General features: G+C 38.7%; 1 protein-coding gene across 1 annotated transcript; it reads right to left on the reverse strand.

Moving 5' to 3' along the window:
• Positions 1 to 10,481: 10,481 nt before the first annotated feature.
• Positions 10,482 to 71,974, reverse strand: LOC117237783 (neurexin-3-like). Its single transcript, XM_033502113.1, has 5 exons — positions 69,375 to 71,974; positions 31,455 to 31,502; positions 26,246 to 26,256; positions 11,281 to 11,470; positions 10,482 to 10,799 (listed from the first exon to the last, which is right to left on the reverse strand). Exons 1-5 carry the CDS (start codon positions 69,987 to 69,989, stop codon positions 10,482 to 10,484), a joined length of 1,182 nt encoding a protein of 393 aa, XP_033358004.1. The 5' UTR covers positions 69,990 to 71,974.
• Positions 71,975 to 144,179: the final 72,205 nt, after the last annotated feature.

A 144,179-nucleotide genomic window follows, 5' to 3' on the forward strand; every position in this document is an offset into this window, starting at 1 on the left:
CGCGCGTTGAATAAATTTAGCCAACGATCGTCACAAACGAGTTTTATCGTTGCACGAGATGATTCGAAAGTAATAGTTCGAAGTAGACGAGGACAAAATTCGTGTTTTGTTAAACGAAACAGGATACTTATTGGTACGAGAAGTATGTGAAGTGTCGAATATTCGAAAATCCTAATGAAATCACGCGTGCATTTATCATGGACCACTATCAAATTGCAATTAAAGATATTATATTAAATAAATTGGTAGAATAAAGAGAAATACATTTACCTATCACACTTTCCTCTCTCAGTTTTACCAAAAACAGATGCAAGATATTGTACGTTTGGAATAGGCGCGGTGCGATGAAAATATTGCCTTGGCAACTAAGTGATTGCGGCTTTTGTCATTAGGTGGCAATGGCAAAATCCGCAATTACTTAGTTGCCAACCCAATAATTATGAATATTAAATATAGAAAATAATTGTGAAACATTATACGGATGTCGTGGAGAAGGCTGAAGGTGGGTCGTGAAGATGAAATAAATTATTCGCTCGGATAGTACAATCAATTATAGGGTTTCATGTTTCATGGGTGGGAAAAATGGCCACTCGGCAGCATTAACCGCGAATATCCCATTGTGATACGTAGCTATATTACGCACTGCTTTCGCGTCCCCCACTACACAATGTAAATATGAATGAGCACGGAGTCGGTCGTTGTGGACGGTTCTTCGCTCTTTATGCAGATGCACGTTATGAAGTTTTAATTAAAGGAATTATGGGCCGCGGCACGACGTTTAACGGTATCACGGTTCCCTCTCGCTCTGTTTTCTGCTGGCTTTTCTTCGCTACGAGGCCAAATACGCGTTGAAAGTGCATGCGATCCTAAAGAGGTCAGCCACTCTTTTCCTACGGGACAATTTGATCGTCAATCGAGCTTCCTCGCTACACAACGTCGTCTTAGCTTCGGTGCTTTCCATTCTTTCGCTTTGTCCCACATGACGCAGAGAAATGACACTTCTTTCTTCTTTTTCCTATTTTTTATTTATTTTTTTTTTTTTTTTTGAAATTTTTGAGGTATGTTTAATTAAAGTTTCTGTGTATATTTGTTGAAATATTCCCTCCTTCGTCCTTTTTTTGTTCTTCGTTCGTTGTTGCTTGAAACAGCTCATAGCGAAAATTGCTGAAGCAGCGTACACACCGTGGAAACGCGACGCGGTTGAAAACAGTTTTCCGTAGCAAACAGACGAAATCTGAAAAGCCACTTCGCTATTTGTGCACCCTGAGACCTTTGACGAAGTTGGTTACACCGGCGACATAATAAGAAAACTTTTTCAAAGGATTATTCAAGAGACGAGAATTGCCCACGAATTTCCGCCTCTGTTTTAATTTACTAAATGTTGAACGTGCGCATGATATTTGTTCGAAATGTGACGAATTATTTTTTTCATTTGCCGAATTCTTTCTTTAAAAGAACGTCCGCAATCGTTGCACAGTTTTATGTAAAACAGGTACAGAGCAGATCACGTAATTTACCCTATCGTTCCAAGCTTTCGTCCTTTTATCCCCTACATTCTTTAAATTGTTTAACAATTATTTGCAAAAAAGGGTTCTTCAAATATCGAAATAACAAACATATTGCAACATTAATAATAAATGTCCCAATGATTTCAAATGGATATCAATGTTTCTGTACTGTCGCGAAAACATGTGTCTGTCTATAACAACAAACAATTATTTTGCTGAACGCTTCGTTATCCATCGCGATTCACATAAGCAACGTGTTGGTAATGTTCCTCAAAATGTGTGTAACATCGAAGGACAAACGAACGTTTCGCGCGAGCTAACAGAATCGGAGACGTTAAAAAGAACTGAAATCGCTCGAAGAACTCGACTCAAATTTCATCACAGGCGTTGTCCTCGAAATGGTAAACAACTGCACACAAAGTTCCACGAAAGTGTTGGTACATATGCACGACTTACAGTGTTTCTTTTTGCCGGTTTCTCCGTCTCTTTCACACTTTTTCCCCATCGCGTGGCCACAGAGGTAGCGATTATTCACGCTCCATCGACCTCAACCACAAAATCCTTCCTTTCTACATCAAAGTCTGTTTCACGGCCGGTTTCCTTCGCGTTTGCATCTGTTCCCCTTGCTTGTTGCGGCTCACAGACGACCGTACACCACGGCAAAATACCATGTAGACGCGTGTTTCATTTATCGGTTACAAGGGGTCGAAGATGCCGAAATAAATTCGATTTATCGGATATCGCGACGAGCCGGTTGGACGGTTTCAACGAACGTCAAAATAACGTAACCTCGTCTCGAGTACTTCAAAGACTTTGCTACCTGCGCTTGAAATAAGCCAGACAAATTGACAACTGTCGAGACTCAACATGAAACAACCGCGTGAAAAATCTGTTGTATTGTTGGATCCTAAGAAGTAGCTCCGCTTGTGAAAATACTCGCGGGAGAGAAATTTAATTCTGAATGAAAAGAGGAATATGTGGACAGGCAAAGCAAATCTTCTAAATGAACCACTTTACCATATAAATAGGTTCGTACTTTTCGTGGAGAATATCGAGACGGATCGATCACTGTATTTTAAACTGCAGTTAAAAATATGTGTGTCATCTTAGTTAGCATCACATCTGGTAGATTATGTCTTCTTGATCTTTTTGTATTTTCGACACTTGTAGCAATAATCGCATACGCTTGAAACGAACACACTGTACAGTAACGCGATAAAATCAAATATCATTACAATTGCTAATTATTTTTAATCTTCTAATTATCGAGTGTTTCTTCGATGCATTTAGTCGACGTTTAAATACCAACGAAAGCCTAATTATCAACGCTATTTATTAACATCCAGGCATTATGATCGAATTATTTTTTAAAAATTTATATACACAATACAAATTATTTTTTTAACACATAAATTAATTAATTTAACAAAGACGACAACTACAAATTCGCGAGTAGTTTCATAAATATGGACGAGAAGATGACAGAAAGTGGTCCCTTCAGTTCGCAGTTCATCTGAGGTCCGACATTCGGCAACAGCAACGCGGTGACACACAATTACGTGTGCCAAACCGATGTTACGAAGGAGCGCACCCACGTCGTTGCCCGACAATTTTCATGGCTGTCCGATAAAAAAGCAAGCAAAAGCAACGTCGAGGTGCAGACAAAAATTTATCGTCCGATGGGGGAAAAAGGAACGTCAGGAAATTTCAAGCATCGTGTTCCAACTGACATGGTACAAGCAGTAAAGTTGAGATGAAGAGAAAATAAGCCCGGAAATATCCGCTATTATGCTATTCAAATTATATAAGACGCTCGAGCGTTTACAAAGAGCGGAGAAATCAGATCGCCGGCGACGAGAAAATGTTTTATAGCATTTCGAAATAACGATGTGGATAATTGATCGCATCTAAGCCAATAAAAATATCAGGATCATATTTAAGCTGAAGATGGAGTAGAAATTCTTCTATTTTGCGAGTCTACGCAGTAATACGCGAAAATTGCAGCGCGGTTTAAACGAAATGAATTATCATCGTCAAGATTTTAAACAAAATTCGACAAGAATTTTGAGAACTTAACCAGTTAGCTGTTGAGGCCTCTGTGAAAAACCTGTACCTAGGATGTGTGGCAAAAAGTAAACGACGACGAGTATACTCGTCGTAAGGCGACATACTGCCATTTCCTCGTGACGAGTATACTCGTCGTAAGGCGACATACTGCCATTTCCTCGTGACGAGTATACTCGTCGTAAGGCGACATACTGCCATTTCCTCGTGACGAGTATAGTCGTCGTAAGGCAACATACTGCCATTTCTTCGTGACGAGTATACTCGTCGAAAGAGCTAACTGGTCAATACATTAATCCTTTGCATTCCTACGTCGAATGTGACTGAGGAGCTCCTTTTTCGAGTACCGTTCGACATTCTTTCAGTGTCACCTTTTTTTCTGAAACGTGCGAAACAAAACCAGGATCGTATCCTGGAAATTGTGTCAAGATACATCATACACTTAAAAATTACGAAATACAACAATAGCGTGAATAAAACTGGCATTTAAGTGAATTTCTTTCTTCCTTTATTTATTTAAATCGTCTTATTTTTTAGTTAAAGTAAATTTCAAACAAAACACTTAAAAGCGTCGGGAGTTGCTGGCAACAAAATTGAAATAAAATTCGCAGTGCAAAGGGTTAACGTAGTTGGTACATGATGAGACTCGAAGTATTCTCAGCAGATATGAAGACTTAGAGAAAAGCTTCGAGAGTATCGATACGAGTGAAGAAAGCTGTTTGCCTGAGAAAGTAACATTTGCAAGCAGCCGGCGGACAAAGAAATTTACCAGAGAATGTTTCATCTTCGATAAATCAACGTTGTATAAAATTCTCAAAGTCGCTAGACGGGGCAGGTCCTTTCTGTGTTCGCGAAACTTTCGATTCTTCTTCTCTTCCCTTCGAGAGTTTCTTTATGAAAAAAAAAAAAAGAAAAAAAGAGGAGATTACGAGAGCAATCTAAGTTTGCTGGCTTTCAAATTTAGTCTGGATTAGTATTGAGAATGAGCGAGTATTCATAAAGAGGAAGCTGGATCGAGAGGAAGGACAGAGAGGCGCGCGAGATAGGGCAGCGAGTACAAAAGGACACGGGAAAGGTTGAGCACGAGTACCGACCAACTTTCATGATTCCTGCGCGAAACTTATTCCATAAAGATTCTTGTCAAAACTTTCTTATTGCCGAATAAAAAGTCAAAACTGCATAGAGAGCTAGAAGAGAAGAAGAATATAGCGCAGGATACGCGACGGCTAATATAAGCGGAACAGCTTTGATTCCACGGATACCAATATCCCTGCTGGTCTATAGCTGTCCGACAGTATCGATATTACATTCTGTCGACGATATATTTCAGCCATGAACGGATAATCCGTATGCCCCTAACTATAGGCCATCGAAAATGTATTAACGTTATTAAGTTACGTCGACTTCCATTACAACCGTGAGAGCTTAATGCTCAAAATGTATCACGAGTTAAGAATATTTCACATTTTACTGATAGCTTATTACGAATTATCCGAGTCTTCGTTATTGAAAATTTATCTATTCCTTGGTTGGCAACTAAGTGATTGCGGATTTTTCAATACCACCTATTGACAAAATCCGCAATCACTTAGTTGCCAAGCCAATAATAAGGAGGCAATTGGACGATATAGCGTAGCTATTAATTTTTCTTTCTTTGTTTTTTGGATCTTTACAGTTTGCGCAGATGTGCACGTTCGATGAATCGATTTAACGATGTTGCGACTGTAGAGCGTGCACGTTTATCTCACTGGAGAAATAAATTGATCGAGAAGAAACGTAATAATCGCGTAGATGCGATCGCGAGGAATGGAAGATCAGTCGAGCGTTTCCTTCGTAGTCTTCTGGGTTGATCAGCCAAGTGAAGTTCCTTGGTTGTATCATTGCGATGATGGTCTAATTTCTTATAATATTTTCTCGCACATTCGGATAGGATAATGTGTTAATTATCCTAGTTTCCTTTATGTTATCAAACAACGATTGTATGACAAGATTGCATTGCAAGGTCAACACACAAATTCATGATAAACTATCTTCAATCGCCGACCATTTTGAAATTCAGATCTCCATACTTCTCAAAATGTTCAAAAAATTAATCTAATGGGCAACATTGGCGACTAATGATACTTGGTCCTCAACCTGTCCAAAGATTCAAACTTGCTTACTCATTACACATCCAGGTGAAAAATGAAAATCAGATTCAACAGTTCTTTGCATATCAACAAAAGGAAGAATTTTATATCCAAAAATTATCCAAAAAAAAAGAGGCAACGAAAATAAAAAAAGAAAAAGGAAGGGAATAATTTTTACGTGCCACAAATAATTGTCAAGAAAGAAACTCGTATCTTGCTAACTGAAAGGGACAGGAAGTGCATATTCCCCCCAACGCAACACTACGTGTATAATGTGATATTTTCAAGTTCAGCGCCCCATTGTCCAGGCAAATCCACTTGCATCCTTATCGCCAGCCATCCTATACGTCGATCATTATCAATATAAGCCGTGAATATAGGTAGTTGAATTAAACTGCCTGGTCCAATAACGCCATTGGTCACAGCAGTTCCGCAACTCGCACCACCACCTCCGGATTAAATCATCCTATTATTCAAGCATCGTCGTTCGAATCTTCCACTGGCATCGTTACATTGTACACAGAATCATAGCTGGGAATTTCCATTCGCCCCATCTGTCACAAACCTGTCCGTGGACAGCTCAAGAATATCGATGTTATGTCGCTGCAATGCTTTAAGATTGCACACAAATTCATTTCAGCTTTTTTATTCAACAGAAAGAAACGTCCAACGTTTTACGATCTTATCGCGAAATTTATATTTGACGGTACAGTCGGACCTCGTCGGGTAACTCGATACCCAACGCAAGAGCCGAGATCTTCGAGTTACAGAGCTTTCACGGTGAGGCAGATTTGACGAACGAAAGCTTCGTACGAGGGAAAGAGCGTTGGTATCTCGAGCTTTCTTCTGGAACTCGTTTCATTCTACGTAGATTAACGCGAAAGTTACAGACGCGACGAACGATGGCAATTAGAACGGTTGGCCTGCACTGATATGCGCGTGGTGAAAAAGTAGATGCAGCTTGGGTCGTTTTAAGTTATTCGTGACAATTAGAAGAAGGGAGACGATATCGAACGACCGATTTCTCATGACGAGAGGTCTGGACTATTCTAAAATCGAGCCACACCGGTAAAATAACACACGTGGACGCGTGGGGGATAATTCGAGTTAAAGGAAACTTCATTTCTACTTGTAGAATGAAAAAAATCGCATCGTTGTGGAGCTTGTCGAGTCATCCGACACTGTGTTTCTATTTGGAATTCTTCTAGCGTCATCTGCAACTTGGTTCCGATTACAGTTTCCTATTTAGTATATCGGGTAATTCGCGAGTGTAACCATTTCGATCGACAATGCGTTTCCGAGCAACAAAGCATTTCCGCCTTCCATTTCAATTTCCTTTCTCCGGTTATGGATAAACGAAACTTCAAGATCGGCTATTTTGCGGCAGCTTCATTCAAGTTGAAGTCGATCAGCATACATTTTGGAAATTTCAATTTCCTCCGCGGCGAATAACTTTCCGATGGAACGTGGAGATGGAGCGACGGTTATTCGTTTCGAACGGTCATCGACCTTCTTTGTTAATTCGCATCGAGCACGAAAGGCGTTTTTTTTCTTGTCCCGCGAGCCCTCGTCCAACGCTGAGAAACAATTCGTACGACGAGGAGGTCAGCTACATTTCCTGTTGAATTTCAATTATTTGTTTTACGCTAATCTCCGACTCAATCATTTTCCTTTATCCGCAATTACTTTGGAATTCCGATGATCTCAAAAATGGCAATTTCAATTTCCAATGTCCTGTCAGACGATTCACGAACAAAACCGCTAAGCGAGAACGCTTTTTATCGCGTCTGGCGCGAAAGTCGAGCTTCGATCTGCTCGTCGTTTGGCCGACGCTTTGGCCGCGAAAGTCCGCAAAAGGATTTGCAACTTTAAAGTGGCGAAGCCGATGGCCAGGCGCAGTCCAGATTGCTCGTACGTTGCAGCAATTGCAATTTCGTTTTCTGACATCGCTGGCAGACAAACAGCAATTCCCTCGTTCCGCGTGTCTGCTTTTACGTGTTGCCGACGTATGTGTGTAGCAAATTGAGCGCAATTTCTTATTTTATTATTTCCCAACTAGCGGAAATGTAAAATAAGTTTTTCACGCAATAGTTCTTTCTCCATTTATAGCAAATATGTCCGAGAAGTCCATTGCATTAGATGCGGCGAATTTAGTGTAATCTTTCATCTTGTTATTTAACAGGCGGGACAAGCGGGTGGAATATAAAGTAATTCTGTGATACAAGAAATTTGTTCTGTTTTTATCCATAAGAAATATATCGCAGAAAGAGAGATCTACATCGACGTGTTTTTCGAACCTCTGTGTGCGTGACAAATAAAGTATCACATTTCGCTTTGTTATTCAACGAACGTAGAAATACGAAATAAAGCTTTCATACGAGAAAAAGTGCTTTTTTCTTTGCCAGGAATGCAACGTAAAAACGGCGAGGATTTTTATACGTTTCAAGATCAAAGTGTGTAGAAAATGATCCCATAATTGTCTCCAACAATGCGATTAACTGATCTCTGGGAAAAAAACTAGCAACTCACAAAAACATGGTCGATTCTCGTCGAAATAAATCGGTGGTGTCTCGCTAAATGCTCGCCTTTTTGTTCCCCTTGTTTAGTTGCCTTTTGTAATTGATCGCTCGTCATTCTCACTATTGGCCCTCGAGTTGCTTTTGACACACCGCAAAGGGTGTAACCTGATCCGAATCCGATTGTCCACGAGCCAACGACGAAACTTGTTCATTTCTAGCTTTTTAAGAATTAGACTTTCGCCACGTATTCGTGAGATCTTTCTCGTTAAAACGAGACGAAACGCGATACAGTTTGAATCGCATTTACCTGCCCAGTTAAACAGACGAGAGAAAATAAGTAGCAACGTAGCTAAATAAGCAAATGTGCGTCAACTTGTACCGTGTTTGGTCTCGTTTCAATCGTAGAAACCTTGCAATTACATTAGTGCAGGTTTCACTCGACAAAGATTGGAAATAAAAAAAAAACTTCCATGCTCGCCCTGTCTTTCTCTGAATTCGGCAAAATGGCAAATCGTATCTGTTACGTACGACCGAGCACACGATAGTCGATCGTCGAGGAGTCTGGATTTTCGACCAATTACAGGCACGACGCTATATCTCTGATTTGGAAGAAAAGGAAGCCCGAAGAAAAGAGTACGACGCGTAAACGGGACAAGCGATAGATTTAGGTGAAATGGCGTAACTGCATATACCAGCCACCTGGCAGAAGCCGGAAAGCAATTATTTTCGTGCTCCAAATCCTATTCCCAATTACCTGAGACCCGTACACCGAGTCTCATATTGGCGATTCGCCGACGTTCGCTAAAAACTTTCAGGTCGCCCGGATGCCGGGTCGAGTGGCCAATAAATAAACAAGTTTTCAATTAATTTCATCGACACCGGACCACGGTTCGCACAGTTATACGATCGTAGGCTCTATTCGTCCACGTCAAAGTTTCTCTCGCGTAAATTAATACGATCAGCTGTTCGTTTGTCCCTCTCGTAGCGGCCGAGTCACAGCCTGGCAGCGTCTGCTGCTGCCCCTCTGCTTTGCAAAGTCGCATCCGTCGTTTTTCTGTCAGACGTAACCCAATTTCGCGGCTATCAAACATTGCCAAGGAACGTAATTACTCATCGATTAGAAGCGCAAGTACGGCGCGAAAATTCGTATAATTTCCTTGCCGCTAAGATCTTGATAGATCAGGTCGAAGAGAGCGGCGAAATTGGCTAAGTTAATTAAAATGGTAGATTGGCGACCGGTGAAATCGATTGGCCACGTTTCGAGTAGAACGATTCGATTAACCCTTTGCTGATAAAATGAATAATTTCATAGACAATAAAACGAGGAGAAATTTGATTTCCAAGTAAATTTCCAGTATTATGCTTGGACATTTTGCCTGGGATTTTCTCACGCTGCGCTGATTTCTTGCCTTTTCTCGCGCGGGAGGATTACATCGATCGTCCTCGTGCAAAAGGATTATTAATTTCGTGTTTAACGTGTTTGAAAACTGACGGACGTGTAACGGGCGGAACACGCACAGCAGAGAGTAAAACGAAAGAATAGAACGCATAGGAAACGGTAGAATGAAAAGTATAGAATCAAAATGTGGGTCACGCCTCGACAAAATTTTGCTCGCGTTTTAGCCAACGATTTATCATTGCAATGCAAACAACGGGAACAATCGAAGGGAATGAAACTTTTTCGAAACGAAATCAAACGAACTCGAACCATGCTTCGAATTAAATTCAAATAAATCGTGCCTCCAACTTCTACTGTATAACGAGCAGATTGAATTTCCTTTCCCATTGAAAACTAACAAAATATTGATGATACGCGTCTAAGCTATTCGTCGTTATACACGGTGACCAGGAGGAATTTTCGCAAAAATCGTGCATCACGCTCATCTGCAGAACAAACTTGGAAAATCGCCCATCATTTCACGCTTACTTTTCATCACATTGTACAGTTTCACCCACCCCGTGAGCCACGCGGGAAAAAGAACAGATCTTTCGTATTTTAGATTTTCATATTTTAATCTCTGAATGCTGTTTCAATTATTTCGCCTTCTTCAGGATGATTTAACAAGTATCATTGTGCTCGTAGACTTGGACTGTGAACAAGTAAGGCCAGTTTCACTTGGACTATAGACAAGTAAGGGCAATTCCACTTGGGCTGTGGACAAGTAAGTTCAGTTCCACTCGGACTGTGGACAAGTAAGTTCAGTTCCACTTGGACTGTGGACAAGTAAGTTCAGTTCCACTTGGACTATGGACAAGTAAGTTCAGTTCCACTTGGACTGTGGACAAGTAAGTTCAGTTCCACTTGGACTATGGACAAATAAGTTCAGTTCCACTTGGGCTTTGGAGAAGTAAGGGCAGTTCCACTTGGACTGTAGACAAGTAAGTTCAGTTCCACTTGGACTGTGGATAAGTAAGTTCAGTTCAACTTGGGCTTTGAAGAAGTAAGGACAGTTCCACTTGTACTGTGGGCAAGTAAGGGCAGTTCCACTTGGACTGTGGAGAAGTAAGCGCATTTGCCATCCTGTTGACCGTGGATTCGTTATTGAACCTAAGACTATTGTCATTAGCACCTTGAGTATCTAATCGCCACAGTTACTTGTCAAATACTGTAATAATCATATTTGTACCATTAACTATCATCTATATCGTATAACAACAATGGCTAATCCAAATGAAGATTCGTTAAATGCCCTTAATCCCAATGATAACTCGACATATATATTACACATGTTACACAGCATAAAATTTGCACAAGTTTATTGAAGAACTAGAAGACTAAGAACTTGAAGAACAAGTATCGACGTTGCACCGCTGAATGTACAGCTTCTCAAGTTCAACAGAAGAAATATGAAGGGAGGAAGACTTTGTCATTAGGCGGTAATTACAAAATCCACAATCACTTAGTTGCCAACCCATATAATTTCATAAAGTGAAAGGTTCCCGATACGGACATCGTAACTTAAGTAAACAAACTGTATCACACGGTTTTCCCATGATTCAAACATTCTATTATGGAAATATCTGAGAGATTTAAGCAGAAAGCGAACAGCCTCGAAACACAACCCCATTACCAGTAATCAGATGGATTTGATCCCCTGGGAATAGGAGCTTAGAAGGTTCAATTCTAGGCAGAAAGGTATTGGGATATACCGACACGCTACGTGAGCGTAATTGAAAGTTTCCTGCTGGGGGGAGGGGCATAAATGGCGTATACGCGCTGGCGTCGCGTTCTTCACTCGCAGTTTCGCTTCTTCGGCGAACTTGGCGAAACACACGGCAAAAGGGAAGACGAGAACAGAGTAACTGGCTGAATGAAGCTTACCATACCGTGTTAAGTGTAAAAGTAGTGGATGTTCTCTTAGTTGAACGAGCGAAACCGGGCTTTTTTATGGTTGGAATAGGTACACCGGTCTCTTTAGAAAGTACGAAAAACACTCAACACGAGCTGGAGAAAACTCGTTGGAAAATTCCTTTCGTGATCGGAACCACTGCTTCTCTCCTGTCCCGTTTTTTTAACAAATGCCTTTGAAACGTATCTAACAGACATCTCACGGTGGATATTCGTTTCGCTAATGCATTTGCAACGCGTTGTTTGCTGGGTCAACCTATTCTCCAAGCTTGAGATTCCGATGGAGATGGATGGTCGTAACGTTAATGTCGTTGATTAGAGAGACAGCAGAGTGTATCCCTGTTTAATTACGAATTTCAATAGGCGAATTTTTATCCGAGCAATTTGGGAACATATTTGGACACATACATTTATACGAGTTTTTAATATTTTATTATTATTTGCAATAATTCAAGTAGTAAAATAATAATAAGAAGACTGAACATATTTATGCAAGCTGGTATTTCGACGAACGCGTAAAAGTAAAACGTAAACGTGGAAGTAGCACTTAGACAGAGATTCGTTTTGCCTGCTAAATATTGTAATTGTACTAACATTGAATATTTTATTCTTCTTCGGAGTCTTCAGAATTCCCATAAATTCATAAAAACGAATTTATTTAATTCTATTAATGAGCGTAGTAATTGAAGAAACTTTTGCGAATTGGAACACGGGAATATCGTAAAATAGAACTAAGATAATTACGTTACAAGTGATACGAAGGGATATCAAATGATCTTTTCGTTTTTACACCACTGCGCCCCATATTTTTACCTGAGTTTCGCGTTGAAAATCGAATTTAACCAATGTTAACGATTGCTGGAATTGCAACTGCTTGAAAGACGATGTCAAAGGTAGCGAAACCAATCATACTGATTAAGCGTTCACAGTATCGAAACGGTGATACATCAAACGTACAACGTTACATCAATGCAAATCAACGTTGTGGTTATCAACCCGAGACACCGTACCACATCAAAGAAAAGATTTTAACGCGGTATAATTAAAAATGTCTTTGTGTTCGGATACTGAAAAAACAACCGGTTTGAGTTATCGATTTCATAATGCAGGCAAAAACTGGTAGATCATAGAGTAGATAAATGAAACGTATTGGACATTTGTCAGACTATACGACTAGAGAACGAAACGTTATTTTCAGTTCAATGTATACATTAAGCGATATTAACGTAATATTTTGTTGCATATTCTTATTTCGTTGCCATGAGAAAAATTCCTAACATTGTATTTACTTTTTGTGTTATGTATTTCGTAAGATAGTTTCATATATGAGATACTTATGTATGGAATAGCGAATGTTCTGCCGTTTGATTATGTAATTATGCAATTTAGGATATTCTTGAATTTTCACGAAATTATGTCCCAACGTTTCGAGAAAAATTAGATTGTTAATCGGCTTGGCAACTAAGTGATTGCGGATTTTGTCATTAGGTGGTAATGACAAAATCCGTAATCACTTAGTTGCCAAGCCAATAGAATTCCTTCGATATCAACCTACTGGGATATACGACGTTCACAAATTATGTTCAACTTATTTCCAAATTTCTGTGAATTATAATAATAATATCGTATTATTGTATTAACGCCAAATTGTGGCCACCGCCAAGGGAATAATCCATTTTAGAAAGGTCCAAATACTCTCCTTAAATAATATTCCAAATATTCCAAGAATTGAAACTACTTAATGAAAAACATTATCTCGATAAAATAATTCTGAACGATTTATACGATGGGATCGGTAAGAAATGTTTGTAAAGGAAACAAGTTCACTTTTGCTTCTTCAATCTCTCGTTCTTACAATCTGTACGAAGCTGCATCCACGCCCGGATGAGAGGTTGCAGGAGGAAAATTCTCAGATAAAAGTGCAGCTTCCGGAAGGAACGTATACACGTGTATTCCTGACGGAAGAGTTGGATTTTCTTGTTTCTTCGAAGTTTCCGTGGTATATAGGGCAAGAAAGTTTCAACTGAGGATCGAAGCTTTCTCGGCTGTAACAGTACAGAGGCGAGATCGTGCCGTTAAGATTCTTGAAAATTATCGAAATGTCGAAACCGCCATTTCGTGGCGACACAAGTTCTCCGTGCAGCCAGCTGCCAAAACGAGCACGAACAGGCTTGCGAGGATCCTTTCGAGGAACCGGGCGTGTGTAATAAACGCGAATCTTGACACGAAACAGGTGTAAATGAGAATAGATGGAAGAAGGAAAGTGGAAAGGGCGGTAATAAAGGAAATGATGTTAACGGCAAATACGAAGAAGTATTAAATTGATAAAGGAAATTTCATAAATAACGAAATTTAATGCGATGTCTGAAGATCGTGTTACGTGAAAAATAAACAACAACATGCTAGCGAGTGGCTGAAAAAGTTCCCACGAGGATCGTTTTACGTACGAAGAGAAATAGCAATATACCGTCTAAGTAACTAAGCCAAAAGGATTGCAAAAAAATATTCTCATGTTTCTTAGATACCAAAGAATGCGCGAGAACGTTTTTACGCGACCAACATCCGACATCGATAACGGTGTTCTAACGACGAGATAGAAATCTGAAAACATCACGGCCTGACCGAAAAGTAGCGATGACCGAGCGTGGTGAAAGCGACGTGTGCTTCTCGTAGAGTCACTGGAACACAGCCTCGTCGACAGTGAAACGAGAGAAACACGAGAATAAGTAACCATGAGAATAGAACAGCCGTGCGCGAAGTAGCTTAAAAGGTAGCCCGACGAGGGGAGAAAAGAGCGGATAGAAAATTGACGAAAGAAAAAGTGGAAGGGGGAGAAAGGTGGAAAGGAAAAAGGACGGAGGGCGTATCGAGAGAACGAATCTTCTCGGCTGGCATGGTTTGCTTTATACCATCTAACTCGTCTTCTGTTTCCGCCAGGCTCGCTTCGCTATTGCTCGCACCATTGTCTTCAGGTTGGCTGCAGAGTGCGCCGCAAAAGGGTTTCCAAACACGCTCCGCCCCATGCAGTCACCATCTTTCCACGGCCTCGTTCGCTTCCTCTTACCCAGCTCCACTCGCCGGAACAGATCCAAGATGAAAATAGGTTGAGCCTCGAGTGGACCAGGTAGCGCGGAACGGGCTTAAGGAGGTCGTAGGTCGCGAAGGGGCAATGAACACGAATGTAGGTGGCAGTGACGGTCTCGGCGATACTTCATTATCGGATGGATCGAATGGAGAAAAAGTGTAGCAGACTGGTTGTGTCTCGGTTGAAACGAGAACCGTCCGTCTATCTGGCGTCGTCGAAGGATATGAGTTACTGACCCGTGTATAAATGAACGTTATGAATTCACCGGCAGAGGGCATATTCATCCGTAAGTCTAGCCGTGGGCTCTTTCCTCTTTCGGGATCGAAGCATCGGCCGTACTGGCATACAGAGGAAATCGAGGATGAGTCCAAAGGCAGAGGGCAAAATAGAAGAAGTAAAGTGGAAACGACGGCGGTGCCCTGAAACGTTTGCCATCGCTCGAGAAAGAGGGAGACGCGGCGTTTCTATCTTGCCGTGAGATCGAGAGGAAATCTTCAGATCGTCGAAGACGAGGAAGATTGCCACCGTCCCGACAGGAAAGGATGACGACGAGGCCACGAGGGCGACGGAGTTGGAAAAGGAGTCACCCAACCCCCAGCCGCAATTCTACATCGCCGATGAAACTGGCGCGATTTACTTCGCCGCTACCGTTGCCACGTATCTGTGAAATAATGGATAACGCTTCGAATCCTTTTCATATTCCTGCCGCCTCCTCCCTTCTTCCGTTCGGCTGAATCCATGATTTCGCGAATAATGGAAGGTACTCGCTGTGTAGAGATTTCGATTATGATACCTCTGATAGACTGCAAGTTTGCTTCTTAGACATTAAAATGCTCCGGTGACCCGTGCTACGAGTTGCGCATCCAGCCACCAAATTCAGTTTCGCGTAATTCTATACCGAATCTCGTTTCAGTGGATTATTTGCAGTTATAACTATAGCGTAAAGATTTTAGAGAAGATCTCTGATAAAACAGAATCATTCGTCTTTTTAACTTTCCTAATTGTATTTCCTATGTTGTAACGCAATGGAAACATTATAATATGAAAATTGTTGCTACTTAGAGACGCTTATATTATACTTTCTCAGAAGAAAAACCTGTATGTCTTTTCGGCTGTCCTACATGTTGCAGCATGTGTAACATTTCAGTTGATTCTCTGACGATTTCACACAGATCCGTCAAGCAGATCCGAAGGATTTCAAGTCCAAACGAAAAATATCAAGCCCTACCTCGTCCTTGCGGCCGTTACAACCATTTTCACATCAATTCTCCAATCAATGTCGTCCAGATCGGATTCTACTTTCAAGCATCTGACGAGGAGTCTGCAAGTATAATCTAACGCGATGAGTTTCCGTGCAATCTGAAAGCGAACGCTCCCTTAACGGAAGCCAGAAGGATTCTCCAAAAGTACAGAATTACAAGGAGGAGACAAGAGGAGAGGGACGAGAGGAGGGACAAGTCGAGTGGCCATTCCACTCGGTAGGTTAAGGACACTGAAACGAAGATCTAAGGCAGCAGACCCGCGACAATAGAACCGTCAACCAATTGTTCAACTATCCGGGCCTCTCGCGATAGTTGGACAAGATCGATAGATGGTGTAGCGCGTTCGTCGAAAGGAAATTTCATTGGGAAAACATTGCTCGTTTAAATAACGCCACTTCGATGTATCGGGATATCGACGATGGTAACAGCTTTCTGTGATGAAATTAATTCGTCGGCGAGATATACGACGACCCTTGAAAACGAATTTAAATGTTACTAACGTACAGATCTCAAGAAGCTTTAAGTGTTTTCATGGTTAAGTCTCCTGTACAGAGTAAAAAAAGAAAAAGAAAAAAAATAATAGAGACCTCGCAAAAGTGAATTACCGTTTCTAGTGGTCTGAAATTGAAACGAGCCAAGGTTTCAATTAGGTAATTATAACTGTCGCTGTAAAAGACCTGCGAACACTACTTGTGGCTTATGAAACCTAATCTCACTCGAAATACATAGGAATTTAAGACAGCGTTTGCATCAGAATTTACTCTATGGCGGTTTCAATCTCGTTACATGTATTTTAAAGTGAAAGAGACGAAGCTATACAAAGTTTGCAAAGTATCTTGTAACTGTTGTACCCGCAGACATCCAGAGCTAATAAATTTAGTATCTCGAAACGCGATCCTGGACTTTGTTTTAGAACTCTCTTACTTACACGGACGAACAGATACGATCAAACGCCTAAACGGTGACTCATACATACGTAGCTCGCGGTTACACTCAAACTTATCGCGCGCATTAGCGCGTTAACGTCTTCGCCAATATCGTGTGACCGTTTAGTTCATTGTGTTGCGATCGTTCGAAAGCGGATAGCAATGTAAGTGTCAATCAATTCCCGGCGAAGTTAAATTGCGTAGCACACAATCGACGAGCAATCAGACGTCCCCCAAGAAGAATACTTTCCACGTTCCGTCATACCTTGTAGCAAACGTTCCTATAAGACTGCATTATACCTCGAAATTATGCATTCGCCTCGATAAGATCCATCGCGTGAAATTTCAGCGATTGTGGAACCGAGTGTCTTCCTTTCTCTTCGACCCTCTAAAGTCCTGTCTCTCTGTTCCACCCACCCTTTTTCCCATCCCCCAGTCTATCTACCAGTCTCCTCTTTCCCCCATTCATCCTATAATCAGCCAACTGTCTCTCTATCTCTCTTTCCAGCGAATCAACAGCATGAACCACGCTTTATGCAAATTACCAAATCTCCGCATAATGTGCCTCGTAAGCCTGTCTACGGTTGTCTTAGCTCTTATGGCAAAATGGCGGCCAGACGTTTTACCTAACATGCCCTGTATAATTTAAACATTCCTTACGCTTCTGATACTTCGTACTCTTCAAACGTACACGTTTATACAACCAGGTATCTTTGTTTCGCACGGTAAATTCGCGAATGTAATTGTTCGCGCGTAAATGTTTCATCGCGTTAACGCGAACGAGAGACGACTGTGTCTGGGAATGTCAGTAATAAACACTCGAACGACGCAACGTTGGTATATTGGAGAAATTTTAATTGAATAGTTGGAAGATTTTATCTTCTGTTATTGCTATGGCGAGATAGGAGATGCTAGCAATAAGAAAATCTTATGAATCGCGCTGATTTACTATACTGCATGAATGTTAATAGAACGTATAAATTAATGAGAACCCGATAGTAAAACTAATGGATTCAACAAATAATACAAATTTTAATTACTTTGTCTTAGAAGTGACTCAGAGTATATTAAAATTTAACGTGCGATTCATTCGATGTATCTATCGATTTTCATTAAAATTTTACTGCTAATTAAACGTTAGTGCGTGAATTAATAACGACGTCTTTTTATGAGTATAGAAGAATCTTCTCTGTGTAATTTGTCTACAGAGTCAGAGGCAAGAAAACATTATTTCAGAACGCTTTATAATAAATTTTGTAGAAATCACGTCATAACGTCATAATACGTCATAATATTATATATATAATATAATCATTATGTATTAACACATACTTACAATTAAATTATATCTACCATTAACAGTAAATCAAAAATAATGTTGCCTTCCTTATTACAATAAGTAATCCAAGCATTTAATTGTAAGATATGCGGAAAGTTCATGTAACAAGCATACAATATGGCGCTTGAAAAGCGCCATTTACGTTCCTCTATGAAATTATTGCAAATGATGCAAGGCTATACAATTAACACGTTATGGAACGCTTTTGTAGGATATGCTAACCTCTAGAAACGATTTTTCGCGGTGAATTTATATTCTAAACAGAGTTAGAAAATACAAAAGAACGATATTTTCTCTGAATATACGAAATTAAAACGATATTGAAAGCAAATTAATTGGTTGGAAAGAGGTGCCTTGAAATGTATTAAAAATGGCGACTTACCCCGTTGAAACACCATGGAACGAAGCCGTGATGGACAACGGGCGTTCTGCTACAGCGTAGGATTCCTTCTGCCCCCGTATTTTCTTGTTTTTTTTTTCTTGGTTTTGTAGTTACACCCGCGACACTTTCATTCAGATGAACACAACGCATACACGCAGAAAAACGTTGAAAGTTATGTTGTGACTCGCGAATCGGTGGCGCTATACGACGGAAACAGGAACGGAAATAGCGCGGGTGCGACCGGTGCCCCGTGAAATACAAACTATACACAGTAACGCACTAAAGTATTTCAATTATCAATGTTCTTTTACTTCGTCATAATATTTTTCATTAGAAAATTAATATCAATTCTTTAAATAATAATAATTGAATTTTACAGAGTCGTATACTGAATTTGAATATACATACATATGTATGGAACATGGTACGAAAAGAAACAAGTGCTAATAATGCCAAAATAAGTGCTTGATACAATACGAGTTTCAAAAATTAACGATTAATAATTCCAATTAAAAGAGAAACATTTTCAATTGCGTCATTTCGAATGTATACGTGAGGTGATTTACTTTATATAAGAAGAATTCTGCTTGTTAATTTAATATCGAGAGTTAATAACGTTTATACACTGATTATGACAACCGGAGAATCTGAATATTCACAACTTCTGACGATATGCGTTAAATAAAATTATGAAACGAAATTTCTCGACGTACGCATTCCCGCGTCTCTCATAGAACTAAATATGGCAGCAGGAAATCGGCCAATTACAGAGCCGGAAAAACGGACGAATCCGGAAGGAGATTGCCTCCTCTAGTCTGTAGTATAACAGTTCTGATCGTCATTTCGCGAAACGGTGTTGCGAAACGAAGTAAATAGTAAAATTCGTATTTCAGAGACGCATAAGAATCGATATCGAGATATTTTCCGCGAGAAATTAATATTTCGTCGCGACATAAACCGCGCATAAACGAATATGTATTTTCGTCGTGAAACGATTTCGAGATACGTGTATTTGTAAAAAATTCGAGAACAAACCGTTACTTCGCCATTATACGCATTGTACGCTGATTGTAACAGACTGGTATTCACGCTTTATGGTAACTCGGTGCTTCAAACAATGGTCATCGTTGGGAAGAAGTCGTAATCATTGGCTTTATGTGAGTTATAACATTGATTTTATCTCTTTAATTCATAATTGATAGGATGAGGTTATTTTGAGATCGATGAAACCATAGATTGTAAGCTAATGGAATCGTATATCAGGCCATCTTACATTAGTGAAATTTTGCAAGTCACCAAAGTTTTCAGTGTTAATATATTCTCTGTTGTACTAGTTCGATGATAAAACAAATGATATTTTACTAATTGCAAGTTATTTGATTATTCTATTTGACGAAAATTATTAGATTTAGAAAAATTATTAGATCATAAAAGGTAAATTATTCCGTAAGGGGTCTTGTATGTAACACTCATGCGCCATTTTGAAAAATATTTAATTATGATCGTAAGAGATGTTACTGAAATATTGAATTTTTATTATTGTTCTTTGCAATTTAAATTTTTTGTACCATATTTAAAATGTACATAAAACTTAAGGTATATTAACAAGTAACAATTATAAAATTGCTTCAGATGAGGATAATCATTTTAATCTCAACTTATCAATTGTGATTTAATACACAATAATTAAAAATTTGGTTAAATTGTATTGTATATAGAAATGTTTTTTTATGACATTGAAATATATATTAATATTGTGTCTTGAATAACGTTAGTAATATAACGTTCCATATTACATATATTTGTTAATATCTTCATTCCTTCCATTTCATGGACATATTTTCTGCTATTCAGTTCAACTAATGTTAAATCCGTTAGAATTGTCGATACACAGATAGTGTACGCAAAAAGTATATATCTGGAAAATAGCAAACAGACAGCAATTCTCCCAATACTTTCACAAAATTTCCGAACTGTTAAACACGAAGTGCGAAAAAATTCGTTTGTACAACGTACAAACATGGCTTAGCGGATTTCCATTGGATTAAAATAGATTTTTAATTTCATTTGTAATTTAACATAGGCGTATCATTGGCGACGTTATATTTTTACAGCGTTAGTTTCGTAAACACGCGTACATAGAGGACAGTGTTGTCAATATAAACACAGAGAAAAAGTTTCCATGATGGCTACAAAAACGTTTGACCGAGCGTTGTCGTTTAGGAAATCGAATTAGAACGTATAAATATGGATCCGGTATCAACATGAGTTTGATGCTTTGTGTGCGTATTTTTAACGCTTTTAATGGATATTTCTCGATATAGATACAAGAGATTCCCGTATTTTCGTTTGCAAATTTCACATGTTATGACAACTCGGTTTTTACTAATTTCGCTTTTTCTAATATTTATCTTATATCGTACATTATACGAGAATCCTTTTTATAAATTATCCTTTTAACCTCATATTTAGCATCCTTCGATTGTGATTTTTATCGACCTTGTTCGACAATTATACCACAACAATTCCAAAGGTTATTCAAACTCTTTGTCGAATGTTATACTCTTTGAGAAAAAATAATCGGAGAAGTTGAGATCGAATTATTTCCTTGTTATTTTTTCATTTTTAACTGAGTAGTGCGACGGTCGTTTCGCTGACTGTTCCACGGTCTATTTATTGTTTATATTTTTATATCATTGATTACGTAGAGATAAGCTGGTTGCTAGCATAAAGAAGATTCTAAGCGTCGGGCGGGACGTCTCTCGCATCGGTTGCGTTCTCAATGCAACTTGTTTGGAAATAAATGCGGAGATACACCGCGATTTATCTCATGCCATAATTTCAATCGGCTCTCATTTCTCGGGATCGTTAATATCTCGTTGATGTAAAAGCGACCGTGCGCTCGACGACAATAAAGATGTTCGACAGCCGTGAAATACAAAAGGTAGTCACGGGCATCTTCATCCACTTTGTAGAAAACGACCGATATTACGCGATAGGTCGATGGATTTTAATCCACTCTTGAAAATGCTGTGTACCGTTAATCGATCCAACGGAAATTACGTGTCCACTTTGGTACGCGGTACAACTTAAAAACTCGTGCGATTCCAGTCTGCAAATTGAATTCCAAAGTCGTCCTGCTCTATTGGTTAACTAACAGTGTCGATACTTGCGACAGGCAATACTGCAGCGACTGTTACGTAGTAACAGAAATGGAACATGTTTGAAGGGGAAAAGATTTGAAGCGAACAGACGCCGATTCTCCATTCCAGCTTGTAATTTCTCTATGGAGGAAATTGCATTCATATAGGATTGTTGGTTTTAATTATTGTTGTAATAGGAATATTTGCAGATTTATCGTTTCACGTGTACTCGAGTGTCTTTCGAGTTTCGTATCGTGCAGAATATTTCTAAAAGAATGAAACTACTTCGACTTGGTAAGCCTGTGGTGTTTCATGATAATGATTCATTAGTGTACGAAATGAAAATTAGAACAATTGGCTCGGTAATAAACGCGAAGAGAGTGTTTATTAAAAATTAAACTACATTTTCCTCCTTACGTTTTCTCTCATTACACTAAAGGAGTACTTAAGGAGGACTTTGTAAAGTTTAATGTTGTTAATTGAAAGTAAGACGTATTGCTTTAGAATTTAGAAGGCTGAGACCTTGTTTACCAGTGTGATTGTTGCTATTGCTGCTGTGGCTAATTGCAACTCTTACATCATGTTTTAAGGCGATTACGTACATACATAACTATCAGAGGACCTTAATCCAACTTTGGCCTGTATTCCTCTGAATTGGGATGAAATAACATTCGATTCTTGCATGTTATAAATTATGTATTTATATCGACATTCACGTGGATATTCCAGTTGTATCAATCATTCCTTTTATTACTAATAGAGTTAGGTAATCCTTTAGAAACGAGAACTAGAAAGTAATAAAAGTATAGATATGCTTTTAGGAATAGGATTTTTTTTCTAAATTAGATAGTAAATTACACGTGAAATTGGCAAAAAGAAGGTGTCTTTAAAAGTTACATAAATGCAACATTACTGTGGAATGTAAGTATCCGTTGTTTCATGAAGGAAGGGGAAAATAAAATTTGTATATTTAGGAAAATAAAATAATAAATGCTATAAATCCTCTGATTTCTTCAAACTTCATAAAATTGTAAGATCTAGATAAAAGGAGAGATAGTAATAGAGAATGTGTTCAATTTTTGAAATTTCCTTTTACAATCACCATGTTAAAAGAACAGAGTTCGATACTGTAAGTTAATTGAAAAAATTGCGAATGAAATGTGTTGGTTCAACGTTGGTTTAATAGAGCAAAAGGTTGTGCATTAAATAAATACGAAACAGTGTTTCTAGCTGTGACCAAAGAGAAGATAAAATAGGATTTAGCTTTCTTCGAAATGTCACAGAGTTTCCAACAATATTTTTCTACAGTTCAGAATTTTAAGCTGTGTATTTCTCGAAAATCGTACTCTTTCGCAACAGTCGTTTCTTTCTCAAGTAGATCAACGTAATCGCAGATTTTTGAAAGCAAAGAGAACGAGAAAGGGTCCGACGAACGCTTGTTCCGTTTTTATGCTATGAAACAAGATCCCCGATACGCGTATCGAAGTCCTCTTGAAATTCTACGGCACGAGTTGAAGAAGCCTCGAATCGTCAAGATTCTTTTTCCAGTTTCGCTAAATGTTCTCGATATCGTCGAGGAGATTATGTCGTCGAGTACGATAAAGCAGTATCAAGTGACTCAGCCTGTACAGTTAACTGACTCCAGATGAGATTGCGTAGCATTACACAACTATTTTTGTTAATCGATTTGCCGAAGTGAACGATCTAAATTCCGATCTAGTTCGTCACGTGCTAACTTCTCCATTTACCATTCAACTCTCCCCGATTTTGTTCAAGCTCTCGCGAGAATTCGATACCTTTTCGAGGAAATTCACTTTCGGAGATGCTTTAACTGTACATTTAACTGTATTTCCAATATTTACAAAGGGAAGGTTAAAAGATGGGATTAGCTTCGTACTAAAAATTATCTACACATGTTTGATACACTAGAAGGAGTAATAAAGATAAACTAAATTAAGAAAGATAAGTTTTTCAGAAAGCCACTCTTGAAATAGGAGATTCTAGGTAGAAAACTATTGATTATATAGCGAAGCATTTAGCAGTGAGCAAAATTTTGTCTTCTACGATTTAGCTGATAATCTTTGCTGTGACGCACAACTTACTAAGAACTAGTCGGATAGCAACTGATCGGTTGTTTATCGCGAGCCTTGAACGTTGTTAGCGTCCAAGGTGGAGGAGTACAATAAAGGTAAAGAGCGTGGTTTAGTTCACCTTATTTATTACACTCAATACTCTGATTACACTGGTTAAGTTACTATATTTCAACGTTCTACTCTGGATCCACTGTCCGTAGGTGTACTGATTATCCTGTTAAATATACTGTTCACTAAGAGCATCTGATATGTGTTGACTCTTAGAATACTGATGCAAGAGTCTGTCCTGTCCGTAGGTTACGGAATATACTGTTAAAAATACTGTTCACTGGTAGGTGTTAATACTTCGAATCCTGCTGCAAGAGTGAGTCTTGGGGCTGTTGTTGTTGTAAAGATAGGTACGTCGTGGGGGTGTCCCAGGTCTGTACCTACCTGGTCCTTGGGTAAAGCCGTATGTCTCTGAATGGGCTGGCTGCCTTAGTGACGGTTCGCGCGGGTGACCTTACACTTGGGGAAACCCGCGTGTCCCGTCTTCCAGAGATGTCGCATAAAAATATAGATATTTTATGGCAGGTCCTAAAGTATCTGGACTGTACAATAGGCCCACTGTTTATGATGGGTCCGCATTACGGTACCCTTGACGGACGTCCTGCCCGAGGCTCGCGTCTGGTGGTCATATCGTAGCGGTAATTACCAGGCGACCCCTCCAAATCTCGAACAATCTTTGGTTTTTAAGTTTCCAGTAAAATATTGTCTATGTGTATTAGTTGTTACTAAGCAAGGTATAGGAACAGCTATATTCTAAATGGTGACAATGTGATTCTAATTTGCATAGGTTCGATGTTTCAAATATGCCACTTCCCTAGCAAATGTTAGTAGAAAATATTCCGCGTACTTATGAAAATACCGCAGACTAGAATTGAACTGCGATCTTTTTTTCTAAATAGTTATTAACAATACTCGAATCCAATGAATGCCACTAAACATTAATTAACTGTTTCTTGGCCATTCTTTGTCTATGCCAGCCAACAAGCCAATGGATCACTGAGTTTTCTTTGCAACGTTAATGCATAAGCTTCCCTTTTGCCCCAAGAAACTTCTTTCTCAGCGGTTACGGTGTTTCCTTAAAGCACCCTTCGCATATTTGTATTTCCATAAGAAGTTGGTATCTCAAACAACACTTTCTCCTAGCCAGCTCCTGCAGCTTCTATGGCAACTAAGTGATTGCGGGTTTTGCCAATACAATCTAATGAAAAAATCCGCAATTGCTTAGTTGCCAAGCCAATATTACTCGATTCGACGCAAACTAATTAAAAATTAATTGAAGGAAGGGAAAATTGACGTCACGTTGCGTGGCGGAATAAAACGTGCGAATAATTTGACGAGACGCGAGATTCTACACGTGGGAACCGTAAAATGGTATTGAATGGAGCGGCGGGGAGTGCTGGCCGCGATATGGCGAGTGCATACGACGCTGGGAAAACACGAAATCTTGGCAGTGAAAGGGTTAAAAGCGTACTTAACCCGGAGGACATAAAGTTGTAAACGACGTTGGCGTATGAAGCTGTAACCCGATTCGCGTGGAAGATATCGCCCGATATCGCTGCGACATGCAAACCCTAAACGTGTTTACAATGCATCAGTTTTATGATCGGAGTTGCATTACCCGACCGCCGACCATTTCCTTTAATGAACGTTGCGCGCTTTTATCATACGTCATTTGTCAAATCACACTTTTGCCCGGCGGCTTCGCCTCTCGGAAGCCGCCTACCCAGGCAATTTGTTTTCATTTCTGCTAACGATTCTGGCCGCCTCCATTCTCGCGGCCCACTTTCCATGCAGCCGAACCTGCGAATCCTTCGAAAGAGTGCAATCCTTTCTCGGCGATCGATATTTTGCCCGCCACTCGCTTCTTCCTTCGCGACTTGTTCGCCAGCAGGAACGTCCCGCCATGAATTTATGATACACATCGGTGTAAATTTCGGTTAACCCGCGATGGATGAAGATAGATAATGCTCCGGCTGTAATATTGTCAATTATCGAGGAGAAGGTAGCGTAGATAAAATATGGACGAAATAATTGATGTTTCCACCTCGTGATTGCGACCGATGGTTCGTCCAAATGTTGCGATTTACAGCGAAATATCCGTATCGTGGGCAAGTTCGTGCATAGACGTCAAGGTAATGCAATTAACTTGGCAATTTTTATTCTCATTGCTAGTTTGCAAAATACCTGCCCTGAAACGTCGGATAGTTAGCAAACGTGTGACTCAACGATCAGCGAGTATTAGGTTGTCCGGAAAGTTTCCTTCGTTTCATGTAACGTTTTTTATTTTATATTATTTTGTGGATTTGTGTACGATGCATTTTGTAGTAACAGAATAAAATTGATCAAAAATAATTCAACAAAATAATGTAAAACAAAAAATATAAATATAAAACAGAACTTTTCGGAACGCTTTTAGGGATCTTTTTATTTTGACATTTCGCTAGCACCGTAATAAATTCGAATGAATAATTACATTGATAAAGTGTGAAAGCTAGGAATGATGGAAGTTGAAAGATATCACGGATTATACGATGGCTAGAAATAAAAATTCCACGATCAGACCAGCTCGACCGATGAAAACAAAGTTGCACAGCTCTGGGGATTGGAATTCGTAAATATTTTTCAGTTCCATATCGTTATCCGGAAAGTATCTTAGTTTGTAACTTTCAGATGTAGGTTACGGTGGTCCGGAACGGTATTCAATCAATTTGCTGCTGTACCAATTACGTAGCACTATTGAGAGTTTCATGACGCACCGATAGTGTACAGTTCTATTCAGTGTATCATCGATACATCATTACATTGCTGTTAAAGCTAGCTGCAGTAGTCTCGGGACGTCAGAACACGGCGTCCATACGTTCAGAATATTACAAATTGCAAGTTCTCTTTACAAAGTAGAGATCTTTCTTGACCAAACTACAATTAACGCAACTGTCTCACAACTATGGTTGGACGAATTTTTATACGGAGACCACATAGCAAAGATACGACAGGTTCGTTTAGGTTCATTTCCTGACGTTTACCTAACTTGCCGATTGAAAAGTAGAATTTTAATACGAAATATTTGCAAAACGAAATGAGTTAGATTTTAAGGTACAAGTTTCTTGAGAATAAGTGCTAAATCCACTGTGTTTGTTAAGAAGCGAGTAATATTAATTTTAACTTAATTCGGATCGATCTTAGCGAGTATAATTAACATTATCAGTATCTTTTAACTGTTCCGAAGGATAACAGAAACACAAAGTTAGTCGCGAAAATCAAATGGGAAGATAGTTGTTGAAAACTATGGAGTTAGATCAACATACTCGATTTTAACTCTTCTAGAAAAATCGTGTTACGTGACTTATTCTCTTTTTATTTGCGGCCTTTAACACTTTGACTGTCACGGGTATCAAATATGACCGGTTATGGTTTCTCCTGTGGCGCCACAGTGGTCATTGGTGACCGGAGCGCTTCAACTTCTTACAATTATAAAAATTCTATGAAAATTGACAGTTAGAGTATTTTGAATATAACCGATAAATAGAAGATACTTTGAAATAAAAAATGCCCCATAGAACGATTAAACATTTTTATTAAAACATCAATAGAAAAAAAACGAGAACAATTGTTGCATCTAACTGTGCACTATGTTAAAACACTGTGACGTCCTGAGCAAAACACGTGATTTCGGCGTGGCAATCAAAGTGTTGAATTGTGTCAAGCAAAATGGCAGTTGGCGAGTACGAATAGGGTGGAATTAGAGATCAGAACAATTGGTGCTCTGTCAATTCGTCAAACAGATAGAAATAACATGGATAGCACTAGAGAAACGTAGAAAGCTCGTCTGGTACATGGAGGATTCAATTTTCTCAGCGATCCCGAAATTTCGATAGAAGGAAGGAGTACTTGGAATAATTCCACGCAGCAAGTGGCAGCAGTTTGGTGTCAGCTAGAAAATAGACGAGAGGACGTGTAATATTATTGTTCCGAGGCAAGTCACAACGGCGTGCTAGGCGACGAAGCGACGTATCGTTATCCCGGACTAGCGTACGATGCATCTGACGCAATGCAGTTGTACCTATGCACTGTATGCACATACACAGGTAGGTGGGGCGCATTGTTTTCAGATTTTCCCCTGCCACACGCCATTTTCGACTTTACTTCGTCTTATACATTGCTGCCTGTACTTTACTACACGATTTTCCTCTCTGCTCCCGATATTTCTACAATTTCGCTCTATAACATACCTTTTACAGCTGCCTAGTTATACATCGATTTCCTGTATTTTTCTATTTTGCCAACGAATTTGTTTCACGCTCGTTTCGGTACCTTTTGGAATAAGCGAAAGTCACTGGTGTCATTGTCTGGTTCCGTGCAATTAAACATGTAGTAACTGGTGGAGTCTTAGAGTAAGGACAACTGATGATGGTAGAGTTTAAAGTTTAAGGTATTTTAATGAGTGATATTCGATAATAAAAGGACAGACTACGATATCGTCGCACGCCGACTCACACTCCGTGTCCGCTCAACTCGCACTCTGCTTCTCGACTGACTCTCTGCCCGTTTTAGCACTCTATTGTCTTTTCCTGGGCCCACCGCACACGTGTTCTACAGACGCTCGTAGCCAGGGTCACGTAGGTCTTTTCGGTAAAGCTATTTACCTGAAGGACCCGGTAATGCATTGATGCAGCCGACAGCGCCTCGGCTCTCCCGACATTGTCTGTAGTTAGCTCGACGTTTCCTAGGCCCTTCTCCCCGATACTACAAACATTTTTATTAGAACAACAGTAAAAGAAATGAGAACAAATGTTGCATCTAACGGTGCACTGTGTTGAAACACTCTAAACATAAATGTGGCTCGTCAACACAATCTGGACAATAGGTGGTCACCTTTTTGGTCCGATGCTTCGCAATTTTTGATCCTAACTGTTTAACATTTTTTTTATAACACTCTCTGCAAAATTTTCGCGCCAGCTACGCTTGCCCTTCTTTCTTCTGCATTTCCATGTGGCAATCTTTATCGAATTTGACGGTTCTGGTGAATGGCACTGTGTAGGGTGCATGGCGAGTGCCATTCTAAAATCTGGTACCTTGATTTTTGTTTTTGTTGCTTGTTTATAGAGTATCACCGCGTTTGAAATTGATATATTTCACGATAACTCTAAAGCTAATTTTGTATACCACTCGAGGGTCCTTCTATGTGCTGTAGAATATGCTATCATTTGATCTGATAAATCTACAGCACATTTTCCTCTGTTATAATCTACCACTACCATTGGTTTACCACGATCATAATCTTTTTTCCGCGCCTCTATCATTTCAGCCGAATATTTCGCCGAAATCATAAAAACAATCCTAATACTATTTACTAATATCCTCTACACGTTTCAACAATATATTCTGCACGTTTTGCTTACGACGAAATGACGAATGCGAATGGTTTGTTGAAATAAAGTAAACCTTGTTACAACATGTTGCTATCAACAGTTACCAAGGCGCCACGGTGGTCACCCGTGACCAACAATAAGATAAACGGTCCATCGGGGAAGAATATTGTCTTACATCATCAATTTATTATTATTTTGCCATTATACCCTTTGAATAAACAAATACTCCCGTGTCGTCCTGAGTAAAACGTGTGATTTCGACGTGGCAGTCAGTGTTAATTTGGTTAATTATTTTTGTCCAGTAAATCTATAACCTGCTTCATTTCAGAGAACATGTTACTAGAACACGACAGAATTGGAATTGTAGTTTAATATCTAGTAGCGTTGTTTCCGGTATTAATTATCTTCTATGAAGCAAATTTTCTGTGCATTTAATTACCATGTATCGTTACCCATTAACTAATTCCATTCTATTTACTATTTGTGTCACTATGATAATTTCCAATTACAATGCTGCTATTCGTATTATTAGGGAAATGTTCCCTCTCGTTGAGCCAGAATTAACCAGTAATTTCGTTAATGAATTAACGAAGGAAGCTGCTAACGTTACGTCGATTGACTAACGTTGTCGTTACGTCGTTAAAAAAAGACTCTAATATCGTTAGATCGCCTCTCGTTAAACTAAAGTCGTTAGTAACAGATAAAGTTACAAATATCAAACTATGATACGACAAGGGACGATAACCCGAATCAGACCAGAACACAGCAAACTATCACGTTCACATCTTCTCCTAAACAATAACCTACGCCATGTAATATACCAATCACTATCAACGAAACGACGCTGGAATGTAAGAAGTATAACGAAGCAAGAAGAAAAAGAAACAGCTACAATCTCGACGCCATAGCAAGGTATTAGGTCGTCCGGAAAGTTTCTTTCGTTTCATAAGGTGATAATAGACGAACAACTTCTGTTGTATATTATTTTATTAAATTAGATATGATCCATTTCGTTCTATTTCCATTATTACGCCCCTGCGTAATTCAATAAACTAATACAAAACCAAAAACATTGTACGTGTACTATTTCCTTATAAAACGAAAGAAACTTCCCGGACAACCTAATACGTTGGTAGCCTGCTGCAATATTATTGGAATTCTCGATGATTTACGACCAAGCCGAATCATCCCTTCTGGCTCTAGCGATCGTAAACGCTTACCCAGAACGTTTAGTTAATTCGGCCAATAGTCGCTGATAACGCTCGATATTGCTTTGACTGTGAACCGATAAATAAGAAATATCAAAAAAGCAGAGTGGCGAACGCACGTTCCGCTTAATCGGAGAATTATCGGAGATTAAGATTTTCATCGGGCTAACGATAATATCACGTAAGATGTCGCATGATATTTCGCGTAACGTTGTGACGTCCAATTGCCGTGTAACATAGGCATAGGGTAATTTGCATGCTGTATAACACGTTGCAGCGTCATGGGTAAGCTATCATTTGCCGGTGTTCCGCAAATCTTGCTCATTTTCGGCCGCATAATCACTCATTGAACAATCCTATGGGCAACCCGGGCCAAGTTCAGTAATAGGCCCGTAAGACGAACACACAGGACGATACTGTTCGTATTGGCCACGTTGTGTGCGCCCCATGTTACATTCAATCCCGTACGCTCGGAATTGCTATTCGCAAACAACGCGTGGTTTCTGCATACATGCATCGAATGTGCGGTTAATTACGATCGCGTGGCCCTGTGTGTCCGTGCATCTACGTGTTCGTTTATGTTGGTTCACGTATGTACGTGTGTCTGTGCCGGCGAACGAACTCACTCGAGTCTGTCTGAGCTTCGTGCACGTCGTCGCGTTATCGACACTCTATTAATTGGATTCCAGTAATTTGATTACATAAGAAAGACGTCTGAATACCCACAAATTCATGTTGCGAAGCTTCTTTCTTCGGCCTGGCGCGAATCGCGAGGCAAACGGAACCTATCACGCTCGTTAGTCTACGTACGACCTCTGAAATCTGATCCCCACACTAACTTCCACGTACACACGCGACCGTATTCGACTTGTTTATCTTGGATTGGCAACTAAGCGATTGCGGGTTTTGTCATTGGGTGGTATTGACAAAACCCGCAATTACCCAGTTGTCAAGCGAATATATTACGAACGACGTGAAATAAGACGGCAGATCGCGTTCTGCGTTTCAGAAGGCTCGTCGTTGCACTTACCCTTGGCGATTTGCGCTTGATATTCTCGACGCACGGAAATCCACCGCACTGAAACACCAAACACAGGCGTACGTTAATACCTAAAGATGAATCGAAAATAGGTTCTTTTTATCGAACCTTAGAATTAGTTTGTTTGTAAAATACGTTAGGCTAATACAACTGTATTAAGAGACGTATGCAAAATATTAAGGAATTCTTGATACTTTCAGTAATTTTTTGGAAAATATACGAGAAAATTGTGACTAAGGAAACCGTGTTCGTTCGTTAGTTCGTAATTTGAAGAATTTTCCGAGAGATATACGTCTCATTATCAGCTTCGTTATCCTGATTACTCGGCATTAATTAACAAGAGAATTCTGTACGTATTCTACATGTATAGGATCATTTACATAGTATTAAAAAATACAATTACAATGCAATATACAGAAATGCAAAAATATATAAACACAGAAGCATTGTTTAAAAAATTGTAGAAACAAAGAAAACATTGTTCCTTTAGGTTTGCTCTTGGCTATATATCTGATATTCTTTGTGTTTTCACATAAGTATTCTTAGACTCGGGTATTTTCCACCCACTAAGAACAATAGCATGAAACATAGATGTAAAGTTCTTATATTCACCAAAGAATGGAATACAATTCTATGAACATTTTATCTTTAATGGATGTTATATAAAACCTTGTTATAACAATACGTTTCCTATCTGTTGACATCGGCCTAACGAGCTGACGATCTAAAGATCTGCATAGAATCACACAGACGAAATATTCCAAGCATGGCAACTTTCCTTGCAATAGAATTCTAAGATGGATTTCCTTGCGCGAGTCCACGGAATTTCTCGTGTCAATGCCACCACCGTATTTTGTATCACGCTATAGCTGTTACCCTACAAAGATATACGATCTCATGAAAAAAGATTATCCCACGATCTTCCACGCTTCGCATCTTGAGTTAGAAAGAGGGATATCTTCAAAGAGCTTACAATGCGATTTTGCCGAATCCTTTTTCACCCCCAACAGTTTTCGTTCCTTCGTCTTATCGTCCTATAGCTGTCTGATATGTCGCGCCTAGTGCGCGCGATAAGATAAGCCGTGCACTTCCAAGCAGGATCGTTTGACCGGCAAAATAAACTGTTACGACGCCCTAACTTGTTTCGCGATTTCGCTAATTAATCGTTCGTTTCTTTCCTTGAGATTTAAAATACTTTTCTTGCTACCCGTTATCGCTTTGATCTTTGATAATCCTGTTAACGTCGTACCTCGTTAATTGTGTGGCATTAGTGTCGATAAAGATGTTCCTGTTGCTAGCTTTGTATCATTTCTGGTATTACAAAGACACGTCAGTTATTAATTGCCCAATCTATGGACAAGATTATGCGCAGGATTAAAAGATTCTCATGAGTTTGTCAGAAAGATCGTCGATATTCAGCTAAGTAATCGCTGCTGCGAGTAGGCAGATCTTCAAACACGCACAAACTCTGTGGAAGCAGGATCCGCAGATGGCAATCGATGGCACGTAAACGGCAGTCGCGCGATCCGCCAGAATTTTCGATTATGCCACTTCTGAATTTGTAGGCAGAGACTCGATGGTTTCAGACAAACCAGTCACGTTCGTTCATTTACTTAGCCATTTAACGCTACGACTAAGGCATAGCTGACAAAATGTCTGGTTTCTAAAAAATACGTAATAGCAAAATATTTGTATATTCATTGATTTATCATTTTCTAACGAAAGCAATTCCACCTTATGTAGTACATTTTTCCTATTGTTAATGATCCTTAAACGATTGGCGGATTTATGAAATTGTGAAACCAGTCATTTGTACTGGTGTGCTAGTTCCAGTGTTAATGCGACGAAGCCGACAGAAGTCTCGGATTTGGACCTTTTGACATTTGCCCGGCGACTGACTGAAACCGATCATCAACGGTTCCATGTCGGCGAATGTCTAAATTATCGGTGCTCGGGCCGCCACGAACCCTGTCGCGGGTGCTCGAGAGAGGTTTTCACGTTTTATCGCCTACACCTTGGACGATCGACTCCCGAGCGTTCGTATAATCGGAAGATTCTTTTTATAACGCGGCCATTACAAAAGTATCTGGCTTATACATATAATACCGCAAGCTATGGTACAGAGATCGAAGTACGCCACAAAGACGAAGGCTACAATAGCTGGCTATAAAGCAGGCCAAGTGTTAAGCTTATCAAAAATTGTATACACCGTATCCTTTTACGGTGTACGTATACGATCGCATTCGCTTTTTCAAAAGCAGATTCAAAGCTGGGCTAGCGGAGCGTTACATCGATGATGTAACGGTGAAAGGACCAAGGTAACAGGCTTCTGAGGATGTAATCCGCGCACAGCCAATTTCATGGTTGCCGTGAAAGGATTATTTAAAATAACAGCGTCCTACCGCGCAGCTTATCAGAAACTTTCATCCTCGTACGACCGATTTCATTCTGTCGTAAAAAATGTCCAATTCCAATTTTCCCCCTTTGAGCGGACGGATTTCGGCCAATCCGCTTACAACATTCGCCAGCCCTTTTTGTTTTCGAAATTCAGCCGTCGCGGCAATCGCGAAACCCCCCGTAGACGAAGGATGTGCTTGGACGAACTCCATAGCCGAGTCAAACGCCGGATTAAGGCCAACCGGATAAATAGTCTGCGTAGAAATTTTGGGGGAATCGATATGAACCGGGCCGTGTTCATCAACGCTATGTCTCGTCTTCCGAGCGATGTTAATCGCATCTCAACTTTTCCAATTTCATCCTGGCCAAATATCGCCGCGTATGTAAGCATTGTCCCAAGTTCCACGTTACACACGTAGGTAAGCTGAATTGCTGTTCGTCCGAGACAATTTTATCCGGATGATTATCGCACGCGGCAATGGCTGTTCTTCTTCACTTCGTTTTTCCTTGATGGGCTCCCCTTTCGATGAAATAGCCGCAATTTGTTTGCCAATTTGTGACGTTGTTCTTGTTACTGGGTTACTGTTACTAGCTTGTTCCAAAAGTGTCTTTCGCCATCTGCACGCAGCTGCTTTATCCAATGCAATGTTTGAGCAAACGTGAGACCTAATCTGTCAAACGTTGTGGTTTTCGTCATCAGTCATTGTCGATTATTTCCTTACGAGACGAAAGAAACTTTTGGCATATTCTGATACATATTCGTGGACCATTCGTTCTGAACGATAGATGGCTGAAATTTTCAGATGAATCGCCGTCTAATTTATAAATAGCTGCGTAGATTGCTTAAAACAGCGGATGGGATATCTCACGAGTCTCAAGTTACATCGCGCGCGAGTTTCGATACAAATCGGTAGATATGTTTTAGATGCTTGTCAACATGTTTTATTTTCGTTCTGCACGAAACAAGGTTTACTTAGAAATGTAGAAAAACTGAGAAAGAATGAAGGACGATAATATTCTTACTTGGTCCAATTCTGAGAATATTAATGGTACATTTAAAAGGCGAGATTTTTACCATAAAGCTGAACGTATGAGTCCTTTGTTTTTGTCTTAAGATCTGATAATCTTTATCCATCATCGCATAAGTTTCAAAGCGGGTAATAATTGAAGGCAAAAGTTTTAACAAGTTGCTAGCAATTTCTGGGGTTAATCTCGTTTTTCGTAAAGATTACAGATTACAGAAGTACAGTAGTGGAAAATCCTTTGTTTAACGATTTTCTTTATGCAAATACTTTCTGTGGGACGATTTTAACAGATTACCTGATCTTAGATTTCGAACAATTAAATTCGATATTTAACAAGCGATACGTAGGTCTCAGTTAGAAAGGTTTAACAATAGATTTAGTAACCTGGACCAATCGCTTTTCCATTTTATTTTCTTCCTTTTCTCTCGTCCCTTCCCTTTTCTTTTACGTTTCCGTGTCTTTCTCATTTCTGCTTCCTTTTCCCCTTTCCTTTCGCCGTTTTATTTCCCCGCGTTTCTTCTTTTGTCCCTCTCTGTCGTTCTTCTCTTTCCGTCTCGTTCTGTCTTCCCCATTGTCTCTATTCCTTCCTCTCATTACAAATTCATCTCTTGCTTTGAGACACTTTAACTTTCCTGCGTTTAAAAAGTTTCGCAATTTTGAGAAGGAAAACGAACCACTGTAAAATCGAAACGGGAAAGTTTCCACGTTAACAGCAACTTCTTTATATTTATCTGAATAATAGAAAATTTTTTTTTATTTATTTGTTGAAATTACAATCAATTCTCGCGTTGAGAATTTTCAGTAATTTTTCTGGCGTGGCGCAGTGACATGGCTGTTTATTTACAATAAGTTAATACTTATTATAGATAGGTCAAAGAGGAAATAGCAAAATATAGCGACAGATACAGCAAAAGAAGCAACAAACACCGAAACCCCCTAATCACTGGATACCAGATTCGCAGGCTGAAGAGGCACTACCCGCTAGACCTAAACGTTAGATTCATTTAATTATCCAAATTAAGCATATGCACTTACTTATAATACTTATAATAGAAAATTAAAGAAAAAAATGGGACATGTTCAAGTGGTAACAGCACCGCTATTCAACCCAATGAAAATATCATTTTATCCCACCTTCTGGCAATTGCTCCGTGTAAAACAAAAACAGAACGCTTTTTGAAATATCTGAAATATGTGTAACATCGTTTGGTTCGTATCCAAATTCGTGTACAATGTAACTTGTTGTATTAGGTTGTCCGGAAAGTTTCTTTCGTTTCATAATAAATAGATGAACAACGATTTTTATTTTATATTATTTTATTAAATTAGATATGATCCTTTTCGTTCTATTTCTATTATTACGTCCCTGAATAATTCGCTAAACTAATATAAAACAAAAAACATCGTGTGCCTATTATTTCCTTATAAAACGAAAGAAACTTCTCGGACAACCCAATGCTTGTGTCGTCGTATCGTATCCACTGTCGTTGAGAAAATTACACAGCCAAATTATAAATTAAACAGCGATTAGTCGGAAATGTTGAGCGGACGATTTACGAATACGCGACACAATATGCTGGTTTTAAGCGAAGCGTAGCTTTTGAGAAGAATCGACGACGTAAAAGAGAATTGCGGGACGAACGTGGTAATCCGACCACACGCAATTCGATATTTACGATTGATTTTTATTATCCTGAAAAAGAGAACGTGCCATGTGCTAAGTGTGCTTTCTAAAAGGACATATCATCGAGCGATTCGATAACTGTGCCAAATTGTAGCTATTTCGGGAGCAAAGTACTCGTGGGGAGATCATCGACTTTTTCTAATAGTCGCAATTCGTAAAATTTTGTTTGCTTCGGTCGGACACAGGTCTAGTGTCTAGCAGGACAGTAAAACGTGTAATGCTAATAGCAATATCGTCCAACTTAGCTGCATGACGACGCTATGTAAAGCACAGGAATTTATTACTAGCATCGTTAGCAGGAAACAGAAAATTTAGTGGAATTCAATTGACCTGTGATTAAAACTTTGGCCGATAAATTTAGCGCGGTTCTGGCTTTTCCAATTTCACCAATGTTTCTATTTTCCGGCTCTCGGAAGCTAAAGTTATTCGAGCAGCCGTAAAAAGCATCGTTTCAGATTGAAACGTTAATTCCACGATACATTAAAAACGCTAAACAATAAAGTCACACAAAGACATCAGCATTTTCATCTTAGTCGACGATCGCGCGAGTAATTCATTTTATTTGCTACTCGTCCGTAGGAAAGTTAGCATAACCGAACAAGTATTCAACGTGCAAAACAGGTGTTTTAATAGGACGGCCAGTTGATTCAGCAGATGAAGAGAGACAAACGTTCTGTCCTCGTATTAAAGCCGCCGAGAAACGCGTTCAATTAAATAACAGATGACGGATCTTGTCGCCTGGTCGCTGCATTTACAAGCAATTTAGAACCGTTGTCTCGAGTATAACTTGACTGATACGGAAACGCTTGAACGTTGTTGACTTGAAATGTGGAGGATTTGCGAAACGTGACCCGTAGTTCGATGAGAAGATCACCGACCCTAGTCACTGGAAGCTAGAAACAGCGCAACTAAATTTTAATTAAGATCAAGCCCAGTCTCTAGGCTTCTTAATACCAACGCTTCTAATTGTTCCAACCTTTCTGTTTCAACGAACAAGACTTACTTTGCAAAGTCGTCATCCTCGTCTTGCAGCTCACGCCACGTAGCAGCATGTCGTAGCTATTTGTTGTTTGGCAACTAAGTGGTTGCGGATTTTGTCATTAGCTGGTATTGACAAAATCCGCAACCACTTAGTTGCCAACGAAGTTGGTCCACGTTGATCGCTTTCCGCGACGAGTTTCCTCAGCTGATGTTGGAAAGACGTTGCATTGCAGGTTGCAACGAGTCGACTACTTATAAATCGGCGCGTATACGTGTTTAAGTGCTTTCCATCGCACGAGAAGCTGCAGATGCACGGCACTTGCAGCGAATCGCGTATTTCGAATGGCAGGAAATTCGTGGCTCGCGAACAGGCTTTGATACTTGTGGTTCATGGGCCGGTGGACGTCGAAGCTGGAAATTGCGACGTTTCGAAATGTTCCACAGTCCTCCGCATTTCGATTATTAAGTTTACGTTTCGACAGAGTGGCGAACGTGCAATTTTGCGCCACCGAAGCTTCCTCAGCAACAGTCTTCGCGAACATCTCGCGAAAATAGCATCAAAAATAGCCTACAGCTTTTTACCGGATTACAGTGGCTCGCTCATCGTGGGATATCTGTGGTGGACGGTGAAACATGTCGTTGGTTAAATTATTAACGAGACCAGTTGATTTCGTTAACTATATGCACAGATATTTTAAACTGTAGAATAGAAAAGTTAATCGCTCGACTGATGATCTCGATGACTCGATACTGATATTGATTCGAGCGATTGACTGACTGACTGACTATGCCTAAAGAACATGGTCACCCATTTATTGAACTTGTTTGAACCTGTCGCCGGTTGTCGGTTGCTGCACGTAGCAACGAAATTGCTTTGTCCAGAATTTGTTTATAACAATATGTGCGTCGTGTAGTGTTAATCCTCTGTGGCAAGACAACTACGCGAGGCATCTTCAAGTTGAAACGTTGTAAGACGCATATGCCGCTAAATATCTTTCTGCAAGTACAGGCATCTTGGTTATTCGTATTACTGACACGGTCTTTGAGAATGGAGAACAAGTGGAAGAAATGCGTACAGAAAGGAACGTAAGGAAGATTTTGTCTGACTTTCTCGTTCGTTTAATTCGTCGGCTATGAACCCTTCGCGATAGAACAGTTTTTCGTTGCAGGAAATTAGCAACTCTTTCGATGGAGCAGGCTTCTCTGGTAAGAAGTTGATGAGATTTTTCAACAATTAGCGTAAATGCTACTAATAAGCACTACTTTGAATGAACTATTGCCGGTTTCAAGAAACATACATGAAACCACAGTTTCCCATTAATTTGTTCGTTTCATATAACACAATTTTGTGTGTTTTATGTGGCGTGTCTTATATAAAACATTGAAAAATTCTATTACGATCACTTGATCAACTTTGAAGTAAATCTACACCGTGTGCGATAAGTGTGAAATACGATCCCACTGAATATCGAGAATAAAGTAAACAACTTTAGTTACCTTGACGAAACGTGTATTTGTATCAAATATCTCGTCCACTCTTCTAATGTCCGTCTTAAGATTCGTTCGAAACTTCGCGATAACCGATGGTTTTTGCAGGTGTCCGGTTACCCACGCGAGCCATTGTGTATGAGTCATTCTCTGATTTACGATTACGCTGCAGTTTATGGAACGTGGTTGTATTAAAAAAAAAGCGCAGGAAATGAGCAACGAGGGTTTGTAAAACCCTAGGAGAGTGAGCTGTTTCCCAAGGATGCACATATTCTTCTGGAAACATGAATATCTTGAAGCTTGCGCGGTGTTCGAGAAAATTTATGGTTCACGTGGCCGCTTAATATTTATGATTTGTTGTCGACGATGAGGTAGTCGATGGTGGAGAAAATTGTTTCGATTGAGAAGCACACGTACTGTGAAAATCTGGAAAATATCTCCTATGGTAATCGTATCTTGGCGCAGAAATTAATTTCCTGTCTAACATAACATATTCCATAAGAATAACGACGAATATATAAACACTGAGAATATGTAAATATATTAACATAAATTATAAATACAGTGACAGCTGCATGTACTCGATGGAGAAATCCCTAAAATTCTGCGTTTTATTTCCCATTCTCGAAAAATCATCATAATTATTATTCGATTCTGAGCTCGCTTGGGCTTTCCTTCAACAACGTGGATTCGTATCCCACTTTTATGATTTATTTTGGAAACATTAAATTAGCGCGTTCACTGTCCAGATATTTTGGATTTAGTTCAATTGAACGTTCAGGGACCTCAAGTGTCATTCGTTGTTCTATGTATCTGCTTGCCAAATCAACGTTACAACTAACAATTGGATTAACAGTATTTGTAGCCAGGCCAAACCCATCAACTTCATCTTTTTGGCTGTTATTTTCCCCCATTTTTAGACCGTACGATATCTTCGTTGCGTGATCTTTCTTAACTCTTTGTTGGCCTCCTGTGTGTGTTATATTCACTCGTTTCTTATCGTGTTAATCTTCTCGAAGAGTTGCTTGTTAATCAGTTAAACAAATAATTTCCTACGAGCAAACATACATGTAACTTGTATGTAAATTAATGTAAAATTCAGTAGCGTGCGGATGTTAACTTATTTCTTCGTTTATTTTATTAATTGCTGTAAAATATCGTTTGCAGCAATACTCGAAATATTTCCCAGTTCTCAGCATCCTAAGTTTCTTAAAATCCTGTTCGTTGAGCCTAAAGCACACGAGATCCTCTCGTTTCTACGTTATCACGTTACAGGCTAACGGTGTCTCGTGACACTGTTGGTTCCGTGGAAAATTGCCGATTGAATTTTAAGATGTGCAAGCTTAGGCTAACCCTTGCCATACTGCGTGACGAAAGCCAATGTTACTGGTCGAAATTCAGGGACCCTGCACAAGCATCAAGTTTTGTCGTAGAAGGCGAGCTTGCAAGCGAGGCGGGCCAAGCACGAAGGAAAATACATTTTCTCGCGACTTGGTTCGGATTATCCGATTGGGAGGATCGGTGGTAACCGGTGAACAAACAAGAGATCGGCAGACAGGTAGGAGGTGACTCGATAAAAGGAATCGCGCGGAAAACGTATAAAGGACAAGTGTGGAAGAAAGAAATAGCATCTCGACTGCTCCAAGTGGCGAGAGTAGACGAAGACGTATCGATTATCTCGCTCGACTTTGCGCAAACGAGACCGCAGCGGCGCGAAAGTACGATCGAAGATAAAGCCACGTTCCACCCTCTGGCTAAGGTTGCCAGAGAAGGAAAAGGACGAAGATAGGGGATGGTTCGAGTCTCCCTGGCGGACCTCCTACCCTTCTGAGGATAAAACTCAAGGGACGACTTAATCATCGATGGGCAAGGCCTTTCTCCTCGATCCAACAAAAGCGAGTAAGGAACTTGTCTAACGATCGCGAATCCTTCGAGAGAAGAAGAAAAGAAGAAGAGCAGCGGATAACCGGTTGTTCGTTAGCCGAAAAATTTCCTGCACGCTGATTTCCAGCTAATCCGTGGCTCGAGTATCCAACAAACGTCCATTCGCTACATCTATTTGTCTATTTACAGGATAAAACTTTTGATGTAACGCGTGAGGTCAACGTGTAGGGGGCGAAGACACGCCAAACAACGCGTAAAAGCGTGATTCCTCGTGAAAAACTGAGAAGAAAATATGACACGAAATTTGTTCACTTGTCAGAATTCGTTAGGATCGATCACAGTCACGTCTGCGATTTTTGATCGCCCGATATGGGAAGCTTTCACGCCCATAAGGCACGCGTAATATACGAAACATTTTGGAATTTCATTAGGGACGTGTCACGAACCTTCCACTTCTCATATGCTTTTCAATTTTCAGTGAAATGAGACGGTATCGATCGTAGCGTTGAAAGATCGAAGATGCCGACCGCGTTCCTTGTACGTTTTCACGACTGAATCACGAAGAGAACGCAACAAGTTAATCAAACGTCAGGAAATAATTCACCGTGTCCGCCAACTATCTATCATTTGCGGGCGAATGAAACGGATGATGCGTAACTGCTTGGCTGCTCAGGCAACGCGCAGTTTACCAAGTTGTAAATTTCGCCAGTCTGACCAGATTCGTAAGAAAGTAACAAGAAATGCCAGACGCGTGTGCTACGTCCCAGGTCTCCGAAATGAAAGGTGTAAAATTTAAAATTGTAGATAGCATCGATACCGAGACACCCTGTACATACACGCGACTATAAGCTAGCGAGTGGATATTTCGAAATTTACAGCTGCGATAGCTGGCGGACGGCCGGTTTTGCACACATCTTCGTAGCGAGCAATGTCGATATCAGCATCGCTCCTCATTTTTCCCCCGTCGCCTTTCTCACGTCGAATTACGCGATCGAGCAGCGGGAGAGAGCTCCGGGCACCGAATTTATCGAATTTCTCCAGGGACCCCAGCCACCGGAGGAGCTGCTTTAACGTTCCAGATTCTCCACGGCTGCTGGCTACACGACGTCGCAGCACGCCGTCATCCTCGTCGCCTAACGATAGCAAGAACGAGAAGAGGAAGAGAAGGCTGAACCAGCCGGGACAAGTTGAGCGTATAAGTGAAACACATAAAAGTGCAACAAGCCAGGTATGTCAGGTCCAGAAGATGGCTAGGTGGGGTGCGCGCGTTATATCGGACAGCGAGAGAAATCAATGGTTTATAAATAATCGCAGCGTAGCTGGTGTCGGGATTTCTCACTCTCTTCCTTCCCTCTCTCTCTCTCTCTCTCTCTCTTTCTCTCGCCTTCCGTTTTATTCCCGAAGCTACGGTATTAAATTCCTATTATGTCGGTGCTGAGTGGAAGCCAGCTTGCCAGAGGCAAGAAGGTGGATAGAGACTCGAGTTAAGGGTGTAAGAAACGAAAGGCCCCGAGCCGAGTATAAGGTATCGTTTGAAAGGAGACTCGATGGCAGTCGAGGCCAGACTTCCACTTGCAGACATTTTCTTCCACCCCCTTCATATATCCCGCCGCTTCGTAGTTCAGCTTCCGCCTCCTCATCCCCAATAGAAAAGAAGGCGGACTGGGGTCTTGGATGACCCATTCTCCGCTCGCGACCATCCAAACGTCATCTTGATATCTGACCAGACACCGTGTGCAGTTCTCGCGCGCCTTCCGTACGATTCTGCTTCTTCTTGTTCTTCTTATCGTTTGCTGGAGGAAAAACACACGCTGATTTATTCAACGTATTCCCTGCTTTTGTCTTGCGACGCAGCCGAATGAAAGGAAGACGAGAGGATACTGGCGGAAAGTCGATTGCTTCTAGGATGCTCAGATGGAATTGTCGATTTATTTCATCATCGGATACCCGATGAAATATTTATATTGGTCGCAATGCTTTGTTATTGGTGACGCGTACTTTAACCAAGTCGTAGCTACGGATTGAAAAGAACAAGGAATGACGGAAGCCGAAGAGGGCTGGGCTTATTAAAGAAAATTGCGAGCTATCGTCCAAGGATAACAGTAGCTGGATTTCCGCAAGCCAAGGCAGAAGTTGACTCTGGCAAACTTCTCCAAGTTAAAGCGAAGATCCTGGAAAATCTCGTTCCCTCTTTGCAGGTTGTGAAGTCTCGGCGATAACAACGATAACAACGATAACGCACGACTGACGACGCTTCGAGAGGCATTCTCGTTCGATGAGAGGAGATGAAAAAAAAAAAGAAGAAGAAGAAGAAAGAGAAAGAAGACTCCGCGGACTCGAAGTAGTTTGATAGTCATAAATATTCTAATACCGGGTCGAACTAGCACGTGAACTTATTCCGGCGTCAGTTCTTTGCGTTTTTCAAGCTTTTCGTCCCTCGGTTCACACTTTGCACTCGCTGCTTGCAACCTGGTGAGACAGCCTTAACGCTTCTTAAACTTCAACGTGAACTTCGGCCAGAGTAAATAGTTCCGCTCTGTAAACAACGTTGAATTATTCATCGATTCGGTAGAGATAATTCATAAAAGAACACACGCCATGCTGTCAACCTTTATTCCCTTGATATTGTACAACCATAGGAGCGAGTAGTTGAACAAAAGAAGTATGCAGTCGTTTTCAAGAGAAACTTTTAGGGAAACGTAATACCGTCGCGGATCTGAAACTTCTTGGGCAACGTATAATTCCTTTTTCAAATTTCCTGTTTCTCGTTTGAACATTCTGAGAATGTCTCTCGCGTGAAATAGCTGTAGCTTCGTGACAGTTGGCGGATTAGCACGTGTTTTCTTTAGATAATGTAAATTACGAATCGTTTGGTTATTTTATTTGCAATAGGAAATTGTAAAATTATCGAATAGGAATCCATAATTTGTCAATTCGCTGCTACTGTTAATTGGTTATTAAATCATCGTCCCAGCATCCTGATCGGATTGATTAAAGAAACTATGTCAGTTTGGGGCGCGAATATAGGTTCGAAGCGACCGGTGAACGTGTACCAATTCTACGCTCAAGACGTGCATTTGCCACGGTTTTGTTGCGCGATTAGGCACAAAATTTCGGATGTCTGACTGAATCGTAGTAAAAGTTTCGCGAACATGATCGCCATTGGTCGAAATTCTCTTTAGTTTCTTGTATCCCCCTTTACATATCCCCCCTTTTATCTTCTTTCTCTGGCTGCCCTTTTTATGTGTTGCTGTACCTCTCTTCCTTTTCTTGTGAGATCATCGTCTATCTATAGACCCTATTCCAATTTGCTTGAAATTCTCTTTAGTTTGGTTGTTATAATTTAGAATTAAATGGTGAACGAAAGGACCATTCTATTCTTCAATTTTTTTACCGACGGGGCTCGTCGTAACGCAAAATATTGCCACCTTTTTGCGACGAGTATACTCGTGAGAAACAGCTATCCGGTCAAGAGATGAAAGACACAGATAAGCGAAAGCGTGGCTGGCGGAACCGAGAAAAAAAGCGTCTCTAGTTTCTGCTGTTGAAGAATCTCGGGTGGGAGAATCGATATCGAAAGCGCATCTGCAACCGCACTCGTAAGGTTTCTACGTGTGTTACAACGCAAACATTTGCCATGTGTTTTGACGATGAGAAAGTATTTCTCCCCCGTGTTACGGTCGTATTTCGCTCATAAAATTGCTATCCCAAGCAGGAGACGAGAGTGTCGTAAAAAACATTTCAGTTTCGCGTTCAAAACACCGATTGCTTGTCTTTACCAGAACTCCTCCACGGGACAATTTTCTCCCTTTTTTTTTTTCCCCTCAGACCATCTTTACGATCGCGACACGTATTCTTGCGAGCCTTTGTTATTTTCGCACGACTCGTTCCGCGAATATTTTGTCGTAGTTTTTCTGCAGCTGTCCGTTAGGTTCTTGAAATTTCGTAATTAATTGCCAGAGTTTGCAGGAGTCGTAGAGGAAGCGTAAAGTAGCCACTCGCGCTGATTTACTCTGTTTGTTCGGTGGACGAAACGCGAGTCAGACGCTGCGTTTCCGATATCCGGGCCTCCGGTAAAGGATGATCGATGCTTCGATCTTCTCACGACGATCTCGACACGTGGCATGTAACCGTTTACTTTAATAAGTTTCAGGGAATTATTGATTTTGACGTTAATCAAGGTATATTTAAATTAAAAGCGTGAAGCACTGAAAATGTTATTCTTGTAAATTTATCAAAAAGTCTATGTGTTTCACGTTAACACTAAAATTACTGGTCTCTAAGAATATTTCTTAACAATATTTCTATGTTTATTCGTTTTTTTTCTTTCTTGCTAAAAACAATCCCATGTTACGTAGTACATTTTTTGTATCATTAATTCATCCGGAACCATAATCCCTGTATGAGGGTTGGCGCATTTATAAAATTGCAAAACCACTTATTTTGATTGGTGTGGTGGTTCCAGTGCTACCATCGTATCAAATGATACGTGGTAAAAATTCCAAAAAACGTGGGAGAAGTTGTACAAAAAGAGGAAACTGGTTAGTTCGGGTTCGGTAGACAAATCGTAGGATGCTTTTACACTTTGACAAGTAACAGTCATGTTCACTGGTATTGGTATAAGTAACCACGATGCAAAATTAGTTTGATTTTGAGTAAATAAAAGAAAAATGAAATTCATTAGATTATTCCTTTAGTTATCGCTGCAAAAGTCGTAACATCAAAAAGAACGTAACGTGAAGTAGGAGTTTTAAAATAAAATTGGAAAAACCAGTCATTTTGATTGCTGTGGCAATCCTATCATAATTTTCTCTTCGTGGAAACGACTACCGCTGACTGCACATTCTCTAACAATTACGAGAACTTTCGAGTATCTAGCAGATATCGAAAACTGTGTCAGCTTTGACGCGTTTCGTTCTAGCAAGCGCCTTTACAAAGGCGCCGGCGTTACAATTAATTAAAATTTGTCTAGATGTTACAAGCCCCGCACTTAATTGCTCGGCAAAGTGGCTAAAGCTTAAGTGCCGTAGAAGCTGGGTGAATTGACTCGAGAATATTCAAAGCCTGATTGCTTCTAAGACTGACTTTCGAAGTCTAATGATTCTGTCTCACGATTGACTGCTAATTGCCTGGATAATTGCTCATTGACCACTAACGTCAGAACGTGCCAACACTTGTATTCCACTTTGCTTCTATTTAGAGAAAGCTCCCATGCGATGATCCAAGAGATTGCAAAGAATTGGAAAAAATGATTTTCCCCTCATTTTTTTCATTGTTACAAATACACAAATATTCCGTCTATCGTACGACTAAATATTTAGCATTAGACAGATTAGATAGTTAGATGATGGTCATAAAAAATCACGTGTCGTCTAAACGTAAGAAACCTTCCAGTCGTCCATTTAGCTATTTTTTTAGGAATATAATAGTCGCCCTGAAGAAATGGCAATATTTTGCGGAAGATTGTTCATTTTACCCAGAACATTACACGCGAAGATAAATGAAACATCTACGAAATTAAAATCTTTGTCTGAAACATTTATCTATAAACGATATAGTCTGTGTATAGTCGTGAGATCTAACCTCAGTTCTGACTATTCGTTTCCTGTGACGATATTCGTGCGACGATGCGTAGCGAATACGAGACTTGGAGTTTATGAGCTACAGCGTGGGAAATACCAGGGTTCTACGTTGGTATTTTATCGAGATCGCGTAATACGTCTGACACAAAGGGCGGCGGATCAGTCATCGTAGAATGGCCGAGTTTGGATGATTCCTCGAAGGGAGCAAGAGGGAGGAGACGATGGTGAATTACACAGATCCGGAAGCACTGTGCTCTGGGAATATGGCGGGAATTTCGCCGGAAGCGGAAAGCATTCCCACTCTTCCGCGTCGCAACCGCGGCCTGGCCTGTTCGGGCAACCGCCGACAAAACCGAGCACCGTTTCTCTCTCCAATGCTCGTAATTCGTCGGCCTGCGAACCTCTGTGTGTGTGCGCCGCGCCTCTTTCAACTTCTCGCTTCTTTTTTCACTCAATGGCAACACGCAATGGAAGATTGACGATCATTTCGAAAATTGTTTTATTTACGATGGTAAAAAAACTCATTGGGAATGTTCCTATATTCGTCGATGCTTGGTGACAAATAATTGTAGCGTGTTAGCTTTATTTTTGATATTGTATCATTTAGATCGCTCCTCGAGAATTCCCACAATCTTTTCGAATCTTTTTGGTTTCTTTTTTTTGACAATGTAAGTGTCGATTTTGTAAAACACGTACACAAGGAGATCAATGCGTACGATGTCCTCGTGTTTGTCTTGCAACTGATACTTGCCTCGTTATTTCGTGAAATCGTTGTTTCTTTGGTGATTTAAATCAGTCGTCATATTTCATATGAAAGCGTAAGCGGGTTTGACGACGACAAAGCGCGTGTCACGTAAAGAATCGAAGATGAAAATTTCAGATGATTACGCAGCTTTTTCTCTCGATACAATTCGAAAATATTGCGTCGCCACTTTCATCGCATCGTCGTGTTTTAAGCACCAACGGTTTAATTATGATTCTTTTAATGGATATACTTGGATGTATTATGTACGTAATGCAGCTTAACAAACTTTTACATTGCGTGTTTTCATCTTTTTATCTTAACACGCTTTTTTTTCTTTACTTATCAAAGATTTTTTTCACTTTCTTTTTTATACGTGGGAGCTTCAAGTCAGCTCGAACGTCCATTGACTGCCGATGGTGAGGCCCAAATATTCCATCTGAAGTTTTATCTCAACCCTCTTTTCCCCATTCTCCACGGGTTTTTTTATTTAATCCGTTCTTTTCCCTACTTCTAACGCCCACCTTTCCCTTTCAATATTTTTCAACTATTTCGGAATTTCCTTTATAGAGCAACCCAATATTCAGTCTCACGAAGAAAATTGAGAAAATAACGCGTGAAAAATTGTCAACCCTTCCCCCTCTGGTATTCGAACCCACGTTCTTCGCGGTGACAGCCAAGTACGCAGTCACCTTCTCCATTAAGATCTTCACTGCGTACAAACTATGTTCCTTGTATTACTAGAAATCTTGTTGACACTGTGTGTCTCTGTCGTTTGAACGTCGAAAGTTTATCTCTACACGCTGCGTTCCACGTGTATACTCGTCGTTGGTCCGTTGTATTTCCGCAGCTGGTAAGGGATTTTTAAAACTAAATTTTGCAGTTATCCGATCACAGAAACTTGATCGTTGTCCGCTTCCGAGAAACACAGGTTTTTCTTTAGAAAATTACACGTTCGTATCGTACGAGACTTTGAAGCGACGACTATCACGTCGAGGACGAGAAACCAGATTATTCCGACGAGTAATCCTTCAATTATCGCGACCTAATGGATCTGAATGTTCTCATGCTACCAAACAGCCACTAACGAATCGCTAATTATATGCTGCGTAATTGTAAATTGAACAAAACCTTCGCCCCCGTTGCACCACCGTAGCACTGTACGTAGAAGCAGAGAGCGACACAGGGTTGACGTGCCATCTATTAAGAAGCGCATTGGTATTCCATGATTCTGCTTGTCCTGAATCGCCACTCAGACAAGCCAATGGAAATCGAGGACGTTCCGCAGCCAGGCCGATGCACGCATTAAAACGCAAATACATGGGCTCCGCGAGCGGAGCAGCACGATGCCCCGTTTGTAATTGCATTGGCATGAAATTGCTTCTCATAATGACAAACCGTTGCAACCTCGTCGCCGTGGCGAAACTTTCGCGGAAGTATTTGGCTCGCAGGGAGCACTTTCATCGACCGCCACACATTTCTTCCCACTGATGAATTTAATTAGTCTTTCGCGATAGAGTGCCTTTCAGACTATCAAAGGATGTTTCTCTTGATATTCGTCCTGTAATTAGGATAAATCGTCGAGATATTACACGATTATCGTATCAGTTCTGGCAGGATCGAACTCCTTAAGTTCAAATTCCTTCTTACTTTTGTTAATTTATTTATTTTTTCTGACAAAGTAGAAATTGCGGAAGGAATTGAGGTGTAATATGCGCTGTCCGTCATAATTATAGCGCTGGTTATAGATGTCGCTGATGCGGTACTGTTGATTTTCTTTCGTTTCTGATGCACAGAGGAAAATTCAGATTCCGGTTGCCGGGATTTGAACCCGGGTCCTTCGTAACCTAAGGCGCTAACCACTGCGCTAGTCGTCGTCCGACGCAAGTTAATGTCGAGTGGCGGTATTTGTTGTCGAGTGCCGCCACAGAATATTTTTCTAAGTTCAACTCCGTTCCGATTTTTAAGGAACTTGGTCGACATGAAAAATCATATTAAAAAGTGTTTGGCCGAAGAACCTGCAAATGGAGAATGGTGTGGAACAACTCAGCGTATACTTAGAGTCATTTAACTCGACTATATTTCTATAGTATCAATTTTCGTCCACTTTCGGATATTGCTCTTCTATTTATACCAAGTGATATTAACTGTTAGTTTCGTCGATAGTCGCTCGAGATAAAATCAGAGGCCAGAATTAGTTCGACGAATCTCATTTACAGTGTATTTTACATACTCGCGATAATTTAGAAGCGTCCAAATTCCTATGGATGGTACTTTGTATGTACGTCGTGAAATTCCGAATAAACTGTAAAAAAATAAGCACTTTTGTGCTTATAGATAGAATCGTTGATATTCAGCATGGTGATATAAGTTCTTACGCGCCTAGTATATGGGTTAGACAACGTCATACCCTGTGACCCGAAAAAAAATTGACGTCACAGTACTCTGTCATGAACATCTTCCATCCACTACTGCGGACGTTGAGAAAAAAATATTCGCTGCGAGGCTTTAGTTACTCGGCAACGTATTCCTATTTCAACTTTGAAAAGTCATCACGCGAATTTTTTATTCATATTCACATCCCGTAATAATAATACGATATATCATTGCGTGTGCCACGTCGCTCTACTATTGCATCGCGCGCGAGCTTTATGTGAAAATAAATTTATGAAACAATTGGTTGTAAATGGTCGAATCTCGCTGCAGCAGTCCTATGTGAGACGTTCCACAAATTGAAAAAAATTGTTCATGAGCTCGACTTCTTTTTATAGCTGTGCCAGTCCCATAAAATGAAATTCGACACCGGAGATTTGCTCGAGCCCGTAGTCACAGGTTGTAGATAACGCTGTTCAGATCAGAATATCTTTTTAAGTTTCACAAAATAATCTTGCGTGGTCAGGGCGAGAGGGAAACTTTTTGTGAGCTGGCAACCATCAGCGCTGAGTAAATTATTTGTGTGAATAATAATAATAATAATATTAGGATGTTATTTCAGCGATGTTGTACCAGCTACACGAATCACTTGCTTTGTAGCAGGTAATTCTGACGCTCGCCGCGCATCATGGGATTATCATTTAGTTTTGTGTTTTGTTGCTAGAAATTTTGTTACAAATAATTGCTTTATATTACGTGTTCTACGTCAAACTATGATTCTCCTTATTTGCAAACACTGTTTATAAAAGAAGACTGATTCATCCATTTGTTATTAGTATTTACTATTAGTATATTATTTTTAGTACGATATTGCAACAAATATTGGAATACAATTGACATTATTTCGTAGTATCTTCCTTCCTGAATTTTCCAACCGTCAACTGAATTTTTCTCAAACCTTGACAAACCACATGAAATTCTGTACTCTTCGCTTAGCTACGATTCTTCCGCTCGACACTAAAGTGTTCGATTTTTAAAATAGAAAAAAGTAAAGGAACGTTTATAGCTGTTAAACGTTGATCATTTCCCACTGTTAGCAGGATATACAGAGATTATCCGATCGGTAAACGTTAATTAATACCTCCTATTCCGTCATCAATTTTATTAAGAGAGGAGTGAAGGCAGAAAGATCGTAATTAATTGTTCTATATGCAATTGCACGGTGAATGAAAAGTCGTTGGATGGTACTCGTTGTATTACGACAAATCGATCATCCTGCCTTTCGATAATGCCGCATTGAAGCGTGCTTCGGGAAATAGGAATCTCGAGCAGACACGCGAAAATACCAAACGGGTCAAGCCGCTGCAGTTCATCGTTGGGAAGCGGTAACAATAACGCGAGCATTAATCATACTGGTTCATTATACATGCTTGCTTTTTGACAAACGATGAATACTCGAAGCTATAAAGTTATAAAGGCTTTGCGAAACAACCGTGCCATTATCTCGTTGCGAACAATAGGAACGCACGTAAAATATGCACCGATGGCGTAATAGCCGCATTTCCAGGAAAGTATCACGAGGGGAGAGATAGATTTTATCGGAAAGCTACGCGCAACGACGGACCTGAGGGACGTGGAAATATTGAAGTGGCTCAAAGGACTATACTTTGGCTACAGTTTCGCCGCGAAATTGTGGCTTCAAATTTTCATCTCGAACGCTCTTTAACCACGTGGATTACCCTCCGACGATATTGACGAGCCGATATTATTCGGCCAGTTTAAATGCCAGTTTATTCTGATTGCCATTCTCATTTCCACATAATTTCATGGCAAACGAAACTCTGTGATGCGATAGTCGCTAATAACTCTCGCAGATCAATGCGATTATCAACGAGTGAGATGAAATAAATAAAGAAATTTCAAATCTGGATATATCGTCGATGAGAAATGTCAAAATGCTTGCAGAGGCGAAGAGTCACAGGATTTGCAAGCGTTGTGTTCTTCAGCATCGTTACGGCTCTCTGTATAATGTACTATCAGGATATAACGAAATTGGTTTTTGCAAATTCATTCGCAATCGTAAAGTTAGCGATTGGAACAGCTTTCTGGCACAAGGACTCGTGAAACAATGTAGTAAATTGTTGGTTGGTAGTTTTGCAATATTATCCACGTTTCAATTAGTAATTACAACGATCATTAAAGAGCCTCGTTTTCAATATATAACAATTCCACTATTTGTCCAGAAAGTACACTCCACATTTATGTATATTTATCGTGGACCTATACTTCTGTCTTCAGCGAGCTTCTCGTTATTTATGTTTTATCATTTGAAACGATAAATCTCTTTATTCTGAGAATGCTTTATTCCTAAACTACGAGAGAAACGAAAAAATATTGTACGAACCAGATTAATTCAAGCAGCGATATCTAAATCCAATATATAGACATGCATACACATATCGATGTTTAATATAGCTAATTACAATATGCATGTGTACAATATGTATCATACGCGAGATAAGCTTATCTTGTCAGCCCTTTAATAGCATTGCTTTTTTGTTGATACAAAATATTTGCGTTCTAAATCTGTGTGCCAATTGATCAATATGCATATGTACATAGCAGAGTTGAACAATTTGAAATTAAAATAAGATACACTGAATCGGAACAACAATTGCAGGCGTTTACATTAATAACGTATCCATTAAAAACTGAATATGGATCTCGTTGAAGTAATTCCAACTTCATTCGACAAATCGTTACGCCTGCGCGATAACGAAAATGTTCGTTCTGCTGTTAATTACATTTCTCGTTACTTCATCGTCTCGAATAAACGAAAACATTCTACTTGTTCTCAAATACAACGTACACAGCAACTCTTATTAATAGCAGTCTGTCATCACACAGTGTTCACGAAGTTATTGTTACACGTATTTTTTTGGTAATATATAATTACTAACATACAACATAAAATGATGTTACTGAATTGATAGGTTTTTTCATATATCAAAATATTTACTGTAGCTAATGAAAACATGAATTTTATCTACTTAATACTCATCGTCTCTTTTTTGCATATTACTCGATAAAGTAAATAGTATGCGTATTCTATATAAAATATACATACATATGTATATTGTTTAAATATTCAATTATATAAGAAATATTGTTTAATTATATATATATATAATAATATATACATAAATATTCAACTATCGTACTATATTTTGGGGGGAGTTATCTTTTGAGGGGGAGAAAATTGATATAAAGTTAACCCTTTGGATTCCTATGTCGACTCCTACTCGACATCACTTTTTATCTCGGGAGTTCCTTTGTCGAGTCCCACTCGACATTCCTTCGGTGCCACCTTTTTTTTGTGAAACGTACGAAAGAAGAGCAGGATTGCATCCTGGAAATTGTTGCAAGATATATGATGCACTTAAAAACTAGAAAATACAATAATAGTGTGAATAAAACTGGTATTTAAGTGAATCTCTCTCTCTCTTCCTTTGTTTATTTAAATTATCTTATTTTTTAGTTAAAGTAAATTTCGAATAAACCACTGAAAAGCGTTGGCAACTGCTGGTAACGAAATTGAAATAAAATTGCAAAGGGTTAATGTAACTCGCTCATTGTCCAAATACCTGGCTGTGTTAAATTCCGCTGCTATTTAATTCTATTTATTTAAATAACATGATAAACGAGCGTGGAGGTCGTGGAGATACGCCGCAGCGTGATGAAGCGCAATAAAGTTGAACTTATCGTGCAATTTCACGCATGAGTGAAGCACGCAGTGCGTGTGTCGCGCACCTCCCAGCGCTCAGCTATGTCGATGCTTTCTTAATGTACGTGGTATTTTCGTCGACTCGAGCCAAAGCGTCCAGAGGTGGTTGAAAAAAGAGGGCGATTAACACGTCAGAGAAACCTACTATTCCCCTTCTCTCTCTCTCTCTTCAAGTAATCGATACTCGTAACATTCCATCTACCTCGGAATGCTGGAAATATATAGGTTCGTTTGATTTGCCGAGGCAGGTGGAAAATTATTATGGTCCTCCTTAAATCTCTCGACTACTTTTAAAATAATGTCGACCTTCAAAGAGATTCCCTGTGTTCGATTATTAGTAGAGTCCTCGTTAAAAATTCAGCGAATGGGAAATATTCATAATCCGCCCACGTCGTGCAAAGGGCACTCGAGAAGCTAGCACATCTTAAGAGCAACAAGGATCCAGGAGAAACGAGTATTAACGAATGGCCGACACCCACACTCCTCTGTGCACTTGTCAATACAAAAACCACACACATACACACACATATCTGTTCGAATCGCAAACGCAATATTCGCGCGAAGCGTAGTCACTTGCTTTAATTCTGTGCAAACTCGTCTTAGTGTGCTTGATACTAACATTTTCTGCTCTCGAAATATCGCTCGCGTTTAAACGTATTCCCTTCAACGTTTTAAAGAAATTTCCGCGCCATCGATTTATGTAAATATCGCGCGTAATATATTTGGGAAGGATTTTTAAGCGTCAGATACGAGAACGATACAACGACGAGACAGATTAGAAGAGAATTTATCGTGTATCTGGAAAAGTATGGATTTATTTCCCTGACTAGTGTTTTTGTTACTGTCAATTTTTGTTACGACCGTTCGCCAAGAGACGCGTCAGTGAGAGGTAAATTCTCGCTATGATTCTGATAGTCGTTCCTCTGTTTCGATTAGGATACCAGAGGTAGCTCAAATGATTATAACACTGAATTAACAGGGTTAATATGAGTTTCTATTTTTAACAATATTTAAAATTATCATTTAACACGTTACAAATGATTTAACGATGATACAACTAATTTATTATTATAATTCGATTCGACTTTATAATATTTCTCGATGTGTTCGTTTGACTAAGCGATCTTGATCTTATTTCTCTGAACTTCTCGATGCATTAGGTTTGAATCCCCGTATCATACTGACTGCCCTTCGTTTTTTTCCTTTGCTTCTCTTGCTGACGATCCCCACCACGCTCGGCTCTCGTAATCGTTCGCGCCTATGCTCAAGTTGCCACGTTTTTTGTGCAGGTAAAATAACGGACGGAAGGCGATTCAATGTTTTTTAGAACACGCTGCTTGACGACACTATGCGCTTATCGCTACTTTGTGTATATCTCGCTGGTCATGTAATACGATCTGTCTTCGACACTGTAGTACCAAGGGAGACGGTTAGGAACGCGACCTATAGTAAGCCTCGGGGCATAAGAATTTTAATGCGCGACGACAATTCACTTTCTTCTTGCTTTACAGTGTTCGAATAAGAATCCGTGCAGATAAGAAGTAGCGACGTATTTGTGAAGTTGAGATATTAGCGCGTAAAGACGCGTTAAGAAGTTGCTGTTCAAATGATTTCTCACCCAACTTCTTTTCTTTCTATCTTCTCTGAAAACAGGGAATCAAAGCTTATGCCACTTGGGTGTTTTACGTTCACTTTGCTGAAAGTTTACAGTACGAAAAATGTTCACATTGCCATGAACAAACATCACCATAAATATTTCTAGATGGAATTGGAAATTGTCGTTTTTTATATAGAACACACACTTGCTTAGAAACTCGATACCGGGTTTAGTTCGTTTTTGCAGTAGTATGAGATTCCTGCACCCAGCCATAGAACGCACACTACGATATCCCTTGTTCGTGAACTTAGTTTCTCGTTGCTGAGTCGACAAAAAATGCTGGAATGTTTACCGGCTTCGAAGAACCTTCGCCAAACCCCATTCTTTACAATTGCCATGTATTTTTGCGTGCCTTGTCCTATCCTGTTGCATACTATGGTGCACGCAACGCGGTTCTAATTGCAACGTTGTCACTGTCCAATCCGGAAGACCATCTGCGCGAAATGTCAAGGTGAAAGGGACTATAAATCGTGGAGCCTAAGAATGACGGACACGTGAGACTCGTAACAGAGATCCCATCGATATTATGATCCTCTATACGTTTCAATTACTGGCTCGTGTGGGTGGAACATAGTATAACGCGAATTAACAGCTCGCGTCCTACATAGCCGTGGCAAATGCGTGTAAGAAATTCAAACACATTTATCAATCGCTTCACTGGTAAATTTCGCGCATCTCACGATACGCGAGCCCGCATGGCCGCTATTGATCGACACATAATCTACAAATCCATCCATCATAGTCCACTCGTTGATAGATCATGGACGCGTTATCATCCGCTACAGTGACAGTGATAGTACAGGCCTACTACACCAGCCACTTTTAATGTAGATATTTTCATTAACCGAGCAACATTATTTTCCATGACAATCTTTTTTTTCTCCCTGTTACCCTTTTGTGTGTGTGTTCTTTTTTTTTTTTTTTTTGTTTAGCTTTTTAAGAGTCATAAGTTGAACGAATGGGCGAACAGGCGTAAAGCTTATCTCTCCACTGATAACGCTTGTTAATGTAATTATGGAAGGTTGCACGAGCGGCGTGCTACGAGTTAATTAAGTTCACTCTGACGAAGCAGCCACTCTACGATAATTCTGCTATCTTGTTTTACTTTCAATCGAAGGGCCCGTAACAAAAATGCCCGTCGTCCGCGTTCCCCTTTTTCCTTCAATTTTTCATACGTTTCCAACAAAATATATTTATCAAATTACGCAGTCGCTGCGATTTCATTTTTTTCAGTTTTCCACCATACGTTTCGATGGTTTTAACCAAATATATATATATATATATATATATATATATATATCGTATTATACGATCGCGGAACAACGTCTAATTAAATTTGGAAACGGTGACAAAGGTGGTTGCTGGCGGTAAATCAGGATACAAATCATTTTTCGCAATATCGATGTTAAATTGAAACATCGGACTTGTTGCTCGATAGTAATTGGCCGTGATTGATTATAACGTGTTCCTTGGGATCGTCGAATGCCAATAACGCGGCGGAGGAAGCGCGCTCGTAACGTAGCGCTAATTGCATCATATCAGATTAAGGAAATTAATGAAAGCTCGCGTGTAAGACCGGCTGAATAATTACATCGCATACCGCTAATTGCTACATCGAAAAATGAAATAAGTTTCGCGGGTATTAGTGGCGATTAATCCACGGCGATCAGTCAACGTCGAAGCGAAAAGACGCCGGAGGCAAACTTATCTTTCCAGCAACCATATCCTTTCGCCGTCTATTAATCACGTTTATCGTCTTTTTCGTTGCTTTCGATTCCGTAGCCCCGCGGACGCGTATGAAACACCGGCCGTTCAATAACACGGGATTCAAACTCTCGGAAAAAACACCGTTGAAACGCGCATAATTGATAGCCTGTCGCACGTGCCGCTTTGCATACATTAACTTATCTGCCTCGCGGCTTATCGCGTCCTATTACGCCACGTAATAAACGATTAGCGTGCGTAATAAGCGCGTGTGTGCAATGTGCATGAACCACTGAGCGAAGGCTAATTGTTATTTAAAGGAGTATGCTAACTGGGAACATGAGGAATATCTTTGTCTCTGGATTTTTGCGAGCGTTCTCGCTTCTCTGGAAGAACAGATTCTCGGAATTGTATTTGCAGCGACACTTTCTCGCATTCGTACGATTAACGAAGGTATAGAGATTTGGAGAAAACGATACGCATGGAAGGCGCAGCACGCGAGCTTTAAGCACAGTTGCAGTGGAAACTGGATTTTTCAAAATAGCCGCACGCCGTATCTCAGAGTTGTCGAGAAATCGTTCTTTTTTCTTGTTCTTTAGGCTCGTGTTGCTGGCCATGAAATAGTTGGAAATATTAGACACTGGAAGGTGGAGAAGCTCTGTCGTTTAAAAAGTCGTGAAATTCTCCATATTTTCCCTCGCAGATCTCATTCACGTTATAACCACGATTATGTTAATTAACACTTTGACTACCACGTTGGTCAAATATGACCCGGCCACGGTTTCTCCTGTGACGCCACGGTGGATCATTGGCGACCGGAGAATTTCAACTTCTTATAATTGTAAAAATTGTATGAAAATTGACAGTTAGGGTATTTTGACTATAACCGATTAATAGAAGATACTTTGAAATAAAAAGTGCCCCATTGAACAGTTAAACATTTTTATTAGAACAACAATAGAAAAAATGAGAACAAATGTTGCATCTAACGGTGCACTGTGTTAAAACACTCTAAACATAAATGTGGATCATCGATACAATCTAGACAATAGGTGGTCACCTTTTTGGTCCGATTCTGAGCGATTTTTTATCCTAACTGTTTAACATTTTTTTATAACATTCTGCAAAATTTTCGTGCCAGGTACGCTTGCCCTTCTCTCTTCTGTATTTCGTGTGGCAATCTTTATCGAATAAGTACATTTGACGGTTCTGGTGAATGGCACCGTGTAAGGTGCATCGCGAGTGCCATTCTAAAATCTGGTACCTTGATTTTTGTTTTTGTTGCTTGTTTATAGAGTATCATCGCGTTTGAAATTGATGTATTTGATGATAACCCTAAAGTTAATTTTGTATACCACTCGAGGGTCCTTCTATGTGCTGTAGAATATGCTATCATTTGATCTGATAAATCTACAGCACATTTTCCTCTGTTATAATCTACCACTACCATTGGTTTACCACGATCATAATCTTTTTTCCGCGCCTCTATCATTTCAGCCGAATATTTCGCCGAAATCATAAAAACAATCCTAATACTGTTTACTAATATCCTCTACACGTTTCAACAATATATTCTGCACGTTTTGCACGAATGGTTTGTTGAAATAAAGTAAACCTTGTTACAACATGTTGCTATCAACTGTTACCAAGGCGCCACGGTGGTCACCCGTGACCAACGATAAGATAAACGGTCCATCGGGGAAGAATATTGTCTTACATCATCAATTTATTATTATTCTGTCATTATACGCTTTGAATAAACAAATACTCCCGTGTCGTCCTGAGTGAAACGTGTGATTTCGACGTGGCAGTCAAAGTGTTAATACGTTTGGTGAGTAAATTGTGATATTAGTTTCGAATTTTTTAAGCAAAAGATATCCAACGATTGTGGAATTACAGATTAAGTTCCAGTAAATGTTAAAAACATATATTGTTTCGACTTTTATCAATTATTTAAAATAAATATTAAAACATATTCATTAGAATATTACTACTTTCGTATGAATATTTCCTGGATCAAATGGTCCATTGGGGAAGAATGTTGTCTTACATCATCAATTTATTATTATTTTGCCATTATACCCTTTGAATAAACAAATACTCCCGTGTCGTCCTGAGTGAAACATGTGATTTCGACGTGGCAGTCAAAGCGTTAAGAATAGTTTTGCTTCTCGATTCGAATAAGTGGAACGACCGTGATCGTGTCAGTCAGTAAAACGCGTTTGCTCCGAGTCCAATGTGTAACTCGGTTAATCTCACTATCATTTCTACCTGTATCTCGCGAATACTCTTAAAACACAGATAAATAGATAAAAATCAATTTTATGGAAGAACGTCTCACGGTTGTTTTCGAAAGAAATATCAAAATTGTAAAGAGCGATGCTGTCGAATAGAACTGTGAAGCTCTCGGTTAAGAACTTAGGATTCTCCGGAAGAAACATGACGAGAAGAACGAGTTAATCTTGCTTTTCCTCCCAGCCGTAAGGTATGAATATTCGTGGAGGATATTAAATATTCCGATGGAAAATCGAACACGGTCAACTTTCAGAATCGACCTACTGCTATTAGGGTATTGTAAAAGCCGGATATTAAGGCGGATAAGCGATAGCTGAAGATTGTAAAAACCAGCTGCTGCGATTTATTACTTGGGAAAAGCCAGTAAAATCTGTGTATTAGAGGGTTACATGCTGTATCCTTGTATTATGCTCTTTTCTTACCCATAGTACTTATCTCCTTTATAATTCTACGTTTGTTAGAGAAATTTATTCGCGACCTGGATATATGCACGTTGCTTCTAAGCCAAAACTGATTGCTGCACGTACACAAATGGTTACGCGACATGTTACCATAATAAATCACGATCTCGGTTAACGAGTCACTTATTGCAGATTTATTCGACCTTTGCTTTTCAAATTATATTCCGCGTATGCGTGTTCACAGATGAAAGCTACGGTATTTTCTCTGTAATTGATCGCCGCTATATTCCTCGTAATTGATCGGTCGCCGGTTCCACTGCTGGTTAACGAAGAGATCAGCCAGTCGTACTTTTGCTTTTGACGTACCGCAGGCAGCGTAACCTGACGCCAATTCCATCGATTTGCATGAAAAATACTAATTACCCGTTAGACAACGACCAAACTTTTTTACCTCTCGCCCATCCAAAAGTAAACTTTCACTAGCCTATTTGTGGAATTTTTCTGATTAAAACGAGACCAACGCGATATAATTCGAACCATATTTACGTGTATACGTAGCGGACGAAAGCGTTTGATCTCGTTTTAATGAGAAAAACCACGTCGATCAATAACCTGTTATAGATGTTTAGATACTTTTACAACGCATATCCCACGGAATTAACCTGTTTCGTGGAATTAAATGGCAAACAGCGTGCTCCAGAAATTCCCAATTACAAGTCAATAAATACACCAGTGTCTTTCTAATCGCTCGTCTTTCTGTTCCCCGTAATTAGCCAGTCGTCGTTCTCGCTGCTGGTGAAATTTCCCTCGAGCGGTGCCTGTGTTCCCTTTGACACGTCGCGAACTTCGATAGCTGAATAGACAGTAACCAGATCCGAATTCAATTACCCATGGGACAATGACGAAAATCTTTTTAATTCTAGCTGCTTGTAGACTGAACTATCGCTAACGTGTTTATGAGATTTTTCTGATTGGAACGAGACCAGATATAGTTTGATTCACATTCAGATATATTGGGCTGGCAACTAAGTGATTGCGGATTTTGTCATTACCACCTAATGACGAAATCCGCATTCACTTAGTTGCCAAAGGGTCCTCCAACAGGATCAACCGTTTAGCTGTACTTGTTAGGACTTTGCAGCTTACGAATTGCCAAACACTCGACGTACACGCGCACTTGCAATTCTCTGGCATCCTCAACGACTATACTGTGTGTCTTACGCACTTACAGCACACTGAGGAGCGTAGGAATTGCGCAAGATGTACACACGTGCATACATATGTACATAGTCGCCGTTATATTTTCCCAATGCACGTGTATAGTCTGTACCGTTCAAAATTTACACCCGTTATATTGTTGTGTCTTTGCGAAATCATCGTATCGAGGAGCAGCATGGAATTCAAAGAGTTGGCAAACCGCTCGAACAAGGAGAAGACGAGAGTTCATTTATTTGTACGCGTAGAAACAGTGAAAGCGCAGCTACGTGGCTGGCAGAGACACACCGGCCGTTTCATCTTCTTCCCAAGCTCCCAGCCGTTTCTTTGTGCGTTCGAATTTCCAGCTACCGTTTCTTAGATGCAATTTACCAGCAGTTACGTAATTCACACGAACGAACTCGCGTTCCTTTTTCTTCGCCTCTCTGATTCGTAAGAAGATCGTCAAGACACGCTAAACAAATCGATTCGAAAAAAACGTAAGAGCATGAAACTTGTCAAAAAAAAAAGTCGCAACGAGAAAGCACAGTATTTGTTGGATGTAACACAATGGACGATAAACGTGGGAACAACAAATGCTACGAGCGGACAAGCTGCGTTTTTTCTTGTAATCTGATCCGAGTCTCGTCGGTGGAAAAAAGCGCGGGAACTGGCGAACGACGATTAGTTGCTATTGACGAATTCCGCATTTCCTTAGTTGCCAATCGAAAAAATTCATATTTTCATGAACTTTGCCAAATGGATAATAGATTAAAAAAAAATGATAAGGAAGAAGCTCTTCTATGTTATACAGGGTGTCTTCATTTTAAATGATCAAACGTTATATGCAAACATAGGTCTACAAACGCTTTGTAAAAATAATTATGACAAAAATATACCTACAGACGAACGTTATCGTGGCAGATGTAAATCAATACGTAAAATTCTCAAGTACCATTCAAGTAATTTATAGAAATTCATCTACGTTATACGGGGTGTCTCAATTTTAAACGATCGAGCTTCGTTCCATGAAGTTTATTCTACGGAAAGAAATTAAAAAAAAAATGTTACACGCAAACGCCGGTTTATAAAAATGCAAACGCTTTATAAAAAAGTTAGAACAAAAATATACGTACAGACGAACGTCATGGAAGATGGACACATTGTCTGACCCGCAAGATCGCGTGGAGCGATAAACGCGATAGCGCGTCGTACGAACGAGAAATTCGAGACAAGAACCGGCACGAAAGATTCACGTTGCGTTCGGTGATTCTGCGAAAGAAACGAGCATGAAATTCGGAGAAACTCGATCTTTCAACCATACGTTCGAAAGCGGCAGACATTTCAAAATATAAAGTCTCAACTCGAAGCCACCAGTTTTTATGCTTCTCGCCTAACTTTAATACAAAGCTTTCGCACAACCTACGTTCATTTCTTTCCTCCTTTCACATTCTTTTTAACATTTTTTCTAACGCTTTTTTCTCTCGTCTCCGGTGAAGTCTCGTCGTTCGAAACTGAGACACCCAACAGTTACGTACATCGCTTAGGCACATCGATCATTATCGTATATCGTTAGAAACGATACTTATACGAAATACATCCTGCATCGCTATCCTTTCATAGTCGTCATTGTTAAGGAAATTCGAGGATTTGGGAATACAAATTATTGACTATATTTCCCACACAACAGTTATACATCTATATTACTCTCTGAAGAACGTCTTGCACGCACGCTGGTCGCCAACCGACTATCCTAGATTCTTCTAACATCTGGCAACAGTCTTTTGTCTCCACTAAGACCTTGACGCCCTCTAACCCTTACACACACACTCTCATGTACAGTGTAAACGTATCACTACCCTAACAGTCATCAACATCAAATAGTCTTAACTAGAACGTGAATCGGTCGTACAAACTTTACACATGTTTGCTTGTCGAAGAAGCAAGACAATGTGTGGCGTTCTCAGCAAGTTCAGAAAGTATCCAGAAAAAGGAGTTTGGTGGAAGGAGACGACGGGGCATTGTTCCCGCCAGCGCCGGTTCATATTTCTGCAGGTGGCCGGCTGCCAAGAGTGCATCCGCGCTTTGCCTGTTATTACGCTCAACTATTCGAATTTTAACGACGCTGCTCGTTTGCCAGCGGCCAAGCATAACGGACGTATCTGCGAACGATTAGATAAGGAGACAAATCGAGAATATCCGTGAGGGGAGGGGGGCCGGGGACGTTGCTTGGTCAACGTAACTCGCACGCCATAGTATAATTCGGCCGACGTTATCGTCCTTGCTACATCAGAACGCGCTCAATGCAACAAACGTTGCCTACAATGCACGTGGCCGACTTGGATTTATCGACGTGCCAGAAATTGTGTTTCTCTCGGTTTCGTCCTTTGGATACCTTCGCGGCCACGCCCCTGCCAACGTCCGAGATTACATTCATCCTTCGTGTTTCATTCGTACACGGACGAGCAGTTTGTGGCTCGATGGAACTCGCCGCGAATTCCCTCCAACGAGACGAACACTGCCACTGCTAAATTGATATTGTCGTAAGGAATATGAAGTAAGGTGGAAGCGCCAGGCAGCGAGATTTTCATCTACAACAATGACTCCTATTAACCCTCGACTGTCGACAGCTTGTTTTGTAATGCTCCTAACACGACTGAGTACTGGCTCAACTGTGGCTATGATACTGACCTACAGTTGGCCACAAGACGTTTTCGACACTGTACACTTTTAGCAATTCTTAGCTTTAGATTTTCGAATTTCATTTGGAACGTGCGAGGACAGCAGTAAATGCGTGTTACATTGCGTCACATTGTGCTGTGTAGATAACTGTGTAGATAAATGGAGGGAAAATTATTATTTATGTTTATATTGTTATCGTTATTGTATAGTGTTATTTATTGTAAATGGACAAAGACAGAGGTGTATTAGGTTATGTAACGCTACTATGCAAATAAGCTTTCCGGTTATTATTTATCTAAGTCTGAAAGAGAGTCGTAAACGTTTCACACTCTAATTATATGACACTAATTATGGGCATGAAATTAAGCAACAATTAAATTGTGCGCATAAAGTACTGAAACTAATAACGATGATTCATAGATTAATATTTGATATTTAGTTGGGTTTCCTGTATGTTCAACATGAAACAAACGTTCTGGGGAAATAATTTTTTTTTAAATAATCAACACTGATTTGTTTTCATTCTTTTACCAAATGTTCCTTGTCATTTCTCACGAGCTGACTTTTTCTTTTCCTAATGAAATATTGGTAATTTATTTGTACTTCAAAATTTGTGTATATCAACCTCGTTCGCTCATTCTGAGCACATTGGTAACGCAATTAGTGCGCACTTGTGATTCAACGTGCGTACAAACATGTACAAACATCGAGATTATTTAATGGAAGGATGAATTAAAAAATTGCTGAATGTGTATCTTTCGTTCGAAAGATATTCCGACATAAAATACGCAGTTTCTCGGTGTTCCTTTTAATATTTAGACGACGATAGATAACAATACAAAAGATTTTTTCTACCATCGTTTAGATACTGCGGCGCATCACGATGTAACAGATTTTTCTTGATTCTTGTACATTTGTCAAAAATATAAAACTTGACAATTAAAATTGTGTAGTGTGCTTCGTGACCGACTGTAGGTATTGGCAACTAAGTGATTGCGGCTTTTGTCATTAGGTGGTATGGAAAAATCCGCAATCACTTAGTTGCCAACCTAACGCGTTTCGAAAAGTTCCATAAATAAGAATAGTATTACATTTTAACAATCACATTAATAAAATGATTTTGCACGCCTGTTGCGTTAATAAAATAAGACGTGTTCAGAGCGAAAACTACCCTTTTCGACTATGTAGCATATTTCTACAAAGAAAGCAGCATGCAAAAGATTTATCATAGAAACTTGAGGTCAATGTTGGACAGGTAAATTTCCAGCCAAATGTTAGCGAACGTATGTTCGTTCGAAACACCGCGAATCATCGCGTAACGATGTGATTCCCAAAATGTTACGAGTCTCGCAGCATCGCGTGCTTAATCCGCCGCGCAACCAACAACGGGATATTCTGTAATTGACATCTTGTCGGCCATAAACAGGAAGGTTTCGCTTTAATTGTTATCCAATTTTCGAACAGAACGCAATTATTCACAGAGAAATTTCAAGCAGTCTGGCCATCGTTTAAAATACCGAACGTTTTAAAATCCGAATAAATCCTTCGAAATATACGGCGTTCTCTCACGGACGCGTCTAAGTAGTTGCAGCATGTGCGGTTTCAGACAGGCGCTGCCGTAAAATCCAGCTAAACGTTAAATTACTTTTAGCAGTTTATCGTTGATTTACGCGGCCGGTTCCCTGCGAGACAGTCGCAAGAAAAATAAGCGTCGTCTTTTTGATTAACGTAACAACCACAGAGCCTAACAAGTAGTTCTCCGCGTCGCTCTCCTCTCTGTTGTTAAACAAGAGTCCATTTCAGAAAACGAGGAAGGGCGGAAAGGAATTTTCAGCTGTAGCTGTGTGCAAAGAACAGGAAAAAAAACCATTTCATTTTTTCGTCTGCTTTTCTTCTTTCCCCCTTTCTTTTTTTTTTTTTTTTCTTTTAAACGAGCCTGGCGTCACGAAGCACCGAAACGGTGTCAGCAGCGTGCGTAACAATACGTCTGTGCGATGGCTGGCCCAGATTAACGCGGACGTAGCCAATTCTTGATATCTTGGAGATAACAGTTATGAAATGTTTCTGGCGATTACACGCGACCGATGGATTTATATTTAGTACGTATTGCCGCATTTAGTCGATTTTAGACACGAAAACGGTTGCTGCGAAAAAGCAACCTTTCAGACTTGTTTCCCCAGTCGTGAATTTTTCTAATTATAAACATTCTATTTTACACTGAAAGTATCTATTGACTTGGCAACTAATTGGTTGCGGATTTTGACATTAGTTTCTATTGACAAAGCCCGCAACCACTTAGTTGTCAGTCGATTTTAGACACGAAAACCACGAAAACGGTTGCTGCGAAAAAGCAACCTTTCAGACTTTTTTCCCCAGTCGCGAATTTTTCAAATTAAAACATTTTATTTTACACTGAAAATATCTATTTTGTTGGCAACTAAGTGACTGCGGATTTCGACATTATTTTCTATTGACAAACCCCGCAATCACTTAGTTTCCAATACTTCCATATAGAGCGCCACGGCGTGTAGTTAGGATTTAGTTTATGATGATACAGATGGAATAAATCGCGGAGATTCTTATGTTAAATAGCGCTTAAGCGATGCCACGAGTATTCCGAATATCAAAGTAAAGTGCTGCTGTTATATCCGGACGCAATGTGGTTAACGTGTTTCACAGTGACAGATACATAGAGAAAGAGAATGTTGGTGTATGGAGGTTGGTAAATCGTGGCACAACTGACTGCCGGATGATTGCATGGAAAAGAAATCGGTAAAATATATACAGAGTGGTCTAAGGACAAAGAAAACGCGCAAATTGCTCGCTAAAATGCTATTCACTGTATGAGAAAGCAGTTCGCATAAGAACCGAATGCTTTCAAAGGGGACATAGTCTGACCTACTTAATTTTTTTTGTAGATCACCAGGTATAGGTCATAGCAAGGCGACATACGTTTCTTTGTACAAATATATCATCGTCGACGTACATCTTGAACAAATATATTGTTTGCTTCTCGTACAAGTTATCTTGGGAATAGTAGCTTTCTCTAAAACTGACACGTGACACGTACAAATACGATCATTTTTCCGATGAATTTCCACCATGCTGGTGCAAAATGGAAAAGTCTGCGATGCATTTGGACTATCGTACACTTAAGATCTTCTAATAATCAGATTAAATTCTGAAAATGATTTCAAATGAGAGCAGCTATTTCCCGCTCCTAAATAACTTGATGCTCGGTCCCTTGCAGTGTTGTCTATGAGAAGCCTTCGTTTGTGTGAAAAAGTTGTTGGTTTAGCAGATGTTGGAACTCTAATCTGACAAATTCGATGTGTGAGTACTGGGATATGTATAATTTCGTGTGCTGGACTAGATTGGCCGCGTAGTAGTGACACGCGTATGTGAATACGACTGTGTGGAAGTACGTGTATGCGCGGTGTCTCGAAAAACAATCGAATGTAACTGATCCGTTGGCAGTGCTATATGGAAGATGGCGAAACAAAGAGAGCGCTGAGACGCGTGCAAATGTATCGACGAATATCCTGGGAATCGTTTATTAAATAAACCTGAAACTATTTTAATATGAATCCTAAGTGTAGCCTTAGTGTTCCTTAGCTTTTATTTCGGCGATTAAGATTCACAATTCTCGACAGTGAGACACAGAAAGACTCTTTGTCTCCCATATGTCAAATTTGACCAGTCAAAGTTGTAATATCTGCTGAACTAATACATTTTTCACATAAATAGCTTAATATCTTTTTCCAGGGGTCGATCGTTGCATTTAAAGCTACATACCGTGTATCACCTTCACATGACGTCTACCTAACCACATACAAAAAAAAAAGAGACTAATTACGCCAAATTAGCGTAGCCCCTAATTCATACAGTAGATAGTTTCCCAGTAATTTACATGTTTTGTCTATAACCGAACGCTCTGTACATAGCATAAAAATTTGTTTGTTCCTGATCTGCTTCCCAAGGGAAATCATTGTGAATGTCATGAACATGTTCGCTGTACGAATATCGCGTACATGTTACTTGTTTGAAAAATCAGCTTAGACATTTGTGTCACAAAATCACAGTAATATATCGTTGGTTTCTGTCCCCTAAGAAAATCATAGAATTGCATTATAAATTATTTACGTGCTACTGTGTTAACTATGCATGTACGCACGTAAATATTTTACAAACTACGATACATCGACGCACCGTTAAGCTACCGGAAAATACCAAGAAAAGGGAGGAACGCGTGTGCACAATTTTGAAATTTTTCACTCGTCAAATTTTGTTTCGTTTCTAAGGGTTTCGTCTAAAATCTATTGGGTTGGCAACTAAGCGAGTTGCCAAGAAGAACGCCATAGAAGACCCACTTTAAATCGTAGAATATAAAATACGCTGTACTATAATGACAAAATATAACACTGTGTGTATGTGTGTGTGTGTGAAAGAGAGGAGGGTGAGAATCTTAGATTATCCGTGTAGTTATTGTAAATTTGTAGTTGCCAGGTAAATATATTCTCAAGAATATATTTCAGCTTGTGCAGCTTGTGCATGCTGCTATCTGGAAATTGAGCTTTGAACATCTTGTTCCTTCCACTGCTCGTTTATCGGTGTATTAATCTTTTGCTGGGCAGAAAGTTTTTGAAAATGCGAAAGCAAGTAAATAGAGCCGAAATTTACATATTGTGGAATAAGATTGGCGAGAAGGCAGAAATCAAAAACTGATGTGTGGTTTTTAAGTAAACCGAGAACAAAGTAGCGAAAAAGGTGAAATGAGTTTATTATTTAACGAGTAAGATGGCTCCTTTGTAGATAATCTGATTAATATCATATAATATACGTAACAATTATTAGTTTCCAGATGAAATTCTAAGACAGTAGTAGCAGTATGCAATTATCGTCGTATTCATTTTGTCAAATGCTTCGACAACTTTGTTCGTCGAACTGGTAATTCGTACATACGCGAAAAATGTTAGCCGAATTTACGAACGAGATATCTCGTAACAGATAACAGTAAATAGAAGCTGTTTCTTCACACAAGCTAAATATTTCGCTTTAGCCAAGTCAGGATAATCCAGTCCGAAGACATTTTTCTGGATCGAGGGCCTCGAAACGAAAACTTTTCCCTAACAGGAGTCATAAATACTTGGAGAAGTCCAAAAATAAACTGGCCATTAGAGGAGTCCCTGCATCGTTTTATCCTCTCTGCCTATTGATCGGCCGTTTCCTACTATTTTTGACGTAATATTTGAGGGATGGGTCTGTCGAACCATTGCCAAGCAAACACGCGCGAAACACGACCTGCTATTTCCACTATTACACGCGTGGTATAAAATTTGTCGTTGAAACTGCAGGATCTTACTGATCGAAACGTGAACTGTTTCTTAGCGATCACGATATTTCTTAAATCAGATGCTACTCGCCTGGCGTCATTGGCAAAATTGTAAATTTCACTTTTTTAATCTCACCACACCTGACGAGATTATTAATATTTACTTCGCACAACAATCTTTTAGATTCGATACCAGAGATCTAGACAATAAGGAAATAACCAGTTATTTCGCAAATCGTCAAAATCGTTGCCAAAGGGTGAAAATTTGCTACGGCAACTAAATGATTGCGGATTTTGCCATTGTCACCTAATGACAAGATCCGCAATTACATATTGATGATGTTACACGACGCAAGTAACTATACAAGAACCGGTATAAACAGAGCTGGGGTAGCAGGTAAAATGGTGCATAAAATAGAAGAACACTGTGGATTTTTTATAACGCCACGTTACCTTAGCTCGTTACGTAACGAATATTTATACATCGTTGGTAGTTGAACGTTGGATACTGCGTGGTGCAACGATCACCCTTTGTGAATCTCACTGCTCGTTCTATTTCTACGCTACGAGAGTCGCAACTCATTCATCCCTATCGAGTCTTTCATATATCCCACGCACAAGTAAATATACGATGCGCGCTCTATTCATCGCGAACAATCGCCAAGTTCATTGTTACCTGACCTGAGAGGAAGAAAGATTTATTTACCTTAGCGTCCCGGCTCTTCATCTCCTGCCTCCTGGGCACCATGTTCTCCCCGTCGGCGTACACGAGATTCCTGATGAATCCATTGAACCTCGGCTCGAAAATCACACTGGGCAGCGCCAGCAACGTCAGTTTGCTGTTGTACCAGCTGGGCATGCCGCCCACGTAAACGTCAGAGTTGCCAGCCAGTTTGCCGAACTCGAACTCCTTGCCGCGGGACGTGGAGACCGCGCTAACTCCGTCCACGGTCAACGTGGTGTTTTCGTTGCACCTGGTGATCTGCACCTTGTGCCAGTGACCGTCGCCCAGGTCGTGGCCGACGGTGACGATCTGTGCACCGCCCCCGAGATTGTATCTCAGCCTGAGCGCGCTCTCCACAAGTTTCACCTCGAAGAAGTCGTAAGTGCCGCCGTCGTCGGTGTACAGCAACAGACCGTTGCCTTGCTCGGTCTTGAACTCGAACTCTAGCGTGCCGTTCAGACCGGCGTTCCATTTTCTGAACTGAGCGTAACTGGTGGCCGAGCCCTCCAGCACGAAGGACGTGGCTACCTGGCCGAGCAACACCACCAGGAACGGCATCAGCGCGCCTGTGTTGCTGGTCACGAGCGAGGAATGCATAGTTGCAGGTCGTAGCTGTGGCGGATCGCACTGCTAAATCCTGTTCATCAGATTGTTCAACAGCACGTGTTGTTTCACTCGTACGTCAAGGACACTTGGCTGGAACTTTGACAGTCGATTAGTCTGCTCTTCTTCCCTTCGTCACATTACACCGGATAAATGCCCGCAGAGGATGATCAACAGCGGCGGCTTGACACTCGGCTACGAGCTGATCCAGCGAGCCTGATAGCTTGGATCGGTGGACGTGCAGCGTTTGATCAGCGTAGCTACTTTGTGTACTCGTTCGCTAGCCACGTTGTACCGGCTGCAGTCGCACGTGAGCACGCACGCGCGGACGGCCTCGGCTGCGTGCGTGGGTGGCGGATATGGAAAGAGAGAGTGACTGTGCACACGTCCGTGCGGAATCGCTTGGCGAGTCTTTCTCCTAGACGCTCGTTTGTTTAGCACCCTTCGCTAGGACGTGTCCCCGCGTCCGCTTTGTCCGTCTTTTATGGGATCGCGCGGTCGACGACGAGCGATTATCGACGAGCCGGAACAAACAGCAGAGATGGCGAAAGGAAATTGCCGATCAAACGAAAATCCTACGTTCCGACAAGTTCGTGAGAGCACAAGTGGAACTCTTTGAAAATTGTCGCGGTAGTTGGCCAGGCAAGTTGCTAGAGAAACGAAATGCAGCACGTTCGATTCGCTGTGCTTGGCAAACGGCAGTGCAACTGGATATGTATTCGATGTTAACGGTCTTTTACTTTGCCGATCGCAGAGTGAAATCGGACGAATGAAGAGTAGCCGACCACACGAAACACGCTTCGAACACGCTTACTACCCGATTCTTCTCTTAACGCGCGTACACACGTTCGAGCTACACTTGGATCCCCTGTAACGAACCGGATGCTGCTTTATGAGAGTATCACTTCACAATCACGTTATGCACAATTTGATTCTGACGAATCTTCTGCGGCCTCTCGTACGTGTGCAAATCGACACTAGATTGCGCTTAATGAATTCACTTTCCAGTAATCAGATGAGCGAAAGCTCGTTAGCGAGATTTTCATCTAGCGAATCGATGTGCAGTCGGTATTTTCTCACCGAGATCATGTTCACGCTGGATATAGAACTCCGCAAGTTATTGCCAGGTTGGACGATTTCCTTTTGAGATCCTTCGTTGTATCCGCTAATTATCTCGAAAGAAACGCGATAACGTCAAGGCTAAACGGTTGTTACACCAGTTGGACGATTCTTTTCTAATTCGATATTTCTCCGAGAGCTGCTCGAATCCGATGAGAAGCTTTAATTATTTCCGTCATCGTGTCAGCGTTTCCTTCTTTTTGTTTGCCTCGTCTAGTAGCGTTTCAGCTCGAGGAAAGAATTTTAATTCCAAGATAATTAACGCGACATTCGCTCGCGGGTTTGTTATTCTATCGTCGCCTCGCATCAAGGGACTCTAGCAGCGACCTAACCTAAGGCACCTCGAGGCGCCTCGTACCACGTCGCTGACACACTTTCTCCGTCTGTGCTCTCGACAGAGTCTCTTCAAGTAGCCCTCAACCTGCACTTGGTCGATTGCTGGTGTCGCCTCTCTTTCTTCTGCCACGATCGCCCTGCTATGGCGATGTCGAGTGAGTCGCAGCAATTAGTCGAGTTTGCTCAGGGTCACGAGAGATCGCACGATCGAAAGGGAATCATTCGACCTCGAAGCAACGACACCCGAGATTCCTCGAGATACCGTGCTACTTGGATACGTAGCACGACCTCGACCTCCTAACACACGTTAACACGACCACTTTCACCACGCACCCTACGCAGCATCAACAGCCAACATGTCACGACCATTGGAAAACCTCGCACACGCTCCGATTACGCGCACAACTCTCTGTGCCGCTCACTCGTCACGCAGCTCGCATCGCTCGTACAACCGTGCGCTATTTAACGTTGTCTGTCCTCCGCACGAAGAAAACACACGGACTCGGAAAGGATCTCGCTGGAACGTAACGAGCACCGCCGCGATCCACCGCACTATGGCGCGAGTACTTTGGCCAGCGCCGAAAACCGTGCGTTGCCTCGTACGTTGCCTGCTGTTTCCACTCTGCAGACAGGTTACTCCACGTCGTCGTCCATCCAGCGTACGTTTATTTCGCGATCGATCCGGCTTTCGTGGCTCGGCGTACGCCCCATTTTTCTCATCCAACCCTGCCGAGTTCTACCGCCAGCCACACACACTGCACCTGAACGAGAGCGGCAGCTCTCTGTACAACCGCGCGCACGACTACTATCGTTGGCCTAGCGTTGGTCGAGCGTGGGCCTGATGATACGTTTGGTCAGATATGTACGTGGTAAGAGCGTGAGCGCCGATTGCGGAGGTGGATCAACCCTCTCGACGGCTCCCGGCTTGATACTGGCCTAGCGAGAGGAGAACGCTCGGTCGAGACGGTCGGTCGGTTGGCCGACGACGTTGGTGCGACGCCCCCGGCACGACGCCGACGCCTCGCGCCGTTTCCACGCGCAAGCGCCCGCTTAGACGCGCAACGAACAAACGCAGCGCCGAGGACGACGAGCATCGTGAAAGCTGTAAGGCTTCAGGTTGGAGAAGGACGCTACTACGTTTTCGAAGATGCGGTGGAGAGGATTCGCCGTCGTGTAGTCTCTCTCTTCAGGCTGATACGCCAAGTAGATGGTTCATCCGTGTGGTGGTGGTGTATAGCAGCGAGATTGCTCACGGCTACCTTGGAGCGGCGCGGAAAAACGCTGGCGACGAGATGCTCCCGTTGAAAAATTGCTGGGTACAAGCAATGATCGGCAAGCGTTTGTTGCCTTGCGGATCCACTGAGCCGCTTTTCTACCTTACGACGGGTCAATGATTGCTTCCTTCCCTGTACGACCCACTACTTTTGTTTGCCATAGCATTCGCGCGATTAATTTATTTATTGATTTAGCATCGACAGTTTGCATATTCGAAATATTTGATGAACGTTTGTAACGTTGACAATGGGATTTCAGTTGTGTCTGTCGTAATAACATTTCCAGATGCTTGTATTTTATCATGATTTTATTCGGATAATCAGGCTTCTGAAATTATGATAAAATACGTTTTAAGGGTCTATCGGTGTTCGTGAATCAAAACAGAATCGCAGGATACGTTTTGATGATGCGATGCCGCGCGTGCATTTAGATTTAATTAATTAGTTAATCGATTGAAAGTTTAATTAAATCTCACGATATTCGAGGATTTACGTCCTCGTAGTGTTCGTGTTAAAATTTCGAAAACGGATGAATTTATGGTGAAGTTGGAAGGATAATACGAGACCTGGGTGAAACAGGACCCGGACGATCGAAACTCCATTGCAATTAGGAATCTCGGATTATGAGAAAAGTTGTTTGATAACGTGAGATTATAAGAATGTATTAGTGGTTTACTTTTGTGCACCCGTACCTCATATATTGGACAATCGTCGCTTACATCAATATGTTGGAATCGTCGCTTAACCCTTTTGCAATGATGAAACTGTATTTATTCACCACAGACAGAAGGATTAAAAAAGCGACAGAAGAATACACATACACGAATGCAAACACTCTATGATAGTAGTGGCATCAATGAAATATCCACCGCATAATTTGCACGTCAGCTGATCGTTGAGTTTGGACAACCTTAAGCGATGCCCTCCACTCTGACCTGACATCGTGGTAAATGACGCGAAAACTGTTCGTTTTATCTAATAATCGCCATTCGATTAAAGAAGTCAGGAAAGTTGGGTTAGAACTCGAGGTGAAATTTCACGAATTCTCATAATGAGAACATTTATTTAAAAACTGACTCAAATCCGTTAAAAAACAAATCCCTTCGAAAACACAGAGCGTTCTCTGATTCTACGATTTTTCGAAATTTGAGTCAATCTAATCCATTGCAAAATATGCCACAGTACCAGGAAAAACTCCGAGGACGGCCTAAAAAATGTATTATTCTGATATTTTCAAATAAGGAAAATAGTATGTACAAGATGTAATACGTACAATAATTGTCAGTGGCAGCCATGACCGAAATCGAATCGTCCTTGAAGCGAGAAATAGTTGAATAGTTATGGCCTTATAGAACCATTGGAGATCGGCTGAAAGAAATGGCGGATATTAAATTTTACGATGAACTGTTCCAATAGAGAACATTTGTTCGTAAAATGGTGTGAGAGAAAAACAATGTCGCGTAACTACGATGAATCATTGAACGCAATCGAACGAGCTTGCATTAGCGTGACATAAGCCCCATACTCAAATTTTAAAACGCGTAATGACTATTTGAAACACTCGAAACTGGGTTAAAAGCACCTTTTTAACGTGCATAACATTTTTAGAGTGAAAATGGGATCTGTAAAAAATGATGACCGTAAATAATAACAGTTACATGGGAGTTTCGCTGTTATTCAATTCACGTCTTTCCATTTCCACGTATATTTACGTAAATAAAATAGAACGAGCCATAAAATAGACCGGGAAACTTGAAAATGTCACCTAAGTCCTTTCAACTACATTTAAATTACATTTGGTAATCTCTTTGATTAATTACGATCGAGCGATTAGGACGTGGAGAATTTGGTACAGGAAGTGTAATTGTAAAATATATAAAACTGATTATTATTTGCTGCGATACTCGTAACGAGATGGAACAGGTAAATAATTGGAAAAAAGAAATATCTCTCTTGGTAGATGGTAGACAAAATTATTTGCAAGCCCTGAGCTTTCTCGAAGTAATAAAAATACCGGATTATTGCGCGAACAATGTGAGAATAAGTTTACGTAAGTCGTTGCTGCGGCGTCGTGTACAATACGTATAAAGAATTCCAAATTTCTGAGCGCGTCTCCGGTGAACCTTAAGACCTGCTCTCGTTTTATCGCGTCTGCTGTGTGTTCTAAACATGTCGTGTATTGATATCGAGTGTGTCTCGAATTCCAGCGTTTGCTACAAAAAATCTTGCAACCCTGAATATAAAACTGGAACACAGGAAAACAAGTGGTTCGTAAATGCGAGATCGACGATGCAAGCATTCCAAGGCCATCCAAAGATACGTAGATGTTCGTCCTTGTAGAACAATATCGCAGAAACAATTAGAACGATTCCACTATTCCATCGCTGTATAAAACAGTTGCATTTGTCATTCAACGAAATGGAATATAATTCTACCACTTCCGGTCAGATTAGAAATTTACAGGACCCTGACGTTTGCGCTTAGCACAAACGCTTACAGGACTTTCGCTTCAGGCACGAGATCAAACGAAACGTATTGGCAACAAAGTGATTGCGGATTTGTCAGTACCAGCTGATGGGAAAATCCGCGATCACTTAGTTGCCAACCCAACAGATCCCGCGAAGCAACGATTGGCAAATAAACATTTTCTCCTTAATAAATCCGGGACAGGGAATATTTAATCAACCTGCCGGCCATCCCCGCTCATAAATCAGCCTATTACGAATCGAGGAGACCAATAAACCGGTAGCAAGGGTTTCGCTGCGCGATCGATTCATCGGACAAATGCGCGAATTCAATTAATTGCCGCGAGGCAAGCAGCGAGATAAACGACGACGAATCCGCGTAGAGAGGCGCCGGTGAAAACCACCGAGCCTCCACAATGCGCTGAAACGAAGTGGAAAAGCGCGGCGGGGGTTGCAGCGTGAGGCGCGAGACGACGCTACGACGATGGAAGAGGGCGAGAGGATGAGAACGAGAGGGTGGAACGAGCAACGTGGACCAAGTGTCCGAATAAGAGTGGGTAGACAGAGGGGAAAAGGGCGCACAGTCGGCGTCCAAAGGCGGTTGCAGGCGAATAGAAGGACGGTAGGTGTCTGGCAAAAGGTGGAAACACCGACGGGCCAACCAGCAGCAGCAACACAGCGACGAGGCAATGCTGAGAAAGCATGGCACAAGCCCGTGAAAGGCAGCGATCCGCGAGAACGATACAACACGAACATCCAAGATGGCTAACGTCTTTCTTCTCCTTCTTCTTCCCCTGCGCTTCGTCTTGCCTCGCGCCCCTTTCCCTCTTCGGTCTTTTATGACCGAGGGAGGAGCGGATCGACGCTGAAGAGAGGATTGAGTGTCGAGCGGAGTGTATTTGCCGAGATATCGTTGACGCTGGTCGTCGAGGATCAAGTGTCAATTAGAGGACTTTCACGTTAATTAGGAGAGGCGTCGCGTCGCGGCATCGTTTGACAGATCTGCTGGTTTTCCGCGTAACAAAGGACTTTTTTATCGACGTCCAGGTAAGGTGAGATTTGTGGGATGATTGTGAAAGAAGAGGGAGGGCTGTGCTGTTTGGAAACGATGGTTCGTGTGCTGGTGTCGTATGAAATACCATGGAAATAGCAATAATCGTTTGGAGCATGTTACTTGAGATTATGCGCGTGATACGAGACAAATTCCCGTACAACATGATTCCCCATAACGCGAATTCATATAGCGCGTAACGTATTAAGCCGCGTTACACGGCAGTCTGCTGTGAACTATCGAAGCTTAACGTTCTATCGAATTAAGCGTGAAACGTAACGGCATAGTTGCTCCTCCACTTTTCACCTGCGTTTATGCGAAACGTCTTTCTTTTATTTTACGACACGTTTACTCGCCAACGGTATTAAACGGTTCGCTAAAACGTGCTACAAATTATTAATAATTCCGCGCGAACTCTAAAGGCTGCTCCGTAAACAGCTGTCTCTCGATTCTCCGTGCAGTTTCAGCCGAGCTTCTCCCAATAGACTAACCAGCATCAACTATCTTCAGCGGCTTTCAACTATCTTCAACGGACTATCGCCGACTTTAACAGGCTTTAACAAACTCTAACCGAGTTTCATCGACTAACTTCCTCTTCAGCGCGCGTTGCACTTTTGATCCATTACGCGCGCATCCTGCAGTCCTATCGTCTACCTTTCAACTAAAAATCTACTCCACGCTGGCAGAATTCGTTAACCTATGCCGTGTCACCGGGACAATTATGAATTTTTCGCGAAACTTTAAAAGCTTAGCGGTAAAGTTACCGCCGAGTAATTTAATTTAAAAAAAAAAAGCTATAATTGCTGGGATTGCGTTGAATTCTTGCCACTTTGACCTGCTTTTACACCTGGTTTACTCGAACCAAAGAAAGTTTCACCCCCACTAATTATATACACATGTATATGTACGTATATATCGTATATATATAGCGTGGGCCATCAATGAGCCACGCGATACTCTCACTTATTTCGTTCTTTTCTAAACAGTCGTAGTTAGGGCTGGAAGTTCCAGGAACTTTCCTCCTTCTCGCGGTAAAGTTTCTTCGTTCAGCAGGAGTATGGGTTATACGCGTCGCTGTTCGCTTATTCACGCATAATTACGTCGCTGCTTTCCACCAGAGACCGCGGCGGATCGTTTCGAACGCGTTCGAATATTTATACCGTCAGCGCTGAACCAGGTTATCGGGGACTAAAAGTTTCCCAAATAAAAATCTATGGGCGAAAGTTTGACCCGGTTTCTGTTTCTTTTTGCACGCCAGCGTAAAAACGATTTACACTTCGCTTAAATTTCAATACAGGAAACTTGAAAAGCTTGTGCGCGACGTGCAGTGGCTCGTCAAAGTCTCGGTACAATTATCATGGAATAGCTATTACGTATACAGTCGCTGGAAAACGTATATGTTCGAGTACCCATGGTCCTCGTTTTAACAAAATTAAATTGCGAAATTTCATTCAGTAAGAGAATTTTAACAAACTAGAAATATATGCGTATTCTTACGGGCGTACGAAATGATTTTTCAAGAGTTGACCTGATTTCAACGATTAATTTTATTTTTAAGAAAAGAATGCGATACCTGCTCCTCGTCTGAAGGTATTAACCAGTTAGTTGTTTTTGACGACACTCGTCACGAAGAAATGGTAATATCTTGTGTTACGACGAGTATACTCGTCGTGCGCAGGAAGTGGTTATAATTCGCTGTTTTAATTACAATTTAGTAACTGTAATAAATTGCAGTGACAAAACTAAAAAATATTCATTTAATTACAATTTAATTCTATGTTATAACAGCCACACATACTCTACCTGACGAGTATGCTCGTCATGCGTAAAAAATACTTACAATTCGCTGTTTTAATTACAATTTAGTAACTGTAATAAATTGCAGTGACAAAACTAAAAAATATTCACTTAATTACAATTTAATTCTATGTTATAACAGCCACACATACTCTACCTGACGAGTATACTCGTCATGCGTAAAAAGTACATACAATTTGCTCTTTTAACTACAATTTAGTAACTGCAATAAATTGCAGTGATAAAACAAAAGGATAAGACATTCATTTAATTGAATCTTAATTCTATATTATAACAACCACACATACTTCCGTCCGACGAGTATACTCGTCATCGCTCACGTTTTGCAACACGTTTTAGCTACACACTTCTCAAAGAGTTCGCAACAGCCAATTGGTTAATAGACATCTATCAAATGGTAAAATTATATCTATGTACTAAGTATTGCTCCACACAATAAGATCTGTATATACATCGTACGTGGTATCTTAAAACGTCATTAATACTGTGATGAGCCAGCAACGTCATGATTGTATTCGAAATCAGATTTGTGTATAGTACTGTAGCACGGATACTGTAGTACTATCTGGCATAGACAGATAGACACATCGGCACTGTAATCTGACACGGTCGTCATGATCAAATTCGAAACCAATGCGAAAACGTATCCAGAAGTTACAAGATATTTGCTGTATGTTTCATACGATACAAGCAACTATCGTAAACGTTAGAACTGATCCTACAGAATGCTGATGCTCATTCATGCGACGAACAGTCGACTATTTAAACACTTTAACAATCTCTGCAGCACACGTACTCGTTGTACTCGAATATTTTGTAGATTTTACGTGCAACGTGGATTTTCACATTTCTGTCAAACTTTTGGCGATTTAATCGAACCTCGTTACAAATTTAATGAAATTTCACAATGTTTCATGCTGTTGATATATTCATAAAAGGTTTGTATGAATGTTTGTACACGGTTTGTATGAGGATTTGACTTAAGGAAACTTCGTTGTCTTTCGATATGGTAAAGAAACTTCTGTGCTGCCACGCAGTTGTGTAACAGCAGGATTGTTTGCGGTCCGTGCAGCCAATTCACGCGAACTTTCCACCCCAAGACCGAATTTCGTTATCTAAATGGCTCGCGGCAACTTGTAACGTCGCCTCCAAATTAAGGGATCGCATATTTGTTACGTTTAACTATTAATTGCGGGATTAATTGGGTCAGGTCATATTGTTTTCCTAGAGGACATGTCTGACTCGTCCATGTGATACAGATACGCATAGAGCTTGTCAGGTGTTGTGGTAAATATAGTAATTGGTAAACGTAAGAATATTAAATGTTATATTATTATATTGGCTTGGCAACTAAGTGATTGCGGATTTTATCATTACCACCTAATGAGAAAAGCCGCAATCACTTAGTTGCCAAGCCAATATATATTTATGCGGATATTATATATCATTTTTTTTTTTTTTTTTTTTCAAACGAAGAAATTCAATGCAGCAACGTACATTTTATGATCGCTGGATAGTGATCTTTCAGTGATTTATGCATGGAATTACATGCACATACAGAAATTATGCCAGTTATATCTTCCAATTTATCTGCGTACGTCGCGATATTATAACACGGTTGTCTCGTTGCAAAGAAATATTCCACATTTATTATTAGTTAAATCGAACGTTATTTGTTCATGAAAGTTACTTGTATATAAAAAAAAAGTATGCATAAAAGTTTGTACTTTAGCTAAATATTGCATTATGGGGTGTCCTGAATTAGAATGTTCTAAAACAGCGTTTTTTTGTGATTTTTTTTAGAAGGCACAGAAAGAAACGAAGTTATTGAATTTTCGGGTATGGTTTCATATATATTTAACGAATACAAAAATATTTTTTTTCAAGTAGAAAAAGAAATTGTGACAGATTTCTAAGCCCATTTCATGGGCGTCTTGTCGCTGCAGTTTTCAATCGGCGGGAAAGATCCACCTCGTGATTCTCGACTGAAACAAAAAATCAAAAAAGGATTAAATTGTTATATACTTTTCTTCTGGGTGAACTAAACAACGGCAGAAAAAATGTGAAATTAAAAATTTTGGCGAGTTAAAAAAAATAAACTTTAAGGTACTATAACAATTATTTCAATAAACTTTTCTCTGCCTCTGTTTGGTTCACTTAGAAGAAAAATATATTGTAATTTAAACCTTTTTTTATTTTTTTGCTTCAGTCAAAAATTACGAGATGAATCTTTCTCGTCGATCGAAGACTGCAACAACAGGATACTCACGAAATAGGCTTAGAAATCTGTTAGAATTTTCTTTTTTGCTTTAAAAAAAAATATTTTTACGCTCGTTAAATGTATATAAAACCATACCTGAAAATTCAATAACTTCGTTTCTTTGCCTTCTAAAAAAAATCGCAAAGAAACACTGTTTTAAAAAATTCTAATTCAGGACACCCCCTTAAGTTACTTGAAATTTTTTCACGTCTCTTGGTCGTTGCGAATATAATATACATATACAGTGGAACGTGGGTAATTCGAACCTGTATAATTCGAAAACCTCTATGAGACTAGAATTTCCTTCGTTCGGTTGCGCTTCGCTGTGAAAACCGCTGTAAGCCGAGATATAAGCTTCCTCTGACTCGAATTATTTTCTCCGCGTTTTCATCCGTTATTTTACCTCTGTAACTCGAATCGAGGCAAGTCCAAGTTCACATCTACACGGTGCTCTAAAAATCAAAAGTCTACCTGTTTTCATATATACACGAAGACAGCTACGTATATGTACATGCTGCCTTTTGTCCTTGTTTCTCTATCATGCAAACTGATTGTTTTTCGTCAGTGAAGCCACACGCGTCTACGTAGAATTTCCATCGTTACGTCTTGGAATATCTGGCTTGGCAACTAAGTGATTGCGGGTTTTGTCATTACCATCTAATGAAAATTGAAAATATTAAAGTTATTAATATAATTAAATATGTAATAAATAAATTTAAATAATTAAATTTTTTAGATGGTTTATTAATTAATCTAATAAAATAAGAAAATAAAATTAAAATTCCTCTAATAAAAATAATTAATAAAATATATAAATTTAATGAAATTATTTGTTTATATATTAAAGTGTTAATTGATATAAAAATAATGTAAAAAATTAAGTATAATATTTGTTTTAAAGGTGATATAAAAGTCATTACCATCTAATGACAAAAGCCGCAATCGCTTAGTTGCCAAGCCAATAGAAACCGAAAAACCCGACCCGCGTGTGAAGCCCCTGCAAGTCGAATTTTCGTTGTTTCGTCGAAGCTCTGTTATTTGAAAACCCGAACCTGCGTAACTCGAAGACTGAAACTCTTCCCTGAAGATTGCAGATTTGTCGAGGTTCTACCGTACCAACGTAGCACGCTGGACGAACCTAACGCTTAACAGTTGTTGGAAGCTGGAAAACCGCTATACTTCGACCACATCGCAGGAAGAAAAGGTTGGCGAACGAAGCGCCGAGAGATAAAAATCGTGGAAATAAAATGGAAATCATCTCGATAAGGATGGAACAGCTTCTCTTATTTTCATTCTCTTCGCAATCTCTGTCTTCTTTCTTATTTGCTCTTATACATTTGAATCCGACGTAGATACGAACCTTCTCTTACTTCTGTAATGCGAAAGTCGCATTTTAACAAGTCGTTGGCAAGTTTAATTAACTCGAACAAGAAGAGTGTCACCCATATTTAGTGCCCACGAAGCATAGCCGTCACACAGATATGGGTGACGCGGCGATCAACGTGTTAATTAACTCGAACAAGAAGAGTGTCACCCATATTTGGTGCCCACGAAGCATAGCCGTCACATAGATATGGGTGACGCGGCGATCAACGTGTTAATTAACTCGAACAAGAAGAGTGTCACCCATATTTGGTGCCCACGAAGCATAGCCGTCACATAGATATGGGTGACGCGGAGACCAACGTGTTAATTAACTCGAACAAGGATGTCACCCATATTTGGTGCCCACGAAGCATAGCCGTCACATAGATGTGGGTGACGCGGCGACCAACGTGTTAATTAACTCGAACAAGGATGTCACCCATATTTGGTGCCCACGAAGCATAGCCGTCACATAGATGTGGGTGACGCGGCGACCAACGTGTTAATTAACTCGAACAAGGATGTCACCCATATTTGGTGCCCACGAAGCATAGCCGTCACATAGATGTGGGTGACGCGGCGACCAACGTGTTAATTAACTCGAACAAGGATGTCACCCATATTTGGTGCCCACGAAGCATAGCCGTCACATAGATGTGGGTGACGCGGCGACCAACGTGTTAATTAACTCGAACAAGGATGTCACCCATATTTGGTGCCCACGAAGCATAGCCGTCACATAGATGTGGGTGACGCGGCGACCAACGTGTTAATTAACTCGAACAAGGATGTCACCCATATTTGGTGCCCACGAAGCATAGCCGTCACATAGATGTGGGTGACGCGGCGACCAACGTGTTAATTAACTCGAACAAGGATGTCACCCATATTTGGTGCCCACGAAGCATAGCCGTCACATAGATGTGGGTGACGCGGCGACCAACGTGTTAATTAACTCGAACAAGGATGTCACCCATATTTGGTGCCCACGAAGCATACCCGTCACACAGATATGGGTGACGCGGCGATCAACGTGTTAATTAACTCGAACAAGGATGTCACCCATATTTGGTGCCCACGAAGCATAGCCGTCACATAGATGTGGGTGACGCGGCGACCAACTTGAAGCGTTAAAATCAGGGAACATCCGCTTTACCTAAAACGTGGCCGAGGAAACGCTAAGCCCTGCGAACGAAGAAAATAAGGTTGCGCTGTATCAAAGGGCAGATGAAATGGGGAAAAAGTAATCCCTTAGGGTTGTAAGTCGACAAAAGAGGGCGTAAAGAGAATAGACGGACGCGACCAAAGACGAAAGGGGAAGAAAGCGACAGAGCAAAACGACGAGTATCATTCAATCTTGCCGAATGAATCCACTTTGCACGCGCGCGTTCCATTTACATTTGAATGATGGCGAATGCTGGGAAATAAGCAAATCGGGTTCTCCGTTGCAGCTGAAACGCTTACATTTACTTGCTTCGACCGGTTGATCCCCTGGAATTTTACATTTGCCCTGTAACGAAGATTCCAAAGGAGAAACAAACGCAGCAATCGAACTTGCCTTTAAATCAAGATCGACCGCCGAGGCAATTCTCTTCGAACGCGATTGCTTCAAGTTGAAAGTATCTCGAATTTCCGAATTGCTCGGAGGAGGGAAAACGCGAGTCAGGGGCAACCGTGCCAGCCGTGCAACAACATTTCGCTTTCCGAATTTCCCTCCTCGAGAATCGATTGCAACAGGGACAGATTATTCAATTAAATTGCAATTCTAGCGAAGACTAAAATTCGTAAGTTTGACGATGTTTGCAACAGTAGCAGGCTAAGACGAGATAAATCGGACAAACAAACAGATATAAATAATCATTTAGGAAAAAGCTGTACACGCAAGAGACAACCGACTAAAACGTTTCCTATATCCGTCGAACAATCTAAAGTTTCAATGGCGATCGAAGTAATAACCGATTAACCGATTGGTCTGGATTTCTGGAACATCGGATAGCGTTGGTGGGGCGCGTTTACGAGGCAAGTGGCAAAGATGTTGAAAAGAGCGGAAGAAAAGCGGCGTGTTCGCCGGCAGTTAAGTTCGCGAAAGTTCAATCCATGGATGATGCACGATGAACTCGTCGAGCTGACCTCGTATCGGCAAAAGACCAGTTCTGAATTTCCAACTTGGCTCTCTTAAACGTTGTTGCCGTGCATTCGTGCGACCCGTGTTCCTATCTCGAATAGAGTCGGGCTACTCGACCCATAAAGCGGTGGATCGAATTAAATAAAAACAAGCAGAATATCCGCATCGAAGTGGTAAATGCATTGCGATATATTTTCTCGATTTTCTTAACGACATTTGGCGCGTTTATTTTGCAAACGGCGCGACTCGAATTTTTGTGAGAAAATTCAAAAGTTTCCATGTACTTTGACGACAGCTTTTTATTTATCAGTCAGCTACTGATAATACGGAGATATATGATATATAATAACATAGTAATAGTAAGATAGTCAGCTAGTAATTTTGCAGAATCTATAGCTTTTTTTTTGAGGGGTCTGTGTGTGTATTTCTATGAGAAGGAAGAGTATCGGTAGAATATTTGATAATTTTGAAGAGGTCGTTCCATTGACGTGGGTCAAGATGAAAATTAATTAACCGAAAGGAGAAAATGGCAGCATCGATGCTGGTGACTTCTAACTTGGTCACGGACACTGTCGCCTGTAGTAATTATAATTATAAAGTCCACCGTGGCCCGTGTTGGCGTGTAATTAACCTACAACAGACGACGCCATTTACTTGAAATGGAAGAAATTTAAATACCAATAACCGAGCCTGGAGGAGGAGGGTGTCTTAGGAAGCGAGCAGAGTGGCGGCAACCACTTGAGAATCCTCGAGCAATCTAGTAAGAGAACCAGATGCTACGGAAAGCTTTATCAAGCTCAACTTGCGAATATCATGTTTGAGACTAGACACTTTATTTTCAATATACATATATATATATATTTTTTATTGTTCAATTTTTATAACTCCTCGCAAACATACATACATTTTATAATCTGAATGAAATTGATGGATTATTTTCTTGTATATAAGAAAATAATTATGTGTAAGATATGTATAGTTATTATATGTAATAATTTTCTTATATGTAAGAAAAATAAGAAAAACTTATATGTATACACACATATTTGTTTCCTTTTTTCAAAATTCTTTTTTCAAAAGCCTTATATTTATCTATATGTCTATATATAATAATTTTCTTATATGCAAGAAAAATAAGAAAAACTAATGTTGTATGTATACACACATACTTGTTTTCTTTTTTCTAAATTCTTTTTTCAAAAGCCTTATAGTTATCTATATATCTCTATATAATAATTATATATAATAATTTTCTTCTATGTAAGAAAAATAAGAAAAACTAATGTTGTATGTATACACACATATTTGTTTTCTTTTTTCTAAATTCTTTTTTCAAAAGCCTTATAGTTATCTATATATCTCTATATAATAATTATATATAATAATTTTCTTATATGTAAGAAAAATAAGAAGAACTAATGTTATATATATATACACACATATTTGTTTTCTTTTCCCTAAATTCTTTTTTCAGAAACCTTATGTATAATAAAAATAAGAAAAAGCAAAATAATATAAATAAGGCATTTAAGAAAAGAATTTATCAATTTTCATTTAGATTTATACATATTTGTGTTATTATATTTATTATGTATATATATATTATGTGTATATATTATAGCTAAACATGTATAATATATAAGGCGTTTAAGGAAAGAATCTATCAGTTTCATTTAGAGCTTACATTGAGGCTAAAATAATTACCAGCAGAGAGGTTCGTTGTATCTTTTGCATTTTGTAATTTCCTCGTTTATAATTAATATACTGCAATCGTTTCTATATTTGTGGAAGATTCGGAAGTACAAAAGAAAAAAAAAAAGAAAAACCAATATAATACGAAGATATCCAAACAATGAGGGATGCGATGTTTATTACTGTATATTTAACATTTGACTGATACGACGACAAATCGAATGTTCAGTTACATCCGCGGCGCTTGGAACGTAAAACACCGGGTCTGGCAGCCTGTCAGTCTCCTCTCTCTTTGACATTTTGAAACGAGCAGAGACGACAATCGGGCGAAGCAGAAGTACGCAGCTGTAAAATGAGGAAAAAATAAGGCGAAGATGAGGTGGACGATAAAACTGATACAGCTGTGCCTACGAAATCGCTCATATACGATATATTTAAATATAAATTGTACGTTTCGAGGGGAAATTATATGCTGCGGGACAAATTGTTCGAGTTAAAGAAGGATCAGCAAATGAAGTGGTTGTTTTCAACGATGTTGCATTATGGTTTAAAACAAATTTAGTATATGTAACAATTATTAAAAATATCAGTCTTTCATACGAAACATTTAACGCTGTGCGCACAGGTTGTCGTAATCTATGGAATTGTACGGGGATCGCGATACGAAGATTTATTATACGTAGAATTATAAATAATGTAGCGAGTTCAGAGCCAATATTTCGCGTTTCATTATGCGCAGCGTACGGTACTTGGCGCGGATCATTTTATTATGTGCGTTGCACGAAACATTTTAAAATTTCATCGCCACTGCAATGAAACGCGACTATCGGGATTACATTGATAATTGAAACGAGTCTGGAAATTTATACGGAAGCTGTGATATTGAAATAACGATAAAATAAAGTTTTCTTATTTTAACATCGCTTTGTGTGTCTCAAAAAAAAAAAAAGGAAAAAAACAAAGATAATTTTTAGACAAAACAGTTAAAACTAGGAAACTGGTAAAAGTCTGGTCCAAAGACGTAATTGAAGAGTACTTGCAAAGAAAACCGTAAGCTTTTGCGGAAACAAGCTTTTCCAGAGGAAAAGAAACCTTATGCATCAGCATAATCTAAACTCACGAAAAAGAAAAACCTGTCTGCATGTGGCATTCCTCGGTTGTAAAGAAAGCTCAATGTTCCATTCATTTAGACAGATGACAAGTGCAAAAAACGCTTAACTAATCTTTCTTGGTATTTATCTTTTTCTCCTATAGAAACGACGTTGCGACACCATTTTTTAATTATTATCAGTAACACTTTCTTAATTGCACTTTTACTCAAATTTTCAATTCTGACGACTGCGGTGTTTTCCGCAATTTAATTCCGTAAATTTTCTGGCCATCAGACGTGTACGAGATTGTACGTACATATTTGCATAATTATCAAAACAGGCGACAATATTTCATTGTTTTGGATATTTCAATATTCCGACAAGCGATATTTTGAAACTTACATGTCAAACAGAAGAAGAATTTTAACGCGCGATTAATTTGCAACGTACAATTTACAGCGAATGTTAAAACTGCTTCTCTGTAAAAATGGAAAACCTAACTTATCCCTCTCTTCCGCTGTGCTCGTGCAATTCAGCCAATACCGCGATAAATGTTGCTTTCAACACTTATATCGCGTCTGACCTATAAGCCACTCGTACTACTGATAACCGACACAAAAGAAGATCGTTGAACGCCAAAAGCGTCATTACAGCTACGATCTATATATATATATATATGTCGAGTTATCATTGTGGTTAGGGGCGTTTAACGAATCTTCATTTGGATTAGCCATTGTGTTGTACAATATAGATGATAGTTAACACTAGAACTACCGATAGTTAACACGAAGCTATTTCTACCAAAACCAGTGAAAATCACTGGTCTTTAAAAAATACCTAATAATAGAATATTTTTATATTTATTGATTTATTACTTTCTTACAGAAGCAATTCCATGTTACGTAGTACATTTTTGTTATTATTAATCCAGCTGGGACCATCATCCCTAAACGAGGCTTGACAAATTTATAAAATTGTAGAACCAGTCGTTTGGTATTTCTAGTGTTAGCATCTAGCGATCCAGCGATCGATCAGGAATTTTCCTGATAACTGATATCGTCATGCGCGGGAAAAATTTGGAAAACGTGTGGCAAGTTGTAGAAAACGAGATGGCTGGCTAATTGGGGTTCGATAAACAGAGTGCAGGACTCCTGTACACTTTGACAAGTATCAGCCATTTTCACTGATGTTGGTATAAGTAGGCTTGATATAAATTATTTTCAGTTTGAATACATAAAAAATTCATTATATTATTCTTTTAGTTATCGTTGCGAAAGTCATTGCATCATTGTGGGAAAAAATATAACACGAAGTAGGAATTTTAAAATGAAATTGTAGAACCAGTCAATTTGATTACTGTAGTAGTTCTAGTGTTAGTGGTACAAATATGTTTATTACAGAATTTGACAAGTAACCGTGCCGCTTAGATAATTGAGATGCTAATGACAATAATCTTAAGTTCAATGACGAATACGGTCAACGGGATAGCAAATGAGCAAAGTCTAAGTTGAAATCAATTTACTTGTCCACGGTCCAAGTGGAACTCCTCATGTACTTTTCTCTGTATCCCTCGGCTCAACTATATTTTGAAGCAGAGCTATACAACTACTCCATACCTCTGTTAGGTAAAAACGTCTATCCCGTGACCGTGGCTACGTTTAGCGACCAGATGTCACTTCGAGCTCAAGCCTACTGTCATAAATCTCGGACAAACATACTCGGATTACATCATAAACAACTACTTCTAAGTTTTATTATTGTTGAGAATTTTGACCAAAATAATGGTATAGGAACACTAAATTTACACTTAGAATTTATACTAGATATATATTTATTTGATAAGCGATTGCAAAGATATTCATCGATACGCACTTGCACGCGTCTCAGCACTTTCTTCCATACTGTTAACTGAACAGTCTACATTCATTTGTTTTCGAGACGCACACACAAACTTCCACACGCTGATATTCACATACAAGTATTACTACTACGCATCTAACCTACTCTAGCACATAAAATAATACATATCTCAATAATTATTTAAGTACAGCTATAATAAAAAAATCTAGACTATTGAGAATTTTCCCAAAAATTCCAAAGGAAAGTCCTCGATACTCTTCCATCTCTGACATATATGTACACACATCTATACATTAGAAGACGAGAAGGAAACGAACAAATTTTCCATTAAATGCAATTACTATCGTCATCGAAGGTCGACTTGTTTGATGGAGGTGAGCGCGAACGCGTGCTACATCCTTCTTTCTTAATTTTCTGAAAATCCGCTGTAATTTTGCCCGACCGCTGGCCCCAACCACTGTCGTTCAGCTCTTAACCTGGTCTGATATAACCGAGAAATAAATGGAAGCAGAGTGGCGCGATTATCAAGCCGCGATGCAGATGAGGTGGGACGCGAATGGCGGCGACACGCCGGCCCGGAAAAAGCGGAAAATAGTTGCTGTCGAAGCCACGTGACAGCAGGGCGTATCATTGACTGGTCCTTTCGATTTCTCATTTCCTGCGGGTCGTCAGATCGATCGATGACTGCGAGCAACGTCGCTGCTGTGTATCGCGCACGTGAGGTGCGTTGCGAAGATTTTCTTTTTTTATTTTTTATTTGGTAGACTTTTTACGATCAATTCCCATTGATAATTATAAGTAAATTCTTATGACGTGGTACTGTAACATTGCGAAGATGTCGTGAGAGTTTGCGAGGACATAACGTGGCGATACCGCGCGTACACAGTGGAAATGACGCGCGTTATGTTCAACGTTACAATACCGAGAATTTGAACGTTCACGCGTGTATATGAAACAGCGGAGAATTTTATGTTTCGTGGACGATGATCGATCGAACGTGAGATGAGTTTCACCGGTAGATCGGTTACAACTGTGCGAGTAATACGCATTGCATGATTTGGCTTGCTCGCGATAGACCGCGTTCAAACAGCGTACGATCTTCTTGTGTAGACTTTAGACAATTTTCTTCTTTCGTTTTGTGTTACGACGACCAGGTTTTCTTTAAACAAGTCGATAGAATCGGAATAGGAAATAGCATTAGGTTTAGGTTAGCGTGAAACTAATCTGCAACAGATCATATGAAACGAAAGAAACTTTCCGGACAACCTAATAGGATTACTAGGGAAATTTACTGGAATTTAGCAGAGAATTGACTGGGACCTTTGAAAATTCTCCGATGTGATCTGTTGCAGATTAGTTTCACGCGTATAAATGTTTGGCAAGATAGTAAGTTACAGAGACAGATTTGATATTGCAATGAGAATTGAAGCAGAAAATATTTGCAATTTCGTTTCTAAACAATACAACAATAATAAACGTGTTCTTTACGTGTATCGATTTAACAAACGTATTATTACATTTACAATTAAATATTTATTCGACTATATTTTTTATTAGTATAAAATATTATTGTATATTTATTTATTTAATTACATTTAATATTTTTAGTATATTCAATAAGTTGGATAAATTTTCTTGAGATATACAATTACTTTATTATATCTTTAGAGGTTAGGTTAAAATATTTAACTAGGTTAGGTTTGAATATATAATTTTTCTAACACTTCACTTGCAATTTAGGTTATGATCCGTTTCTATTTGTTGACTTGGCAACTAAATGATTGCGACTTTGTCAATATCATCTAATGACAGTGTTTGGAAAGATAGTAAGTTACAGAGACAGATTTGATATTGCAATGAGAATTGAAGCAGAAAATATTTGCAATTTCGTTTCTAAACAATACAACAATAATGAACGTGTTCTTTACGTGTGTCGATTTGACAAACGTATTATTACATTTACAATTAAATATTTATTCGATTATATTTTTTATTAGTAGTATAAAATATTATTGTATGTTTATTTATTTAATTATATTTAATATTTTTAGTATATTCAATAAGTTGGATAAATTTTGTTGAGATATACAATTACTTTATTATATCTTTAGAGGTTAGGTTAAAATATTTAACTAGGTTAGGTTTGAATATATAATTTTTCTAACACTTCAATTACAATTTAGGTTATGATCAGTTTCTATTTGTTGACTTGGCAACTAAATGATTGCGGATTTTGTCAATACCACCTAATGACAAAATCCGCAATCATTTAGTTGCCAAGCCAATGCTTTAAGATATCTGGCTGCAGGTTTTTGCCTGATTAATTACGGAGCAGCTGTTGAAATTCATAAGGACAGGAACGACTGAAATATTGTATGATTTATCTGGAAGATTGCCCATCGTTACTTTCATATAAATGGTCCGCGAGTTTGATTTAATTAATAACGATGACGCGGTATGTAATATCCATCGCGGTTGCGAGGTGTGTTGTGGCTATCCCATCGATTCAAATTAATTCTGTTAATGGCTGTTCGTAGAGTTAGCGATCCTTCGCTATTGATTTTCACGGAACCCGCAAACAACTTCTTCTCCGACAGCTCTACTTGCAATTCTTATTTGATATCACATAAATAAAGCGATTTTTTCATTTGTCATTCTACAACATTTTTCTTTTCTAATTTGTTTTTTTTTTTCTTTATTAGAATGCTATATTATAATTAAGTAAATCAAGTGATTGCGGGTTTTGTCATTTAAATTTAAATTTAGAATTACATAAAATAAAGCGAAATTAATAACAGTCCTATTATGTTTGTTACAGAATTTTCATACTATCAGTTAATTAATAGAAAATACATCGAATGTCGTATTGTCAAATACCCGGTGATTTTACATGACTAAAGACGCCCGATACTATGACAATGAAATACAGAATCTGATAAACAAGTGTCGTATAATTTTTTTCGACCAGCAAATAATAAATAGAGAACACGTATATAGAAAAAAAAAAGAAAACTTGTTGTTTCGAAGAAGTAGGTTATCACTTTACCGACCGATAGCCGATTAATCGGTTTTTGTCGCCGACGCTTGCCGACCGATAGCTGATTAATCGGTTTTTGTCGCCAACGCTTGCAGACCGATAACCGATTAATCGGTTTTTTGTCGCCGACGCTTGCCGACCGATAGCCTATTAATCGGTTTTTTGTCGTCGACAATTTTTCTCATTGTTTGAGCAGTAATTTGCTATTTAGTACTAAGGTATCTTGCTCAGTTGCGTCAGTTGCGTTGCTTTATAAGCTGCGACAGTTTTATACCAATTTGAGAAACTTACTGTTCACGATGAACGAAAAGAATGGTATTGGAGAGTCTAAACCGGAACAGCTGCGCCTGAGCTGCCGGTCGGACGTGCGTATGCTGTTGAATCGCTAGCGGTCGGTAAAGTGTTAAAATATCTCGTCGAATTAGAGCGATATCTCGTAGAATTTCTATCAAACATATTATACACACTTATTATACACACATACAAGTACTATTGGTTGGCAACTAAGTGATTGCGGATTTTGTCATTGCCACCTAATGATAAAATCCGCAATCACTTAGTTGCCAACCCAATATTTACCACGAACTAACAGAATAGGAAATACCTTGGAAAAATAAGAAAGAGAAGAGTTTCGCGAACGAGGAGGTCTTTCCATCATTGTTCGAAATTCAATAATTACGGCCGGATAGCCAGGAGAATTCGTAGAAATTGGTGGAAACGAAGATACGTAGCGGTGGACGCGATCGATCGCCGCTTTATTAGTTTTCAATGGCGCGACGAGCAGCAAAGAAAGGGCGAAAGAGAAACGAACTGGTCCATAATAATATCGCGCTCGATCGTGCATCCTAAAAATGCAGCCTAAGGAATTGCGCGGTCTGTCGAACTGCGAAATGAAGCGAGACACTTCATTCCCCTTTCTACCGTATCGTCGTTCGAGAAGGAAGAACTTAAGGAGCCAATACGGTTCGTGGCTGGGCCGGTTTTATCAATAAAAATATTCGCATTTCTCTTTGCCCGCGAAATTGATACTGCACACCGCTTCGCTCTATTTCTTCGCGATATTCCTTTTTTCCCTTCGACTCGCTCGGTTTTGATCGGCTTTCCGTTATTTCCTCGTTCGAAGTCTTCTTCCTTGTGCTAGAAACGTATACGGCGCGAGTTTTATCTTTCGATTTGCAAATCGTCCGATTGATTATGAAACGCAGAATTTCCAGATTTGATAGAAATTGCACAGGTCGCATGTACATTTTGCTATATTTTTTTATGCTAGAATGTTTTGCAACAGCAGCAATTTTTGCCCATTTATCCATGAAAATTGTTTAAATGTAACGTGGAACGTGAGCAGAAGTCGGTGATCTCTGTCGTTTTTCAGAATTTCGTTCAGCGTTCGATGTATCTTATTGTCGAACTGTTCGAATAACTGGGATTACAATGATATCCAGGTTCTCCGGAAATTAATTGTTCGCTACATTGTGACGTGTCATTTCGAAGCGTAGATGTGACTGTTTGTTATTTGTTGGCCAGGCTTTTGTTCTCGTCGTTCGTTTCCTCATTTCCTATCAGAATTATGTCGTAATTAAATGAATATCTTATTTTTGAATTTCATTCCTGCAATGTATACTACAATTACCAAGTTGCAAATTAAACAACAAATTATGACTAATGCTTTTTGATGGTTGTATACTCGTCAAATACTCGTCAAATTAAACGACTGTCTTATTTTTTAATTTCACTCCTGCAATGTATACTACAATTACTAAGTTGCAATTTAAACAACAAATTGAAACCACTTTGTGTGCACGAGGAACATACTCGTCAAACGTTCGTCAAATCAAATGACTGTTTTATTTTTGTACTTTATTCCTGCAGTTTACTGCAATTACGAAGTTGCAATTTAAACAACAAATTATAACTATTAACACTTGGTGGTATGTATACTCGTCAAACACTCGTCAAATTAAACGACTGTCTTATTTTTTAATTTCATTCCTGCAATGTATACTACAATTACCAAGTTGCAATTTAAACAACAAATTATAACTATTGTTTTTTGATGATGGGTATACTCGTCAAACACTCGTCAAATTAAACGACTGTCTTATTTTTGAATTTTATTCCCGCAGTTTACTGCAATTACCAAGTTGCAGTTTAAACAACAAATTATAACTACTTCTTACTTATGACGAGTATACTCGTCGAAAACAGCTAACTGTTTAAAACAGCGTTCCTTTTGCCACTCGGGGACTCAGCTCGCTCGTTCAGTTTCTAATTCTACCTCGCCTTTAATCAATCTTAATTCGATCACGGTCGAATGGAATCCGAACGCGATAGAACACGTTCGACAGAAGTCGGTGAGAAAATTTTCTTCGCGCGTCTTTTTCCTCCAACGCATTCTTATTCCGCGGGGTGCGCGCGATAACGAGTCCGTGGCCACGAGGCCGCGACTTTTCTCCTCGAGTCTCGACCCAGTTTCCCATTTACAAAGGACCGTCACGGAATATATCCTCGTTTAATTCCAACGCGCGACGCGGCACGTCCGCGTGTGTGCCGTACGTCCCGCACCGGCCATCCGGCAACCGGCAGCATCGAATCGATGAAAGTTTATAGAGACTGGCTGTATAAACGACCAGCAGGCAACCGATACAGCATCCGCAGTCCCACGAACATCCCTCGAGCGTCGTTGCGTCGATCTCCTCGTCCATAGTTGAGGACGCGCAACGTTTTTCGTCGCTGCTTCGTTCCCTCCAGCGACGACAGGCTTCCTCGGTAAGTGCGTGATTCGCTTAAAATTCTGATATGGTAAACACGGAGAAAGTAAACTAAAAACGCTCGCAGAAAACACCATGTTGGTGTTAAAATTGAGGAATTCTGATTTTCCATTGGAAATTGATAGAAGCTTCGAAATAGCAAGCTATTAATTGTATAGTTTGTTTAAAATCCGTCATAGCAATATTGAATTATCGGCTGTCGTTAAATAACTTTGACAAGTGGCACTGTTTTGGGAATTGCACGCTGCTCTCTTAAACTTGTTGTGATTTGTGGCAGGGACACGTGCAGTTGTAATATTGTAAAATTTCATTCGCATTTTTCTTTTTGTCTCCTATGTAATTTGTAATTTATCAACGTCATCGCTTATGGTTCTGAGCAACGATACTTGTAAATATCGTGTGGTATTTAATTTATTCGGCACAGCAGAATCGCCTTCCTCGTCCGTCGATTAGAAATTGTTGGAAATCGTAAAAGTAGATGGTATCATCGTTACAGTCTGTACACGATTGGCCTTGTGGTTGGAAGGCAGCAATTTAAAATTCACCAGTTAGGATAATGCATGCATGTGCTGGAGCAAAAACGATATTTTCAAACGAAGAGAATTTTACTGGAGGGACCGCGACCCAATTGCAGCGTAAGTGAGACGAGGCAATTTCGCGTCATCTGTTAACGAAAGCTCGTCTGATATCGACATGTTTCGCCTTGTTTAAAGGGGACAATTTCCTTCAAGGTCGAATACGTGTCCAACGCAAGGCTTTCCATGTACAACATACTTATGACCGTATAAATGTCGCTGTCACGGAGAACACGAAAATAAATGGTATTTATCAGGCAACGTCGTTTTCAATTTATATCTGATGCTTTAACAGCACAGAGATTTCATAGCAGGCGATGTAATAGATTGGATACATTGGGAACAAATTGTTTCTCCTGAATTATTGCTTCGTCAAGTCCAGATGTAAATGATCTTCAGGAATTTTTCAAATGCGTCTGTGAATTTAAAACACGGACCATCCATCACAACTGCGAATTGAATCAACCCGTTTAATATTTATGTTTCTTTATGGCATTCGGAAGTCAGGTTGATCAATTTTGTAAATCGAAGGGTAGCGCAATGCGACAACGTTACGAACGCTGTCTCTTAGATCTGCCTTAACGGCAGAAAAAGGTGGATGGTTCATTTAAATGGAAAGTTAGAACTTGACTGTGCTTATGGTTAAATCCTTCGTTGAATTTCAACAAAGTGTTAACCAGTTGGCTGTTTCTCACGAGTATACTCGTCACGGAGGAATGTCAATATTTTCCGTTACGACGAATATACTCGTCACGAAGGAATGTCAGTATTTCCCGTTACGACGAATATACTCGTCACGAAGGAATGTCAGTATATACTCGTCACGAAGGAATGTACGACGACGATATACTCGTCACGAAGGAATGTCAATATATACTCGTCACGAAGGAATGTACGACGACGAATATACTCGTCACGAAGGAATGGCAACATTTCCCGTTACGAGGAATATACTCGTCACGAAGGAATGGCAACATTTCCCGTTACGACGAATATACTCGTCACGAAGGAATGTCAATATTTTCCGTTACGACGAATATACTCGTCACGAAGGAATGGCAACATTTCTCGTTACGAGGAATATACTCGTCACGAAGGAATGGCAACATTTCCCGTTACGACGAATATACTCGTCACGAAGGAATGGTAACATTTCCCGTTACGACGATTATACTCGTCACGAAGAAATGTCAGTATTTCCCGTTACGACGAATATATTCGTCACGAAGGAATGTCAATATTTTCTGTTACGATGAATATACTCTTCACGAAGGAATGGTAATATTTTTCGACGAGTATACTCGACTTTCTTAGAACACGGAGAAGAGGCAGGCAGATAAGCGAAATACGTGTGTAGCGAAAGTAATAAACTATTCGAAGTAATTACAATTGCAATAATTATAAATAATAGTAATAAACGCTACCGCGAGAAGCAGAATAAACAAGAAAAACGGAGAAAGTATGGCATTTCGTTATTCGTTAGTGTACACGATATTCTATGTAAATGTACATGATAGATATGAATATATATAGCTGAAGGTTACAAATAATATTAATTATTATTATTTGTTACTATTTGTGTCATTTACCTGTTTGATAGATCAGCCTACAGAAGTGAGTTGTTTAGAAGCGAGCCATCTCTGACGCCCCTAGTAATTCAGCATCATTTGCTAATCGACCTCTTTGATGATTAATTCGTCGCTTATTCATCAGCGATCTGACCCATAGCTCGCCGGATTCCGAATAAATTTCCATTTGCGAACGAAATATTCTATGCACTGCGGAACACGGGCATGGATATTGGATAAACAAAAACAAAGAAAAAAGAAACAAAAAATGGGAGAAAAAGACGGCAGGAGGGAGAAAAATGACACGTGTCCGCATCTAACCGTGGAGAAATGGTAGAAACGTGCTCGAAACGTAGAAACGCAGAGGAATGATCGTCAACGATGGGGCTGACGCAGAAGGCAATTCCGCACATTCGCGGCCAGATCTATCGCTAGTTAAGTGTCGCAACATCGGTATCGGGGAATACGTTGTTAAGCCTGCGCCACACTCGTTCATACGCTCAATCCTGTTGAAGTGGTTACCACTTCTAAGAAAACTCTACATCTGGTCTTTTTTAGTTTTCTCAAGCACTGAAGCCATCGACAGCGCGTAGACAAAAGACTGCGACGAAGTCAGGCCATAAATAGTAGACAGGCGACGTTGGCTTCGGGGTTTTCAGTTATTAGGTAACACAGCTAGCGTGCGGATTTGGACCAGCTCAAATTGTATTTTTACTTATTCACTTCTATTTAAATATATTTTTCTACCTTGCAATTTATCCACGTGTTTTCTCTGTTTACACACCGAATAACAAATCCCCACGTGAAACTTTTCGCCGTAGCGGCCATGCGACCCGATACTCGATACTGCGTAATTCAATTGAAACTGTGGCTCGATCGAACGACCGGAGTTGCCTGGTTGTCGATTAAAAAAAGGAAAAGAAGGGAAAAAAAAGGGCAGTCGTTGGAAGGAAAAAAATGGGCGCAGCCGAACCAACCGGCGCGACGCAGCTATCTCGACGCAAGCTACTCGAATCGTATTGTATTTGTATCGTAGACGCGCCTAATAATCGACTGGTTCTACGCGCCCTCCTTTTTTGACAGTGTGTTGCTTACGTAGAATCGTAGAATTTCACTGTGCTTATGGTTAAATCCTTCGTTGAATTTGAACAAAATGTTAATCAGTTGGCTGTATGTTCACGAACATACTCGTCACGGAGGAATGGCAGTATTTTGCGTTACGACGAGTATACTCGTCGTGCGTAAAAGGTAGTTAGAATTGCAATAGTAGTGCTGTATTGCAATTTAGTAACTGTAGTAAATTGCAATGATAAAACTACTCTCTGTCACATACTGTCACACATACTCTCTGTCTGCCGAGTATACTCGCCATACATAAAAAGTAGTTATAATTTGCTGTTTTAATTGAAATTTAGTAATTCTAATAAATTGCAGTAACGAAATTAAAAATAAACAGTAATTTCGTTACAACTTAATTCTGTATTACAACAGCCACGAGTACTTTTCGTCTGACGAATATACTCGTCATGCGTAAAAAGTACTTACACTTTGCTGTTCTAATCGCAATTTAGTAATTGTAGTAAATTGCAATGATAAACCAAATAGTAAGACATTCGATTAATTAAAACTTAATTCCATATTATAACAGCCACGCATATTTTCTGTCTGACGAATATACTCGTCATTGCCTACATATTTTCGGCACGCTCTACGTACACATTTTTCAAAGAATCGCAACAACTAACTGGTTAATTGATTACGTGATAAATGCATTTGTTTCCACGAGCAATAATTGTCGAAACGAATTGCGCATTATTTAAGCTTGCAGAAAATTCCATAATTTTATGAAATAATTAATGACAGCAAATTAGCAGAATTCCACTTATCTGAACTTATCTGCGAACAAATAGTTCACATAACTCAAGTTTGTTGATTCCGCTTATTACTACGATTTTCCCCTCAAATGTCAGGAATTTGCCATTAAATAAATAGATTCGATCGACAGCAGCCCATTTAACCGGACGTTAATTGGAATTTCGTCTTCGTAAATGAAGTTCTACCATAATACGTTAACTATTCGAGTTAATCAAGAGCAGATTCTCTCGGATCATGCAACTTCGTATTGAAGTTTACAAGCAGATGGCAAGAACTGCGATATCTCGAAGCAGTCAGCTCTACGTACATTCGTTGCGTTTAGGTCGATGGTAAAACAGCCTCAAAAGGATTTCAGTGCATGGCCCTTGGCTCTCGAGAAATTAATCGAGAAACGGTGTTCTTGGCGCAGCAATTTCTTACGTTTCAAAACTTTCTCCTACAATTTCTATCCGGAAAATTGTAAAAGCATGTAGCAACGTTACAATAAATGGAATTAATCAAAAATTTGCCATAGTAAATTGTGAGAATTTGATATCACGAAGCAACATAATGTTAACGTTAAAAGAATTTATAAATCAGGATAGAAAAAGAAATTAATTCCTCCGAGACAAACGACCACGCACTCAAATCCTTTTCTCACTGTTTTACCATCAACCTGAATCATCGAGTACATATACCGTCAACTCATTGCAGATTTCCTGATTCATGTCATCTGCTTGTTGGCGTCTCGTTGCCAGTACAACGAGCCTCCACTGTTCCACTTTGCCCCAGGTCGCTGTGCGTTAGACAATGTGCCCAAGTTTTAAGGTTATACGCACAGTTTTTCCTCAAAATATGCGACCGACCCGGTAGGTTGCTATTCGGCTCGACTCAGTTCTCGAATAGGACAAAAGCAATACATCAGAGTCGCTAGTACCGCAATGGGAAAGCTCTTACAAATATTCTATTCGTCTTCTACTAAACGACGTGGCCATGTTCGTTCGACCATACAAATTTACGATTTCTCGCTTGCTCTTTAAACGAAATAGAAGGAACACGGCGAGAGTAGCCACGTTATTTAGCAATTAAGTTAGAAAAATTTACCAAATGTCCAGCTGGATAAATTGTAAAGTGCAAATTAAAATAAAAAAAAAATCCTACCTTGTCAGGCTTGGAAAAAGCTTGGAGAAGCTTGGAAATTATACTTACGCGAACGTTGATGTTATTTGAGACGATGTACTCGCGCAGCTGGAGGCGATGTAGCGAGGTCGTAAAATCGGTCAGGCGTTGAAGTAAAAACATAGTTGAAGAGCGAAACACGTAAGTTGAGACATTTTAGGGGAGATAAGCGGTTCGAGCCTTGTTCAGGGCCGACCATGTCAACTCGCAACTAGTTCTTTCTTGCGAGTAGGTAGGTCGACGGTAAAGAATTCCCTGGCAACCCTGGTCACGGTATGCAAACGACCCTGAGTGCGGTTAGATCAATCGGTGTCACCGTTTAACATTTTCATTTACGACCTCGTTGTGTATATCGCTGCTAGCTATGCGAGGCTCGCGCTGGTACAGACAGTGTCACGTATATTCCAACTGTACGAATTTTTTACCTACGCTAAACATTTTGCACAGTCAGAACGTTTTAGAGATGAAACGAATTTGCATACACCTCGTGGCTAAATTTCTATTTAAGAAAAGAAAAGAGGAATCTGAAGGGGAAAATGGTACGGTAATATTTGCTCTAAGTTTCTTTTTTTATACCTTGGGACAGTGCGGGTACAAATCGGAACTTAAACAATGAGTTGGCAATGCAAATGCAATTTGACAAAAGGAGAATTATTTTTGTGAAATTGAACGATCAGAATCGACGATTTGTGGGAGAAAAGATGGAATTTGAGTAAACGAAAAATTGCCCATTCAGAAATTGACTATCAACCAATTATTTAATTAATAGATTTTGCCATCTAAATGGCTAATAATGTTAAAAAAAATTTTTTTTAAGCGAGCAAAATTAATATTTTCTGGGTTCGAATATTCGACGCGAGCTCAGCCTTCACATTCGTCGCTCTTGGAACATGGGAAGCCTCACAGACACATTCGAGTTCTCTTCTGTCCATTTTCCTTTCTTGTACTTTGAAATTTCAGAAATTTCTCTGCGCCAGAAGCTAGGAAAAAGATTAAACGAACGTCTTCTAATTTAATTGTGGTTGCCAGTAGATTGAACTTGTAAAGTAAAAAATTTGATCTGTGACGATCGACAGCCGATTGATCGGTGCTGGTTGAAGCGTGGTTTTAGATCGTAACGTACGTAAACTACGAAGAAAATTGAGAAAATTGAGAAAAATCGTGATATTATGTAGGTTATATTATGTTAGCCATAGATTAAGTTTAAATGTACTTAATCGATAATTAGCCAAGTTCAAGCATACTTGATCAATTTTCAAACTCGATTTTCTCGAGTTATAATGTATTTATTAAATAAATATAATGCATTATAAATATTATATAATGCATTTCTAAAATAAAAAGTAGAAATTATACCGCGAATAAGGTCAAAAAGGTAACAACATATTGTGATTGTTGTAAGAGACACGTTTTAAAATATTGCACAAAAGAAGGAAATAATTATATTCCGTTTACGATATTGAATTGTTATTTCTTCATTATTGAATCTCTGTTTATAATGTTGAGATAAAACAACATAAACCTATATTCTACTACCTATTTTGCGAAATACAAGTGTGAACCACCGGTGATGTACGCTTCTTCACGGAACAGACTCGTGTGAGCCACCGGTGATGTACGCTCCTTCACGGAACAGACTCGTGTGAGCCACCGGTGGTACACGTCGCCAGACACGTGAGACAAGCCGGCGTCAACATATTAATAAACTAGATGTAATATACGTAATAGAAGAAAATCATTTGCCTGTCTGAGTAACGAAATATCAGCTGTAAAAAATAACTTGGAACGTTCGACATACGACGTACACGTTTAACGTGTCAGAACAGCGAAAACAATGGAAAGAACAATATGCTTGCAAAACATGTCACACGCAGTTCTTACAGTTATTTTTATCTCCACTCAAACAGAAGTGCTGATGTCTAAAAAAATAATTATTTATTAGAAATATTATTAAAAATAATTATTTATGGTCGCCACTGTATGTACAGCAATGGATGCTGCACGACACTCCCATAGACATTTTTCTTCACTTAAATTTCGGGCTAGACTCGTGTGAGCCACCGGTGGTACACGCCGCCTTACGGGACAGACATGTGTGACTTATCGATGATGCACGCCGGCATATTAGTATACGTAATAGAACAAAATCAGTTGCCTCTCTGAGTAACGAAATATCAGCTGTAAAAAATGACTTGAAACGTTCGACATACGACGTACACGTTTAACGTGTCAGAACAGCGAAAACAATGGAAAGAACAATATGCTTGTAGAACATGTCACACGCAGTTCTTACAGTTATTTTTATCTCCACTCAAACAGAAGTGCTGATGTCTAAAAAAATAATTATTTATTAAAAATATTATTAAAAATAATTATTTATGGTCGCCGCTGTATGTACAGCAATGGATACTCCCATAGACATTTTTCTTCATTTAAATTTCGGGCCAGACTCGTGTGAGCCACCGGTGGTACACGCCGCCTTACGGGACAGACATGTGTGACTTATCGATAATGCACGCCGGCATATTAGTATACGTAATAGAACAAAATCAGTTGCCTCTCTGAGTAACGAAATATCAGCTGTAAAAAATGACTTGGAATCCATAGATATTTTTCTTCATTTAAATTTCGGGCCACTGCTGGCCCACGAGCATATACAATGTTCTACAAAGAAAGAGAAGATTGAAAAGGAAACGCGAAAGACAAAGAGAAACAATGTCGTGTTGCAATATATTTTAACAAATATAATCACGTGGTGCAAAAATGTGTTATTGTTCTTGGCAAAGAGAATTGAACAGACGCAAGTAAAGAAGTTTATCCCTGGCCAATCTCACTGTCATATTTATTATTCGAGGATGCTTATCAAATTCAAATACGCATCCATCTCTGACAAATCCCCTTCAAGATGTCTCGTACCTAATACCTTGTCGCAACTTATTGTTAGCTATCGCCCTTTTTCGCATTGAAACTGCCGTTGAAGCTGACCTGGATCGCTGGAGATCGATTGGATCCGATCATGGAGATTTTCGGGGCATCGGCCAAGCACGAAAGAACACAGCGACTGCGTATTATCTGCGTTACGAATATTTCAAGCGCAGCTCCTGCTTATATCGTGTCGTACGCTGGAAACTTGGCGTAACTCGGTTGAAACGATAGGCGGATCAGACGATTGGAATGGTCGCGTGGTCCTCGATCGCTGGGTAAACAGCAGGAGAAAGAAACGGAAGAGAGAAACTGGAACTCGAGAATGTAAAATTTGACAGAAAGTTGGGCGGAGTATTGAAATATCTGATCCATTTAAGTTTCTGAAAACGATGGTGGAAACTGGGTGACGCGAAATTACCAGCCGCCATCTATCGCAACGATTGCTGGCGTGTCAGCCGACTTTTGAATCGCACGGAATACTCGAATCAATCACGTCGATTACGTCGCGAAACGTCAGCTGGCCGACGACGAGACGCGCGTCACAAGCTGATAGCCGAGTCTTATTAAAATTTGTTTCTTATCTGCATCTGCTTCCAGAGCGCTCCTCACGTGTTCCTCAGCGCTCGTTGCTCTTGTCCTTCGAAAGTACGTCCGCGTTATTTCGGTTTCGCGCCATCGACGACAGTTTCACGTTTCGAGACAGACAATGTTTGATCATGGAAGCATCAAAAAATCATCGATGATACAGGCGGGGCCTATAATGAGCTCTGTATGCTGTTCAGCTTGCAAAATTAACGTGCAGCCTGTACAAAGTTTGAAAAATTAACATGGAGCCTGTACAATGTTTCCAAAATTAACATGGAGCCTGTACAAAGTTTTCAAAATTAACATGGAACCTGTACAATGTTTCCAAAATTAACATGGAGCCTGTACAAAGTGTCCAAAATTAACATGGAGTCTGTATAAAGTTTCCAAAATTAACATGGAACCTGTACAATGTTTCCAAAATTAACATGGAGCCTGTACAATGTTTCCAAAATTAACATGGAGCCTGTACAAAGTTTCCAAAATTAACATGGAGCCTGTACAAAGTTTTCAAAATTAACATGGAGCCTGTACAATGTTTCCAAAATTAACATGGAGCCTGTACAATGTTTCCAAAATTAACATGGAGCCTGTACAATGTTTCCAAAATTAACATGGAGCCTGTACAAAGTTTGAAAAATTAACATGGAGCCTGTACAAAGTTTCCAAAATTAACATGGAGCCTGTACAAAGTTTCCAAAGTTAACATGGAGTCTGTACAAAGTGTCCAAAATTAATTTCCTCAAGAAAAGAAGTCAAGTGCCTCGGGTTGATATTAAATAGCAGCAGATACGAAAGAGTGTCAAGGATACATGAAGACCTTGCGAAACGTAACTTTACTGCGTAAAGAACACAACCCAGAAATGCTGCTTAGCCCTAGCCTCTGGCTAAAGCAACCTAATGTTAGGTTGTCCGAAAAGTTTCTTTCGTTTTATAAGGAAATAGACGCACAGTGTTATTTGTTTTATATTAATTTATTAAATTATGAAATGGATTGGCGAGTGGTCGCAGATTACTCAACTGCGTGGAAAGTAGAGAGCAGCAGGAAGAAAAGTTGCAACAAGTCACATCTGATATGTTCGGATACTTGACTGACCGATATTCCGCCATTCTCGCCATAGGAAACTTTTGTGCTTTAAATTCTACGTGTTGTATAAAAAATCTGGAAATTAGCACACATTAATCTCAGTAATATTAATAGAGTTTCAATAATTCACCCAATCGTCGTCAGTTTCTCAATTTTCTCGTCTGAGGTTCTTAGCATAAAAACGTCACCAAAACAACGTGTCGAGCGATTTCAATTTCGTGTCTCGTGTTACACGTTGCATACATTGAAAAACAGACCGCAAGTTGTAATACACTGGCGTATCATATTACATGTATCATATTACTCTGTCGGTCTCATATTTCACGTACGTTATCGACTGCGATCTGCAGATCTTAGCGACGTTTTTACCGATCAGACAAAAGTAGCTCGTGAAACGAAAGTAACGCGCGAGTAAGAGAAGATACGAAATAATTCTGAAGCGGCTCGGATTCGCTTCGCTGCCCACTGTGACATCGAAACTTCGATTTGTACGTGGCTGGGCGCCATTGAAGAAGCGATTCGCCAGCTTACGACGGTGTCCTCCGTTAATAGAGGCTGGCCACGGTGAACTTTTGATGTATGTAAATGGATGAATAATGGCCGGGTGAATATGTAGATTGCAGGATGACAGATCGAGAACTTGCTTGCATCCACTTTAATGATTTATGGCTGGCTATTATCCCGAGACTTTGTCTTGCTTCATTTCTTCGCCGACGCTAATCACGAGATCTTGTGCAAGTTTTTCGTCGCCGCTGACAATCAATTCCAATTAACTTTCGGCAGAAGAGAGGTGTATGGAAAATTCTACGCTGAAAAATGTAGCACGATCTGGATTATTCGTGTTTAACGAAATTTCAATGCGATAGCAGAAATATTTTTAGCATTGAAGAAAAATCATTTGCAGGTGAATAAATGCAAATGTTTGTATATATATATATATATTTTATACTGCATTTTAAACATAGACATTGTGACATTTTCGAAGATTTATTTTGACGTATAATTTTGACGTACAAATATATAAATCTTGAAATGCAATATACATGTTTAATGATGCTGTTTAGTAATCAGGTGTGTAACGTTAATCGTTGTTGTATATTCGTGTAAGGTGTAAAAAGAGAGGAATTGTTTGGTATTAGGTCGTCCGGAAAGTTTCTTTCGTTTTATAAGGAAATAATAGACGCACAGTGTTTTTTTTTCTTTTTTTTTTTTTTTGTTTTATATTATTTTCTCGAATTACGTACGATCCATTTTCTTCTGTTCAGATAAACACATTTCACAGACTTGGCTTCACGTTTGTACGGAGGTGTAAAAAACACGTTTGCGAAAGAAAAACACTTTTCGGACAACCTAATACTTTGTAACGTATCGAGTTCGTAGAAATACGACGAAAGTTACTTCTCATATTTCGACGCATTTTGAAATCGATATTTTGGGCGGGCGGGGAGGGGGAAGGGAATTTTTATGAAACTTTAAAATCTTCAAATTCGCAAATATCGAGCTTTTCAAATTTGTTGATATTTAAATTTTCAAACTTTCTGATCTCCGGGTTTTTCCAGTTTATTAATTTTCAATTTCTCAAATCTGTGAATTGTTGATGTCGTCGAGTTTTTAACCAGGTCACTCGTTAACTCGAAACTTCTACATATAATCACGAAATTAATAGATAACGAAGGAGTAGACGTTTTTAGTCTATGCGAACTATGAAATGAACGTACGACGTTAGTTATTTTGATAAAACCGGAGGGTGGAAAATTAATAAATAAAGGATTAATAATAATTTAGTGTACTTTTCTTTCGTTGTCAAATTAGAATGGCCAGAGTAATATTGGACATTTCTACTTAAAGCTTGCACAGAATATTAAAATAACATTCCCGTTATGTTAGACAAGATGATCCATTCTAATTTATTCATACGATAAAAGTGTTAAATTGTGACATTTGATACATTTTGCATAAATACAGTTACGACGTTCAATTCGATATTCGAAGAATTCAATGTATCTAATTTACTGTCAGTTTAGGAAAATATTCTGACGTCAACATTAATAATTGAGGAATTTTTCTAAAACAGGTATCTGCATTATCATTGTAACAAATTTATTGTAAATATATAAACGAGCATATCTTCTTAGTTGGTTTATTATGAAACTTTTATTTATTTCCCAAACGTGAAAGAACAAAGCTCTTTTAATATTAAAAAACTGAAATTAGAAATTCCACATTTTTCCCAGAAATCTGAATTATCCTGACGATATCACCATAACTGTAATTTCACTGTTATCTCTAAACTAATCAACATTGATTTAATTGAAAAATTATAAGTTGCAAGTAATTGATTAAATTTAATTGCCACTTGCTCAACGTGCAACGCAAAAATGTACAAATGTACAAATTGAAACAGGTACAATTACATATATAATTATGTATAATTTCGTAATTTATATAACAAATTGTACAACATCGTAAATATAACAAAAGAGATTCCTTTTCAATATTAAAATACTAAAATTCCAAATTCGATGTTATCGCAAAAATGTCGATCTTCGTAACGAAATTACAACAACTGTAATTTCAATCGTGACGTATTTACGTTCCTTGCCAATTACATAATCTTACGCGACATCGTTTCACAGAGGAAGACAAGTATTCTACAAAGTACTGAAATATCAGTTTCCTAGAAGTACGCGACTGAAACAAATTCAAATGTGTATAATTAAATCGCGTCTCGGGTTTCGTTGAATTCAGTTGCAACTCTTGCAGCCACTGGAAACGCGAAGAAAAGGGAGGAAGAGGACATCGAAAGGGAGCTTTCCGGCTCAAATTTCGAAAAGCAACATAATATTGCGGCCACGGATACGTACGCGTATTTCGTTATACGTGTGCATGTTAATACACAAACACAAACACACACACACAGACGATAGATAACGATGCGTGTGTAGGAATATGCGCGGCCAGTGTGCTACTTTTAAAGCGAACAGACACGATGAGTATTACGCCAGCTTCTATATAATCCGCAATATTCACCGTGTACGACTACTCTATCGCCGAAACACTGACCATTCACTTGCACCCACGCAGACTTTCCCCACTGTGTAGATTGTTAATATTTAATACGGCTGCTACATAATACCAAACGCGTATTTACCTCTGAAAAGCTTTCAGGGTAGCTTTAAATACTCCGGCCAGATTTACGACGCTCTATAAGCAAATGTTTCGTCGCGAAAATTTCAATATGTCATTAATACGTGTGTGCTAACGTTTCTGCAGATTGCGAGTTTCTAAAAAAAATCCTAAATATCGTCCACGTACACGTTCCGCTGATTATACGTTAGAGTTTCTGTTGCAGGTACTGGTTTCCGTACTTACAGGGGAATCCCGGTGACTGAGACACGCGGATTTTTATGAAACTTTGCACAATTATCGGTGAAATCTAGTTAAAAATTTCACCATAATTTGCTTTTTGCTTTAAGGGAAAATTTTATCTCCTTTATCTCTTCTGATGTAAATGATAGAAGCTACCAAAAAGTGCTGGAGATTAAAGTTTGAGCGTGTTCAATTCTCAGAGACGAGCAAAATGTAATTCTACCGAGCTACGTAGTTAACTTTGATGGTAGTGAGTTGTATGAGTGAAATGATTTATATTTCGAATTGCATTTTTACATTCGCATCCTCAGTCGACGACGAAATCTGTACGAGAAAATGATGCAGCTGGATCGTAAGAATTAGATACAAAGATTTGTCTTGCTTAGCAAACATGTACAAACAACAGCTGTACATACTGCAGGTATTTTGTATAGTGTGTCGCGAACAGTTCGCGAGACTTGTATTGGGCTGGCAACTAAGTGATTGCGGGGTTTGTCCATACCATCTAATGACAAAATCCGCAATCACTTAGTTGCCAGTCGATTGTAGATGCGGAAATCATGAAAACGGTTGCTGCGAAAAAGCAACCTTTCAGACTTCTTTCCCGAGTCGTGAATTTTTGTAATTTCAAACATTTTATTTTACACTGAAAATATTTATTGGCTTGGCAACTAAGTGGTTGCGGATTTTGACATTAGTTTCTATCGACAAAGGCCGCAACCACTTAGTTGTCAGTCGATTTTGGACACGAAAACTATGGAAAATGCGAAAAAGCAACCCTTCAGACTTTTTTCTCCAGTCGTGAATTTTTCTAATTATAAACATTCTATTTTACAGTGAAAGTATCTTTTTTTTTTTTTTTTTTTTTCTTTTTTTTTTTTTTTTTTTTTCTTGGAGGAAACCTTCATAGGAGGAGAGGGCATTGGGTAGTACCGGATTCGTACCGGCTAAAACCTCCACGGTGGCCGTCCTTGGCGCATGGCGGACAGGACCCTAGAAACGCTCGTTAGCATGTCAACAGTGAAAGTATCTATTGGCTTGGCAACTAAGTGGTTGTTGATTTTGTTAATACCACCTAATGACAAGATCTCAAATCACTTAGTTGCCCAATAGACCAGTCTGCGAGGCAACCTGTGAATTTTTAGTACAATTTCCTCCGTAAGACGTTGCGATTATCCGCACAGAGGAATTTCCCTGTGCTTGCCTGCTCATCCTTGGTTCAACTGGATTGCGGAAATTGGATTAACGAAGCGGCTAGCCGCACACTGGCATCGTCTGATTATTTCCAATGACAAATGAGCCGCAGAGGCCTGCCATTGTGGAAATTCAGATGGATACACTTTGCCGCTGATAGTGTGACCGCGACACCATTGCTGGATGCTCAGGCGTTCAGCTGCGAATAAAGACGACGCCACATCTCGTGCCCACATATATTTCGTTTTAGAACCGCAACCATGGTAAGGTATTACGGACGTGATGCATTATGAGCGCGGAACAGTCCGAAACTAGAACAATATTTCCTGGATAAATTTTGCCTGGAATACGAGGTCACGAAACAGCGAAAGAAGATGCTAGTTGAAACTGTTGGAACTTGGTACTCGCTGCCACGGTCCACACGAATAACACTACGAGGTTGATTTAGTGTATTTATACTATCGGCCGAAAGTATGAAACGCGACCATCCACTTGGTTATTTTTCCACGTGGTATAATTTAATTCATTAGAAAATTAAAGAGGAAGGAACGTATGGCGGTTTTATTTTACGTTCTGCTATTTCTGTCGCTACATTTTATTTTAGCGATTCGACCTTCGTGCAATTGATTTTTCGAACTGGAATTCAAAAATACACGTGGCTGGTCGCTTGGAATTGGATTTTTCATGAGCAACTCTGTCGTGAGATATTCAGATCGTCATGATCCTTAAAAACATGTGATTGACCGTAAGATTTCGATGTTGAGTAATTCAATAAAAATTTGCTGCACGCGCGAGAAATAGTTTTGTAATAAAAATAAGATAAATAAATGAAATAAAAATAAAAGTTTGTAATAAAAAATAGCGATTAGTGAAAAGCATAATTAATCTGTCTGACACGAAGAAATGAAGTATTAAATACGTGAGCATCGTTCAATTTTCAATTCAATTTTCTCGACAGTTGTAGGTGAAAATAAAGTCCTTTGCGTAGAAAAATATTTCGAGCAATTTATTTCTGATTTGCAATTCGATTTACATTGGAATCTTCTTGTAAACTGCGATATTAATTAACGAGTTTAACTGTTGCAAACTGTTTAAAAAGCGTGCACCTACAATACGTCGCATTGTTCACATTGTACACATTTTTTTCATAACAATTATTTATATTTTTTTATTTGCCCGTTTTATTTCGATTCGGCCAGCAGACGTTGAAAAAAGTCTTCAAATTTACGAATATATTTTAACTTTCGTTAAAATCGCAATTTAAACAGCAAATTATAACGCAAATTGTACTTCTTGCGCATGACGAGTATACTCGTCGTAACAGAAAATATTGCCATTTTACCTTGACAAGTATATTCGTCAAGAACAGCTCACCGGATAAAAACGAATAATATCGTTAAGGAAAATTGGATGTACGCAGATCGGTAGACCGTGTGACCACCGTGCAACATAAATCGCAGGAGATTTAGCGCTGCTTGGTCAGACGTCCCATCGCATTACACGCAGCCTCGCGAAGGCTACGTATCTGTGACTGAAAAATACCTTTGTATCCGCAAACGTGAAAGAAAAGTAGGGGAATAATTTCGAAGATAATCATTTAATAAAATTTCATTGTCACTTTAGCCAAGATATTCTGTACAAATTCAACGTTAGCTAGAAGTTGTTACATTGGTCTAATCAAATTATTACACGTACAAGTTGCTAATGAAAATATTACCAGAGTACATTTTCAAACGTGTTTAACGCAATTATACATTGAATGGAAAATTATTCGAAAGTATAGAAACATGGTCTAAACTCATTGTTGCAAACAACTTCGAACAACTTGAAGTAACTTCGTTGTTATTGCTCAACGACTATTCCTTACGAACGAATAACCGGATTAAAAATGTGGAAGTTTAAATCGTAGCAACAATATCGAAAATAGAAGAGATAAAAAGGACTAATGTAACTTCTGTAGCGGCCCATGGCCATTGAAAAAGTTGTAGCTTTGAAGTACACGTGTTAGCCACGTGGCCCGCGAAACAACGTCACAGGACAGGACGTCGTAGAAGACCAAATCCTTGAATTTATTAAAAAATCTCATGGGCCTTCGAAGAGAAAATTTATTGTTCTATCAATGGAAACGAGGAAAAACTCATAGTGCAGCATAGTTGTTACGCATACTCGTACAGAGTTTGTATCGATTCAATATCAGCTTTGTATCACTTCTGCGTCATCGACGTTTGAGTTCGACCTGTATCACGTTACAATCTAAAACAACACACGTTCGGCATCGAAATAAATGTTGTTCAAGTTAAGTACCGGAGATAGCATCGAACACGTGCTTACCACCTCGCTTCTAATCTCGTGCCACATAAATAAGCTGATTTCAGTTTTATAAAACGATGTTTCAGTTTGATTAAAGAGAGAGTAAAGTAACTTGCCGTGATACTATCACAATTTTCGAATATTTTTCATTTCAACTCGTTTCCGGTACTCGCCATTTTAATATTCTTCCTTCAAAATTATACGAACTCTCTGTGTTGACGGACATATATGTACATAAAATTATACTAAAATATACTATACTATACAACCCCTTAAAAATACAGTACAATAAATATAGTATATATTTTAATTTACCTAAATTTAATGTTTATATTTTCTACATACGTTTAATTTTTATATTTTATATAAATAGAATTTTTATATTTTATATACAGACGGTGGGAAGAGTATATATTTAATAGTAGTACTATATATTATTTAGTAGTAGTATATATTATTATATATTTCATAGTAGTAGTAGTATATATTTAAATTAACCTAAATTTAATTTTTATATTTTTTATATGCATTTAATTTTTATATTTTATATATACACAGGGTGGGAAGAGTATATACTTAGTAGTAGTAGTGTATATTATTATACATTTAGTAGTAGTAGTAGTAGTAGTATATATTTCAATCAACCTAAATTTAATTTTTATATTTTTTATATACAGAGGGTGGGAAGAGTAGTAGTAGTAGTATATATTATTATATATTTCATAGTAGTAGTAGTATATATTTAAATTAACCTAAATTTAATTTTTATATTTTTTATATGCATTTAATTTTTATATTTTATATATACACAGGGTGGGAAGAGTATATACTTAGTAGTAGTAGTGTATATTATTATACATTTAGTAGTAGTAGTAGTAGTAGTATATATTTCAATCAACCTAAATTTAATTTTTATATTTTTTATATACAGAGGGTGGGAAGAGTATATATTTAATAATAGTACTATATATTATTTAGTAGTAGTATATATTATTATATATTTCATAGTAGTAGTAGTATATATTTAAATTAACCTAAATTTAATTTTTATATTTTATATATACACAGGGTGGGAAAAGTATATATTTAGTAGTAGTACTATATATTATTTAGTAGTAGTATATATTATTATATATTTCATAATAGTAGTAGTATATATTTAAATTAACCTAAATTTAATTTTTATATTTTATATATACAGAGGGTGGGAAGAGTCAGGATGAACATGGCTTTTGAACTCATAAGTTTCAGAGTTAAGTAAGTGACGTTTAATCCATAAAAGTATCTCTCTTCCCAGTCTACAAATTTCGCGTCAGTAGCGATGATCTTTCTAGCTATCCATGTTCTTTCTAGCTTGTCATGTGTAAAGAATATTATTCACCTTATTAGTTGTCTCTATCCGCTCCCCTATTTCATCTACTTCAAGTAGAATATTATAGAGCAGCAGCCTGTGTGCTACCTGAACCTTGCAGCGGTCTATTTAACGAAGCAGCCTTCAGTGTACGGAACTTGCGGCTATTCGGAGGTGCATGGACAGTTAACGAGGCAAGACGCTCATACGCGTGTAGTAGAATTATTATAAGTAGGATACACGAGATACTTTTATATATTTCATAAATATAATGGGAATTTTGCACCCATGTCTATTAACCAGTTTCTGACGAGTATACTCGTCACGAAGAGGTGGCAGCGGTTTTGTATTACGACGAACACTACCAGTAATAAAATTAAAAAATAAAGAGTTCGCCTCGTTACGACTTAATTCTATATTATAAGAGCCAGATTTTTCAAAATTTTCAAAAAAATCGTAACTGTCTAAGGATCTTCAGTCCGTTTGCACGTTCGCTAGCAAAATTTGTCTTCGCCTTTTTCCTACGCCCTGTGCAATAAAAATACAAGCAATAAAATTTCATCGCGTATTTATCAGTTTCCTCTGCACTTACCTTCTATCGAGAAAATTAAAACGCGTGAAATAGTACGCGCCACGAGTGCCAGCGATTCGTCTTGGCCGGCCAATGAAGGAGAGAAAAGCGTTTGAATAAATAGCACGTGAGTGGAGAGATGCTGCAACGAAAGGAAACATGGCGGATATTTCTTCGTCGATGTTTACCCGCCCCGTGAATACATCGTCGATGAACGAGAATTTATCTAGCGGAATAATGCGGGTCGTTCGGCGAATGGCTCAAGTGTCGACAGTTCTCTGTCGTTTTATCGGCTTGGCAACTAAGTGATTGCGGGGTTTGTCAATACCACCTAATGACAAGATCCGCAATCACTTAGTTGCCAAGCCAATAGTTGTCATCTTGGCGACACTTTCGTAGTTCGCCGAAGGAATCGACTGTGTCGTTGCCTCGTCGAAAAGTTGCGTTTCTTCGCGCGTACCTGCACAAATCGTTCGGCGAAGTAATTTTCACCTAGCGAAACGGTTTTCCCCGTGGCCAACGCGTTGCCTTCGCCCCGTGTCGTATCCTGTCTACGTTCCTCGTTCCCCGTGACACACTTTGTCCTTGGCTGTTGAATATCGACGGCGTTTTTACGACCCAGGTAATGGCCAATGTTTGGTCGATTACGCGATTGCCTAGTGGAAAAGTTTCGGTACTCACGTTTCCAGGGACATGTGACATTTATGAGCAGCCTGGCCATCGGATCGAGTACATTAGAGAATAGCTTTACAAATATAAATGTTTACGTACGAAGAAACTATGCTATATATATATATCTAGCATATCTATATATATATATGTATAGCATAGTTTATATATATATATATATATATATAGTATATATAATAGTATAATATAATATAGTATAATATATATAATATATATAGTCTCCTACATGCAGAGTTTACAATTTACCGACCGATAGCCGATTAATCGGGTTTTGTTGCCGACGCTTACCGACCGATAGCCTATTAATCGGCTTTCTGTTGCCAGCGTTGATCGACCGAGAACCTATTAATCGGCTTTCTGGCGCCGACGCTTACCGACCGGTTGCCTATTAATCGGCTTTCTGTCGCCAGCGTTGACCGACCGATAACCTATTAATTGGCTTTTTATCGCCAGCGTTGACCGACCGGTTGCCTATTAATCGGTTTTTTGTCGTCGACAATCTTTCTCATTATTTGAGCAGTAATTTGTAATTTAGTACTAAGGTACTTTGCTCATTTGCGTCAGTTGCGTTGCTTTGTAAGCTGCCACAGTTTTATACCAATTTGAAAAACTTGCCGTTCGCGATGAACGAAAAGAATGTTATTGGAGAGTCTAAGCCGAAACAGAGCCGGCGCCAGGCAGAATCTGCGCCTGAGCTGCCGGTCGGACGTGCGTATGCTGTTGAACCGGTAAAGCGTTAAAACAACTCGTAAGTTATTGGTTGTAGGGGAAATTGTTTTCTTTCAGAAGGGAATTCTTATCGCGATGTTTTTCCACTGAAGGGATAGTACATTCGGGACAGAATATATGAATATACAGGACCTAATTATTCAAAAATACGTACACAATTCTCTTGTGTATTGTGATATTCCAGTATATTGAGAGAAGATCTATGGCAACTAAGTGATTGCTGATCTTGCCATTAGGTGATGTTGACAAAATCCGCAACCACTTAGTTGCCAACCCAATAGATATCAGGTTGTCCGGAAAGTTCCTTTCGTTTCATAAGGTGATAATAGACGAACAACAATTCCTGTTTTATATTATTTTATTGAGTCAGGTATAATCTATTATTATAATAATTCAATAAACTAACGTCAAACAAGGAACAGTGTGCCTCTATTATTTCCTTATGAAACGAAAGAAACTTTTCGGACAAGCTGATACATTTGAATAGTTCGTTCTTGTTTTTTAAGCCGGATACTCACCGCGGGTGGACAGCATCGAAACCATCGCAGCGTTCGGATAGAACGCGATATTTGCTACAAGTTAAACGGTTTTCCCTGCTTTTATCGTAAATGTGTGGCGACGCGAAATAACAAATGGAATAAAGTTGGAGATTTCCGATAAAGCAGTAGCGACTAGCTATCCAAATAATCGCCGACAGTGGCATTTATTACGACAGCGAAAATAAATATATTTTATGTAATTGCGTGAAATTAATCGAGCCAAGTTCGTAAGTGAATCGTTTCCCAGAGGATGGAACGCCACGATAGCGGATAGCATCGAATCCAAAAAAAAAAAAAAAAAAAAAACAAAAAGTCAGCCGCGTATTGTGTTCACCAGTTGGCTGGCAATCATCGAGCAGGACCACATTTACAAACCTGCGAACGTACAGCCGTATAAATAACCGGGACACGTCAGTGTTTTCTGTTTCGAAAAGCGAAAACCGACAAAATATAAGCGTCGCTTGGTATTTCCACGTATATGAATTCCCTATGTTGCGCAATTTCTTTCCACGGGGATAAAATCGACGATATCATTGCCGGTTCGTTCATTTTACGCGGAATGTCCCGTACGCCGTTTATGTGAATGATTGGAACAGCAGACTAATCGCAAGTAACGAACGTTGGCGCCAAAAAACACGTCGTATAAATTCTCGTAGTTTATATTTTCTAGTTTATAGGTGGATTTTCCGCGGCATAAAAATCCACGCGATCCGATTGACAACGGTTTTGCGGATGTTAGTTCGGCTTGGCAACTAAGTGACTGCGGGCTTTGTCAATAGGATCTAATGGCAAAATCCGCAGTCACTTAGTTGCCAAGCCAATAGTCGTCAGTTTGATCACACTTTTGTAATTCGCCGAAGGAATCGGCTCGTCGAAAAGTTGCATTTCTTCTTTCTGCTTTCTTTTTCTCGTTAACGTCGAAGTGGTCAACTTTGTAGAAAAGATAATCCGGACGTTCGCGATGCTACGAATAATCGCGTGATAAAACACGATGCTTTTGTTTTGAGAACTTTTGAAAGCTCTTCTTTCTTTTTATTCGACTGTGCGTATGCTTGGAATTGCCGAAACCGATGATATTAATGGGAAAAACTGGAATGCACGGCGTTGAGTACAAATTGCGGATGGCAGGAACGAGATGGAACGAAAAGTGGTGTTTCAAGTTCGATGAGAGATTTCGTGAAACAGGTAATCGTTTGGAAGGTAACCGAGTTTGAAAAAATAAATATTTTGCTAAACCGGACAGTGGATAAAACAATAATGGAAGATGGATTTAATGGAAAATTCGGGTTGGCGAGTTTGCCGGTTCGTGTGTTCCAGGAGTTCGGTGAGCGTAGGCGAATAATAACTAGAATTTCTCGAATAATAAGCAGAATTCGTAGACTTGTGCGGATTCAACGACATAACAAACCGGCATCCCGCAATTATTCCACGTGCAAGCAGCCTCATCGATCTTCGTCGCGAACAACAATAGCGCAGAAACCGGCAAATAGGTGCAAACAAATGCATCAAGCTAAGCATGCAGCACAGACCCGGAATATCCTGTTGGACGTATAAATAATATTCCCATGTTGTGCGTTCGTAACCTGTTTTTAAAACAGGCATTCTGTTGCCTGTGTTTGGGAAATGTAGAAATTTTCAATTGAAAACAACAGCTATAAATAAGTAGAAACATAGATAGATAGATAGAGATAGAGAAATAAGTAAATAAAAATGAAATACATAAAATTCTAAATAGGAATTATAAATAATATAAAAATAGATGGATAGATACAGATGGAAAAATAAGTAAATAAAAGAGAAATATAGAATATTCATTGATAATTTCAATTCTTATTTGGAAATAACAAAAATTCATTGATAATTTCAATTCTTATTTGGAAATAATAAAAATTCATTGATAATTTCAATTCTAAATAGAAATTATAACTAACATAAACTTAGATAGATATATAGAGATAGGAAGCTAAGTAAACAAAAAAGAAATACAGGATATTCATTGATAATTTCAATTCTTATTTGGAAATAACAAAAATTCATTGATAATTTCAATTCTAAATAGAAATTATAAGTAACATAAACATAGATAGATATATAGAGATAGGAAGGTAAGTAAACAAAAAAGAAATACAGAATATTCATTGATAATTTCAATTCTAAATAGGAATTATAAATAACATAAACATAGATAGATAGATAGAGATAGAAAAATAAGTAAATAAAAAAGAAATACAGAATATTCATTGATAACTTCAATTCTTATTTAGAATACAAAAAATTCATTGGTAATTTCAATTCTAAATGGAAGTTATAAATAACATAATAATGGATAGATAGATAGAGATAGGGAAGTAAGTAAACAAAACGAAATACAAAATAAAATACAGAACATTCATTGATAATTTCAATTCTTATTTAGAATACAAAAACTTCATTGGTAATTTCAATTCTAAATAGAAATTATAAGTAACATAAACATAGATAGATAGATAGAGATAGGGAAGTAAGTAAACAAAAAAGAAATACAGAATATTCATTAATAATTTCAATTCTAAATAAGAATTATAAATAACATAAACATAGATAGATAGATAGAGATAGAAAAATAAGTAAATAAAAAAGAAATATAGAATATTCATTGATAACTTCAATTCTTATTTAGAATACAAAAAATTCATTGGTAATTTCAATTCTAAATGGAAATTATAAATAACATAATAATGGATAGATAGATAGAGATAGGGCAGTAAGTAAACAAAAAGGAAATACAGAATATTCATTGATAATTTCAATTCTAAATAGGAATTGTAAATAACATAAACATAGTTAGATAGATAGAGAAATAAGTAAATAAGAAAGAAATACAGAATATTCATTGATAACTTCAATTCTTATTTAGAATACAAAAAATTCATTGGTAATTTCAATTCTAAATGGATACTATAAATAACATAAAAATAGATAGATAGATAGATAGATGGATAGATAGATAGATAGATAGATAGATAGATAGATAGATAGATAGATAGATAGATAGATAGATAGATAGATAGAGAAAGACAAATACGTAAATAAGAAAGGATACAAAAATTTCATTGATAATTTCAATTCTAAATAGAAATTATATATAACATAAACATAGATAGATAGATAGAGGAAAACAAATATGTAAATAAGAAAAAATACAAAAAATTCATTGATATCTTCAGTTTTAAATAATAAACGAGAAGAAAGATAGGTGGATAGACACGAAATTAAAAAGAAAAAGATAAAGCAGAAGTACGGAAAATTCACTGATATCATTAATTTTTATTTACAATACAAAAGATTCACTGATAGTTTCAATACCAAATATAGCAGTGTTAATTAAGCTGTGCTTCGTGCAGGCAATTAAAAATGGACGAGGACTGATCAATAATATCTGATTCAATTGAACGAATCTGATCGATTCTATAATAAGGACAGATCAATTTTAATTAACTTACGTCGTGCAAATGTAAAATTAATCTAGTTTATTTTCAGTAGATCTCTAAAAAGGAAAATAACGAAGAGATTGGTAATTTGAACGACATGATTCCTTTTCTTCATGAAACGACAGATATAAATGTGTAATCGTCCACATTAATTATTATTTTTTTCGGTTGTTGGAATCGAAAGTGGAAGGGACGTTTTATATAAATTTATTTATCGATAGAATGCACGACTGTTCTTGACAAAATTTTTATTCCCGTTGATATTCAATTTTATCGTTCTATTTATTTAATCGACGAAAACTCGCAGCAGTTACTTCTCCAAAATTGTTCAACTTCTCTATTGGAACAGAAGAAGGCGGTATACGACACATAAAAAATAGCTAAGAATTTTCAACATACTCGACGTTCTACAACAAATTGAATTATCTAGATCGACGTGGCGAATGAGAGAGTTGAGCTTAATGCAACTTTATTATTACATACCTACTTTAGTTTCAATTTAAATGCAAATTTTTCATTTTCACAAATCCAGCAATTTAAATTAAAACATTCGTACCGAACGTATTATAAATATATATACATATAGTTGTTACAAAAAAATAACTCGTGAAACACGGCAGCATTTGGGGGATGTGTAATCGGTTTCAAGTAGAAATTTCGTGACGAAAAACCTATGACGAATTTGACAACCGCGCACGTTTGCCTTTTATCACGTACAAGGATGAACGAAATTGAACAAAGTTCTTGCACGAGACAACTGTCAGTGGCCGTTGCTCGGCGACTAATTAAAAATGTTTGTTCGATATACTGGCACTGAAACGTGTTATTGGCGAATCTGTCATCGGTGCAAGCAACCACCGACGAAGAAAAACACGAAAGGAGAGAGGATAAAAAAGAAGGAAAAATAATTGGAACGTAGTCGCGTGTAAAAATGACACGCGCATCGAGCGAAATTCGTTGCGTTCAACTTTCCGGTTTTAATGAACGAAAGTAATGGGAAAATGTTTAATTGGAACGAGGAAAATTAAAAATCCCCGATAGCCATCCAAGTGCCAGATACAACAATTTGCTCGATATCATATGACGTTTGTTAATGCTACGAGTATTTTCAAAATATCCTTAATGAAAACCACTTTTATTACGTTGTTAATGAAATTACTTCTCCTTGTTTATCTTCTTATCTATGGATTTTCTAACTTTTCATCGTCCGCTTTACCAATTTACAACGTAACTGCAGCTGTCCCATAATCGTCAGCGTGAAGATCACCTAACCTCATCTACCTCGTACGACGAAGAAAATACAAAACGATATTCTGGAATATCTGGCAAGAAAATTCTATAACGTCGACGATTTTCCAACAGAACAAATGCAACTTACAATCAACTGCATCGACTAGGGAGAATTTATTAAAAATAAAAAACGTCTTCTCAGACAGTTTCGTCGTCGAACCTAACGAAAGACAGAGGAATAATATTGTTACGCGCCGAGGCTACTATAAGCCGTGTTCCTAACCGTCTCCCTTGGTACTACAGTGTCGAAGACAGATCGTATTACATGACCAGCGAGATATACACAAAGCAGCGATAAGCGCATAGTTGTCGTCAAGCAGCGAGTTCTAGAAAACATCGATTCGCCTTCGGTCCGTTATTTTACTTAGACAAAAAAGTGGCAACGTGATCATAGGCGCGAACGGTTGCGAGAGCCGAGCGTGGTGGGGGTCGTCTCCAAGTGAAGACAAAGGACAAAATCGAAGGGCAGTCAGTGGCAAATGAGGATTCAAACGGGATGCGTCGAGAAGTTCAGAGAAATAAAACCGAGGTCGCTGAGTCAAACGAATAAGTCGAGAAATATAAAGTCGAGTCGAATTAAAATAGTAAACTAGTTGCATCGTCGTTGACTCATTTGTGACGTGTTAATTGTAATTTTAAGTATTGTTAAAAACAGAAGCTCATATTGACCCTGTTAATTCAGTGTTACAATCATTTGAACTATCTCTGTTATCCTAATCGAAACGACTGGTTCGCGGCGTCGGTTATGAGAATTGTAGCGAAAATTGACGCCTCTCGTTGACGAGTTTCCCCGCGATCGCGTCTCTTCGCGAACGGTCGTAACAATCGAGATTCCCAATTTCGACTAAAATTAAATAACCAAAAGAATAAAAGTGAATTACAATTTAGGAACACGAAGAAAGTACAAATTTCGAACAAAACGACTTTCAGATAAAAAAAAAAGTAACTGTTCCTTCTTACACCTCCAGTACCAGCTGGCTGCGTCAGAAGAGGAAAAAAAATTCAATAACGTGGGAATAAAACGGTCGCGGGGGACTTGCAGAAAATATCGCGTTCCGAAAGAAAAGAGCGGACAGAAAAGTGGAAGAACCAAGTGGCGAGAGGGACGAGTGTTCGATAGAAAATCGCTATCATCGTCTTTTACCGGCACTTCATCAGAGTCGGATGATCGGTCTGACGCTTGGAACCGCGTTGGAAACGCGAGATGCGAAATCGCGATATGCATGTGGAAGTAAGGAACGCCGAGTCTGGCCCCGAAACGACGCTGGATAATTAGAAAGTTTATCTGAGGAGAGATCTCGTCTCGTAATCTTATTCGCATTAATTATTTTCCCTGCGCGCTTCGGATCTGATTAAGACGGGCCCGCCCCTCGTCCCTCGACGCCTCCTCGTCGAAAAATGTCGAGGAAAAGAGGAGAATCCCGGACCGGGGCGCTCGTCGACGACAAGAATAAAAAGTCAGACGGAAGGAGGGAAAAAAGGAGGGCGAAGGTTGGAAGGAGTTCAAGGGGCGAGAAGATAAAATGTGCGGAGGAAGAAGCGCACGAAGTAAAAAAGGAGGAGGAAGGAAGAGAAAAAGAGAGCGAAAAAAGGAGGATTGAAATAAAAGGATGGGGGGGGGGGGAGTTTCGTGGAAAAAGCCTGCACGGAAGTTATCCGCTGTCGCGGAGAGTGGGAAGAAAATGCTGAAGGAGAAAGAGCGAGGCAAGGACAAGGTCGATGAGAAATTTACGAGATGCACTAGTGGAAAACGAATTTTTAACGGTCGCCTCTAACAATGGAAATTTCGCCTACGGTCACGTGAGTATTTCGTCTCTCTGTGCCTTGTAGTCGATTTTTACAATTTCATGAATCGTTAGAAAGAGAAATTTCCTTCATTTTCTTTTAATTTTTTTTTTTTTTTTTTTTTTTAAGGTCACTTCATACGGTAACACTCTTTTTTACGCGGTATACAATGAACGTTACGAAGGTAATAGCTTGGAGAGTTTTTGAAGGTTATGTTGGGCTGGCAACTAAGTGATTGCGGGATTCGTCATTAGGTGGCATTGTCAAAATCCGCGATCACTTAGTTGCCAACCAGTTAAACGTCGTACGCCTGTTGTTAGCGAATTTGTTATACGATTATTATACCATAAGTCGAAATATCGTAGAACAGTGATTATTCTACTTGTCTTTGATTGCGAACAGAGTTAATTTAAGTTACTGGTATTTCGTGGTTTGATTAGAACGTAGGTTTTTGGCTTACAATGGCGCGCTTCCGGTTCTTAGTGAACCTAAGGACACTGGGTTTTCACTGAAACGCGGTTTTCTGCGTTTGAACTTCGAGTTTATGCTGGTTGCTACTAGATTACATGAAGTGATTATTTGCAACGTGTTTTGCAACGTGGACAATACGCGAATCTCGAATACGTCAAGAATTATGATATTTGGCAGTAGCTTTGGTAGGTTTTATATTATAATTTTTATAATTATACAGGCTTTGTTTTCACGCGACAAAAAGCCACGAAACAACGTTGAGTTTGTAATTATTCACGGCACTGTGTAATACCATTCGACAATTCTTAATACTGTCCACAAGTGTAACAATTGTTTAACTGTTGGCGAATTCGCGTCTTACGTACTCGATGCGGTATCCTATGAAAATGTTAAATGACACTGTTAAATAAGACAGTGAAGAAAGCAACGAATGCTACAAACAAGATGTTACGAACATATTTTTACGTTACATGCGTGAACAATACGAAACCGTTGTTAGTATATTAAATATAATATCCGATGCTCGGAAAGTTCGTTCCGATTTTTAAGCAATTTAATAAATTGAAAAATTTTTTTTAGTACCTGTTCATCGGGAAAATTGTTCTCACGCTAGAAAACTACTAGAATTATCTTTAAATACAATTTCTAATCTAAATAAATGATTTGTAGTACGATATTACACATGTTAAATGCTGTTCGGAAAGTTCGTGCCGATTTTTAAGCAATTTAATAAATTGAGAAGTTTTTCGTAGTACCTGTTCATAGGGAAATTCTTCTCGCGCTAAAAAAACTACAATTTTTAATCTAAAGAAATAATTTTTGATACAATATTACACATGTTAAATATTGCTCAGAAATTTCGTTCCGATTTTTAAGCAATTTAATAAATTGAGAAGTTTTTTGTAGTACCTGTTCATAGGGAAAATTCTTCTCGCGCTAAAAAACTACAATTTTTAATCTAAAGAAATAATTTTTGATACAATATTACACATGTTAAATACGGCTCGGAAAGTTCGTCCCGATTTTTAAGCAATTTAATAAATTGAGAAATTTTTCGTAGTACCTGTTCATCGGGAAAATTGTTCTCACGCTAGAAAACTACTAGAATTATCTTTCAATACAATTTCTAATCTAAATAAATGATTTGTAGTACGATATTACACATGTTGAATGCTGTTCGGAAAGTTCGTGCCGATTTTTAAGCAATTTAATAAATTGAGAAGTTTTTCGTAGTACCTGTTCATAGGGAAATTCTTCTCGCGCTAAAAAAACTACAATTTTTAATCTAAAGAAATAATTTTTGATACAATATTACACATGTTAAATATTGCTCAGAAATTTCGTTCCGATTTTTAAGCAATTTAATAAATTGAGAAGTTTTTTGTAGTACCTGTTCATAGGGAAAATTCTTCTCGCGCTAAAAAACTACAATTTTTAATCTAAAGAAATAATTTTTGATACAATATTACACATGTTAAATACAGCTCGGAAAGTTCGTCACGATTTTTAAGCAATTTAATAAATTGAGAAATTTTTCGTAGTACCTGTTCATCGGGAAAATTGTTCTCACGCTAGAAAACTACTAGAATTATCTTTCAATACAATTTCTAATCTAAATAAATGATTTGTAGTACGATATTACACATGTTGAATGCTGTTCGGAAAGTTCGTGCCGATTTTTAAGCAATTTAATAAATTGAGAAGTTTTTCGTAGTACCTGTTCATAGGGAAATTCTTCTCGCGCTAAAAAACTACAATTTTTAATCTAAAGAAATAATTTTTGATACAATATTACACATGTTAAATACTGCTCAGAAAGTTCGTTTCGATCTTTAAGCAATTTAATAAATTGAGAAGTTTTTCTTAGTACCTGTGCATCAGGAAAATTGTCCTCACACTAGGAAATTACTAGAAACATCTTTAAATACAATTTCTAATCTAAATAAAAAATGTCTGATACAATTTTACACGTGTTAAACACAGCTCGGAAAGTTTGTTCCCATTTTTAAGCAATTTAATAAATTGAGAAGTTTTTCTTAGTACCTGTGCATCAGAAAAATTGTTCTCCCGCTAGAAAACTACTAGAACTATCTTTAAATACAATTTCTAATCTAAATAAATGATTTGTAATACGATATTACTCATGTCAAATGCTGTTCGGAAAGTTCGTTCCGATTTTTAAGCAATTTAATAAATTGAGAAGTTTTTCTTAGTACCTGTGCATAAGGAAAATTGTTCTCCGCTAGAAAACTACTAAAAGTATCTTTAAATATAATTTCTAATCTAAATAAATGATTTGTAATACGATATTACTCATGTCAAATGCTGCTCGAAAAGTTCGTTCCGATTTTTGGGGAACTTGACGGACCTAAAAAATTCTATTGAAACGTTTTTCGCCGAAAAACCCGGCAGGTTCTGTGGGGATGGAATATTCGAGTCGCGTGAAAGGCAAAGAAAGATTGTGGTAGAAAATGGCGACTATAGAAATCGACAAACGTACATGGAATCAAAATGTAAATAGGTGGAACGAACTTCGGAACCTTCTCGATCATTCGAAAAATACGCAGGAATTGATGCTGATCAATCCTCAAAGTGTTAAGAGTCCGCGTTACTTTCAGCTGAAAACAAGTCAGCTTCGACGAGCCATCGGAGTTTGCCAATTGAGTGTCGAGGAACAAAACGGGAGGATTTCTGTAATCGAGGAAAATCGAAGAAATAAGATTGACAAAACGAAATTGCGAGGAAGTTGCGGGTGGAGGGAGGGGCGGTTTTCGCGGAAGAATGGCGCGACACGACGGAGCAAATTGATAAAAGCGGGCGGACTAACAATGAAAAAATGAAATTGGCGAGAAAAGAAAGAGAGGAAGGAAAGAGGAAAAGGAAACTTGTTCCTCAACTTTTCACTTTCAGCTCTCGTCTCGCCGACAGCAACTGACGTCGTTTCGTTTATTAATCGCCCCGATTCTGCAACAGCCGAACGTAAAACTTGCAGCTACGCAATTTGTCACGAGGACGGAGCTTCCATTAAAATTGACGAGGCGATGACTGACTCTGCAAAGAGCAAACTTCTCAATTAAATCGCGGCGAATCCAGAAGTTGGCAAATAACCCAGTGAACGCTATAGCACTGCCGTTCATGCGGCTATGTTTTGTCAATGAAGTAACGAAAGAGTAATTAACGTGAAATATCAGGTCGCCTTACGAGCCTTGTCACATTTTTTCGCCGAGAATTTGACGCCACGAAATTGGAGAACGCTGCGACTGGCAAAATCGAAGAATTTTGATTTTTTGTTGCAGAATGTTCTACGTATCGATGAGAATACTGTTGCAAAGAATTTGGCTGGAATTTTACGCTTGTAGATTGTTATTGATAAGGCTAGAAGATGGTGTCACAACGTCGCCTCTGTAGAAAGAAATATTAGTGTAAATGAACAATCAGTTAATTGTTTCTTGGCTTCTGTCTTTATGACGTCTGTCTAAGTCTAAATGAATGGAACATGGGACGAATTGTTCCATTTAACAGCTAAATCCTCCTTTGCGATTGTTCTTTCCCTTTGCGAATAGCGAGTGCCACACACAGGCTCTTTTACTGCTACATTTTTTTTTTTTCATCAACTTGGACGAGATTAACGCACAAGCTCCTTTTCCTGCCCCCTGAAAAACTTGTTTTTTGGTACTTGTAGCATTTCCTACGAAACAAAAAATTAACAACAAAATTAAAAACAAAAAATTAACACACAACCACATGGTGGTTAGGCAATTAGAGTTAACAAAGACACCTAAGCATACCGTTCCATCGTAAATGAGAGAAATAGGTTTATTAAAACAATCGATAATTGATCTAAAGTTTACTGCACGGTGCTACTATTTATGTTAGTTGTGCAGAAAGAGCCATCGATCTCTTTTATCAGAAAAGCTTGCAGTTGCTAATTCCGGAAAAATTCTGCAGAAAAAATGGATTAAAAATTCGAATATTAAAAAATCCCGTAAATCCGACAGTCACGCTTGCTCGATTGAAAAAATCAGACAAAATTTCCATTAGCTTTCCTTCTTCTGCACGCATTTGTCCAAATTCTCCAATTGTTAAACCGCGTCGGATATTTGTATTTATTTTCAATGGCTAAATAAATAATTAAAAATATTGTACGTGGAAGCATTCAGAGCCAAAAGTTCTTTCTTGATCTGGCAATTTCTTTGGAAACGATAGCGCTTCTGTTCCCTTGACAGGGATAATTCATCGACCTAGCATTTTCTATTATTTACAATCGATATCTCCGATCACCCCTTTCGAGATAGCAGTAAAATTTCATTTTTCTGTGCGTTTTTCTGGGCTGGCCTCGAAACGTTAACACGACTCTGAGACACGTCTATCGAGAAGAATGATCGATTGCCCTACCAACGCGATTTCCTGAAATAACTTTCACGATTTAATATCTTACAATCAATCAAGATTATCTTTACATTTTCATGCTACATCAATACATACACTTTATCAAATTCTTCCAAAAACGTTTGTACATCAAAATTTTATAAAAGTATTCTACTAGGCAATCAATCAATCAATCAATCATTATTACTATTATTATCATAATCATCATCATTATTACTATTATTATCACTATCGCCATCATTATTGTTGTTGTTATTGTTATTAGAATCATCATTATTGTTATTGTTATCATCATCATTGTCATTGTCATTGTCATTGTCATTGTCATTGTCATTGTCATTGTCATTGTCATTGTCATTGTGATATTGTTATACTGCCATTGTCATATTATCATTGACATTGTCTTATTGTCATATTGTCATATTGTCATTGTCATTGACATTGTCATTGCTGTTGTCATTGTCATTGTCATTGTCATTGGCATTGTTGTTACAATCATTATTGTTATTTTTGTCGTTATTGTTATTAGAATCATCATTATTGTTATTGTTATCATCATCATTGTCATTGTCATTGTCATTGTTATTGTCATTGTTGTCATTGTCTTCGTTATTGTGATATTGTCATATTGCCATTGTCATATTGCCATTGTCATATTATCATTGACATTGTCTTATTGTCATATTGTCATTGTCATTGACATTGTCTTTGTTGTTGTCATTGTTGTTGTCATTGTCATTGTCATTGGCATTGTTGTTAGAATCATTATTGTTATTGTCGTATTACGAAATCAGAAGAAAAATTAATCAAGCGAATAAATGATTCACGTTACGTCATAATCTTGCAGATAAATTCAAATTGTACTTTTAAGACGCTTTTCCAAAAGTTACAGGTGTCAAGACTGTATTACGTTTAAAATTACACGTCGTTTAAAGACACAGAATGGCAAAGTTGAAGTTTCGTATCGAGTGCTACAAGAATATGAGAAATTACAAGTTGCATGTTCTACGTACGCTGACAACGCTGAAACTGCGTTTCGTTGATTTCAACAGCTTTTAACCGATTATCGCGTGAAGTTTCAAAAACAATCCAGAAACTGTAACACAATCGTAGTACCACGAGTATACATTGTCATTTATTGTTTCTACATATTTGTCATTTTCATAATTCTCGAAACTCGCGAATCCCCAAACAAGTTTCAATTCCGGGAAAATACCGACGACAGACACGAAGCTACCGCGTCAAATAGAAAAGAACAGAAAAGGCGAAACAGCTAACTTTCCACGCATTTTACTCCACTGCTTCCTTCGTCTAACAATTAGATTCGTTTAACCTTGGGCAACCATAAAATTCATTTCAGGCGACGTCGTAAACCACAAAACGTATGCCCAAACGCAGTCACTTTGTCGAGGTACGCGTTCAATGTAGAAAGATCTGAACGAGGAAACTGAGAGGAGAACGCAGCCAAATAATAGTTTCATGACTTAGAAGCTCTCGTTGTCTTACGCATCGGACGAGGAATTCGTGACGAAAGCTGAGGAGGGGAATAGAATTCATGGAATTCCGTTGGGGAAGTGCAAAGCTACAAAAAGCTTGTCCTTGGTCGTGCGGCCGTGTCTCTGTCTCTCCCTCTCTCTCTCTCTCTCTCTCTCTCTCTGAAGCCTTGAAACGGGAAACAACCGCGTTCCAGCTCGCGTGAGAACCAACCTTAAAGCTGCGAGCTTAAGTGCACCGGATTTCGAGTCGCATTTCGTCCACGAAACAGCCGATGCTTTGAAGCAACGTACAGAGGACAGTGGATGCTGTAAAAATACGAACGCGTGACGCAACGCCACCCCGTGACCGTGGAACCATCCTCTTCGTATCTGGTCCTCCTTCTCCTCCTTGTTCTAGTATATCGTCCTCTCTTGCTTCTCTCTCTCTCTCTCTTTTTCTATTTTCCTGTTCCGCCGGTCTTATCTTTCACGTTCGCGGCAACGTGAATTATACCGACCGAAAGCGTTCATTCGTCCGCATCGAGGATCGAAAGTCGGACGAGCTCGTACCCTCAATTTTAATTATCGCGTCCGGCGAGGATCTTATCGCCGCTCGGGTACGAGAGTAGCCGGGCTCGCGTGGAAACGGACGGCGGTTCGCCCGTGTTATTTATTTCGCGCGTATTTCACTGCTCGCGCGCTCCTTTTCTCTAAAGGCGCGCGTTTCTCTATTCGATGCATTCGAATGTTCATGCAAGCGCCGGAACCGGTTGGCTTTACGTCTCAGCCGCCGACGACTTTGCGATGGCGCGTCGAACCGTTTAATGGAAATTCTAATACCCGATCCGCTCGAATCATCAGGCGTCTCGCGTGTTGTGCTCGAGCAGAACGCACGTAGAAATCGCTCGTCACAGTGATCGCCTTCTAATTTCCAACGGATTCTTCCCGCCTCATGTTATGCTTCTCGCTGGCGACTTATTTCACGCTCGTGTACCGAGGGACACGAAGTCGGTGGATGCGAGAAATAAAGCGGCCCGATAAATGAAATCAATGAATCTCGTCTTTGTCTGTCCCTTGTGGCTGCAGTTCTGCGATTTTAACTTCTTAACTGGTATCGTTGTATCGCCGGGGATCATGAAAATCTGGTGTCGAATTGCTCGGTTTTGGAATTTCGAACTCTATTGAAATTCAGTGCTACGCTACTGTACCGCGATAAAGGTTCACTTGGAAATAGCGAAAAAAGGGAAATATACAAATACAAGGAATGTAGGAAGCAGGTTTTCAATCATCTGGACCAGTTAGCTGTTGCGACCTCATCGAAAAGTGTGTACCTAACATGTGTCGTAAAACGTAAGCGATGACGAGTATACTCGTCACAACGCCAAACATCGCCATTTCTTCATGACGAGTAAACTCGTCACAATGCCAAACATCGCCATTTCTTCATGACGAGTATACTCGTCACAGCACGAAGTATTGTTATTTCTTCACGACGAATATAGTCGCCACAACGCCAAATATCGGCATTTCTTCATGACGAGTATACTCGTCACAGCACGAAGTATTGTCATTTCTTCACGACGAATATAGTCACCACAATGCCAAATATCGCCATTTCTTCATGACGAGTATACTCGTCACGGCGCAAAGTATTGTTATTTCTTCATGACGAGTATACTCGTCACGGCGCGAAGTATTGTTATTTCTTCATGACGAGTATACTCGTCATAACGCCAAATATCGCCATTTCTTTATGACGAGTATACTCGTCACAGAATGTATTGTCATTTCTTCATGACGAGTATACTCGTCACAACGCCGAATATCGCCATTTCTTCATGACGAGTGTACTCGCCAAAACAAAAATTCACCATGTCTTCCTCTCATTTGTATTACGGTGCACGTATAAAGAAATTGATTTTCAACATGTTGAATAATTTTTACTTTTTTAATACTAATTAAAACAATAAAAACCTTCCTAATGATTGTTGCTAATATTATCGAAATCCTCGTGCTATAGTAATAAACAAATGATATAAAGACGTAAATATAGGTAGAAACAAGGTCCAATGTTTTCGGTCTGAAAATGTTATCAGAACATGATTTTTCGTAATTTTTGTTAGGAAGCCATATTATCCTCACTTTTGTACAATTTCCAGCAATGATTATTTTTACCTGATCGCATATGGAAATTAAATGTTTTAGATTTATTTTCATAAAACGCGGCAATTCCAATTAAATTGCTCTTCTTTTACTCTCACTGTCAACCTGGTTAGTTTACCAACACCTTTAAATTATTAGTTGAATTTTAAGGAAAAAACATAAAATTAGGAAATGGCCGTACCACCACTTTTTCCTCTAATATTTTTCCAGTGCGTAACCAAAAACAAGTAAACTTTGGTTCGATTAATTAATCGTACAGTCACTGTAAGTTGAAGAATATGAAGTTGAAGATATCCACGTTGCTCCATCCTTGAACAGTTTGAACTGTTCGAAGAGTTGCTATTTCACGTTTATACAGTTTACGAGCTCGATATCCCGCGCTATGTCTACAAATGATTTTCCAATATCGCGCGCGATTCTACGGCCAAGTGCATACTTGCACAGTCGATCAGAAAAATATTATAGGGGAAGAACGACTTTTAAGTGATAAACGGCATGGGCGAGCGCATAATCAGACCGAAGTAGAACGAGAACGATTTTGGTCGGACATCATCGCGTACCGCCATCTGAAGCATGATCGAAGAACTATAAAGACCGCTTGTCGGAGCGGGAGTTTTCTTTTTTCTGTTCTATCGATTTTCTACGATAAAACGTTGCAACTTTTTCGCCTGTACTTGATTTTCACGGTACAGTAAACTCTACAAAATACGATGTATAGGAAAACTAAACAAATAGTTATACGTTATCTTTGCTCGCAAGGAATATACGCGGCAGATAATATTGTTGTACGAAGCTCTGCGTTTTGGTTTCGTAACTCTTTTTTATCGTAGTATTGCTATCACGTTGCGGGACACGTTTCATTTCTCAGTTTATTGCAAGATGTTTGCGTGATCGTTAGCGTTTACAAAGCAAATATCGATGATTTCATCTGGAGTTTTGCGTGGGCCGTTGTTTTGCACCGCTGGTTCCGCTTATTTCAATAATTCCTTAGTTACGGAACATCAATACCTTGCTGACGTCTGCAAGAAAAAAAAAGTGTATTCAGTCGTAAGAAATATCGATTCAAGTAGGAACTATACTACAGATTACGCGATAAAACACAAGGTAGAATAATGTTGGAATACTAAGCATCGCTGGTAAACTTTGGTACGTAATTTGATGGATTTCACGGAACAGAACAGTGACGATAACTGCTCGATTATAACTTTACTAGTTACATCATTAACAACACATGCTTAGAGTTGGCACAGTAATTCAAAAATTTCCATCTTTGGTACAATGGCTACGAAAAATATTTTCATACTGCATCTATTATCCTACCTGCTTGCGTTTATCGTATTTATATTATCTATACTGTACTTACAATATTTTAATTAGATGCGATTATATAGAATGACGTGATTCCTTGTGGAAAAACAAGAAAAATATATAGCATGAAATTGTTTCATTGTTGGCCAAGTTTTCGAGAAAATCGAGTTTGAAAATTTATCGGGTCACGTCAGGCCCACGTTTTCGTAGCCAAAGAGCAGCCTAATTGATGAAATGCGCGATTTATTCCTACGTAATATAATAATAATATTTATAATATTGATACTAATAATATAATACTAATTAATACATACTACTATGTATTGGGTTGGCAACTAAATGATTATATCAATACCATCTAATGACTGTGTACTGTACAAGTGAACATTGTGTATATATATAAAAGGACACTTGTCTACACATTTATATTATTTAATACATGTATATAGAATAATATTGTATAATACACAATAAATTTCATAACGTGTATTGTACAGTACAATGTATTTGTACAATATATATTATACAAAGTGATATATGTATTACATGTTATTACTTTGTATAGTATATATTATACAAGTAACAAAGTACAGTAACTAAGAACAAAATGTTTAGCATTATGCAATAATTAGCAATTTACAATAAATTGTATAACATGTATTTTACAGTAAAATGTACTTGAACAATATATATTATACAAAGTGATATATATAATACATAGTATATTATATATTATTACTTTGTATAGTACATATTATACAAGTAACAAAGTACAGTAACTAAGAACAAAATGTTTAGCATTATACAATAATTAGCAATTTACAATAAATTTCATAACATGTATTGTACAGTACAATATACTTGTACAATATATATTATACAAGGTGATATATATAATACATATTATATATTATTACTTTGTATAGTGTACATCTTACAAGTAACAAAGTACAATAACTAAGAACAAAATGTTTAGCATTATACAGTAATTATCAATTTATATATATATTATATATATATTATATCAATATATATAGTACATGTTATATTGTATATTATTACTTTGTAAAGTATATATTATACAAATAACAAAGTACAATAACTAAGAACAAAATGTTTAGCATTATACAATAATTAGCAATTTACAATAAATTGTATAACATGTATTGTACAGTACAATGTACTTGTACAATGTATATTATACAAAGTGTTGTTGGCAACTAAGTGATTGCGGATTTTGTCAATGTCACCTAATGACAAAATCCGCAATTACTTAGTTGCCAACCCAATACAAACTTAATAATAATAACATAATAATAAATGCAATAACTCGTACATAATGAATTTCGTTTTCCGCTTATTTTCCCTCGCAGAATCACCAGCTGACCGGTGGTGACACGACCTTTTGGCACGTCCTGTATACTATGCAACATCCTTTACGCTTGTGCCACGAATTGAAAAATCTCACGATCGTCGATCTTGCTCTATGGGAAATTTCACTTCGCAAAGGCGATCGAACTGAAAAGCCTCTTTATCAGAAGCTATCGAGTCGTATCGTATCGCGGCAGCTTCTTCGAGCGTAACGTTATCGCGTGCGCTCCTCGATGCCGTGCAACGGCCAAGTAAGTCGAAATTTCGGAACAATGTATCGCTGGGATTCACGGCAGAGATCAGAGATGGCCCGGTTCTCGCGATTTCGATCCTCGAATCGCCTCGAACAGAAGAATAGAGAAAGAATGAGAGGGAGAGAGAGCCAAATACGGGCGCGACACGGTCCGCTCCACAAAGGCGGCGCATTTCGTGCCTCGACTTCGTTTTTCCCCGGTGCAGGCCAGATCGAATAACGCGAGACGTGACTCCGAAGATTGCATTTCCGCGAGATGAAAACTGCAGAAATAGGGATAAGCGGGCGTCGCTCGTGCGAATAAACCGTCGGGGCGTGCGTGAATTCAAATAAACCTCGCCGAGGAAGCGATATGACGTGCTCGAACGGAGTGCCGATGATATTACCGTAGCCTTCCTTCGCCTCGGCAACGATTGGAAATAAAGTCGGCCTCTGGCAATGGCAAGGGACGCGAGCCTCGCCTCCGGATTATATCGTAGGAGCCGCGGCTCCACAGACGCTGAATTAAGAGCCTCGCGATATTTGAAAACGCCGGAACACGGTGAATTAAGGCAGCCGATATTCGAATCGTGGAAGATGAGAGACGCCGTGAAAGTGTTCCGTTTGGCTGACGTACAATGGCAGGAAAAAGCATCGTCGCGGATATTTTTATTTGTTTTTTTTTTCTTGTCAAATTTTTGCAGACACTCGACAGTGCGTACCGCTGAATGTAAAAGTATCTTTGAGTATTCGATGTTTAGGAACGCGTCAACTCTGAAAATTCCTTACAACGCTTTGGCTGTGGCAGCGCCTGGAACGCTGCTCTCCCATTCGCGGTGCTTTCCAGGTAACGCGTGTCGTCTGCACTGAGTGGATTTAACGTAGTTTTCTACGCCCCCTTTGCCGCAAAACTGCATAGCTCGTTCGCATCTCTTGCCACGTAATTGCGACACGTTGCTAACATCCCAAGGATTATTCATCTTGGGCCATCGTTGATTCGTAGCTGGTGCCATACTAGCGTACAAAATTGCAAACCATTGCCATTGACCGGCCAGAGGTTCTTCAGCTTGTTAAGCTTACTGCTTCCATTTGGGGCTTTTGGGAGTTTCCCAATTTTCCACGCATCCTTACACGGAACCAATTACGCTTCCACTGGTTGCGTTCATCGCGTTTGCAAACACGCTGCTATTTATTATCATTTATGGTATTTCAGAAAAATGCTAGAAACGCAGTGCACGTGATCTGCTGATACCTCCACAACATTTGTCACGTGTTATTGTTGCCTATTGCAATCGTTTCTTCATTTATGTTACTATAAATTGCTTTCTTCGTTTCAAATAAATAATAATAGTGAGTGTTTCATCCAAGGCTGCCAGTGGCGGACTCCTCAGTAAGGATCTCACCTAGCAGACCCTTAGACACAACGAGAGAAGACAGAAAGAGTGAGTGTTTCGGTTTCAAATAAATAACAATAGTGATAATAATTGGTATGGAATTTATAATAACTTGAACCCAATTAATATAATAAAACCTGGGAAGATGCTCGATGTTCCGAAAAAAAAGCGGATAATAAAAAATTTGAACATTCCATGGCTGTGAGCGACTCGTGCATTGAAATTGTAAAAAACATTTTGGTAATGTAATACATTACACATGTATTCCAGTTTCATTAGCTGTTCAATCGATTGAAAGTTTGATTAACTGTCTTAATAAATAATATCTGACTACTTACATTTCCTTTAGGTTGAATTCTTGAAAAAAAGATGCTGTTATGTTAAAGCTTAAAGCACCTCGGATAATACGAAGCTTCGGTTAAACTGGTCTCGGATAAGCAAGGCGCCAGTGTACCTCATATTGCGAGAAGGAGAATTTCCTATGACTTTTTTATTGATACTAAATATTGGCAACTAAGTGATTGCAGATTTTGTCATTAGGTGGTATTGACATCTGTACATAAGAATTCGAACAGTTATGGCCTTTATTGTTACACTCTACTGAAATATGTGTAATTCTGTGTGCTACACTAGATTAGCCGCGTAGTAGTGACACGCGTATATGAGTACGAGTGTGTTGGAGTATGTGCGTGAACAGCGTCTCGTAAAACAGAAGAATGTGACTGTTCCGTCGATAAGGAAGATGGCGAGACAAAGAGAGTGCTGAGACGCGTGCAATGTGTATCGACGAATATCTTGTACATCACAAATTAAATAAATCTGAAACTATTTTAATATCAATTCTAAGTGTAATCTAAATGTTCCTATATATTTATTTCGGTGATTAAGATGCACAATTCTCAACACATACATTATGATTACATCGATAAAGTTTGAAACCAATCTGAGCATGCAGTACATAGAGATTGTAAGATATTTGGCACAAGTATATATTTTGCAGACATATTTCATTTATTATAATGTTATTTATAATGAAATTTCTAATAATATATTTATTCATATTTTAACTATATATATGTCGGAGATGAAAGGAAAACCGGAGCCTTCTCTTTGCAATTTTGAGGAAGCCTTCTAATGCTTTAGCCTAGATTTTATCATAACTGTAATTAAGCAATTGTCATTTGTAATTGTTTGATATTTGTGAAAGCGAAAGTGGGTTCGAGGTGACAACTGGTCGCCGAACGTAGCCACGGTCACGGTATAAACGTTTTGCCTGACGAAGGTGTGGATCGGTTGTATCGTTCTCCCTAGAAATCACATAGAATTGTATTTTAGAGATGTCGATATAATGGGACACACGTTGTATTAGGAATCAATCTCCAGACAGAAACTGCCTAGCAACGGCGTTTGAATCTTTCTCGATGTTTCCAAAGAGTATACAACAAACTTTTGACAGAAATTGCCTAGCAACAACGATTGGAACCTTCTCGATGCCTCCAGCGAGCATATAACAAACAAATGCAGTCGTATAGTGAAAAAGATTTTCATCGGATATTCATTCGTGTGATCGCCTTGGAAAGTGATACATCGAGCAATTTACCGAGTGTCTCAGCAATCGTATTTTTGTGTTTAAAATTATTCTACGCATAGTAAAGAGTTATCCCGTTGACCGTGGATTCGTTTGAACCCCGGAACATTGTTAATAGCGTTAATTAAATTCATTATTCGTAAAACCTATCAATCGTTAATCTCATTATTCGTTAAATTTATTATTCGTATGACATATTATTCGTTCCTCTTATTGTTCGTTAAACTTATTATTCTTTAATCTAATTATTAGTTAAACTTATCGTCTGTTAATCTTATCATTTATTAAACTCATTATTCATAATATTTTGTAAAATCTTGTTTATTCGCGTAAATATATTCTCTGTTTCGCAAAACAATGGCTAATTCAAACGAAGAATCATTACGCGCCTTAAATCCTAATGATAACCCGACATATATTTATGTACAGCCATTATATTTATAACAATACATTATTATGTATAATACTAATTTCTTCTAGTAATAACAAAAATATTTAAGCAGCAATTATATTGTACTATAATTTATTGTACGAACAAACCTGCATATTTTCAATGGAACTTTCATACGTTTTGCAACAAATGTCTTATAACTTCCATACGCATCTTCAAGCTGGTTGCAAATTTTACCGATCACGACAGTCGTATCTCGTTATAACGTCAATGAAATCTCGAAATTCTTCCATACGACGCATACAGTATCGATATGAAAATCTTGTACGATAAGCGTCCCGATACTTTCGTGTAATCGAATTGTCTAATCTATGAGAAACAGATCGTCGAGTTGGAAAATACGATAACTGCAGCGGCAACCGGTTGCAAGCTGATAAAAAGGCAATTCTATTCTCGTATAAAGTCAAATCAGCTACGTTGTGCACTGAATTTGAACAGATATGCAAATGCAACGCGTTAATTGCACTTCTTTCGCCACTATTTTACCCTGGTAGAGTCGTCAGGCTGCACTGTTTGTATTTCATCCGGTGATTAGCTACAAATTGACCGTTAAAGAGTTAGCCTGCGTGGCGAGATACGCAGCCACCAATTATTCACAGTGTTTTACTTTCGAAACTTCGCGACACTTAAGCTGCTTGGATGAAATGAAGTTGCGTCGCGTGTAACCGCGAATCGTTGACAGGCTGCAATTAACTTTTCTAGAACGCGATATCCTTAGAACAAAGTTTCAGGCGAATACACTGCACACATTTCAGTCTATTCGACCCTTTGCGCTGCAAGTTTTGTTTAATTGCGAGGAAAGAAATTCCAATGAATTACAGTTTCTTGTTGTAATACAAAAGTCGAAGACTGATAATTATAGTTGTTATGGGTAGGCTGTTATTTTATACGGTTTTGTTATTGTGTATTATTGTTATTATTATATTACTATTTATTTATTTTACTTATTTTATCATCATATATCATAGTGTTATAAATGAATGAAACAAAGATAGAAAAATACTTGTACAGGTTTATATATAATTTCCAAATTATTCTAAGTAATTGTAGTTTCTTCCTATGACATAAAAGTTGGCTGAGTAAACTATTTTAAATTAGGTATTAGATAAGTAGACTATTTGGTAACAGCGATGAATAAATAAAATACAGATAAGGAAATGCCTGTACGTTTTTATATATAATTTCCAAATTATTCTAATTAATTGTAGTTTCCTGCTGTGACATAAAAGTTGAATACTATTAATTGGCTAAGTAGACTATTTTAAATTGTATATTAAACAAGTAGACTACTTGGTAACAGCGATGAATAAATAAAATACAGATAAGGAAATGCCTGTACGTTTTTATATATAATTTCCAAATTATTCTAATTAATTGTAGTTTCCTGCTGTGACATAGAAGTTGAATACTATTAATTGGCTAAGTAGACTATTTTAAATTGTATATTAAACAAGTAGACTACTTGGTAACAGCGATGAATAAATAAAATAAAGATAGAAAAATACTTGTACGTTTTTATATATAATTTCCAAGTTATTCTAATTAATTGTAGTTTCCTGCTGTGACATAAAAGTTGAATACTATTAATTGCTTAAGTAGACTATTTTAAATTGTATATTAAACAAGTAGACTACTTGGTAACAGCGATGAATAAATAAAATGAAGATAGAAAAATACTTGTACGTTTTTATATATAATTTCCAAGTTATTCTAATTAATTGTAGTTTTCTGCTATGACATAAAAGTTGAATACTATTAATTGGCTAAGTAGACTATTTTAAATTGTATATTAAATAAGTAGGCTACTTACAAATAACATAAGTAAAATATAGACAAAGAAATACATGTACGCGTTTATATATAATTTGTAAGTTACATATTATTTATTTATTAATTTATTGAAAATTAATGAAAGGATACTTGAGGCTGATTTAATGCTGCCATTGTTTCTCGTGAAACATTAAATTCGACAATCAATCAACAGACGTTCTTGTATCATCTCAGCATCTCAATAGCAACAGTTCTTTGTGTAAAACAACCGTTGTATAATTTTTAACGCGCTTAGTTTTATCATAATTTCCTAAGTTTTCCATTTTCTGTTCAGATTCCCACAAAATCTCCTGACTTATTCTGAGTAATCCCATACATATTTTTTGTAACTCCTAAAAAAACCAAAAAAAAAAAAAACAAAAAAAGAAGAAAAGGAAAAAGAAAAATATGTGTTGTATCTACATACAGCACAACAATCCATAAATAAGAAACGCCCTCTAAAATACATAAAATAAAACGATAGTAAAAGATACAATAAATGTAAACGATTGAAGATTTTGTCCACGGTGTATAACGTAGACATACGCAACGAATTCCCAATATAGTTTTCCTCGAATAATAATTGTCGGATGAAAAAATCGTATACCAGACTTTTGATTTATTTTTGCATGAGGAATCGCCTGCTGCTTGTTTGCACGATACATTTGACCGCGCCTTATATAAATCGATAACAATTACATAAGACGTCAAAACCAAACAGGTGAGTCACTTGACGCGTTTCTTGCCACCCACGTTTGTCGTAAATTATAACTTTATGACGTAGCCATTGAATGGCGAGAGATCGCCAATGATGACAATTTCATTAAAACGAGCCTCGCTACAGACACTTGCTAAAAAGTAAAACAAACTAAAAACCTTCTCTAAAAGTGTTTTAAGAGGCTCGAAAAAAACGATTGTTCCTTTTTCTTTTTTTGTAAACGTTAAACAATTCGATGTTTGCAGATTACAACAGATAAGAAATAAAAGAAACTAAAAACCTTCCCTAAAAGTGTTTTAAGAGGCTCGAAAAAACGATTGTTCCTTTTTCTTCTTTTTTTTTTTTTAACGTTAAACGATTCAATGTTTGCAGATTACAACAGATTGGAAGTAAAAGAAACTAAAAACCTTCCCTAAAAGTGTTTCAAGAGGCTCGAAAAAACGATTGTTCCTTTTTCTTCTTCTTTTTTTTTTTTTAACGTTAAACGATTCAATGTTTGCAGATTACAACAGATTGGAAGTGAAAGAAATTAAAAAACCTTCCCTAAAAGTGTTTTAAGAGGCTCGAAAAAAAAACGATTGTTCCTTTTTCTTTTTTTGTAAACGTTGAACGATTCGATGTTTGCAGATTACAACAGATTGGAAGTAAAAGAAACTAAAAACCTTCCCTAAAAGTGTTTCAAGAGGCTCGAAAAAACAATTGTTCCTTTTTCTTTTTTGTAGACGTTAAACGATTCGATGTTTGCAGATTACAACAGATTGGAAGTAAAAGAAACTAAAAACCTTCCCTAAAAGTGTTTCAAGAGGCTCGAAAAAACGATTGTTCCTTTTTCTTCTTCTTTTTTTTTTTTTAACGTTAAACGATTCAATGTTTGCAGATTACAACAGATTGGAAGTGAAAGAAATTAAAAAACCTTCCCTAAAAGTGTTTTAAGAGGCTCGAAAAAAAAACGATTGTTCCTTTTTCTTTTTTTGTAAACGTTGAACGATTCGATGTTTGCAGATTACAACAGATTGGAAGTAAAAGAAACTAAAAACCTTCCCTAAAAGTGTTTCAAGAGGCTCGAAAAAACAATTGTTCCTTTTTCTTTTTTGTAGACGTTAAACGATTCGATGTTTGCAGATTACAACAGATTGGAAGTAAAAGAAACTAAAAACCTTCCCTAAAAGTGTTTCAAGAGGCTCGAAAAAACGATTGTTCCTTTTTCTTCTTCTATTTTTTTTTTTTTTTTTTTAACATTAAACGATTCGATGTTTGCAGATTACAACAGATTGGAAGTAAAAGAAACTAAAAAACCTTCCCTAAAAGTGTTTCAAGAGGCTCGAAAAAAACGATTGTTCCTTTTTCTACTTCTTTTTCTTTTTCTTTTTTTTTTTTTTTTTTTTTTTTTTTTTTTTTTTTTTTTTTTTGTAAACGTTAAACGATTCAATGTTTGCAGATTACGAGCGACTGTTGAGGAGTTGTTTACGAGCGTTAGGCGTGCGCAGACGAATAAGGAAAGCTGAATCTGACGGCGTTTTATCATCGAAATTCTTGGAAATAAATATGCGCATAGTGGCACGTATATGAACGATGTCATCGAATGGAAAACTGTGTATTAGGAGGAGTTGGTCTGCTTTTCAGCATTCAGAAAATAACGAAGGAAATTTCACTCTCGTAGAATCTATTCCCCGGAATGTTATTCCTTGCTATTTCGTTGAAGTGGAGGAATGATCAATTCATAACACTTTATAGGAATTTAGATTATCCGCAGATTTTCAACGGTGCATTTGTAGGGATTTAAATAGATTTACAATGCATTTTCCAGAATTTGAATAGTTTATGGCCTGGTGTGTGGATTCGTTTTATCCTATCACGTGCTTCTTCCTATATCTCTCGTTTCGATTGCTTCCCACTCGCTGGTAATTCCGCAATGAAAAAGAAAGAAACGAACCGATGGAAGTTTCGTTGTTTGATAGTCCACTCGTTTCTTTTATATTGTTTATTCTTTAACCGATAGATACAACAAGTTCTCAGAGATATAGGTACTTTAGTTGCTATTATTGTTTCGTGCGACCCAGTTTCTCGAATTAGAAACTCGCAACAGTCGCAAATTGACTGTTCTCTGTCAAAGATCAATATTCGATGCAGGTATTTCTGGCTTCTTCCTCGTTTTCTTTCCTCGGGGCTTTCTTTCTTTTCCCTTTTTCAATAAACAACTTCTCGAATCCGAGGAATTCAGACGAGAACCAGCAAACCAGCATTCGTAGCTTTCAAAAAAAAAGCGGGAATGTTGTAATTTTGAAATGGACCTTTCCTCTTCTGTTTCCTGCTCGAGCTGATTCGGATCTTCGGCTTAAGAAACCAGAGGAGGGGATACAAGTTTTATTTTGTTTTATACGCGTAATAAATAGGGTTGATAATAATTTCCCATTAAAAATAATTCGTTTAAGTGTATTTACTGTAGTCGACTTATCAATTTATAATTAATTAATCGATGATAATTTTTATAATTTGTAAATTCTGTCGACCAGTTTATCATCTCTGTTTCTTTTATCTTCTTCGTAATTTCTGCTTAGATCAGTTGTTCTAATCGCTTAGGTAACAGGTTGTTCATAGCCATTTACAAAAATTCATAAAATCGGTGTTGACCCTTTGCACTGGGAATTTTATTTCAATTTTATTATCAGCAGCTCCTAACGCTTTTAAGTGTTTTATTTGAAATTTACTTTAACTAAAAACTAAGACGATTTAAATAAATAAAGGAATAAAGAAATTCACTTAAATACCAGTTTAATTCACGCTATTGTTGTATTTTCTAATTTTTAAGCGTGTGATATATCTTGAAACAATTTCCAGGATGCAATCCTGCTTTTCTAGGACATCCATTGATTTGCACATGAAAGAACGTCGAGTGGGACTCGACAAAGGAGCTGCTGAGATAAAAACTGATGTCACACTCGACATAGGAGTGCAAAGAGTTAATTTATGACAGTTTACTAACGTGAGAAATTTTCATTTGGATATAAATAAAAAAATGTGCTATGTAATATAATTATTTATATCTTACACACATGTAATATGTATATACATATAATGCAGAGGTGACTGATCTATCCATCAACGACCAGCTTAAACCGCTGTGTCTAGAGACATCAAATTTGGAAAATATATGTATTTTTTGGTATCGGATAAGAAAGGATTTTTAGAAATGCGGATTCTACAGCGATAAAGGCAAGGTAAAATTTTCTATTTACCTGATAATCTCATTTCTATGTCCACTAAAGTTGGAGGCCTGAAATTCAGCGTGTGATCTTCTGATGAAAAATAAACGAACACGTGTTCCAAGGTTTTTCGAAATCCAACCCTTACGGGGGTGAAAAAGAGGAAAATCTTCTCAAATGAACTTAGAAACGTGAAGCTTGGCATCTTCTTTTTTTCGCATAGAATCACCCCCTTTCCGCTTGTACCACCAGTTACCAACCACTCTATATATTGGCTTGGCAACTAAGTGACTGCGGATTTTGTCAATACCACCTAATGACAAAATCCGCAGTCACTTAGTTGCCAACAAAATGGAACACATTTAGAACGCAGGACAACGGATCGTTTCATATTCTTCCACGTTCTCCATCTTCTGTCTCTTCCCTTTGCGCGTCTTATTCGATGCACGCTAAACGCTAAATCCTCCCTTGCGCAACACCGCTAAGCGTGACTCTTACAAAGATCGCAATTTCAGCGACAAAATTGCGAACGAAGGGTAGCGTGCCAACGCCTGTGCCACATTCCACTCCACGTAAGGTGCAACCGCGAATGTAGCGCAGCTGCAGTATCTCGATTTCCCTTAAATAGAGTGTCGCAGCACCGTAAGCTCTTACCACGAAGGCATTAATTCGATCCCCTTTAACACTAGAACTACCGATACTTAGCACGAAGCTATTTCTACCAAAAACAGTGAAAATCACTGGTCTTTAAAAAAATATCTAATAATAGAATATTTTTATATTTATTGATTTGTTACTTTCTTACAGAAGCAATTCCATGTTACGTAGTACATTTTTGCTATTATTAATCCAGCTGGGACCATGATCCCTAAACGAGGGTTGTCACATTTATAAAATTGTAGAACCAGTCATTTTGACTGCTGTGGTATTTCTAGCGTCAGCATCTAGCGATTTAGCGATCGATCCGGAATTTTCCTGATAACTGATATCGTCGTATCGAACGATACGCGGTAAAAATTTGAGAAACGCGTGGCAAGTTGTAGAAAACGAGGAAACTGGTTAATTGGGGTCCGATGAACAGAGTGCAGGACTCCTGTACACTTTGACAAGTACCCACCATTTTCACTGCTATTGGTATAAGTAGCCTCGATACAAAATTATTTTCAGTTTGAGTACATAAAAAACAAAATAAAATTCATTATATTATTCTTTCATTTATCGTTGCAAAAGTCATTATAAAATTGTAAAACCAGTGAATTTGACTGGTGTGGTAGTTCTAGTATTAATTAGAGGCTCGCTACCAGGCGCGGACATTTTCACCCACCTTCTACAGTTTTTCCATCCTGAAATACTATATCCAATGTCGTTTTATCCTGCTTTATTTTCCTCGAAAGAAGAGACGAGAGAAGATGATCGGCCGGACCAGCGAAGATTCTAATTCGAACGCAGCGATGTATTGATCATGCAACCGCTTGATGGATCCTGTGTCAATGAATCGAGATTATCCATAGTCTCGGTTGGATTAAGAACGTTGCACGGCGCATTCTTTGGATAATTAGGGGCTCGTTGTTACGAGATGCGCGTAGGAAAAATGCAGTTGGAAAAAGAAGCTTCCCTGGGAAACGTTTGTTGCAGAGAAGTTAGCAATTTAGGTTGAAGTTTCCAAGGTATTTGGTTGCATAGATTTTGCTGGAAATTTAGTTGAGAACTCGAGGCAGAAAAAGGCGAGCCACGGTTTTCTCGATTTTTGTAAGAAACAGCTTACTTTAAGATTCGGTTCTTTGATAACAAGCGGTGTGTTTCATTAAAAGTACCTAATTTAAGGTGCTAATTTAAATTAATTTAAGCGGTTTAATTGTAAGTAAAACACTGGATCTTCTATGGGATTACGAGTCTTCCTTTTTCGCTGATTATTATCTAACTATATTGTATAATACATCATTTATGCTAATTTATCGCTACCTTGTTTCATTGTATTCTAATTTACAGCTAACTTGCGTCTATGTTATTTTCCAAACATATACATAATTCCATAATTTACAATATTAAATAGTATACAATTTAGCTGCTTCTTACATGTGTACTATCTTTAATATTCATGTCTTGTGATAGGAAAATTATTGCAAATAGTCTTCTATAATATTTGATATTAAAAACAGAAACCAATTCTGCTTCACCGCCAATTAAATCAAACGATTATTAGAAATTTATTTGCAATGAAAAATATATATTTGCCCTACCCCTATGAATAATTGAGAAATGTTAATTGTCAGAAAAATT

Source organism: Bombus vosnesenskii, unplaced genomic scaffold (genome assembly GCF_011952255.1).
Source record: "Bombus vosnesenskii isolate JDL3184/JDL3185 unplaced genomic scaffold, Bvos_JDL3184-5_v1.1 scf7180000013402, whole genome shotgun sequence".
Lineage (NCBI taxonomy): Eukaryota > Metazoa > Arthropoda > Insecta > Hymenoptera > Apidae > Bombus > Bombus vosnesenskii.

What these genes read in the sequence shown, in the direction of transcription:
- LOC117237783 (XM_033502113.1), bottom strand. Translation starts at nt 69,989, where the DNA reads ATGCATTCCTCGCTCGTGACCAGCAACACAGGCGCGCTGATGCCGTTC. An exon ending in TGAAGAGCCGGGACGCTAAG is followed by an intron (nt 31,503 to 69,374) that starts GTAAATAAATCT and finishes TTGGTGTTTCAG; the next exon opens with TGCGGTGGATTTCCGTGCGT. An exon ending in TGATTACTGGTAATGGGGTT is followed by an intron (nt 10,800 to 11,280) that starts GTGTTTCGAGGC and finishes TGTGGCGATTAG; the next exon opens with ATACTCAAGGTGCTAATGAC.